Source organism: Gymnoscopelus braueri (assembly GCF_963280865.1).
Source record: "Gymnoscopelus braueri genome assembly, chromosome: 18".
In the NCBI taxonomy this organism is placed as follows: Eukaryota; Metazoa; Chordata; class Actinopteri; order Myctophiformes; family Myctophidae; genus Gymnoscopelus; species Gymnoscopelus braueri.
Window position 1 is genome coordinate 8,208,366 of NC_137618.1, and position 142,854 is coordinate 8,351,219.

General features: G+C 44.9%; 6 protein-coding genes across 8 annotated transcripts in view; 1 reads left to right on the plus strand and 5 right to left on the minus strand.

Moving 5' to 3' along the window:
• The window catches only part of fzd5 (frizzled class receptor 5), a 5,342-nt gene extending 3,436 nt beyond the window's left edge, over positions 1-1,906 (plus strand). The window contains exons 1-2 of the mRNA XM_080412719.1: positions 1-338; positions 548-1,906. The exon at positions 1-338 is cut by the window's left edge and continues 3,436 nt beyond it. The gene's annotated coding sequence lies outside the window, so the exon portion shown is untranslated. The remainder of the gene's footprint in view (positions 339-547) is intronic.
• A 2,769-nt stretch (positions 1,907-4,675) lies between these two features.
• ccnyl1 (cyclin Y-like 1) lies at positions 4,676-42,871 on the minus strand. The gene is made up of 10 exons (XM_080412480.1): positions 41,700-42,871; positions 33,855-33,929; positions 29,220-29,266; positions 26,204-26,304; positions 19,771-19,806; positions 19,122-19,173; positions 18,129-18,248; positions 16,207-16,373; positions 6,387-6,549; positions 4,676-6,002 (listed from the first exon to the last, which is right to left on the minus strand). Exons 1-10 carry the CDS (start codon positions 41,857-41,859, stop codon positions 5,886-5,888), a joined length of 1,038 nt encoding a protein of 345 aa, XP_080268606.1. The 5' UTR covers positions 41,860-42,871; the 3' UTR covers positions 4,676-5,885.
• A 6,484-nt stretch (positions 42,872-49,355) lies between these two features.
• creb1b (cAMP responsive element binding protein 1b) lies at positions 49,356-66,863 on the minus strand. 2 transcript variants are annotated; one of them, XM_080412792.1, is made up of 8 exons: positions 66,690-66,863; positions 60,409-60,521; positions 56,470-56,631; positions 55,306-55,406; positions 54,929-55,101; positions 53,670-53,849; positions 52,701-52,860; positions 49,356-51,712 (listed from the first exon to the last, which is right to left on the minus strand). In XM_080412792.1, exons 2-8 carry the CDS (start codon positions 60,511-60,513, stop codon positions 51,568-51,570), a joined length of 1,026 nt encoding a protein of 341 aa, XP_080268918.1. In that variant the 5' UTR covers positions 60,514-60,521; positions 66,690-66,863; the 3' UTR covers positions 49,356-51,567. The 2 variants fall into 2 exon arrangements, with proteins under 2 accessions (XP_080268918.1, XP_080268919.1); XM_080412793.1 differs by having other exon boundaries at positions 56,470-56,627; positions 66,690-66,698.
• Positions 66,864-68,971: 2,108 nt separating this feature from the next.
• On the minus strand, positions 68,972-69,772 carry LOC308105857 (GPN-loop GTPase 3-like; the record flags this gene model as incomplete). Its single annotated transcript, XM_080456781.1, has 1 exon — positions 68,972-69,772. One exon carries the CDS (start codon positions 69,770-69,772, stop codon positions 68,972-68,974), a length of 801 nt encoding a protein of 266 aa, XP_080312907.1.
• Positions 69,773-77,280: 7,508 nt separating this feature from the next.
• On the minus strand, positions 77,281-79,829 carry LOC308073541 (titin-like). The gene is made up of 3 exons (XM_080412479.1): positions 79,691-79,829; positions 77,660-79,255; positions 77,281-77,546 (listed from the first exon to the last, which is right to left on the minus strand). The coding sequence occupies exon 2, from the start codon at positions 79,125-79,127 to the stop codon at positions 77,661-77,663; it is 1,467 nt and encodes a 488-aa protein (XP_080268605.1). The 5' UTR covers positions 79,128-79,255; positions 79,691-79,829; the 3' UTR covers positions 77,281-77,546; position 77,660.
• Positions 79,830-82,713: 2,884 nt separating this feature from the next.
• The window catches only part of LOC308073539 (titin-like), a 248,000-nt gene continuing 187,859 nt past the window's right edge, over positions 82,714-142,854 (minus strand). For both annotated transcript variants that reach the window (XM_080412477.1, XM_080412476.1), the window contains 51 exons: positions 142,583-142,854; positions 141,953-142,252; positions 141,456-141,743; positions 140,649-140,951; positions 140,013-140,315; positions 138,953-139,267; positions 138,287-138,574; positions 137,533-137,823; positions 137,143-137,430; positions 136,516-136,796; positions 136,069-136,375; positions 135,839-135,943; positions 135,463-135,660; positions 134,174-134,470; positions 133,375-133,959; positions 132,696-132,998; positions 115,242-132,341; positions 114,732-115,040; positions 114,163-114,412; positions 113,459-113,796; positions 112,493-112,795; positions 111,857-112,153; positions 111,391-111,678; positions 110,960-111,259; positions 110,430-110,581; positions 110,090-110,240; positions 109,502-109,807; positions 107,559-109,328; positions 107,129-107,422; positions 106,572-106,859; positions 106,143-106,442; positions 104,848-105,182; positions 104,234-104,709; positions 102,709-103,964; positions 102,109-102,411; positions 101,471-101,782; positions 100,426-100,710; positions 99,733-100,032; positions 99,140-99,445; positions 98,699-99,001; positions 97,922-98,203; positions 97,077-97,260; positions 94,269-96,766; positions 93,739-94,038; positions 93,024-93,599; positions 91,894-92,199; positions 91,317-91,699; positions 90,826-91,036; positions 84,728-90,526; positions 84,252-84,575; positions 82,714-84,033 (listed from right to left, as the gene is read on the minus strand). The exon at positions 142,583-142,854 is cut by the window's right edge and continues 31 nt beyond it. In XM_080412477.1, the coding sequence (XP_080268603.1) occupies positions 83,741-84,033; positions 84,252-84,575; positions 84,728-90,526; positions 90,826-91,036; positions 91,317-91,699; positions 91,894-92,199; positions 93,024-93,599; positions 93,739-94,038; positions 94,269-96,766; positions 97,077-97,260; positions 97,922-98,203; positions 98,699-99,001; positions 99,140-99,445; positions 99,733-100,032; positions 100,426-100,710; positions 101,471-101,782; positions 102,109-102,411; positions 102,709-103,964; positions 104,234-104,709; positions 104,848-105,182; positions 106,143-106,442; positions 106,572-106,859; positions 107,129-107,422; positions 107,559-109,328; positions 109,502-109,807; positions 110,090-110,240; positions 110,430-110,581; positions 110,960-111,259; positions 111,391-111,678; positions 111,857-112,153; positions 112,493-112,795; positions 113,459-113,796; positions 114,163-114,412; positions 114,732-115,040; positions 115,242-132,341; positions 132,696-132,998; positions 133,375-133,959; positions 134,174-134,470; positions 135,463-135,660; positions 135,839-135,943; positions 136,069-136,375; positions 136,516-136,796; positions 137,143-137,430; positions 137,533-137,823; positions 138,287-138,574; positions 138,953-139,267; positions 140,013-140,315; positions 140,649-140,951; positions 141,456-141,743; positions 141,953-142,252; positions 142,583-142,854 (42,202 nt within the window). In that variant the 3' untranslated portion in view covers positions 82,714-83,740. The remainder of the gene's footprint in view (positions 84,034-84,251; positions 84,576-84,727; positions 90,527-90,825; positions 91,037-91,316; positions 91,700-91,893; positions 92,200-93,023; positions 93,600-93,738; positions 94,039-94,268; positions 96,767-97,076; positions 97,261-97,921; positions 98,204-98,698; positions 99,002-99,139; positions 99,446-99,732; positions 100,033-100,425; positions 100,711-101,470; positions 101,783-102,108; positions 102,412-102,708; positions 103,965-104,233; positions 104,710-104,847; positions 105,183-106,142; positions 106,443-106,571; positions 106,860-107,128; positions 107,423-107,558; positions 109,329-109,501; positions 109,808-110,089; positions 110,241-110,429; positions 110,582-110,959; positions 111,260-111,390; positions 111,679-111,856; positions 112,154-112,492; positions 112,796-113,458; positions 113,797-114,162; positions 114,413-114,731; positions 115,041-115,241; positions 132,342-132,695; positions 132,999-133,374; positions 133,960-134,173; positions 134,471-135,462; positions 135,661-135,838; positions 135,944-136,068; positions 136,376-136,515; positions 136,797-137,142; positions 137,431-137,532; positions 137,824-138,286; positions 138,575-138,952; positions 139,268-140,012; positions 140,316-140,648; positions 140,952-141,455; positions 141,744-141,952; positions 142,253-142,582) is intronic.

A 142,854-nucleotide genomic window follows, 5' to 3' on the forward strand; every position in this document is an offset into this window, starting at 1 on the left:
AACTGCAGTTCTCCATAACACTAGATCAGGGGTCTTCAACAGGGGGTCCGGGACCCCTAGGGGGTCCTCAGAGTGACTACAGGGGGACCACCAAATCTTAGGTTGTAAAAAGGTTTACGATAAGGGGAAATAAATGACACCTTATTAGTCTTTTTCAGGTGAGCTTAAAGGGGTAGTTCACCCAAAAAAATTAAAAAACATTTCTATTGATGAGTCACCCCGTGGAGACTTGAATTCATGGATAATTTTTAGTTTTTGTCACATTCCTAAGCTAATAATTTGATGGCCAGCGGACCGGTAGGCAGCGGTTCCGGTAGAGGATACAAATGAGACTCTTTGTGTCTCCTACCGGAACCGCTGCCGGTCATCAAATTATTAGCTTAGGAATGTGACAAAAACAAACAAATATCCATGAATTCAAGTCTCCATGGGGTGACTAATCAATAGGAAAAAAAGGCATTTTTTTATCCTGAACTATCTCGCATACAAATTTGTTTCACCGTTTTAACCGTATTTTATACTTCAGTTATAAAAAAAATGATTGCAGATCTAGAAGCTGTTTCAACAATGTAGAATCATTTTGAAAAATCTTAACACTGGGTCCCCTGGTACAAAATATACTCAGCAAAATACATATCAATGTGGGGGTCCTTGACATGGAAATGTTTGAGAACATTAGTCAGTGCACACTGAACCGTCCCGTTCTGTTGCTTCACTGTGTTTGATTTGTGATCGCTGGGTAATTCATTGTTTTTTTTGTGTCTTAATGTCTCCATCAGTGTCATCTCTTATCTAATTTATTAGCCCTATTCGCTGTGTGCACGTGTGTGAGTAGAAGTGAATGCGTGTGCATGTTGTACACAGTAAAATCCTGAGTACATTTAACCAGTGGTGGATACAAAGTACTCAACAACACAGTACTGGAGTTAAAAGCACAGATACTCCTGGTCAAAAATATTATTTAACTACAAGTGAGAGCAAATTTGTACTTGACTTACCGAGTACTGGAGTACCACAATAATTCGTAAAAGTACATGCTTTAATAAAAAGATTTTTTTTTTATCAATGCACTGCTGAATTACAATGCAGATATCTCCCCTCAAAATTCTAAGATTTCCCAGAAATTTTCTAAAACAATATCACTAATGAAAATAATAGATCTACAAGCTCACAACGCGTCGTATATCGCCACGCATTGTGACCTTGTAGATCTGCTATTTTCACTAGATTTAAATTAGGGCTTAACTGGTTCATTCGTACATTTTCCCCTTCCTAGAAATGTAGTGGAGTCAAAAGTACAAATATCTTTTCTTTGGAATGTAGTGGAATGAAAGTCATATGAATCCAAAAATACAAATACTCAAGTAAAGTACAGATCGTCTCTGTCGGGTGGAAACATCATATATGTCAAATTGTTACTTTTCAGGATTCAAATTTGAAAAATGGCAAAAGTAGCAGATCTACAAGATAAAAACCGCTACTTTTGATACTTCTGCGACGCTGTAGTATGATCAAGTAGGGCTTTAATTTACGAAAAAAGACAAAATGTTAGAATATGGAGATAAAAGGTTTCTGCCCGACAGCAACGATACACTACAGGGAAAAAAGCACTCAATAGTAAATGTAAATGTACTGTAGTGTTCACCACTGGAGCGAATGTAACTCAACATTGTAGGAATGAACTTGAAAGGGTCCAGATGTCTACAGTGTACTCACCTGTCTGAATCTGCAGTGACATGAGGCAGCTTTCTGTGGTCCTCGTTTTCAAGATGAATATTTTTTGTGTTAAATGAAATGACATCCAATCCATTGCTAAGATTATTTTCTTTTCTAGATATTTATGAAGAAGAAAACATGCGTATTTTTTTTCTGTTCTGGTTTCCTTGGCTGGAACGATGAAGAATAAATGTGTTATGGACCTTTACATCAACGTGGGACTGTGTGTTATTATTTGGTATCCATCCAGTGATATGTGTAAGACACTAAGTCAGATTTAGTTATCTGTTCAGTTGCCTATCTCACATCTTTCAGGTGTAAAATAAATGTCTCACATGCACTTTAACTTATGTTCAGGTAGATGTACGCAGAAAGAAAACCCACCTTTTTTCTAATATTCAGATATTTAAATGTCTGTAAAAAAAATTATCCCTTTTTTCTAATGCACAGAAAGTTAATGCCCCGCATTTTCACTAAAGTTAATTAGTGAAAATGATAGATCTAGGATCTTGTAGATCTGCCATTTTCACTAGTCTAGTGTGACAAAGTAGGACATTAATTTACGATATAAAAGTTGAAATATGTTGATTGGGGCTGTCACGATTACAAATTTAAGTTGACAATTAATTGTCACTCAAATAATTGAGATTAACGATTTAATTGTTTGGCATTGAACATTATTGTAACACATGAAGCCTTTAAGGTTAAAGTTGCACAAACAGGGCAGATATGACAAATAACTGAAATATACAAAACAGACATATTTCATAATTTTTACACATGTCAAAAAAAGCCACCCAAAGTGACGGGTTGTAAGCTTGTAGATCTGCTATTTCTGCTTTTTTTTAATATTTGAAAATGTGTGAAAATCTCTCAACGTGGAAACGATTATGACGATTATGCAAAAATAATTACGATTATCTCAAATAATCGCGATTAGACGATGATGTAATAATTGTGACAGGCCTAATGGAGATACCAGGTTTCTGCCCGACAGTAACAATATGTGCCACTGTCTGTCGGGGACTTCTCACATTTCTCATTAAGTGTGTCATTCCTCCATCACAAAGCCGGCCCATAGACTGCTGACCACAGTCAAAAGCCCCATTTTACCATCCAATTTAGGAGCAACCGTATGCCATGTTTGGTATTAACCACTTACCCTGGCATCTCTAGTCTAGGCATGTCATTATAGGCAAAATTATCAAACATAGCAAGAAAAATAAATAGCCGTACTAGTGAGCTTGTAGATCGGCTATTTTTTTTGCTATTCCTCATATGACAAGGTATATAGGGCAGAGGTGGGACAAAGTCACTGTTTTACAGTGGTGGAAAAAGTACTCACATTTTATACTGAAGTAAGTAAGTTACAGGTAAAAGTCCGGAATTCAAAATGTAGTCAAAGTACAAAAGTATTGGCATCAAAATGTACTTAAAGTACCAAGAGTAAAAGTACTCATTATACAGAATGTCCCATTTCAAGTTTTCAAATGTATAAACATCTTTTCATCTACAAGCTCACAATGCGTCATAGAAATCTAAAAAGACACACGAGGAGAAAAATGTATTTAGTCGATACTCACAATTGCGACGCATTGTGAGCTTGTAGATCGGCTATTTTCAAATGGCCGAAATGTATACAGGGCTGAAGTGGTTAATGTATGTTTTGTAATAATAATCAAAATCTACAAAGTAACTAAAGTTTTCAAATAATTGTAGTGGAGTAAAAGTACAATATTTGCCTCTGAGATGTAGTGAAATAGAAGTAGAGGTATTGGAAATACGTCAAGTCAAGTCCAAGTCATTGGCGCAGAAGTCCAAGTCGAGTCCAAGTATTGTTTTGATAAGTAAGTAAGCAAGCAGTGGTGGAAGAAGTAATCAGATATTTCACCTAAGTAAAAGTACCAATACCACAATATAAAACAAGTTAAAGGCCTGTGTTCAAAATGTTACTTGAGTAAAAGTACAGAAGTATTGGCATCAACACACGCTAAAAGTAAAAGTACTAAAATGTTTGAAAATAGCAGATCTACAAGCTCACAAGGCGCCGCGATGCGACGTGTTGTGAGCTTGTAGATCGGCTGTTTTCAAATAGCCTAGGTATAAAATAGGGCTTAAGTGGTTAATGCATCTTTTATAATATTATAATTTATATCTGCAAAGTAACTAGTAACTAAAGTTTTCAAATAATTGTAGCGGAGTAAAAAGTACAATATTTGCCTCTGAGATGTAGTGGAGTAGAAGTAAAAGTACTGAGAATTGGAAATACTCCACCAAAGTAAAAGAATACCTCAATTTTACCTAAGTACAGTACTTGAGTAAATGCACTTAGTTACTTTACACGGCTGTAAGTAAGTATGTGTCAAATTTGTGACTCGAGTCGGGTCTCAAGTCCAAGTCTCAAGTTCACACCTGTGATATAGGGAGGAAGGAAACATGAAACATGGTGTTTATAGTGTTGTCTGAACCAGTGATTCTCAAACTTTTTTTCTCAAAGGACCCCCAAATTGACACTTATTAGCCCACGGACCCCCATTTGAAAAGATAAGGTAGGGACCCGCATAAGAGAAGATTTTTACGGCCGTAAAAAATATTTCAAGGACCCCCAGTTTGACATGCATTAGGCTACGGACCCCCATTTAATGGCATTTCTATCCCTGGGACCCCAATTTATATTGTAAAATCAATGTTGATTTAACTCTTGAGAGTGTACAAATGGAACCAAATGGAACCAAATCCATTTGGTTCCATTTGTACACTCTCAAGAGTTACAGACCCATAAGGGTCCATTTGGTTCCTGTCCATCATTTAGCTGGGGACCCCCTGGAACCCCCTCAAGTACCCCTGGGGGTCCCCGGACCCCACTTTGAGAACCAATGGTCTGAACTATCAGAAAAACTGGCTTCTCTTTCCTGGAACACAAAAAGATGAGACGTACTGGCAATGAGCACTACGGCGCTTTGTTACATGATTATTGTTTATTTAAAATACTCCATCTGCAAATGATTTTCTCCATTTAAAAACAAAGTTCACAGCTAGTAGCCTACATAGTAAGCAAAAAAAGGGTGTCGGTGGGGGGGGGGGGTGATTCAGTCTTAATCTCTATGTGTTTTGCTCGGGGGCGGGGCTGGAAAGGGGCGGTAGGGGAGGGTCTTGCACAGGCTGTTGATGGGCTCTCTGAGGTGTTGAAAGGTGCAGTAAGTGATCTTTTTCCGTTTCGGTTTTTTTGGTTAAAATAAGCGTTAAATAGCTCTGTATTCTGATAGTAATCACTGCTATAAAGAAAATGCATTTTCAGGTCAGGATAACAATTTCTATCCAATCAGGAGAGAGAACTCATACAGGATACAGGATGAACAGGTGAAATTGGAAGTGATGAAACAAAGAAACGAGCAGACAAAATTTGCAACTGGAACACTATGGAAATGAAGCTGATAAATGGGTGTTCTCTTCTCTCCTGTTTGCATGAAACTGGGAACCCACCTGAAAACGCATTTTCCGTTTATTTACTCATTCAGTGCCTGACTTATTTCTGGCAGTTTGGCTCTGAGTGCCAGAGCCAAAATTCATTGTAAAAAAAAGTGCTTAGGAGCCGAGATACAGCCTTTTTCAGTAAGAAGTTAAACAAGAAGTGAATGGAGCAGAACATTTTCAAATCATCATATCTTGGGTTCTGAACATTTTTCTCCCAAAAACGTCTTAGACGTCCAGTGGCACAGGGCTTATGATACAACGGACGTCTTAGACGTCCAGTGGCACTGAATGAGTTAAAGAGCTGGAGAGACAGGCAGACCCCTGTTACTCTATAGCGCTGTATAGCACTCCAATGATTAGGCCTACTATATGAATATAGAGCTTTCACTTTTGAACAAAAAAACGTTAAGTTTTAACCAAAACATATCACTTACGACTGACTACCTTTGAACTGGGGATTTGGGATGCTTGTTCTGTGGTTTATTGGGGGGGAGGGAGGGAGGGAGGGTGGGTGATAACCGTAGAGCCCACTTATGGCAGCGGTAAGGATCAGGCCAATCAGAGTCATAGTACTGATACATGTCCCGTTTCCACCAGCGTGGTTGCAGGCGGTTCTCCGTTTGTCCGGGGGCGCTCGCTCGCTCGCGGCTTGGTTCGGGGGGCTTTAGAGGTGGTGGAGGGCCGAGTCTTCAGGTCTATGAGAGCACAGCGTTGGAGTGGCGGATGCCGATCAGGTTGTCGGCACTGAGGGATCGCCTCATGGCCGCCCGACTCAGGTCCTTGTATTTGTCCTCACATAGTCTGGAAATGGCCTGGACACACACACACACACACACACACACACACACACACACACACACACACACACACACACACACACACACACACACACACACACACACACACACACACACACACACACACACACACAATATTAGTTGAAAACTTCAGTTACAAGTTACTTCCTAAATTTCGATTACAAAACGTACATTAACCAATTATACTTTTCGAAAGATTTTGACACATTTTTGAAAAGTCTTGTGATATGGGTCATTATACAGAGAACAATAAGGAATAATATACAAACCCTGTTCCAAAACACTCAATAGCAATGATTACCAACATAATGTAGAGCTATTTTTTAAAACAAATTATTAAATAACAATAAAGAAATAACTGCAGTGTATTGTAGGTACCTCTAGTTTCTGAGCACGCTGGTTGTCGAGTGGCTCCAGAGGGAAGTTGAGGTTATTGTCGTCCGCTAGTGACCGCAGGTCAAAGTAGTACTTGGCATAAACACTGGCCGGTACGTTGATGTTGAACTGCAGCAGCTCTAGGAAATGACGCTCCATCTCGTTCCTGCATGGACCACACGCACACACACGCACGCACACACACACGCTCATTAACACACTGTACGTAAATCACTGTTTCCCAAACACAGGGACCCGTGTATGTGTCCCATGTAAATATCCAGTTGTTACCTTTCCTACAACAAAAAAAAAAAACGTTTTCTTTTTCAAGATTGTCAAAAACATTTACAATTGTTTCCCCTCCAGAAAAAAAATAGGGCTTGAAATAGGGCTTAAAGGGATACTTCACTTTCGGGTCGGGGAAACATTTAAAAAATATATTAAAAATAAATGAAAAAAGTAATGGAAAATTCATGGCCCCCTCACGCATTAGAGTGTCCTACTAATGTGTGAGGGGGCCTTTATTTTGCCATAACTTCTTTCATTTTTTTAAAATATTTTTTTAAAATGTTTATTTTATGTGAAAGTGAAGTATCCCTTTAAGCTTTTTATTTTCCCTGGGGTGGAATCTGCCACTGCTTTGTCAGAAGCGTGGATTCATGGTCTTGCGCATCTTTCCGCCTGTCGCGCACATCTTGCGTTTATGCGCTCTTTAGCCTGCTGGTACATGCCATACAATACTGGCTGGCTGAAAAAACTGTCGGCCGCACACAACCCGAGTTTAACAGCGGGTAGCCTCGTTCCCAGCCTCACTCATCTGCGAAGAGAAGAGCCTGGTCACGACCTAAAACCAGCGAGTGTCTCGGAAGTCCTGAGTGGACAGGATATCCGTCGTACGCGTTTCCCCCGGAAATGATATTTTTTGACCAATCACAACACTCGTTTCATTCACGGAGAATGTTAACAGATTTGTAAAGCATCAACGTTATTTCCTTGGGTGGTACTTCCGCCAAATTCAACCATTTCCGCCTAGACAACCAACATCCCAGGTCTTGCCCAGCGTGAACAGCGGGCAACAATATTGTGGTGTGACCGTGCCCTTAGTGGTGAACTCATAATATATATTTGTGTAAGTTTGGGTCCCAGGGAAATTTCTATTTTTATTTGGTTCTGGAGCTGAAAATGTATAGATCCACCATACTGGAGACCTGGATGCATTTGTACAGCAAAATCCAACAGTGTTCATCTAACTCTCCGGACTGTATAAATGTACTCATATGGGTCTACTTCTAGATGATTGGTGTTCAAATTAACACACTGGCCCTCATTTATCAACGCGGTGCTGGCTTTATTTTAGTGTGACACGAACGCGCACTGCTCGGTATGGGTTAAATAAATGTATATACAAACGTATTCCATTCATGGCGATGTGATTGGTATCATAATATGTCATTCATGTAGGCTACGAGCCTACGTGACAAAGATTGTAGCGTGTGCGGCGAGGCGAGGCGAGCGGGGGAAACTCTTTCTTATTGGCTTTTCATGATTTGTTTGGTCGTATTCTGGTTCTTCATGTCCTAAAATTTGGGGTGTTTCGAGAATATTTAAGGGCGTGTTATTTAAATGACGCTCGTTTTCAGACGTCAGATTTATCAAAGCTCCGACCAAATGTACGCTAGGACTGGCTGTATAGGATCGCTTCATAAATGTGACTTTGACGTTGCCCTACGGACAGATTTAAGGCAAAACGTATGCCGTCTTTTACGCTCCATTGATAAATGAGGGCCACTGTGTGCCAGTCCCATACCCTCACCTATCCCAGGTCAAGTTGTAATGTTTCATTTGTACATCAAGTATCATTTTAACCCATTGAGACCTGGAACGCATCTGTGTCATTTTAGAATTCTTTAGCTATTCAAAAATAGCAGATATACAAGCTCATAGCGCGGCACCGAGTGCCGCGCTATGAGCTTGTAGATCTGCTATTTTTGAAAAATCGTGAAAAAATATTTTTTACATTATTTTCAAAAAACTGTCAGAATTTTTTTTTTCAAGCTCATAGCGCGGCACCGAGTGCCGCGCTATGAGCTTGTAGATCTGCTATTTTTTTTAAAAATCGGCTTCAGGTCTTAATGGGTTAATTCACCAGCTCAAGCTGCCAAATCCAGCTACAAGCCAAAATGTCTGTTTCAGCATGTATTTTACCCCTTTTTCTCCACAATTTAGTCATTATGCCAATTGATTCCTCCCCACACACATTTCTGTGTCGTCGCTGCCGTTGTATCTTACTGGCTCACCTGCCAGTGAGGAGCCCCCACCAGGAGGACGTAGAGCCTTCGTCCTACTCCTCCCACCTAACACTCCCCACTGACAGGTGCCGCCGTGGAAACTGTTACTTTTCAGGATTAAAATGAACAATGAGCAAAAGTGGCAGATCTGCAAGCTCAAAACGCGTCGCTTCGCGCCACGTTTCTAGCTTGTAGATCTGCTACTTCGGATGCCTTTGTGTGACGCTGTAGTATGATCAAGTAGGGCATTAATTTATGAAAACATGCAAAAAGTTAGAATATGGCGATAAGACAGCAATGATATTCTGATATATTGTAAAGGCAGTCTGTGATACATTCTACATGTGAAAGGAGATAGTTCATTATGACTGTAGATGTTCTTTTACATCTACAACACACACACACACACACACACACGTGGAAGCCTTGTATCTCCATATTCTAAATTTGTGTTTTTCATAAATTAACGCCCTACTTGATCATACTACAGTGTCATGCAAAAAAAACAAAGGTAGCAGATCTACAAGCTCGAAACTTGAGCTTGTAGATCTGCTACTTTTGCCATTTTCGAATTCATTCATATCCCACTTTTCAGGAAATGGGATAAAGAACCATGTGCTCCAATGGATCCAATGTAGTCATATAGTCATATAGTCATATAGTCACAAGCTCTTCAAAAGTAGAGACAGTATCTACAAGCTCACTTGCTTGTAGATCAGCCGATTTCACTACTTTTGCGCGACACCGTTGTGCGACGAAGTAGGTTATTAATTTACCCCCCAAAAAAACATAGAAAGTTGAAATCCAGACATACAAGGTTTTAGTCCAACAGCAACGAGATCCAGCATCAGAGCTATGAGAAGAGACAGGGGAGGCGGTCGTCATGGAGACCGCATCCAGGTATTCTCTTGGTCAGAAGAGGCAGTGTGTGTGTGTGTGTGTGTGTGTGTGTGTGTGTGTGTGTGTGTGTGTGTGTGTGTGTGCGCGCATGTGTGTGTGATGTCTGGTTTCCCAGGGCAACTAATGGAGTGGGCGAGAGCCACAGCCCATTATGTAGGACCGTGGAGAGCACTTGAGACCCACCCCACCATGACCCCCCACCCCCCCACCCTCAAGCCTTCCGTCCGTCCATCCATCCATGGGCCCAGCAGTCGGGCTGACAAAGAGCACTTCAATACAGGGGATGAAAACACGGCAAAGAAAGAAAGACTGGTCTGATGCACAGAGAAAACACACATGCACACATACAGTGGCAACACACACACACACACACACACACACACACACACACACACACACACACACACACACACACATGTTTGTAGTACTATACTTATGAGGACATAAGAGATAACATTACAGAACAGCAATTTTATGAATGCCATTAACACTCAAATAAAATAGCCGATCTACAAGCTCACAACACGTCGCATCGGTAATAGATCAGGCATAACTCCAACCGTGACCCTTAAACCTAACCTCTAAATGTCTAATCCTAACCTGACTATAACCTAACTTTAGAAACCTTTTTTTTTTTTACCATGGAACAACCATTTCTCTGGTGAGGGCCAGGAAAATTGTCCTCACACTGAAAATATCAGATCTACAAGCCCATCTACAAGCTAGGAGATCTAGCTGTGAGCTTCCAAATAGATCCGCTTCATGAATAAACAGTCAAAGTTCAGGTAGCCTGAACTTTTTTTTTTCTGCACTCCAATGATGCAGTGAAGCCTAAAGGAGCAGGGAGACTAAATACTAACACCCCAGTTGTATAAGTTATACAGTATTAACATAGTCTACCATACAGATTGGACAAAATACATTTGTATTCATTCAAAAAAGGCATATAGTGAGGCTTTAATAGAAAAAAAATATAATTTGTTAACAAAGAAACTGATGACAGTGCTGTCAAACAAGTCTATGGAGCTATCAATGAAATCTATGAAAAAGATCAATCTGCAATACCATTTTATACAATATGTGGTAGGGGGTCCCTGCTTCATCCCTCTCTCAGCCAAGGGGTCCTTGGGCTGAACAAGGTTTAAGCCACACTTCAACAGCGACTCGGCAGCAATGCAGCTGACAATGCTCGGGCCAAATAGCGTCTTTGTGGCCGCTATTGTGAACGCAGCATAACACTTGCGACAATAAAAAGGGCAGCCTGCTCAAATATTTGTGCCCATTAAAATTTGTGACCTCATGAATTTGACAGTAAATCATTAAGTCTCCATCTTATGCGGGGTGCTCAGATTAAATTCCCTGCCATACCTTTGCACCACTGTTTGCCTTAAGTCAGCGTCGAGGCGTTTAGGACCATTTCAAATCATTAACCAAGCGTCTTTTTTCTCTATCAGAGGGGCGTATCTTGCTCTACAAACTAATAAATCGTCTCAAATCATAAACCGATTGCCTCTTTCTTTATCAGAGGGGTGTATCCTGGTCTATAAAACCGGATAAATTGAGGGTTTCCAGTCTTTGAAGTGTTTCCATGCAGGAGCTGGTTCCACTAGGAAAACGAAACATAAAAGCAATCTAAAATTCAGCACTGTAGCGTGCAGTAGCTCTGGGTAGCCTTGGTGTTGGGGGCGGGGGGGGGGGGGGGGGGGTGACATTGGTGCAATGCTGTAACGCAGTGGTTCTCAAAGTGGGGTCTTTGAGGGGGTTCCTCAGAGCAAAATACAAGCTTGTACATCTGCTATATATATATATATATATATATATATATATATATATATATATATATATATATATATATATATATATATATATATATATATATATATATATATATATATATATATATCAATTTGGGGGTCCTTGGCACGAAAACGTTTGAGAACCACTGCTGTAATGTCGATCTGTGTTTCTCAAATGGTGGGGTGGGAGGGTACTACAGGGGGGTACGTGAGAGAAAGTGTAAAATGGAAGAATTTATTTTACCGTTATGTTTAATGGTAAAATATTGGTAAACTTTGCGTGAACCAGACGATCTGTAAAGTTAAGCCAACTTGAATAATGTTGCTGTCGGGCAGAGACCTCTTATCTCCATATTCTGACTTTTTCGTAAATTAACGTAAAATGTTGTAGGCCGGGTAGAGAGGGTAGAAGCTTGGGTACAGAAACCATGGAAAGGGGGGGGGGGGGGTACTGAGGCCACTGGCATGGATCAAACAAACAAAGCCATTTTAACCCATTGAGACCGGGAACGCATCCGTGTCATTTTTAGATTTCTTTGGGCTATTAAAAAAATAGCAGATATACAAGCTTGTAGATCTGCAATGTTTTGTAGGAAAATCGTGAAAATGTGTGCAAATCTTTGAATATATACAGTATACATTTTTTACAAAAATCTTTGCTTCTGTTGGGGATCCCTGGAACAACATATTTTGAGACGGGGGTCCGCAGCCAAATACATATCATTTTGGGGGTTTGATTATAGCAACATAAGTTAAAAATAATAAATAAATAAAATGTTAGGATTTAGAAGACATTTGTAGAATCCCGAGAAGCAAAGATTTAAGTTAAAAATGTTCGCTTTAAAAAGAAAATCACATAAAATTGCAGATCTACAAGCTCGTAGCGCGGCACTTGTATATCTGCTATTATTTAATAGCGCAAAGTATAAAATAATGGTTATAGCTAAAAAAAATATCTAAAATGACAGTATGCGTTGCCGGATTGAGTGGGTTAAAAGGCAATAACCGCGCAGTGCTAGGATTGTGGCCTATAGTCCAGCTCTCTCCATCAGCTCAACACAATGAGAAATAGAGAATAGAGGCTCTTCAATTGCTTTTAGATTGGAGCCCTATACAAACACTTGTGTTGCTGTTGGCCTACCTGCATCACTCTTTCATCTCCATCTCCCTCTCCCTGTGTGTCAGAGACGTCAAAATCTCCTCTTTGCAGCGTGCACCCATCAAGCAAACAACAACAACGCCGCACTATGATGCTTTTTAAAAATGTTCTTCAATCTGATAAGATTGAACCAACATGAACCAATACGAAGGAAAAAGAAACTCCACTCTAGAGATACTGAAAATGTTTGTATTTTCACTTCGCAAAAGGATGATAATACAGCAAAATTATCTCCTCTCTTATCTTTGTAAACCTCGTTATTCAGGAGTCTGATTTCAGCGGAAAAAGACAAGAGGATGGAGTGACAATAATGGAGCCAATTCAAAGTCACATCTAATATAATCAATAGATAATGGTGAGAACACAAAACCACATGAACCCGTTTTGGGCAAGTCTCAGAAATAGCGTACTCCTTTATCGTCGCTGTCGGGCAGAAACCTCTTATCTCCATATTTAAACTTTTTTGTGTTTTTTCGTAAATTAATTGAATTAACGCCCTACTTGATCATACTACAGCGCCACACAAAAGCATCAATTCGCACCGCGTTTAGAGCTTGTAGATCTGCTACTTTTTATGCTTTTTTTATTTGAATCCTGAAAAGAGACAGTTTTGGACATATGAGGTTTCCCCCCCCAGACACAGACTATATGGCTTAACCACTACTTGACCGGGGTTCCCCAGGGGTCTGTACTCGTTCCCCTTCCCCCCCCCCCCCCTCTACACCAAATCAATTCGCTGAAAATAGCCGATCTACAAGCTCACAACGTGTCGCGTTGTGAGCTTGTAGACGCGTCTTCCCCCTAGAACCAGTGGTTCTCAAAGGGTTAGCTCACAACGCGTTGCAAAGCAACACCTACATTACATTACATTACGGTCATTTAGCAGACACTTTTATCCAAAGCGACTTACAATAAGTGCATTCAACATAGGTAGGCAAGAAAGCTACTAATCACCAGAAGTCTTAAGTGCATTCTCTTCTAAAACAAGCAACTAAGAGTATACACGAATCCACAGAGCGCTGCCCTGGGCGCAGCCATTGCTGCGGTGTCAATGCTCCGCGGACGCGACACCGCAGCAATGGCCGCCTACAGGCAGCTACAGGCAGCGCGTCTGTGGATTCGTCTATACCTAGCGCTCAGACGTGTTGATGAGATGTGATGGGCCTTCTACCCAGACACTTAGCAAGGCACTTGATTGGGCTAGCCTGCTTAACTGCTCAACTGAATCAGAATCAGAAAGAATCAGAATCAGTTTTATTGTCACATCACAGGTTTACAAGGTAAAAAAGTGGGTGAAATTCTTTTTTGTACATCGTTCCCATCGCAACGTTAGTTTCCATAGAAAGAAGAGGGGGGGGGGGGGAGAAGAAGAGGGTGGGGGGCAGGTGGGAAGGAGATCAAAACAAGAGAGCAACAGAAGGCCAGACAAGTTATCTACATATTTACAAATTACCTGAGATAATAAAAAAACTAAAAAAAACTAAACTAAGGTGCCTGAGCATAGCAGCAATGTATTGTATACTGTGCATGTTATACTATACTGTGCATGATAGACAATGGACGTTAAGGTGCTTAGAGGAAAAAGGAGCACAATAAAAAAAGACCCAAAAAAGTCAGTGCGTTATACAAGGGATTAAGGTGCAAAAACTGCTTTAAGCCTACTGCTTCAAACACAAATACTAAAACAAATACAACTAATACAAACTAACAACAGCCTACTGCTTAAAGCACTAATATACTTAAGCACTCAAAGTACAACTAATAGCAACCTGAAAATCCTATACTTAGACTACACCAGATGAGTTCAGTAGCTCAGGTCTCTCCAGAGTTTGAAGGCACACTGGAGAAAACACTGCCTTTATAGTCCGTGAGATGTGATGGGCCTTCTAACCAGACACTTAGCAAGGCACTTGATTGGGCTAGCCTGCTTAACTGCTCAACTGCTTTAAGCCTACTGCTTCAAACACAAATACTAATACAAACTAACAGCTTACTGCTTAAAGCACTAATATACTTAAAGGTTCTATGACATTCATTTTCACTTTTTTTTTTTTTTTTACGTTTTTTGGGGGGTTTTATGACCTCAATTACACCCAAAAAATCTGAACTTTGAACATTCAGTGGATTTTCTGTGGTTTGGGGTTTTCTGAATAATTAGGCTGAAAAGTAATCTGAGCTTGGCCCTTCGGCAGTGAGGTCACAGCCGATTAATCCCGCCCACTCTCCTCCTCGCCCCTCCCCTCCCCTATCCTTTCCTTTGGGGGGGGGCGGAGCAGAGGCGATGATTGACAGGCAAAATCCCTCACCAGCGACACCCGCAGGCAAAGATTTCTTTTTTCATTGCAGTTGAAAAGGCTTTAGAAATGTGAGAGAAAAACACCTGCCATGGATCAATGGAGTGGAAGTTTTTGTTAAAACTTTCTATACACGTTTGAAGGACCATGACAAAGACTTTTAATGTGTGGTAAAACTGAACGTCATGAAACCTTTAAGCACTCAAAGTACAACTAATAGCAACCTGTTAGATAAGAAAATCCTATACTTAGACTACACCAGATGAGTTCAGTAGCTCAGGTAAAAAAAAAATGAATCTTTTGGAAACATTTTAACACATTAACTGCCAGAATTATTTTCATATTTTTTTAGCCAGTGCCAGAGTTTTTCATTGGAAAAAAAAAAAGTACTCAGGAGCCGAAATACAGACTTTTTAAGTTTTAAGTTAACAAGGAAGTGGATTTTTACAACAGATTTGTCTCTTCTTAATTTTCCTTTTCTTTCTTTTTTGTACCTTTATTTTTATCTGTGCTGTCCTTTATGTATGTGGGTTTGTATGTGGGGAGGAGGGAGGGATGTGGGGGGGTTGTATGTATGTATACTTTGTGAAAAATTAAAATGAAAAATAAAATATAAAAAAAAAAAAAAAAAAAAAAAAAACAAGGAAGTGGATAGGAGTCTAGATCTTCAACTAATCATATCTCCTTGGTCTTTGGGTGAAATTGGAAAAAAAAATATATATATATATATATATATATTTTTTCACTTCACGTAGATCTACGCGATTGGCACGTGGCGGCTTTAAAGCGGTTCGCGTAGATCTACGTGATTGGCAGTCAATGTGTTAATAGCACATGGGGGGGGGGGGGGGGTGGTCCCTGCCACAAAAAGTATTTTCAGATGGCGTTAAACGGCCAAATACTTTAACCCATTCAATCCCGGAACGCATCTGTGTCAATTTAGATTTCTTTGGCTATTCAAAAAGTAGCAGATATACAAGCTATGAGCTTATAGATCTGCTATTTTTGGGGGGGGGAATCGTGAAAATGTGTGCAAATCTTTGAATATAGGCTATATATACATTTTTAACTCAAATCTTTGCTCAAATCCCCCCCCGGAACAAAATATCTTTGTTCCGGGGGGGGGGGGGTCCTTGACATGAAAAAAGTTTGAAATAACATTGAGAAATATACATATTCAAAGATTTACACAAATTCTCACGATAAAAAAATAGCAGATCTACAAGCTTGTAGCGCTGCACTCGGTGCCGAGCTATGAGCTTGTAGATCTGCTATTTTTTTATCTGCTGAAAAATGACACACGTTCCCGGATTAAATGACATGAAAAAAAGTCTTGAAGACCACACTGCCCTCCTCCTCCTCCTCCTCCTCCTCCTCAAAACTCACATGTCCTCCACCGTGATGTCCTTGAGGATCTGGCAGTAGTCCACGTTCCAGACCGCCTGGTCGTCCCAGACCTTGGAGGCCAGCAGGATGGCTCCCAGCGTGATGCGCTTCCAGCTGGACGGACAGATGTCCAGCTCCGCGTAGGTCAGCAGCCTCTCCAGGTACACCTAGGGTTTGATGATGATGTGAGAGATGATGGAGATGATGATGAGACCACTGGGGACTAGGGTTTGGGATCCTCTGGGATTTTATTAACCAGTGGTGGAAAAAGTTCTCACATTTTTTACTTAAGTAAAAGAATCAATACTGCAATCAATGTGGAAATACTCTGTTACAAGTAAAAGTCCGGAATTCAAAATTTACTTGAGTAAAAGTACAAAAGTATTGGTATCAAAATGTACTTAAAGTACAAAAAGTAAAGAGTACTCATTATGCAGAATGTCCCATTTCACAAGTTTTCAAATGTATAAAACGTATTAAAATATAAAGATCTTTTGAAAATAGCAGATCTACAAGCTTGCATCGTGGCACATCGTGACATATTGTGAGCTTGTACATCGGCTATTTTCAAATGGCCAAAATGTATATAGGGCTGAAGTGGTTACTGTATGTTTTGTAATAATAATCCAAATCTACAGAGTAACTAGTAACTAAAGTTTTCAAATAATTGTAGTGGAGTAAAAGTATAATATTTGCCTCTGAGATGTAGTGGAGTAGAAGTATTAAGTAATAGTACTGAAAATTGGAAATACTCCAGTTAAGTAAAAATACCTCAAAATTGTACTTAAGTAGAGTACAATAGTTACTTTACATCACTGATTTTAATGATCCCGGTTCCTTAACGATTCCGATTCCTTAACGGTTCCCTTTTAACGATTCCTATAGGTGGTTCCAAATGGACCCTTAGAGATCTGGTAACTCTGGGAGTGACAAATGGAACCAAATGGAACCAAATGGACCCTGCTTAGCAGAAATGGAAATGACGAAATACATTTTCGTGAACGGAAATAAATAACAAACAGATAACAGCTTCTGTTCACGGCTTTCAGGAGACGTAGTTTCAGCAAATACACATGTAGTTCTTATTGATAAAAATCATAAAGAACTTTTTTCCCACAAGCAAAAGACAAAAGGTCTTCCTGACCTTAATGTCACTGGTTGTATTTTTAGGAGTTTACCTCCCTCTGGTGGCCAGTAGGTGAAAGTCAACAGATACATCAATGGCACTAGCTCAAAAGTAATTGGTTTACTTCTCAACTTTCATTTGTTCAAGCCAATTAGTATTGGTCTATTATTGAACCAAATGCTCTGGACTTTGTTAAAAGAGGTATGTTCAGTAAAATAATAATGAAAATATATTACTGACAAACCAGAACACAATCATCCTGTCATTTAAGCCATTTGTTCTCAACGTTTGTTTAACATAAATCCTCTCTTCTGGGGGTCCCCACACAAAACCTTTTCAGATGGGAGTCCGCAGCCAAATACATATCAATTTGGGTGGGGGTCCTTGACATGAAAAAGTTTGAGAACCACTGATTTAACTCATTCAGTGTCACTGGACGTCTAAGATTTAAAAAAAAAATAATAATCAAAACCCAAGATATCATGATTTGAAAATATTCTGCTCCATTCACTCTTTGTTTAAGTTCTTACTGAAAAAGGCTGTATCTCGGCTCCTAAGCACTTTTTTTACAATGAATTTTGGCTGTGGCACTCAGAGCCAAACTGTCATAAATAAGCTGGGTACTGAATGAGTTAAGCATCATATCAGCCACAGATTCATTTGTAGATATCACTATGAATACTTAGGAGCCAGAACAATATCTTCCCCACTAAATCAGACAGACAGACACACACACACACACACATAGACACTCACACACACACACACACACACACACACACACACAGGAACTCACCAGGGTGACGATGGCACACTCTGCAGTGAGCTGTGCGGCGCTGAACAGTGTCCTGACAAAACGGTAGATGAGCTTGTGTTCCGGATCTACACGGGCGTATTCCTCTGGCACTGGGTCTCTCTACAGGTCACACACACACACTAAGAGTTTTTATAAGGTTTTGAACTGTTCTCCAAATGTCATGAAACTACATGTAATGATGATGACACAAAGAGTGTATAGGCTGTACAGGACAGCGCTGTGTTGCATTTGGGGGGTAAATCGACAAGTGAAAATTTCAAAATAAATTGGCAATATTACATTACAGCATCCCCCCGAATGTGAATGCTTGTCATTATTATAAAATAAAGTCATGTTTCTAGTGTGGCTCCATTCACAAACTGCACACGTCGCAACTTAATGTCGACATTTAACCCGTTAAAACCTGGAACGCATCTGTGTCACGTTTTGATTTGAGCTAAAAGGCATTATTTTACACGTTGGCTATTCAAAAATAGCAGATATACAAGTTCATAGCGCGGCACCGAGTGCCGCGGCACTCGGTGCCTATGAACTCGTAGATCTGCTATTTTTCAAAAATCTTTGAATATGTATTGTTTTCAAGCAAACATTTTTAACTCAAATCTTTGCTTCTGGGGGGTCCCTGGAACAAAATATCTTTGATGGGGGTCCGTGGCCAAATACATATCATTTTGGGGGTCCTTGACATGAAAAAGTTTGAGCACCACTGATATAGAAACATACGTTTTTTTTCCAGAATACTGTTAGGAATTAGAAGACATTTGTAGAATCGGCTTCAGGTCTTAATGGGTTTTGATTATACCTCGTCTTACTTATGGAATCCCTACTGAATCGTTTGCGTTTGCTTTGTTGTTCCTTACTTTATAATAACCCCAAAATGTTATGGGAACTTTATATTAGTGAATTGTGTAATATTGTGATACAAATCAAGTGATTAGGATGGTGGTGAAATGGAGGCAATTAGATACTCACACAGAGAGGATGTAACTTCTCATCAAAGATGTCCAGTGACTTGTTCGAGTCCCTAAAGGAGACAACCAGTGGTGTATTCAAATGTTTTACTTAAAGTAAAAGTAGCAATGTAGAAATACTCTGTTACAAGCAAAAGTCCGGAATTCAAAATGTACTTGAGTAAAAGTACAAAAGTATTGGTATCAAAATGTACTTAAAGTACCAAAATTAGAAAGTACTCATTATGCAGAATGTCCCATTTCACAAATTGTATAAAAATGTATTAAAAACGTAAAAATTAAAGTCACAATGCGTCGCATCGCGGCACATTGTGAGCTTGTACATCGGCTATTTTCAAATGGCCGAAATATATATAGGGCTGAAGTGGTTAATGTTTGTTTTGTAATAATAAATCTGCAAAGTAACTAGTACAGTAACTAAAGTTTTAAAATAAATGTAGTGGAGTAGAAGTACAATATTTGCCTCTGAGGTGTAGTGGAGTAGAAGTATTGGAAATTGGAAATACTCAAGTAAAGAACAAACACCTAAAAGTTGTACTCAAGTCCAGTACTTAAGTAAATGTACTTAGTTACTTTCCACCACTGAATATACCCATACAATGTGATTCATATGACATGTAAATACAGATGAGGGTAAAATAAGGACCTACCTGTTTTTTATGTGGTAGTATATTGCTAATGTCACACTGTGGGCAAAAGAAGAAGAGCAAAACAAGTTAGTCCGGGTTCGGGTTCCACTTTCATGTGACTTCACCCTAAAGCAAACCATTAATAATTAACCCATTAACACATTAACTGCCAGAATTATTTTCATATTTTTTTAGCCAGTGCCAGAGTTTTTCATTGGAAAAAAAAAAGTACTCAGGAGCCGAAATACAGACTTTTTAAGTTTTAAGTTAACAAGGAAGTGGATAGGAGTCTAGATCTTCAACTAATCATATCTCCTTGGTCTTTGGGTGAAATTGGAAAAAAAAAACATAAAGAAAAAAAAAAAATCGGTTCGCGTAGATCTACGTGATTGGCAGTCAATGTTTTAAGACCTGGAACTGTGTCATTTTTTGATTTGAGCTAAAAAGCATTATTTTACACTTTGGGCTATTCAAAAATAGCAGATCTACAAGCTCATAGCGCAGCACTATGAGCTTGTATATCTGCTATTTTTGAAAAATCTTGAAAATGTGTGCAAAAAAAATCTATTTTTAACTCAAATCTTTGCTTCTGGGGGTCCCTGGAACAAAATATGTTGATGGGGGTCCGTGGTCAAATACATATCATTTTGGGGGTCCTTGGCATGAAAAAGATTGAGCACCACTGATATAGAAACATAGGTTTTTCAGAAAACTGTTGAGATTTAGGAAACATGTAGGATCGGCTTCAGGTCTCAATGGGTTAAGAGTTCTGGAGAACAGGGATGCAATCAAGGGCCTTTTCTTGGTGCAAATAGAAACCAACAAGTTTCAACGCTACTGCGTCTTCATCTGATTAAGACCGGGACAGCATCTGTGTCATTTTAGATCTTTTTGGCTATTCAAAAATAGCAGATCTACAAGTTCGCAGCACGAGTGCTGTGCTACGGCACTCGGCAATCGTGAAAATGTGTGCAAACCTTTGAATATATATATTCTTTTTTAAAGCGAACATTTTTAAGTAAAATCTTTGCTTTGGGGGGGGTACCTGGAACAACATATTTTGAGATGGGGGTCCGCGGCCAAATATATATCATTTTGGGGGGTCCTTGACATGAAAAGGTTTGAGAACCACTGATTATAGCAACATACGTTTTTTCAAAAAACTGTTAGGATTTAGAAGACATTTGTAGAATCCCCCAGAAGCAAAGATTTGAGTTTAAATGTTTGCTTTAAAAAATAGATATATTCAAAGATCGCACACATTTTCAAGATTTTTCAAAAATAGCAGATCTACAAGCTCATAGTGCGGGACTCGGTGCCGCGCTATGAGCTTGTAGATCTGCTATTTTTTGGAATAGCCAAAGAAATGACACAGATGCTTTCCCGGTCTTAATACGTGACTTATTTAAAACGTATTTTGTTTCTATTTGCACCAATAAAATATATATAATTGATATAAATATATATATTTTTTAATCTTCCTCATTGGCTGATGCACAGTGGCATTTTATGCTTTTAGATAGGAGAGTGTAGGGAGACATTATAGGCAAAGTTATTCCAAAAATACTATAGCAGATCTACAAGGTCACAACGCTGCACACATCACAACGCATTGTGAGCTTGTAGACTGGCAAAAAAAAGGTTTTGCTACTTTTGCGCAACACTGTCATACGACGAAGTATATTAACACATTCCATGCCAGAGTTTAATCTCATAATGTACTCACCAGTGCCAGCGTTTTATTGTTGTTTTTTTGTTTTTTTCATGTCGCCACAGACCTTGCTAAATAAGTTAAAAGTGCGCGTTCATTTGGTTCTAAACACACAGCGGATCTGTGAGAAACGGCCAGCGAAAACAGTTTCCAAATGCGAGCCGCCATCTTGAAGATAGAGCCGATCAACGCTAAACAGTGATCAGCGAGGAGAAAAACAACAACCGAGAAAATCGAGTTTTAAACAGGATCCCAGACAGGAAGCGGATACGATCGAAAAAACCGGAACCCGAATAATTCCGTTTCCGACCGGAAACCGGAAACGGAAATGGATCAAAAAAATTCGGAAAGTGCACCTGGGGCAATTTCAATGGGAATCGGCGGTTCGCGTAGATCTACGCGACTGGCACGCTGCGGCTTTAAATAGGTTCGCGTAGATCTACGCGACTGGCATTCAATGTGTTAATGAAATTAATTTAAAATATTAAATATGGAGATACAAGGTTTCGTGATGAATAATCAAAGACTTTCACAGAAATCAGAGCACTTATCAAATTAGGTGTGACTGCCAGGGATTACTGGCAACAGCCAATCGGTGGATAGAAGTAGAAAGTTTAGCCGCATAGTATGGCCGTTCATTTACACCGTGGTTTTCTAGGCTTGTCTTCTGAATACTAGGCCTGTCACGATATTTAATCGTCTAATCGCAATTGTTTGAGATAGTCGCAATTATTTTTGCATAATCGTCATAATCGTTTCCATGTCAAAATGTTGTCACACATTTTCAAATATTAAAAAAGCAGATATAGCTGATCTACAAGCACCACGCGTCGTAAGCTTGTAGATCAGGTATTTCTGGTATTTTTTACATGTATAAAATGATTGAATGTCAATAATTTCTTTGTATATTTCAGTTATTTGTCATATCTGCCCTGTGCACATTTTGTATTACGAAGCCTATAAGGCTTCATATGTTCCAATTGTTCCGTTAATGGCAATTATTTGAGTGACAATTAATCGTCAACTTAAAAGGGCAAGACCACTTTGGTAGAGGTTTGGGTTGTGTAGTTACCTTGCCATGATGTAACTCTAAAGGTGGACTAGAAATCAAAAATAATTGTTCAATGGTTTAGAAATTGATAATTCAAAATATGCTCCTCATTAGTGTGGTTGCCCTAACAGGGCAACCAGACTATAGTAATCCTCCTACTTTATTATTAGTGTGGTTGCCCTAACAGGGCAACCAGACTATTGTTCTAGGGATGCTATTTTCTTTCTAGATAAACAATACTTTGAACCGCATCTCCTCCCACAGTTTATTTTTCCCAATTTAGTGCCATATGTCAAAATGACCGGCTTCACCGGGAATCGTGTGCTTGTATTTTGCTAAGAGATTGGTTTCATAGTTTTATTGATATTGATTTATTAGTGCATTAAATTTCCCCATCCACTTTAATGGAAAAGTGAAAAAACTCAAATTCAAATATTTTTTTCTCAGAAACCGTAAGAGCTAGAGCTACCAGATTTGGAGGGGAGGTTTATAATTAACTCCAAAATTATTAAATAAAGAATTACACCAGTCGGCCTCATGGTGGCGCTATAACAGCCCCCTTTACGTTTTTGCCTATAACTCTTGAACCATAGGTCGTAAAATCAAAAAACCTTTTCCCCTGGATTCCTTGGGTCATGACGCATCTCCCCATATAGGCCACGCCCATTTGCGTCTGGATAGATTTTCCGCCATTTTGAATTTTCTTCAAAACACACTTTTTGCTCCTTTTCCTACATATTTTGTCCAAATCTCACACAAATCGGTACAGGTCATCTATGGACCCATGCAATAAACATATCCAAACGACATTTTGATAGTCTTTACCGTTCGTCCGTAATTGGCTTCCAAAGTTAGTGGGAGGGGCCCGTTTTACCAAAAATGCCAAAAATCACGAACAAAACGTCCAATCGATCCCAAATTTGAATCACATGTCGAGGGTGGTTTACTCAACGAATCCCCAAAAGCATTTCCACTTTGACCCATAGGGGGCGCCACAAATGCTCAAAATGTAACCGTTTGATGCAAAAACCTTATGTTGGGGGGATCAATCCTCTCAAAATGAAACGCAAGTGATCTCAGGAGTGACGAGACAATGTAATTTGCGCAGCCTCCGACGGTATTCCTCCCAGCGTATTCCTCGAGTCCCGACGGGCGTCGGCGCAACCACACTTTGCAATTGCCCTGAATTGCGACGCGTCTAGTTATTCACATTGTAGATAAACAATAGTTTAGATCGTCTCTCCTCCCACAGTTTATTTTTCCCAATTTAGTGCTATATGTCAAAATGACCGGTCTCACCGGGAATCGTGTGCTTGTATAAGGCTAAGAGATTGGTTGCATAGTTTTATTGATATTGATTTATTAGTGCATTAAATTTCCCCATCCACTTTAATGGAAAAGTGCAAAAACTCAAATTCAAGTATTTTTTTCTCAGAAACCGTAAGAGCTAGAGTTACCAGATTTGGAGGGGAGGTTCATAATTTAGTCCGAAATTATTGATAAAATAATTACACCAATCGGCCACATGGTGGCGCTATAACAGCCCCCTTTACGTTTTGGCCTATAACTCTTGAACCGTAGGTTGTAAAATCAAAATTTATTTTCCCCTGGATTCCCTGGGTCACGACGCATCTCCCCATATAGGCCACGCCCATTTGCGTCAGGATAGATTTTCCGCCATTTTGAATTTTCTTCAAAACACACTTTTAGCTCCTCCTCCCACATATTTTGTCCAAATTTCACAAAAATCGGTACACATGATCTCTAGACCCATGCAATAAACATATCCAAACGGCATTTTGATAGTCCTTACCGTTCATCCGTAATTGGCTTCCAAAGTTAGTGGGAGGGGCCCGTTTTACCAAAAATGCCAAAAATCACGAACGAAACGTCCAATCGATCCCAAATTTGAATCACATGTCAAGGGTGGTTTACTCAACGAATCCCTAAAAGCATTTCCACTTTGACCCATAGGGGGCGCCACAACTGTGCAAAACGTAACCGTTTGATGCAAAAACATGATTTTTAGGGGGATCACTCCTCTCAAATTGAAAAGCAAGTGATATCAGGAGTGACATGACGATGTCATTGGCCCGCTACATTTGTGGGAGGGGCTTATTTATTTTAGTGGGAGGGGCCTATTTCTTCAAATCAAAACGCCATGTATCACGAACACAGGATCCAATCAGCACCAAATTCGAATGGCACGTCACGCGGCCTCCGACGGTATTCCTCCAAGCATATTCCTCAAGTCCGGGCGGCGGCGACCCGCGACCGGCGTCGGCGCAACCACACTTTGCAATTTCCCAGAATTGCGACGCGTCTAGTTGACTTACATTGTGCGGTAAAACAGCTCTCAAAGTCACTCTTTTAGCATGTAAACGAACACAAACAAAGCTGATTCAGACAATATAGAACATCACCAAACCCAGTACTGTTTGTTTTTTTAATAAAAATGTCAACTTCCTGTTGATTTTACTATTTGAAGATCCGGATCCGCGGATCCAGTCCGGGTTTTCTTCTTAATAAAAATAGCAAAATCAACAGGAAGTTAACATTTTTATTTAAAAAAAAAAACAGTACTGGGTTTGGTGATGTTCTATATTGTCTGAATCAACTTTGTTTGTGTTCGTTTATGTGCTAAAAGAGTGACTTTGAGAGCAGTTTTACCGTACAATGTAAGTCAATGAGGAGCATATTTTGAATGATCAATTTCTAAACAATGGAACAATTATTTTTGATTTCTTGTCCACCTTTAGAGTTACATCATGGCAAGGTAACTACACAACCCAAACCTCTACCAAAGTGGTCTTGCCCTTTAAATGTGTAATGGTGACAGCCCTGCTGAATACTCTTATTTTCACACACGGACGACAGAGACGACCATGCAAGGCACACAACCTGCTCTCTGTTAGGGGTTCAGTGTCTTCTTGCTCAAGGACACTTCATTCACACCATGATGCCAGGAAGGAAGCCGGGGATCAAAACACTGAATATTTGTGTCCCCAGACAAGCCTCTCTACCGCCACTATAAAGCTGGCTTAACCCATTAACTCATTCACTGCCAGGCTTATTTCAAGCTTGTTGATCCATTTGCCAAAGGCATTATGGATCAAACGGAGAAAAAAAATTCTCCGTTTACATTTTAACATTGAAGTGGATGGAGAATTAACTTTTTGAAAATCGTTTTCTCCTAGTTCCTTTGAGATTAAAAAGAAAAAAAAATTAGGTGATTAAGTGCCAATGACGTCAAAAGACGTCATTGGCACTAATGGCACACTGAAAACGGCCGTCAAAAGACGTCATTGGCATTATATGAGTTAAGACCGGGAACGCATGTGTCATTTTCACATTTCTTTGGCTATTCAAAAATAGCAGATCTACAAGCTCATAGCTTGTAGATCTGCTATTTTTGAAAAATGTAAATTTGTACAAATTTTTGAATAAATATTTTTTTAAAGCGAACTTTTCTAACATATGTTGTTCCAGGGACCCCCAGAAGGAAAGATTTGAGTTACAAATGTTCGCTTAAAAAATATATATATTTCAAAGAGTTGCACGAATTTAAGATTTAAAAGAAATAGCAGATCTACAAGCTTCATAGCGCGGCACTCGGTGCCGCGCTATGAGCTTGTAGATCTGCTAGTGTGTGTGTGTGTGTGTGTGTGTGTGTGCGCGCGCGACCCACCCACCATTTGATGGTGCTCTTGAGGTTGGGCTGGCTGACGGTGCTGTCGTCTATGAAGATGGTGGAGCAGGAGCTGTACTTCTTGGTGAGCGGACCGGGAGACGTCTGCACACACAAAAACAAAACGCTCCTATTAAACAACTTTATTATTCATCTACCTCACTGCGTCTCAACGTGGCGGGGTTCCAGGGACCACCCAGGGGTACAAAAAGGTCTGGAACTCTTACAGAGTACACAAACATGTCTCGGACCGCTGGCCAAGCGGTTTCGGGCACTTAGTAGCTCAATGTAGCCTGACAGCGCGTTGAGGGTTCAAGTCCCGAGCCCGACAGCCTTTTGCTGCGTGTCCTTCCCTGTGTCTCTCTCCCAGTTTCCTCTCTCTCTTCACTAATACTCATTTCACTTCAACTGGTCCTGAATTCTAATAAAACTAAATTCATGCTATTTTCAAAAGCCAAAGACATAAATAACAGCAGTTTACATATAGATGCCATGAATGGATCCTCTATTGATAGAGTTACTGAATATAAGTATATATATATAGTCTTGGTATTTGGATAGATGAAAAGTTAACATTTAAATATCACATTAATGATCTCACCACTAAACTACGACAAAAAAATGGATTTCTATACAGAAACAAAGCCAACTTTCTGATGATCAGTAGAAAAAGAATTCTCGAAGCAGTTTTTATGTCAGTTTTGGACTATGGGGATGTAATATATAGAAGTGCTGCCCCTACTACTCTTTTACCCCTGGACACAGTCTTTCACTCAGCACTTAGTGAAAGTGGTAGGTTGGTCTTCCCTCTCGAGAGGAGAACTAGACACTGGTACCAGTTTATTTTAAAGGCTATTGATGGGAAGGTACCGCCATACATTACATTGTTGTTAGATTGGGGGAAAAAAGCACTCGCCAGACCCGCTCAAGGGACTGGCTTACACTCGAGGTTCCATCTGTGCAGTCTGAACTTGGGAAAACTGCTTTCTGCTTTGATGCTCCTATTTCATGGAATACCTTACAACTCGGGCTAAAGATTAGCACCCCAACCTCCTATGGACAATTGAATAACTTACTTTTAAACCTCCTTACCACAATATGTGATATTTTTTCATTTACACATTTTCTGTTAGGTCTTATCTTGTTGTTTCTGTGTTTTATATATTGTATTGTTGAATTGTAGAATGTATTGTTGATTTCTCTTGTGTGTGTGCGTAATCTCAACAGCATTGCAAATGAGGGTGAACCTCAATGCTCTTTTTGAGAATAAATAAAGGTTTCAATCAATCAATCAATCAATCCAGTCCAATAAAGGCAGAAAACACCCAAAAAATATGTATATATTTTTTAAAAGAGGAAAAAAAAGGAGAAGAGTACACAAATGGAACCGAGGTTCAATTTGGGTTCAATTTGTACATTCTCAGTTAAAAACTGAGCCTTTTACAGTGCAGATTGGGGTACCCAGTATGGCTTAGTTCAGTGATTCATAACCTGTTTTAGACCTATTTATACAGGTACATCCTTTTGAGATAGAGGGAGCCCTGTCCAAAATAGCAATACAAAAATACACACATAAAATACAAATCATTGTATCGCTCAAAAGGCCACAACTGTGAAATGTATTACCTCGAGCGGACAATCTTTTCCCCACTAAGAGAACACGGTGTGTGTAATGAGCCGATCTCCGTTAGGACGGAGGTCACAGAGAATATTCCATGATTTTTCAGTAACAGTAACATCGCTCTTTTTCGCTGGCAGCAGTGGCACACTATTACACTCTGGCAAGAGTTCTGGCAAGAGTTAAACTGTGTCACATGACGTTCATTAACCCGTTCTACCCATAGCTTCCTTTCTCTAAACGAAATAAAGAAAAAAAGAACAAACGGTCTAAAAAACTGAAATATGAATCATTTCCATTGTTATTAACATAACCTCTATGACTAACAAAAACATCCACATCAAGCGAGCATGGAAACTTTTTTTGCAATATCGAGGAATCTATCGTATCCATTCAGCCTCTCCAGCTCAACAAAAGCATGTTAATGGAAAACCATAACTGGTATGTGTGCATGTAGTACCACAGTGAGTGAGATGTAAAAAGCAGAGCCAGCTGAAGAGTCCTTGTGCATGCAAAGTGAGAAGGTTGTAAAATAAAAAAGAGCAGAGCTAGCCGAACAGCTGAGCTGAGCTTAGGAGAGGAGACAGTGGAATGGAGGTCACTAGGTCAAAGAGAGCGAAACAGCTAATCCCTACTCAACACCAGAGGCCAGCACAAACTGTCAGGTCAAAGGACGCATACTGTAGCCTGGTGGTCACACATGGAAATATAAACACACACACACACACACACACACACACAATATCAGTGGTGGAAAAGGTACTCAAATGTTTTTACTTAAGTAAAAGTATCAATACTGCAATGTAGAAGTACTCTGTTACAAGTAAAAGTCCGGAATTCATTTGAGTAATAGAGTAAAAGTACAAAAGTATTGATATCAAAATGTTTGAAAATAGCAGATCTACAAGTGCACGACACATGGCGATGCGACGCGTTGTGAGCTTGTAGATCGCCTATTTTCAAATAGCCAAGGTATAAAATAAGGCTTAAGAGGTTAATGTATGTTTTATAATGGAATGATTTATATCTGCAAAGTAACTAGTAACTAAGTTTTCAAATAATTGTAGTGGAGTAAAAGTACAATATTTGCCTCCGAGATGTAGTGGAGTAGAGGTAAAATTTTAGACAATTGGAAATACTCCAGTAAGGTAAAAGTACCTCCAAATTGTAGTTAAGTACAGTACTTGAGTAAATGTACTTGGTTACTTTACACCACTGCACACACACACACACACACACAATACCGGTATATAGAAATCATCATCACACGTTGTATTTGGGCTACACTGTGAAAATGGTCGGTTTACAACCTCAAAAAGCAACTTACATGGTTCAAATTAAATCTCTAGGCGGTCCTAACGAGAGCCAAGAGTAACACAGCTGTTTATATATGGACACTTACGTGACTGACGTGGTTTATTACGTGGTTGCTTTTCCTCTTGTCTCGTACTGGAAAGGGAAAGACAAATATTTGGTTAAAATTCACCCAAAAAGGCATGCAGAGCTGTGTGTGTTATGTCGCTGAACACTCGCTTAGCCTTGACTTATTTATTATGAAGAATTATGACAATGATGACATGTCCAAAAGAGGGACGGGAGTTTCAAAGTGGTTGAACTAGCACAATAATTCTATCTTGAAATTAAAATGTTTGGTACAATTATTTTATTAACCCATGTGTGTCATTTTAAGATTTCTTTGGGCTATTCAAAAATAGCAGATCTACAAGCTCATAGCGCAGCACCGAGTGCCGCGCCATGAGCCTGTAGATCTGCTATCGATTGGAAAAATCTTGAACATTTTGGATATATATATTAACTCAAATCTTTGCTTCTGGGGATTCTACAAAATGTCTTCTATATCCTAACAGTTTTTTGAAAAAGAGATGTCAAGGACCACCCAAAATGATACGTATTTGGCCGTGGACCCCCATTTCAAAATATTTTGTTCCAGGGACCCCCAGAAGTTGTAACGGAGTTAAAAATGTTTGCTTAAAAAAAAAATTCCGATCTACAAGCTCATAGCGTATATAGCATATCTGCTATTTTTTAATAGCCCAAGGAAATCTAAAAATGACACAGATTCTTTCCCGGTCTTCTAATAGTATTTTATTTATTATATTTTCCTCTCCTTTCCAATTGCGAACCCCACTTCTAAAACTAGTGATCTAACACACACCCCCATGAATGATGAGAGAACCTCACCAACCACTGCAGTGGTTGTTTTCACCTGTCAGGTCCAAACCTCATATGTCCAAACCGTTTGTTTTTTATTATATATATATTCACCTGTTTCCTAGGCTGTGTGTTTTCCACTTCCTGTCGATTTGATCCAATGAAATCCAATGAAACTGGTCAGATGACCAATGATATCCAATGAAATCGACAGGAGGTGGAAAACACAGCCTAGGAAACAGGTGAATATATAAACATTTTTAAATACCGTAAATTTCGGACTATAAGCCGCGACTTTTTTCCCATTTTTAGACCCTGCGGCTTATATAACGGTGCGGCTTATCTATGGATTTTTACAGCTAACGGCCACTAGGGGACCTCCTAAATCTATGGATTTTACACCCGCGGCTTATAGATGGGTTTCCTGTTTGTAAACATGAGAGGATGATGCGCGCGCAGTGGAGGGTTGAGCAGTAGAGGGCGCTATTACCCGCAGCAGCTCTAGTCAAATGTACATTCATAAAAGAAATGGTCTTCACCGGGTTTAATGAAAGTAGATTAAATTATGCAGTTTGTAATATCTTCTTTACTCAATAAAAATGATTTGTCGGAAGTTGGATCTGTTTTTATATAATAGCAGCATTATGCCTATTATGCCAATAATAGCAGCATTATGCCTATCTAAATCCCAAATATAACAACAGAGTGAAGGGCGCTTCCGGTTCGTTCTACCCCACGCATGCGCAGATTGCGCACTCTGCTCTGTGATGACGTCGCGCGGAAACCCATCTATAGTCCAGTGCGGCTTATATATGTACAAATCATTCAATTTAGCTGCTGCGGCTTATATTCAGGTGCGGCTTATAGTGCGAAAATTACGGTAGTGTTTTTTTTTAAATATATATATATGCTATTTTCACTACTTTTGTTAAACACTCTTGTATGATGAAGTAGGGCATTCATTTACAACAAATCATATAAAATATGGAGATACAAGTTTTCTACCCGACAGCAACAATCTATCATCTGTCGGATGGAAACCTCATATGTCCAAAAATATTACTCTTCAGGATTCAAATAATTTTTTTTTTGTAAAAGTAGCAGATCCACAAGCTCAAAACGCGTCGCTTCGTGCCGCGTTTCGAGCGTGTAGATCTGCTACTTTTGATGCTTTTGTGTGGGCGTTCATTTGCTGAAAAACTCAAAAAAAGTTAGAATATGGAGATAAGAGGTTTCTGCCCGACAGCAACGATATATACTGTGTGAGTGTTTAACCCATTAAGACCTGAAGAAGCATCTTGTGTCACTTTTTCATTTGAGCTAAAAAGCATTATTTTACACTTTGGCTATTCAAAAATAGCAGATCTACAAGCTCATAGCGCGGCACCGAGTGCCGCGCTATGAGCTTGTAGATCTGCTATTTTTGAAAGATCTTGAAAATGTGTGCAAATCTTTGAATATATATTTTTTAAAGCAAACATTTTTAACTCATATCTTTGCTTCTGGGGGTCCCTGGAACAAAATATTTTGAGATGGGGGTCCACAGCCAAATTCATTTACATTTTGGGGTCCTTGACATGAAAAAGTTTGAGAATCACTGACATAGTAGCATAAGTTTTTTCAAAAAACAGTTAGGATTTAGAAGACATTTGTAGAATCGGCCTCAGGTCTTAAAAGGGTTAAGGTGTTTCCCACACGCCTGCCTGCCTTCATACAAAATGAAAGAGGCTCAATTAGCTGACCACACGGGTGACCACAGGTCCCAGCGTGTCAGGTGTCTGTCATCCACTCTCTCTTTTCTGGTGCCGTCCGTGTCCTCCGATAAAGCAGAAATTCAACCACTTTACACCTGGCTTTACACCCTCATGTTGAGCACGTCATCATCAGAATGAGCAAGCATTGTGAAATACTAAATACCAAAATAGCACATCTATAAGCTCTCTACGTGTCACGACGATGCGATCTGTTGTGAGCTTGTGGATCTGCCTTTTTCAACACGCAACACCATTGGGAAAACAAATATATTATAGGGGTATGAAAATGATTGCCATTGTCCTCAGAGTTTATTCACAGAAATTCAAACTTTCAGAGTCGGCGATGTGATGGGTGCTTTCAGAATAGGACAATATTGGGTGATGCGATAGCCGGGTGACCCAGATAGGCTTCAATGCCCCGACAGCGAGTCCCCGGTTCGATTCCCGGGCCAGCCAGTCAGAGTACCATTTGCTGCATGCCACTCTCCTGCTCTCCCCCCCCCCCCCCCCGCCTCCCCTGTTCCCTGTCTCTCGCCACTGTGACAATCCAATAAAGGCTCAGAAAACCCCCCCCTTAAAACCACTTTATAATAGGACTATGCTATAAACAGTTCTACGGGACGCTTCTCAATGACCGAGCACAAAACAAGATACCGGGCAGCACACCCATTCACTTACTATTTTATTTATAAAGGTGTAAACGATAAGGTTTATACCTTATCAATACAATGGTATAGTGCGGACTGCAGTGGTTCTCAACATGGGGTCCGGGGACCCCCAGGGGTCCTTGGGGGAGTTCCAGGGGGTCCCCAGCTAAATGATGGATAGTTAGGAACCAAACGGAGAGATGTTTATATTGACGGGTCCATTTGGTTCCATTTGTACACTCTCAGAGTTAAATAATTAACATTGATTTTACAACCTAAATTGGGGTCCCGGAGATAGAAATGCCATTAAATGGGGGGCCCGTAGTCTAATGCAGTGTTTGCCAACCACCGTGCCGCGGACCTTTACTGTGCCGTGTAGCATTCTGAAATGAATGATGACACTTGCGCGATCGGTATTCTATCACTTCTTTGTCGTTTGCAAGTCATATCACTGTCTGTTTGCATGAGTGAATTAACCTTGTGATACTGTCTGCCAGTCTGTCTGTCTGCTGCTTGGAACTGGTCGAGCTACAGTGGGGGGGGGGCTAATAAACTGCAGACACTCGCAGCTCACTCCCCCCATTGCTGAACAGTTAATGCAAGTAAAACCAGTCAGTCACACACTACAAAAAGCTCAAATAAACCACCATCAGTGCTGCAGTTTAGAGGAAAAAGGTTGAGAAATGCATGCTATCTTTTGTTATATGCAGCTGTTGATATTTTATGAAACCAAAAAAAAAAAGGGGACAAATATTTCGGGGGGAATTCAGAGAAAGCTTGCCTTGGGTGGCAATTGGGTCAGAACCGGCCCAGGGTACTGTATACAGGGACAGTACAGGGAGTAGCTTCACTTCACTCATATTGTACTACAATGAAAGCACCACCAGCAAAGAGGAGCTGCACCTGTGTGTGTGTGTGTGTGTGTGTGTGTGTGCGTGTGCGTGCGCGCCCTGGGATCTTTTGGCTATGCCAGGTGTCAAACTGGGGGTCCTTGACCTTAAAATGGTTGAGAATCACTGCTAGAGGAGCCGTAAAAATCTTCTCTTATGGGGGTCCCTGGCATATCTTTACACATTTTTCAATGCCAAAAATACAATGAAATCGCAATCATTTGTATGACAATTAATCGTCAACTTACATTTTGAAATGGTGACAGGCAGCCCTACCTGTGTTGTGAGAATAACAACATGTAGCCATTGTGTTAGCATGGTGCTCAGGGGGTGTCGAGTGTCAGGCCAACATCATGGGATCAAACACTAAAGTTTCCACCCGGCCTGCGTGAATCACTGCTGCCTTGTCGAGGGATTGTGTGAGATTGTGTGTGTCAGTGTCTCATGTCGCTGTGAGAGAGTGTGTGTGTGTGTGTGTGTGTGTGTGTGTGTGTGTGTGTGTGTGTGTGTGTGTGTGTGTGTGTGTGTGTGTGTGTGTGTGTGTGTGTGTGTGTCTCGTGACGGGAAAACTCACCGTCTGTCTGGGATTTGCTGAGGAAGATGGTGCTAGCACGGGCGTGGTCCGACGGGTTCGACTCGCATGCCAGTTCTGTGAACACACACACGTTGTAAAAGTATTATAGATTATGTTTTACAGTACAAGCTGTAGAACCATACACCTGCCAATTCAGCGTTCCCACACATTAACAATTCATTTTCAAAACTTTTCCTAAAGTATTTTATCCCATTTCCAGGCCTACAGCAATCATACGGTGCATTAATGAGGCTCTTGAGCGAAGGTGTCAGGTGACAAAAAGAACAGATCTACAAGCTAACAACGTATCACAGTGATGTCCTGTATACATTAGGCCGCACGCACACAGCTCGTGCAGCACAGCACTACATTCTACCATGTTATACATTTCACATAATGTTAGACAAAATTAAAGTACTGTCGAAACATTTTCCAAAATATTTGATTAATTCAAAACAGATTTTCTCATTTCAAAATATTTACAGGAATTTCATGGCCGTGGGAACTGGGAACCCTGAGCCATGTTTGTTTCTATTGGCAATGCATGCAGACACACTCGCCACCTCTTCCTCCTTACACGCCTGTTTTGCATAGTGTGCATTAAAAGTGAGATCCGATCGCAATGTTCCGACACAGTGGCAAGTTGGCAACGCATAGAATTACCAGGTGTAAATGAACAGGCCTGGTCGGATCGCTCGTCTACCCCAGACAACATATCCACGAATATGGATTGCAAATTTAACGACAGGTGTGAATTGGATTCCACTTTCTCTGCATCACGGCTCTTATTTCTGTTAGCGCCGCAAATGCACTGACAGCAGCTTCCTGTGCCATCAACACTTAACAGACTTCAAACTCCACATCCACACAGTGGTGATGCACCAAAATGAAAGTTCTTGGACAAAGCGGAAAGTAAGTAAACACCTGATGGGTAGAAACCTCATATTATGTCCAAAACTGATTTCAGGATTCAAAAAAAAAAAAAAAGCAAAAGTAGCAGATCTACAAGCTCAAAGGCTAAACAGGTAGGCAAGAGGTCTATGCAATTCTGTGCCTACATTACAGTACATGTCTCCTACCGTACGTCCAACACCCTACTCCTTAGAAAGTCTGAATACAAGAGGGACAAATATGCAAAAAACTAAAGATATAATTCATGAAAAAGATCACTTACAATTCACACAAAAACTGAGATGGATAGAAACGAAAGAACTGAAAATAAAAACGATTTAACCGATAAATTAAGTCATAAGACATGGAGCTACGTTGTTGAATTATGTTATTTTGGGCACAAAAAAAGTTTAGGAACTACTGATTTAGAAGGCATTTGTAGAATCGGCCTCAAGTCTTAATGGGTTAAGGAACACCACAGGAACACCACAACATGGAGATAATGAATGTTGACCTTTGAAAATCTCAGTTTTTAATGGCCTCACGGGTCCACTTTTACACCCCCAGAGACGCTTTGATACAAGGACAGACGCCTAAACATTACATTGCAGCACCAGGGCCTGTGGAGTTTACTTTTAAGATATCGTTTGGATAGAATTTAGTTGTTTAACTTCATATATGTGGTCAATTAATCATGACAGAGCCTATTTAAAAATAAAAATATCAGAGAACCGGCAGGGGCGGGCAGTGACACGCATGTATCCGAATAAGGCAACCTATTCTGGGCATGGCCGTCTCAAAAGACCCGCTGCGTCACGTTAGTCTGGAGGTGGTAAAAATGCACTGGCTGAAGGGGAACACTGCTGATTGGCTGAAGGGGTTGTCAGTCAACGGTATTACTCCCGCCCACAGCCAAATTGCCGAATGGACGATCATGCCAGACTCACTCCTGAAATAAATTACAAATGAGATTTCCGGAGGGAGGGTTTACCAGGCTAGGTGTGATCATCCCCTCAGACGTAAATTAAATGACTAGGACACTCACTGAGCCTGAGCCAGGCGAGCTGAGCCGACAAGTACGACTGAACTCCTGCAAACAATCACACTTTGACCCACACTGGCCCCTGTCTCCTCCAGACTCCAAATATATCAGAGGTGAAAATCCCAGCAGATGCGTTTATCGTCTTTTTGGACTGCAAACGCAATCTGCCTCCACACATCACAGAAGGCCAGACTGACGTTTTAACGGCCGGACACTCCATTAGACCAGTTATTTTGGATTCCACAGCTCTTGGGGGGGGGGGGGGGGAGAGGGGGAGAGATGGAGACTTGGGAGAGAGATAGAGACACTACATTTTTGATGGACAAATACAAAATATATGAATAAAATGTGTTGAGCACTTATAATATAGTATTATGTGTTAGCTAGTGTACATATTTACTTTTAACCTTTCACCTTGAAAATGCAGTTTAGGGGCAGGATGCCAGTGACAGTATTTACCTGAGCCAGTACATGTAAACTAATTTCAGTAACTTTGAGATTCCAGGGGGCAATTTCTCCCTTTCCCCCTGCATTATTTCCGACGCTGCTATGCACAGACACCATCAGTAGGTTTCGCTTACATTAAATATGTGAGATACTTTAAGAGGTCAGCAGCTGCCTTGGATGTCTGCATAGTCCAGATACTCGGGGGAGATTCCTGGGGATGGGGTGGGGGGAAGGGGGGGGGTCTTTCATAAGAGGACCTTTGGACTCCAAACTGACTGGGCCAGAAATAGCACAGTGCCTTCCATAGCATGGCCAAGTGAGGCTCTCCAAGGCTGGGATTACCTCCCTTTGGGTCATGATAAAAAAGGATTCTGGAGTCATTCTGCTATCTTGCACATATCTTTGGCCCTATCTTGAAAATAGCCGATCTACATCGACACGTTGGGAGCTTGTAGATCGGCTATTTGAACTATTTTAAAATGTTTTCAAAATATTTAAAAAAATGCCTAAAAAGGTTAGGCATAAGGGGTGAGGCAGCAGGATAGGGCCCATAGTCCATTGATTATCACCCTAACCCCAATTAATTTAGGCGTTATGCCAATTCCCAATTCCCCCGCACAGCACACACACACTAGGGCTTTCACCAACTAGTCGACCACTAGTCGACCTTGTTGGTACTAGTCGAATAGTTGAAAAAAATGTTTTTAATTTGTTTTAATGCCATAGTAATGGCCCATCTTACTTACATCTTACTTATTATTATCCTCCTGACTTTATTTTTTATCAAAAGGGGGTCAAAAGTATGCCCAATAAAAGCCTATTATTGGGCAATGGGGATCCTTGGAGACGCTGCTGTGGTGCTGTGCTGCTGTGCCAGAAGTGCTTCCCTTAAAACGCCATAAAAATAAGGGCAGGAGGATAATAATAATAGTAATATAGTAGTTAGGATGGCATTAAAACAATGCGCCCCTAATTTTTTTTTTATGTAAATTTCGACTAGTCGACTACCACTGGGTCAAATTAGTCGACCTGTAAAAATCTCTAGTTGTGAAAGCCCTAACACACACCATAGATTATCATATCAAAAATACACATATTTTGGTCCACACCAAACTAACTGGTTAAAATAGTCTAGGTGTGTGATACAAGTAAAAGCAGGTGTAAGTGATAATATGATGAATAGCTCTATATTCTGTTAGTGATCATTGCTATAGAGAGTACAAACTTGTTTAGTAACAGGTGTCTCCCTGTCTCTACGGCTCTTCATTAAACAGTAACACAAAACATATTTTCAGGTCAGGATACCAAATTTGGTATCTGGTACTACTTTCTCTGATCAAATTGGAATTCCAACCTCAAAATGCATTTTCTGTTTGCTTAAGAGAAGGAGAAATGGCAGAGACCTCCGTTTCTGAACAAACACACTGCTATCGGAATACAGAGCTTTAACTTAAAATACAAATAAGAAATTAAAAAAACACATATCACTTACAACCCCTTTAAATGTGGCATCAGAATATTTATGGCCCAAATGGATCAATATTCCATACATTAGACTAGAGAATATGATATCCTGGCGCTGCTGGAGAGCACACCCCATCTATTGAAACATTAGGCCTATCTATATCATATCCTGGCCAGAAACGTTGCCACGCCTCAAGGGTCAATGAAGAGTTATCTTATCTTTACTTCACATTCACAATTTGTTTATTTGAAAACGAAGCTAGGGAGACAAATCTTTTTCTGTCCAAATAAAATAAAATGTAAATCACAGAAATGCTGTCCGTGGAATTTAAGAGGTGGACATGAATATCCAAGTTTGGGCTGGTTCTTGTTCAGCCACTGAAATAAATAAACAGGCTTTTGACTAGATTAGTACCGGTAGGTGAATATGGCTGCAACTACTGATTACTTTCTTAGCAATTATTGTATTAATTAAGGCCCGTCTATATTATATCACTGGCTAGAAGGAGCAGCTGAATTGAAGCGTGTCTTATAATATACATCAACGAATCAACGTTTTTTGAAAAAAGAAAACAATTGGGATCATTTTTGTTTTAATCATTTAAACCATATAAACTTAATTGACAGCCCACCCCTATTATTTTAATTGATTAATCAATTAGTTCGATTAACTGTTGCACCACTTATCACATCCTCAACTTCACTTCACACAAACACAAGGATGCAAAGCAAAAAGACAAGTGTCTTTCATCCAAGGTCACCTCAGAGATGGGACATAAACAAAGCCTCAAATATGATCATGAAAATTATAAAATATTCTATATCTAGATATGGAAATTATGCTGCATCTTTCAACAGGGCAAACAAAAATAATTCCCCTTCTCCATCTCGGTTGCATCCACTTCTAAATTGTTAAATTGTGTGATTAGGGTACATTAGATTGACATTGTTATTATAACTTATTATTATTACCTGCCATTGTTAGAACTATGTTTTACTCTTATGTACCCGTGCACAAGATGTAACAATAAAGAACAATCGAGTGAAAAGGTCAGAATGAAATGACATACCATAAAACTAACATTTAACCCTTTAAGACCTGAGGCGATTCTTAAAAATGTTTTCAAAATCCTAACAGATTCTTCAAAAATAGCAGATCTACAAACTCATAGCGCGGCACCGAGTTGTTGTATGTAACCAACAGAAGACTGACTCTGTGTGTGTGTGTGTGTGTGTGTGTGTGTGTGTGTGTGTGTGTGTGTGTGTGTGTGAGAGAGAGATTTGTTTACAAGGGATGGCCCAGGTCAACAGAAGTAAAGAGCTGTTTATGACTGTCCTCATCAAACCCTGCTGCTCTGAAAGCACCCCAGAGGATCCGGATCACATGTCCATGAATCTCTGTATGTGAAAAAACATTACATTATCTGACACGGTTGTTTCGCCAGAATCTGTGACCGACTCCAGGGGGTCAATGTCTTAATGCCTTACTAGACTGGGATCAACTGGTTTTGGAGATTTCTGATCCTGTCTAAAGCGGATATACATAACCTTGCGTCACCAGGCGGCGGAAACTAGAGCGGATATCGACATAGCCTGTGCTGCTGTAAAATGTGCTCCCCAAAAGTATTCCCCTCAGTCAAGACAGAGTGGCCTACCCACAAAACCTGTGATGTGATGCAAGACACATCAACTCATCTGTAAAATAAAAAATAACTATAAATGTGAGTGTACTGGTAGGTCCATGTTTTATTCTGTCTCGTAGCGACTGGCGAGACGAGGCTACTTGATTCGGCCTTCATGTGGAGGAACGATAACATTGCGGCACCCAACCAGATATATAATTAACTGATATTAGTTGGGGGGCAGGTGTGGCCTAGAACGAATCACACTAGTCAGTTCGTAAAACAAAAACCAGTGGCTTTTCAACCTGCATCTCACCATAAAATCATTCATTTAAGTGGACAAATGGAATTTAACTCTGACAGTTTACAAATGGAACCACGGTCAGAGTTAAATTAACACTGATGATTTGACTGTGTGTAGAGCTTGATGTTGATAAGACTTCAAGTTCATCAGCTAAGCATCTTCACAGCAGACCTCTGAGGTCACAGAATTCCCATCCATTTGGGCACAACACTAAATTGAGGAGTGCTGTAGAGAAGAGTCCAGACCCTTCCAGGTGTCTTCAAAAGCGGACAAACGTTCAGTGACCTGCTGCTTCTCAATGTTGGGTCCGAGGACCCCAGGGGCCCAATTTGGACCCTTGCAGGTCTGTAATTCAGAGCAGTGGTTCTCAAACTTTTTCATGTCAAGGACCCCCAAATTGACACTTATTAGCCCACGGACCCCCATTTCAAAAGATATGCCAGGGACCCCCATAAGGGAAGATTTTTTACGGCTCTAGCAGTGATTCTCAACCATCTTAATTTCAAGGACCCCCAGTTTGACATGCATTAGGCTGCAGACCCCCATTTAATGTCATTTCTATCACTTGGACCGCAATTTCTATTGTAAAATCTATGTCAATTTAACTCTGAGAGTGTACAAATGGAACCAAATGGACCCGTTAGGGTCCATTTGGTTCCATTTGTACACTCTCAGAGTTACAGACCCATAAGGGTCCATTTGGTGCCTAATCTATCAATTTAGCTGGGGACCCCCTGGAACTCCCTCAAGGACCCCTGGGGGTCCCCAGACCCCACTTTGAGAACCAATGATTCCGAGTGTACAAGAGGGTACATAGAGTCTATAGACCCCCATTTGTTCACTCTCAGAGTTACACCAACACTGAGGGTTTTACAGTGTAGAATAGATCCAAGAGATAAAAAGTTTGGCTAACACTTTCTATGCATCCCATGTCTATTATAAGCTAAGCATAGATATAAAGCATTATAATCTGCTTATAACACGTTAGATATAAGCACGCATAAATCTGCATAATACTTTATAACAATGATCATAACACAATAAATCCTTGCTTATACTTATAAATCTGAGTCCGACTTTTGCTTTCGTATCTATGATGCGAAAGCAAAAGTCAAGACAGGATAAAATACATCTATGATAGTGTTGATCCAAGGCTAAAGCAGATTGCAATGCATTATAAGTATGTTTATAACACATTATAGGCATGGAATGCACAGCAAGTGTAGTTTGTATCAAATTGCCTATCAAACTGGGGAGGCTTTTTAAATTAAAAAAGGTTGACAATCACTGCAGTAAAACCCACCCACCACACTAATAACTGGTTTTGGTGTAAGTAACAAGTGCTCAGGGAGGTATGTCTGGCTCAGGGGTCAGCAACCTTTTTGACATGGAGTGCCATGTTTATTTTATTGGGTCAGTGAGTGTGCCATATCAATATTAAAGGAGGAGTTCACCCAAAAAAGTACTTATTTTCTATCAATTACACACCCCATGAAGCCTTGATTTCATGGATTTATTTTTGTTTTTGTGGCATTCCTAAGACAATAATTTGATGACCGTGTGCATTTCCGGTAGGAGACACAAATAATCTACTTTGTGTCTCCTACCGGATACATTAGCCGGTAGGAGACGGGAATCAAATTATTAGCTAGGAATGCGACAAAAACAAAAAAGAATCCATGGATTCAAGGCTTCATAGGGTGTGCAATTGATAGAAAATAAGTAATTTTTTGGGTGAACTCCTCCTTTAAGTTTAATTATGAAACCACATCAAGATTGTCCATAGGCTATACATAACCTATTTATTTGTCTTCTTTAGAAATATTTTCTTCATAACAGGATGTATGATCATTAGACTCGTTTGAATGAATGTAGAATTATGTGCAGGATACCATTAATATATAGATGTGAGGGGACTTCATTTAACTGACTTCACTTTTTTTTTTTTACAATATTTAAAATACCCTCTCTCTCACACATGCCAGTGTGTGCCAGTGTGATCACCCTCCCCTGTGCCAGTGTGATCACCCTCCCCTGTGCCCAGTGTTGGCTACCCCCTGCTCTGGCTGGCTTACCATCGGGGAACTCTCTGTCGCTGATGTGCTGCAGGTAGGGCCCGGTGTTGTCGTCGCTCACGTCGGTGCTGACCTGGTACTCCTGGAGCCGCTCCGGCGGCTGCCTGGACGGCTTGGGACTCCCCTCCGGAGAGACGCAGCACGTCACCGTGTTCCCCATTGTTAGAGTATTCTAAAACAACCACTGGTGCTATTATAAAGGGGGGCGGGTGTGTGGGGGGGGGGGGGGTATTAATTATTAGTGCAAATAGTTATGGACGACTTCAAAAGGAACACACGCCGTTATCTTTGCCGGCTTCTTCTAGTTCTGCAGCTTCTTCTCCGCCGCCCAGCAGCACCGGGGAGGAACCGCATTCCTGTCCATCTGTGTGTCTGTGGGCCGACGGTTGCTTCCTTTCTCCCCGTCAGGAGGAGCCAACAGGCCGGCCTTGGCAGTCACAGTCTTGCCGGTGTCGGGAGAGGGAAATCAATGTTTTGGTATTAAGGCGTTAATATAATGGACTTGTCCTTGAAGATTAATTACTTGTAAGGACAAGCCTTAATGTCGACGGTCAAAAAAACACACTTTAGAGATACTGGGCAGCAGCTTCTTCAAAGGGCATTATTTATCCAACAGTCCCCACGGTGTGTCTGTGTGTCTTGTTTGTTTGTTTGTTTGTTCATTCATTCCTTCACTACCGAGCTCGCTTCTTTCTTTTTTTTTTAGCACCGCTTTATGTTGTTTTATACTTCTTCTTACGCACGAATGTGTATTACTGCTGGTAACCTAGGAGGTTCTTATGTGTTGTATAACACATGTTGTGTGTCTCAGGTATGTACAGTATTTTTTTGACTGCCAACCGGACGCCTTTCTTGGCCGCTAATACTCGCCCCAAGAAGACGCCGACGCGTCGCCAACTCTAGCCCGAGGCTTCTCCTTCGGCCTCCATCGAAACCCAAAACGCAGCCCCGCTCGCCTCCTTCTTCTTTAGCGGATAAAATAAGCAACCGTTTGATAAAGAAAAATTAGGGGGGAAAATCTGTTAAATTTAAATAGGAACGCCCGGGTTAAAAGTCTAGTTGGGCTTCTTGTGCGTTCATGTTGGTGGTTGGTACCGTGCTCGTCGGGGGCAGTTTAACCCGGATCCCGTGCGTTGCCCGTCGGGTTGGAAAAATCGGGGCTGTTCCCTCCTTCACCATCTGTTGGCTTCAGGGTTGCCAGGTTTTGGGAGAGAAACAAGCGACCTGTTCTAGGAAAACAAGCAACTTAGGCCACACTATGAGCACTTTAAACCTAAACCCCTTAACAGACGACGTCACACTGGTTGCAATTAAGCGTCATACTGGTTGCAAATTAAACCCATTCTATCAGGTCTCACTAGGACGCGCCTCACTATCCAACACACAAGAGGGGGCGCACCGCGAAACAACAGGTTGAGAATTGATTGCATGAAACAATCACCTGTGCATCCAGTCTCAATGTTGGTAAACAAATTGGTCTATTCTGTATACATTGAAAACAGCCGACCTTAGGCGACCTACAAGCTCGCGATGCGACGCGTTGTGAGCTTGTAGATCTGCTATTTTCAAAAAAATCTTGAAATAAAATGTGGAATATTTTTGGAAGATTGTTGAAACATACAACACAAATCTGGTACAGGACTCCCTGGCACAAAACAATTTCAGATGGGGGTTAGGGGACAAATACATATTAATTTAAATTAATTAATTTTAATTTGGGCCCCAAAGTTTGGGGGTCCACGACATGAATATATTTGAGAACCACTGCTTTAAATAATAATCAAAAAATGTGTAAGCAAGCCCAAATAAGCAACTACACTTTTGAAACAAGCCCAAATAAGCAACTACACTTTAAAACAAGTCCAAATAAGCAACTACACTTTTGAAACAAGCCCAAATAAGCAACTACACTTTAAAAACAATCCCAAAACAAACGCAACCCGCGCAACTACCAATATTTACAAGCCATTACAGAAAAACAAACCCAAAGTCGCTTATAATAGCAGACATGGCAACACGGGTTGGCTTCCCAGACACCATAGAGGTCTCGCGCGGACTCGGGTCTCTGACAACGCGAGAGATTTTTTAGACGCTATCGGGTTTGGTTTATACTTGGCTGCACGCCGGTGTCGCGCAACGAAAATAGCCGATATCTAAGCTCACAAGGGGTAGCGTACGCGACGGGTTGTGAGCTTGTAGATCGGCACAAAAAATATGAGGACGGGGGCTCGGCTTTACGAACACTGCCGGCGGGACCCGCCTACTTAAACAAAGATATTCATCAGCCGGCCATTGGCTGAATTGGCTGTCTGTCGCAAGCCATTTAAACCAATGGAAGTAGTTGAAATGCTACTATTTTCCAGTGGTGTAAAGTAACTCAGTACATTTACTCAAGTACTGTACTTTCTTCAGTATTTCCAATTTTCAATACTCCACTATATCTCAGAGACAAATGTTGTACTTTTTACTCCACTATCATCCCAACAAACTTAAACAAAGACGCAATACAAATCCAAGGTGCTTACAATTTCAGTGAATTCATGGAAAATCAGCAGAAAATAGGCTTGTGCTCCTGGCATTGGATGGATGTGCTTCTGGTGCAAAAGATCAGCTGGTAATCAACCCAATTGATTCGCAGTGCCACTGTCAACACAGCTGTCACAGGTTCAGTAGCTTCCTCAGCAAGTCTGGTGGGCTAGGAGGAGACAAGTGATTAATGAGTGGAGCCCAAGCCAGCTCTTCTGGGACTGCAAAAACCACTCAACCAGTTGCTGGCTTGGTTACAAAATGTTTTGACAGGGCCCCCCAGACAAAGAACACATTTAATAGAGGGATTATAGTGTTATTATCTTTTGGATTGAAAATGGATTACAAATTTCACAAGGGTGCCAATCAGGGGTGTGGATTACCGAACGGGCCAAGGCAGGGGTCATCGCCATGCTGGCTTGTGGTGGACATTTTTGTCAAAAAAATACATTTTTGCCACGGACATACAAAATGAGTGGACAATAATATTACCAGAAACACATGAAGGGATATCCCTGAATGACCATAACAGGTCTGTAACTCTGAGTGTACAAATTAAACCAAATGGACCGTGTTCCATTTGTACACTCTCAGAGCTAAGGGGGTCCTTGCAAATAAAACATTTGAGAACCACTAGTACTAGTGGACTCCTAATGTGCCATACATAGATAGTGTCATAGTAAATCAGTGTCATACACATTCTGAAGAAAACCTGGAGACTGACATTCAGTAATTGGGTCTTATGATCAAAACAAGAACATTATAATGGTGTTTAAATCAAATCAAATCAAAACATTGCCAGGGACAAGACCAAGTCTTTGCCACGGACGCATTTGTCCATGTACGGACATATTGATGACCCCTGGGCCAAGGGCCCATAAGCTCAGGGGGCCCCTAAGACAAAGCCTTTGGGTGAATTGTGGCGGTTATTAAATTAACATTTCTTGTCAAAGCGCTTAGTCATTCATGTAAATAACAGAGCCCCAAAAGTCCTAACACTAGAAGGAATAGCCTTACCGTTCACTTTGAAGATGTCACAAGAAACAAGCCATCATGATAGCATTTGAGTGAGTGGTTAGTGTTTAGTAAGCCTGATTTATACTAAGTCATAACTCATAACTGTGGCACGACTTGTCAAAAATAACTGATCTACACACGTGCTGTGTCTGTACAGGTAAAGGTAGTTGGTGTGCTGTTGGCTGTAAATCAGTGTACCAGTCAGTGTGTGTGTGTGGGGGGGGACCTTTACGAGCACATGCCCAGGGGCCCATAGTCTCAGAATGCTGATGCCCGAGTCCTAATACTAATACCAAGAAAGTGGCCCGTATGTCAAAGAATCAATTTCAAAATACTATACTGTTGGTTTGTAAAGCATTGAATGGTTTAGGGCCAAAATATAATGTCTGATCTTGTGCAATATCATGATTCATGAACCATCCAGACCTCTCAGGTCATATGGGCAAGGTCTGCTTTCTGTCCCTAGAATCCAAATTAAACATGGAGAAGCAGTGTTCTGTTTTTATGCAGCACATACGGTATATCTGGAACAAATGACAAAGAAAACTGCAGGTCTGCTGCAACTCTTAGTTCTTTTAAATCACAGCAACAACAAAAAAAAACTGATTACCGACGCCTTTCATTGTGATCTTTTCAATTATTCTTCGGAACTTAAATGTACTCATATCTTTCTGGTTGTTTTTACATATTTAGTTTTTACTGTATTCAAATGTCCTTTTATATTGTGTCTTTTGCTTTGGGTTCTTAATAAGCGTTTCCTATTAAGGAGATACTGGTAGGTGTATAACTGCAAGGCGTTGTGAGCTTGTAGATCAGCTATTTTCACAATGTTTGCCTCTTACGTAATATTTGACAATTTGGTATTAAAAGGTCTTGAAAGTCATTAAATTGTATCTTTAGAAATGTGCAGATACCCTGCACTTACACTGTACATTGGTTTGTTAACTGTTGAGTGAGAAAATGTTGCACATTAAGCTAATCATCTGGGGACCCCCCAAAATAATTTGGGGACCCCCATTTTAGGAACCACTGGTCTAGTCCATGAAATGATGACGGAAAAAAAACCTTTAAGAACAATTTATTGTAGCATACAGTATTAAGTGTTTACAAAAGGCTGATGCAATGTAAGAGTTACAGAGCACTTCAATAGTCTATACAAGAGGCTGGTATAGTTTGATAAGGTAATGTTGCTCAAACAGTATACAATAATACACCGTTAGGTTCATAGCAAAACACCATGACCTCGTCTCTATTATGTCCTATACAATAAATGGCATCTAAAGTTGACAACTTGTAAAAATGGCAATACTGTATAAACCGATCACACAAAAGTTAGAAAAATGATTATTGGTATAGTTGTAGAAATTTTACATATACATAAGACGCATGTAGAATCATCATGCACAAACTGAAGCCTGGGTTATATTATGTACATCTTCTGGCACAGAAATCAAAACACGGTCTGTAAAAAGGAAAACAAACGTTGCATTCACACCACGTCATTGAGCTCAATATACCTAGTAAACATGAGCAGCCTATTAACTATAGTCTTTTTTTTGTTTGTCAGCACCAGCGAACTAGCTGTCAGTTACAAACGGTTCAAATGACAGTTCAGCTCCAAAATTAACCACATTTATCTTGGCGTCCCTATTTCGGGAAAATTGGCATTTATTTTCAAATTATTTAAATATACATATTTATATTTATTGTTGTGAGCTTGTAGATCGACTATTTTCGCTATTTGCCATACGACGAAGTACAGGGCTTTACCACTTAAACCCGGAGTCCCTCAGGGCTGTCTTTTCAGTTTTCTGTTATTGTGGGAAGAGCTGAAAATAGCCGACCTGACAAGCTCACAAAGCGTCGTTGAGAGCTTGTCGATCGGCTATTTTCAGCGAAAGCCTTCCCCACAATACAGATGCTGGGGTTTAAGTGGTTAAGCGGTTAAATCATCTTCACATGATCAAAAATCCCATCCAACACATTCATTTTAAGGTCATGATGCCATCTGTGCCCTCACCCTCCGCTGTGCTGTCAGGGAACGCGCTTAAGGCGTTAATGAAATTCTGCCCACACTGTCAAAGAACTGTTTCACAGTGGAATATCATTTTACCACCCCATTTTCTGCTACAGACATCCGTAGGAACATGTCAATACCTTAGAAGTTGCAATGCAACGTTGGGAAATAGGCCAAAAGATCCCGGATGGCAACGATATGTGACCAAGTCCTGGAGCTACAGCAAAGAGAGAGGTCACAGATGGGGCCAATCATGGACCAGCTCTGCTCAGATTTGTTGGGGGAAAATGGAAAATGTTTCCAGAAGAATGCTCTCACAAACAGATTTTGTTTTCCAGTGCCTATGGTGCCCTGAAAAGGTACCATGATTAGTGATGTGACGCTTTGGGAGCAACACCGCCGCAAGGGGAAGTAAAAAATAAGGGCTTTATGCTTGAGCTGTACAAATGACAACACATCTACATGAAAAGGTGTGAGCCGGAGTAAGTAAGATACTTGAGAGTGAGTAAACTATACAGTACAGCGAATGGTTCATGATCATGTGTCCAGGCTGAATATGAGAAGAGATGTTCTTCTCAATACATGATTTCTGTAGTCTTTTTTTAAATCCCCTAGTCTCTAGGCCAAACTTTTAAACCCCGCCTATATTACAAATCTTAATGGATGACTACTGTACATTATCAACATTTCAGTCATGTAGAAAAATAACAAACAGAGCTAATATGTGCTGATGATCTGACCACAACAACAATTAATAACATAAAAAATACAATTCATATTCTTTGCCCTTCTTGGAGTCAGAAATATCTGCACCGGACTGGACTGGTTACTGCAGTAAATGGAGTTGTCATTTTACCCCCTAAAAAAAGTCCAATTTGTGTGCACGAGTGTATGTGGCGTGCTCATTGACACATTGTCAATATGTAAATTAAAAAAAGAACAGCCATTTTATCTACTGTAACTCAGTGAAACCAGGGCCACTCATTTGAACCGACATATCTTCTGGATTACCATAATTTTCAACCAACGTTTCTCCCCCCTAAAAAAAAAAACACTCTCTCACCCAAGACTACAATCCACTGATAGCATGACATCCCCGAAACATAACTTTGGAACGAAGACCCTTGTCTTATATAGCTGCCACAATTGTGTTAGGCCTGGTAGATTTAAACAAATACGCTTGTACAATATCCTATATTATACACTGATGTATATGATACAGATATGCAAAACTGGTTCCATATTACTGTGTAGACTATAATAACAATATACATATCAAAATTAACAGAAATACATAAGATCTACCCATGCTGTAGAGAGTCCATAACATCAAAAGAAACCAAAAATCCAAAATGAAACACCATGTCAGTTTTCAGAAACAAAACACAAAGAGCCCCGCCCCCCGCCCCCACAGCGTTGTGGGTTTTTTAAAACCATGCATCTCTTGATGAATTAGTAGCAACAATGGACATGCAGATCACATACATACTGTCGTAATGTAACTTGATAAAAGGTCCATACCATTCAGATCTGACTACCGTTCAATCATAAGACAGAGACACACGTTCGCTTTCAAAACATGAAGGAGAAAAACTAAAGTGAAAGAAATTAACCCACTAAGACCTGGAACGCATCTGTGTCACTTTAGATTTCTTTGGCTATTCAAAAATAGCAGATATACAAGCTTGTAGCGCGGCACCGAGTGCCGCGCTACGAGCTTGTAGATCTGCTATATATATTATTTTTTTGTGAAAATGTGTGCAAATCTTTAGTTTGAATATATATATACTTTTTTAAAGCGAAGGTTTTTAACTCAAATCTTTGCTTCTGGGGATTTTACAAATGTTTTCTAAATCCTAACAGTGTTTTTTTTTTTTACTTTATGTTGCTATATTTTCAATGGTTTTCAAACTTTTTTCATGTCAAGGACCCCCAAAATAATATGTATTTGTCCGCGGACAAATTTTGTTCCAGGGACCCCCAGAAGATTTGAGTTAAAATGTGTATAAAAAGATTTGCACACATTTTCGCGATTTTTCTAAAAATAGCAGATCTACAAGCTCACAGCGCGGCACTCAGTGCCGCGCTGTGAGCTTGTATATTTTTGGATAGCCAAATACATCTTAAAATGACACACATGCGTTCCCTTCCCGGCCTTAAAGGGTTAAATGAGTGGCTGAGCAGAGCCTTAATTTCACGAGTAAAAAAATAACATGATCCGACCTCTCTACGATGTCGTTGCTGTCGGATGGAAACCGAGTACGTCTCAAACCGTTTCTTTTGTATTACTATAAAAATAAAAAAAACTATAATAGTGAAAATAACCAATCTATAAGCAATTTTTGAATTTGAATCCTGAATAATAACAGTTTGGGGACATATGAGGTTTCCACCTGACAGCAGCGATGTGCAGACACCTCAACTTTAAACATTTATACAAGGATATTTCATGGAGCGTAAAAAAAGTGTGTAGTGCCCCCTGCTGACGGTATACTCACACTACTGACAAAGCAGAACACGATCGGTGGTGGACACAAGTACTCAACCCCAGTACTTGAGTCAAAGTATAGGTACTCCTGGTCAAATATTACTCAACTTACTACAAAACCTCTTATCTCCATATCTTAACTTTTGGGGATTTTTTGGTAAATTAATGCCCTACTTGATTATACTACAGCGTCACATAAAAGTATCAAAAGTAGCCGATCCGCAAGCTGGAAACTCAGCGCAAAGCGACGCGTTTTGAGCTTGTAGATCTGCTACTTTTGCTACTTTTGAATTTAAATTCTGAAAAGTAACAGTTTTAGACATATGAGGTTTCCACCCGACAGAGACAAAATGAAAGTTGCTCTGACAAAGTTGTACTTGAGTCAAAGTACTGGAGAACTTGCTTTAAAAAGAAAATACTTAAGTATTCGTAAGTGCATGCTTTTAAAAATACTTAAGTATTCAAAAGTATAAATTACTTTTTTAATGTCAATGCCTTGCTACAGTATATTGAAAGTTTGACATTTCCCCCACAGAATTCAAAGATTTTCCAAAAATCTTCAAAAGATATCAAGTGGCTAATTCATAATTTCTTCCCTTCCTAGAAATATGGTGGAGGACAATATTTGTGTTTGAAATGTAGTGGAGTGAAAGTCATGAAGTATCCAAGGGTACAAATACTCAAGTAAAGTACAGATACTAAAAACAAAAATGTACAGCACTCAAAGTAAAACGCACCAATGACCACCACAGAGATGAAAGGTCTGATGTCATACTAATGTAATACGTATGTATGTTCTTCTATAAAAAGACACAGGTGAGTTGAAACACATGTTGGCCGTGGCGATCCTCTACTGTGAGTATCGTTGTTCCTTCCGGGTAGGCAGGCAGTTTGTAGCATCCTTTAAAAACGGTTAGAAAAAACAGAGAGTCTGTGCTGAAAACAAAACGCCACCGGTTTGACCGAGCCCCCCCGAACAAAGCGTCTTCAGGTTAGGATGCGACTGCAGCAAAACGCTGGGTCAAGTAGCAACGTCAAATCCATCCAGAAGAATCCTTTTTTTTCTGTTAATCGACTGAGCTTGCATGACTGCCGAGAGCACACACACACACACACACACACACACACAGGGTCAAAGTCTGAATTCCGTTCTCATCTCTTGACTGAAACTGATAAAAATAGCCGATCTAAAAGCTCACAACGCGAGGCGATGAGTTTTGCGCTCATAGATTGGCTATTTTCGAGAGCGCCGACTGGCACAAAACTAAAAATAAGGTTTCTTATCCAGAGGGCCAAGAAAGACCCAAAAGTAAGCCATGATTTGTTCTTACGGGGTCGCCGAATTAGAACAACTTCAAGCGAGATACTGTATCTGTGTGATTCAGTATACTGTACTATGGACTGCAGTGTCCAGTGTTCAAATATGTTATACTCAAACAATGCTGAAGCAAAGACACACTGTGTCCTCACATTACATTGTTCCCCCCAGTTATTATTTGACGGTATTTTGCACCTTTAACTTGCCAAACGTTTAAAAAAAAAGCCACTCCTTACTTAAAGCCATTTTACTGGAGGGAGAAATGTATATAAAATAATGTAAAATACTGCATAATACAGTACACTGTACTACAATGCTATACTAGTGAACGGCAAGGAATTAGAAACAGAATTCAGAAAGGACAACAGTCATTTTCACGCACGCACGCATCCACCCAATCATCCAGGTAACCCCATACAACAGTAATGACGATAGGCAAGCGGTCATCAGTCAGTGTGTTTGAAAGGATGTGTGGAGGTACTTGGGGACCGGGTGGGTTTTTTTACTCAGACTTGTGGCAGTACAGGTCTTTGAGGGCTTTCAGTTCCTCGATCAAGGTCTTGTTCTGGTTCTCCAGCACGGCCACGCGGTTCTCCAGACACTTGACGTACTCCTTCTTCTTCCGACGACACTCGCGGGCTGCCTCCCTGCAGGGAAGAAACAACACAACATTATTAACCCATTAAGACCTGAGGCCGACTCTACAAATTTCGTCTAAATCCTAAAAACAGTTTTCTGGAAAAAAAACGTATGTTGCTATATTAGTGGTGCTCAAACCTTTTCATGTCAAGGACCCCCAATATTATTTGTATTTGGCCGTGGACCCCCATCTCAAAAGTATTTAGTTCCAGGGACCCCCAGAAGCAAAGATTTGAGTTAAAAATGATCTACAAGCTCAAAGCGCAGCGCAAAGTGACCCGCTATGAGCTTGTATATCTGCTATTTTTTAGGATAAAAATATATAATGACACAGATGTTTTCCCAGTTTTAATGGGTTAAACTCACACATAACGCTTGCCATGTTTGTCGCATGTGTAGTGGTAGTTTATCCATTTTCTTTATTTGTTTGCGTTTCCTTTATTACGTCTACTTCATGTGTTATCTGCACTTTACAAATTTTTTACTAGATATTTTCGGCCCTTTTTAAGTTCCGTTATGTTTAAGTTATTTTAATTATATTTCCAACACACGAGAAAACAAATGAGTGTGAAATTAGCCTAGTGGCATAAGGATGGAATATCAACCATCCAGCAGTGTTAACAATAAATCAATGGCCATTTACTGTACGGTAGTACTAGCCTATATTTTTGTTCTAACAGCCATTCATTAAAACATAAATAATTATAAGTGTGTGTGTGTGTGTGTGTGTGTGTGTGTGTGTGTGTGTGTGTGTGTGTGTGTGTGTGTGTGTGTGTGTGTGTGTGTGTGTGTGTGCCAAGAAAGCATTATAAAAATAATAAAAATAATTAACCTTCCACAACTTTTCAGGAAGGGACTGCGCCCTTCAAAATCACAAGATGGACTTACTTCAATGTTTCATGTGGCTTTATTGCACGACGTGTTTCACATTGCGCTTCGTCAGGTGCTATATGTCACAGTATAAGCCTAAGCTTACAGTCTAAGTCATTTTCATACCTGTTCTTCATGAGGCGGACCTCCCTCTTGCGGGTGACCACTTCAGTGTCCCTGCCTCCCTGTTCGGGCAGGGCAGGGGAGGAGGACATGACCACCCCGGGGGCGATGGTGCTCGCCGGGGCAGTTCGAATCTGATAGGCTTGGACATCACCGGACGCAGCTGGGCAGGCGGAGAGATTAATCAAGGTGGTTCAATTAAAACGCGGCTTCATTAACTATGTGTTTCCATCCAAATGTGGTGAATTTGAAGCACTTCAGCTCACTTCAACTAACAGAAATATTAAATATACCACGGGCAAGGTAACGGCAAGCTAACATGTTGCATTGTGTATGGACTGAAAAATCACAGCAAACAGTATCGCAGATAATATTACAATATTTAGCATGTCGATTCGTATAAATTATATATATTTTTTAAATCGCTTCTCGTTTGTTCAATTAATCGAAATGTTAAACGATACTACTGTATAGAAGCAGTAGAGAGGGGGGGGGGGGTGTATTCCCAACTATGTAAGTGCTCTGATGAAACTATCACCATGACCTTTTTCATGAGCCGTAATGGGATATATCCTGCATGTAGTGCATCCTGCATGCAGACATTAAGGTGCTGGACTCCCTGACTGTGTATGCACACTTAAAACTACCCTAAAATCATGGCTAACCTCAAATTACAGCTGGTCTTAGATTTCTACCGCCCCCTCCCCCGTCCCCTGCTTTCTCTGGAGCTTTTACCGTTACTGAGCTACCTGTAGTCCTGTACTGTTGACAATCTTGTTAATGAAGTATTCAATCAATGAATCCATGTAGAATAGATACATCCAAAGACACAATATGTTGCCGCGTTCTCACCTTGGACACAATATGTTGCTGTGTTCTCACCTTGGACACAATATGTTGCTGTGTTCTCACCTTGGACACAATATGTTGCTGTGTTCTCACCTTGGACACAATATGTTGCTGTGTTCTCACCTTGGACGACCACCTGGTTACTGGGCACCAGTATCTGCTGTCCGTCGCTGGTCTGGGCGTACTGGAGGATGGTGGTGCCCTGCTGGGCCGCTCCGCCGGTCATGGTTAACGTCTGGATGCCCTGGACCCCGTCGGTACCGTTGTTAGCCAGCTGGATGGCCCCTCCCTGGGTGATAGCGACTAGCGGGGTGACAGGGGGGAGAGGAGGTGAGGAGGGGGGAGAGTAGAATAGCGCTCACAGTGCTCCTTATAGGCAAAGCGAGGCCAGTTTGTTTGTATGGCACATTTCAAGAAGGCAATTCAAATGTGCTTTACACAAAACATCAACGCAAAGGAAACGCATTATAAAATGATAATTAGGATACAATAAAACAAATGAAATAAAAATGTCATAAAATTACAGAACAGAAGAACAAATAACTAAATGAAAGGCAGCGATTCTAGGGACAGAAAGCAGACCTTTCCCAGATGACCTGAGAGGACCTGGATGGTTCATGATATCGCACAAGATCAGAAATGTATTTTGGCCCGGCCTAAACCATTTAAAGCTGTATAGACAACAGTAGTACTATGGTCTAAAATGCAGGGGACAAATCTCACGTATGGGCAAATATACAGTGACAGAAATACCCCAAAGCAGTGGGGACAGAATTACTATTATTATTACTACTACTACTACTAATGATGACCTCCTCTCTCCTATGTACCTTCTGTTCTCTCCCACTTTTATTTGAATTTGATAAAGAAGCCTTTGTTCTCTTCTTCCTCCTCCTCCATCCCAACAACATTACTGCCATTCTTCTATCACGGAACACCAGAGGGAGCTCATCTGACCTCGTTCCCCCAAAATTTGGCTCAAACCTGGGGGAAAATGCATTCTACTATGCTGCCACCAAAATGTGGTATGTCCCAAGATCTAGACTCCCAACCCAAACTCAAAACTAACCTTAAAATATAAAATTGGGATTTGTTTAATACCTTTGAACAATTGGTAATAGTATTCTCTGCACCCTGCCCCACCCGTCCTTTTGTATATACCTTTTGATGCTACAGAGGGTTTTATTACGATATGTATTGTATTGTATTGTGTGTATGTATTACTGATGAATTGTTGAACTTGTTAATAAAGTATTCAATCAATCATCAATCTTCCATATCAGTGTTTAACTCTGAGAGTGTATACAGATGGAACCAAATGGGACCCATGACGGTCCATTTGTGGACCCTCTGGTGTCCAAATTGAGAAGCCAGTGACCTACTGTATTGACCGCTGCTGGTCTGGTAGATGGGCATGGACGCCATGGAGGAGGGCACGGTAACGGTGGCGATGGTGGGCTGTGAGATGGCGACCGTGTTGCATTCTTCCTCGGCCTTCTCCTCCTCGATGCGAGGCACCGCGGGGGCGTCCGATGACAGGTCGTTCAGGATCTTCCTGTTTAGGGGCACAACAATTCATTGAACCAATCGATTTAATGGATTAATGACATAATCGCCAATCAATTTAGATAAAAAAAACAATACATTTTGGTGGACATTATTTTTATATTTTACTTTTACCGTCACATAATGACATCATTCTTTGGTTCGGACTCAGTTCCACACACACACGCATATAAATGCACACATATCTGTCTACCTGTAGGAGGGCCGCCGCGAAAGAATCTCCCGACGTTTCTGAGAGTCTGTCACGCTGTCCACCGACTCCTGTGAGTCCTCACTCTCTGCTATGGTGGAGATCTGGAGAGGACACAACACACACACGCACACACACACACACGCGAATGATTATAGTTCTTGGGGTCGAAACTTTAAATGGTATGCAATCGCCCAGTGGCAGTGAGCCACTTTTGGTAAAGAGAACATGGCGCTGCAGGATGTAAGTGTGTGCATGTACTGTATGTATTGTACATCTGCGAGTGTACATGTGTACTGTATGGACATGTGTATGTGAGTGCAACCCCCTCTGTAAACACCGTGTAACTGATCATCTTTGGGTACAATATCATCCCAAAATGGGCAAAAGCAGTACACAAAAAAACGTCCTCAGTCCGAGTTGAGTAACAAAGCATAGAAATATATCGTCTCTGTCGGGTGGAAACCTCATATGTCCAAAACTGTTATTTTTCAGGATTCAAATTAAAAAATGGCAAAAGCAGCAGATCTACAAGCTCAAAACGTGTCGCTTTTGTTGTTTCTTTTTTCAGTTTTTTTGTGTTTCGAGCTTGTAGATCTGCTACTTTTGCTTGCTGCTACTTGCTAGGTCTGTGGAGATAAGAGGTTTCTGCCCGACAGCAACGATAAGCTTTGGGCCCACTTTGTGGGCACCCAAATAATTTATGAGGGCCCTCCAAGATATTTTCAGATGGGAGTCAATTTGGGGGTCGTTGAAACTGAAACTGTTTGAGAATGAGAACCACTGGCTTAGGTGTAGGGTTGTCACGATCACATTTTACTTGATGATTAATTATCATATAAATAATTCCGATTAACAATTAGTTAAAACAAGGGAACCAGGAGACCTGGTACTGCCAGACCCCTAGTGGTTGAAAGATCAGAGCACTACGTCACGCTAAGCTTGGCCAATCAAAAAGAGGACAGAAGACAGACCTCTTTTATGCCCATGTATGGACGAAAACGTTTGGAGAGGGGGACCGACAAAGCCTCATGTAGGCCCGACCCCCTGGGTCTGGCAATGATTGCCAATAACAAAAAAGAAAAATTGCTATTAGGCGATTATGTAACTGTGACAGGCTTACTTACAGTAAGTGGTCAAGAGAGAGAAAAGAAGAAGTGTGGTCACCTGTACAGTTTGGACCTGTGGCGACTGGATGACAGAAGGCTGCGCCGCCTGGATCACGCCGTGGACCTGCACCGTCTGCCCGTTGGGCAGCTGGACCAGCGTAATGGGGCCCGACGCCCCGCCGTGGCCGGCCGCCATCTGCACCTGAAACATACAACCTTCCTTTCATCCATATTCACAGTGTTTAGTATCATATCAGGGCCAAAATCAAGCCAAAAAACAGTGCAGACAATCTTAACAATTTCTCTTTTTTTATACTTCTGGTCTGTGAGTACCTGTATATCATAAATATATTTGAAATTTATCTTACAAGAATAATACTTGCTACACTATTGTTGCTGTGGGATAAAAGAAAATTTAAAAAAAGAAGTACCGGTAGTATGCATATACTTTACCAATTTGATTCCCGGCGGAAAGATGCTAATGTCTCCGGTAGGAGACTCAAAGTTGACACTTTGAGTCTCCTACCGGAGCCGCCGCCGGTCATCAAATGATTGGCTTAGGAATGCGCCAAAAACAAAAAAATCTCCATGAATTCAAGTCTCCATGGGGTGAGCAAATCGATAGAAAAAAAGTCTTTTTTTGGGGGCGAACGATCCCTTTAACCTTTTAATTAAATTGTTCAATAAAATCTATATCATATAGATAGGCCTGTTTAGTCTCGTCATGTAGAATAGAATGCCTTTAGAGTCGCTGCACAATGTACAATGACATTTTGTGCAACCCCTCAGTGGTACATAGTATACGACAAAGCAATGCAGCATGATTCAACTCTACACACACACATAAAAAAGTATAAAAACAGGTACGAATATAAAAGTATCAATAACATATATTCTGTACATATTGCTTTAGTCATACGAGCAGTAATCCACTTCTCTTGGCTCTAGGCTTCCATACTACAGTATGGCTATTTCTGGAATCACTCACACACACACAGCCAGGCTCAATCTGTCCCTCCAATCTACAGTCTCCCCACCTGAACCTCAATATCAAGTTTGTCCAGTTATGAACTAACTGTGACATGATAGTAGGAAGTGTATTTGTGTGTGCGCGCGTGCGTGCGTGTGTGTGTGTGTGTCATTTGGGGTCCCGGGCGATGGCAAATGGCACCCCCTATAGTTTGCATTTAACCTCAAATTCAGTTATTTTATGCATATATTATTTTGTAGATTAATCTCAATTATATTACAGTGTATGATCTGGATCCACAGTCATCCATCTACACGTGACAAGTGACACACGTTACATGTTTTCTTGAGTGCAAACATACATTAATTAATCCCTTTCCACCTGGTGTCCCTATTTTGGTCATACGCATTTCTCAAACGTTTCTTTTAAGGCCAGACCTCACCAGTGCAACTAGTGATGTGTCGTTCATGATTCTTTCTTTATTCTTTATTCGGATCCCCATTAGCTTCCGCTGCCGCGGTCGCTAGTCTTCCTGGGGTCCACATAAAACATCACAACATAAAACAACATACAATATACATACAAACAACAACTGACACTCGTCAGTCCAAAACTAAGCTACATTAAAATGCCAATGATATAGACACTACAGGAACATTGGTTAAACATCATGTACAAAAACATATTGATCATTCTAATTGTGTGATCTCTCTCATTAATATCTGTTTAATAGATTTTTTGAATATATATTTGCTCTTAATTTGTTTAATATTTGCGGATAATGAGTTCCATTGTTGGGTGGCTCTATAAATAACTGTTTTTTTAAGTACTTCTGACTTTGGATGATTGATTCGTTCAAAAGAACTAGTTCATTTGCCATGAACGTGAACGAGCTCGTTCACTTTCTGAAACAGTTACGTTCACTCGCGACGTAAAATAAACGCTCCCGCGATGGTGTTTTACACACATTATAAAACATACATTAACCACTTTAGCCCTATCTTATACAGGGGCTGTTTGAAAATAGCCGATCTACAAGCTCACAACGCGTCGCATCGCGGCGCGTTGTGAGGTTGTAGATCGGCTATTTTCAAATATGTTAGTACTTTTACTTTTGGTACTTTAAGTGTATATTTTGATGCCAATACTTTTGTACTTTTACTCGAGTAAATTTTTAACGCTACAAAATAGCGTTACTGAACGAGAACGTGAACGAATCATTTGAACGAATCATTGTCGTGAACGTGAACGAAATCGTTCGTTCACTGAAATGAACCTTTTTTCCCACCACTAAGTGCAACTAGTTGCAAGTCCTTGCAACTGCCACTGGGGATAATGGTTGCCAGTAGTTGACACTTAAGTTGCATGGAGTTGCAAGGAGTCTCATTGGTGTGGACTCCTGGACTGGCCCTTAAATTGTGACAAATAGCAGATCTACAAGCTTTCAGATTTAGATTTTTTTGTAACGCCAGAACAACGGCTTCCATTATAGCACGCTAACTTTCCAGGAATAGGAAGCCTGCAGTTTCTATTAGCTTGGATTCCCCATCGATGATGTCACTGGTAGGCAGGTTTCTGAACTGTCCACAGAGTGAATAGACCAAAATGGTGCCATATTAAAATGAGCATTAGTGAGTCACCAATTACATAAAGATAGGTTGACAATGGGTGAAGTCGTCCTTTATGTCGTCACTTTTTTTGCCACAACCTAGTTTTTCTTCTGAAACACCTGTGTGTGTGTGTGTGTGTGTGTGTGTGTGTGTGTGTGTGTGTGTGTGTGTGTGTGTGTGTGTGTGTGTGTGTGTGTGTGTGTGTGTGTGTGTGTGTGTGTGTGTGTGTGTGTGTGTGTGTGTGTGTGTGTGTGTGTGTGTGTGTGTGTGTGTGCGCGCGTGCGTGCGTCGGTAGCACGTTCCTGCACTCAGCAGGCAGACAGTAGGTCAGTAAGGTCAGTCAGTCATTACAGCCTACGTGGAGACACACAGTGTCAACTGTGCTTATTGAAGAACCAGGATATAAATAGCATGTGTTTGGTAGGAAGGTGGGGAGTGTGGGCCCTGCCTGCCAGCATCAACACAGCAGGGCTCTGTCACTGCTAGCCTGGCATGACCTGCCTGGCAGGCACATTCCTCTGGTTACTGCCCTACGGCTGTGGAATTCACCAAAAATATATATAAAAAACGAAATTTTAAACCAATAACCGGCTTAATCGTGCTCAATGTGGGTTAATCGATTAATCGAGAAGCAGGTTTTTTTTGCGATATATCTTTTTTTAATGTCTTATATCAATATTTATTTCAATATAAATGTTCTATAATTGGCTAAACCAATTAGTCCGATTAACCACTGTTGTACAATGGCGGCGTGCAAAAACTTAGCAAAATAAGCTATTTTCACACATATATATATATATATATATATATATATATATATATATATATATATATATATATATATATATTTTTTTTTTATTTTTTTTTTATTATTAATTAATTGTAATCTAGGCAAAAGTTATCGTGATATTAATTTCATCTCATATCGCCCAGGTCTACCTGGAGGTGTGATTATCACACCTTTATCCTTATCACCAGGTGATTATTTGCACATACGACGGACGCGTCTTGTTGAATACTGGTGCATTTACACTGAGGTAGGGGGCGCAACCGTTAATCGAACCAAACGATTTAATCTATCATTAATTATTTTAATCTCTTATTCGATTTTAATGAAATAATAGATTTTAAAAATATATCTTGTTAAGATTTTATGTAAAAATTGGGGATTCAATATAATGAAACTGGCTGTCTGTTTGTTTTTGTGTTTTGGTAGGGAGAGGGTTATTGTATTGAATGACAACAAACTGGTGGAGAAGGGTTTTCACGTTGACAACAGTAGCCTGAGTGACTGAGTGTTAGTTTAACACTGAGAGTGTGCAACTATTCACTCAAAATGTTGCTGCGTAGCTGTAGTAGTAGTATTAATAGTATATGCACCGGTAAAAGTACCAGTAGTAATATTAGAAGTAGTCACCTGTGCCAGCGTGGCGATCTGGGCCTGTGTGATCTGTTGGGTCTCTGTCTCTGACACAGCAGTCTCCACCCCCTGCTGGGCCTCTACTGCGGACTCCATCCTCATTGGCTGAGCTGTGGAGAGATGTGTCATTAAAACAGGAAGCCTTTCAGATCCCTACGATGGCCTACAGAACATCACTGGTACATTCATTTTGTGGAACATTATATAATATCATTAATAGTATGGTTAAAGGTGGGGCAAGTGATATTTTTTTAGTTAAAACAAAATGTTTTAAAAAGGTTAAAGCGCTATATTGTGATAGTATAAGATAAAGATAAAGATAAAGAAACTTTATTGTCCATTAAATTGACATGAAATGGAAATTTGTCTTTGGCACACCAGCAGTCAGTTACAACAATAAAACATTACAAAAATACACAGGTGCATTAAAATACTATATAAAAATGCAATCACATTAACACAGCAACAGTGGTCATGAACAGTGGCGATTAGACTATCTAAACATTTTCTTATTTAAAATGTCCACAGCCGTTGGCACAAACGACGTTTTGTAACCCTTCTTTCTTGCTAGTTTTGCCCTAAGCCTCCTGCCTGATGGCAACAAGTCAAATTCAGAGTAAAGAGGATGGGTAGAATCATTGTAAATCTGAATTGCTTTTTTGGTTATGGAACGGTTGTATATGACCTGAAGTTGCAATTGTTTGTCTCCAATGATCTTACTTGCCTGGTTGACTACCTGGGTGAGCTTGTTTTTATCTCTAACTGAGAGGTTCCCAAACCAGGACACGATGTTAAAAGTGAGAACACTCTCAGTGAGTGATCTATAGACCATGGTCAGGGTGTGTTTACTGGCATTAAAACTTCTCAGTTTCCTGAGAAGATAAAGCCGCTGCCTTGCCTTTTTGTAGATGTTGTCTGCATTGATCTGAAAGGTGAGTTTATTGAGTATCATTACTATAGAGTGTTTGTTCAGTGACAGGGGTCTCTCCCCATCTCTCCAGCTCTTTAGTAAACAGAAAATACATATCAGGAGAGTTCCCGTTCTAATTTGGTCTGTTATATGTTCTATTTGAATTATTTATCCTCCTGTATGGGTTTTCTCTCCTGATTGGATGAAAAGTGTATTTCTGTTTACTAAAGAGCTGGAGAGAGACGGGGAGACCCCTGTTATTTTCAACAAACACACTATAGCAATGATTACTATCAGAATATAGAGCTATTTAACACTTATTTTAACAAAACAATATCACTTCTATCACTACCTTTAATATCATCTCCGTCGGGTGGAAACGTCATATATGTCCAGAACTTACTTTTCAGCATTCAAATTCAAAAATAGGCAAAAGTAGCAGATCTACAAGCTCAAAACGCGTCGCTTCGCACTGCGCTTCGCACTGCGCTTCGCACTGCGCTTCGAGCTTGTAGATCTGCCGCTTTTGAAGCTTTTGTGTGACGCTGTGGTATGATCAAGTAGGGCGTTAATTTACGGAAAAATACAAAAAGTTAGAATATGGAGATAAGAGGTTTTTGCCCGACAGCAACCATATCTACCCTGTACAATGTGTTTCCAAAGCCCAAAGGACAAACAGAAATGTACTTTATTGTATTCATGTTACCAATGTTGAATGCCAGAAACACAATTAAATCATGAACCGCAATTATTTGCATGAAAATTAATTGTCAACTAAAGGGCCATGATGGTGACATCCCTACATGGCAGCCCCCCCCCCCCTTAGCTTCAGGACATGACCCAGCCCTACACCTCTTCCAGCACACTTATAGATCAGCTAAAACACTTATAGATCAGTTAAAACAGGACACGCACTAGTCACTACCACACCCTGGCCAACACTCCAAGTGTCCCCCCCCCCCCCCCCCATCTGAAGATGTTGAGCCAGGGACCCCCCAGAAGAGAAGATTTGTGCACCAATGTCCTAGAGAGCAGTGGTTCTCAAACCTTTTCATGTCAAGGACCCCCAAATTAATATGTATTTGGCCACGGACCAACATCTGAAAATGTTTTGTGACAGGGACCCCCCTACAAGATATAAAATGTTTTGTTTTTTTTGCAGATCTACAAGCTCACGGCACAATGTACTGTATATACGTTTGAATTTGTTAAACTGGTTTTGATTCAATAATAGCTCATTTTGCAGGGGACCTCCTGGAACCCTTCAAGGACACCTGGGGGTTCCCGGACCCCACTTTGTAACAATGAAATATTTTCTATGCACTCCATTTACGTGACCATTTAACCTGTTATTGACTAGGGCTCATGTCATATTTACTCTGTTCTTGCACTTCCTAAGTGGTTCTGGATAAGAGCGTCAGCTTAATGCCTAAATTGTACATTTTAGGGTTCATGTGGTTAAGGCACAGGGGGCAATATGTCCCTGCTGAAAAAAAGTGATGTACATTTAATAGTTCATCAAACATACTTTCAACTTAAAGGTAGGGTAAGTGATATTTTTTGGTTAAAACAAAGAGTTTTTTGTTAATTGGTAAAAGCATTTTGATAGTAATCATTGCTATAGAGTGTTTGTAACAGGAGTCTCCCCGTCTCTCCAGCTCTTTGATAAACAGAGAATACATTTTCAGGTAGGTGACAAAATCTCAGCCAATCAGGAGAAAGTACCCATTTATCAGCTTCATTTTTATAGTGTTCCAGTTCCAATTTTGTCAGCTCATTTCTGTCATCACTTCCAATTTCACTTGTTTAAACTGTATCCTGACTGAGTTCTCTATCCTGATTGGATAAAATTGGAAATGAACTGAAAATAAATGTTCTGTTTAATAAAGAGGTGGAGAGACATGGAGACTCCTGTTACTGAACAAACACTCTATAGCAATGAGTACTATCAGAATATAGAGCTATTTAACACTTATTTTAACCAAAGAAAATCACTTACCCTACCTTTAAAGTGATACATCGACAGCTTTATAATGTAAGGCCCTCAAATGAAAAGGTAGTGCCAGGCAGGCAACCACTCTGTACATGTTCTGACAACTTGGCACGTATAATGTATAACTGCTGGGTGGCAGCGAACCGCAAGCTAGTATGTTTCTTTGGAATGGTTTAACCGTTTGGTGAGGAGACGAGACAGTCAAGGAAAGGAGAATATCACTGATAACTGTATAATGGATAGACAGATCTGTAGATTCATCACATACATAGACAGATTGATCAAACAGGGACAAGCGGACACAGAAGGGGCAGAGAAACTGCTGAGGCTAACGATAGCTAAATGACCATCTTTTTCCTAAACAGTCGGGGAGGGAGAACGTTTCCAAAGGAAAAACTCATATTGCCATTCTGGACTGCATCATTAAACCAATTCAAAGAGGATTGTGTGATATGTTGTGCGGTAGTCTGTGTCTATGTGTGTGTGTGTGTGTGTGTGTGTGTGTGTGTGTGTGTGTGTGTGTGTGTGTGTGTGTGTGTGTGTGTGTGTGTGTGTGTGTGTAGCCTTCATTAAATGTGTCTAACAGATGTGTTGCAGGGTAATAATACTCCCCTATGAAGCCTATGAGGTCAGACTGGCTCCGATGCAGTCTGAACAGTGAACACACACCTCTTCAGAACCAGTGGCTCCCAAACTTTTTAGCTCGAGACCCAAAAAGAGACATTTGATGTCTCCCCAGGACCCTAACTAGCGAAAATAGCAGATCTACAAGCTCAGCTTGTAGATCAGATTAAACGGAGGCTTAGATTTGACGATTGCACTCTATTTACATGACAATTAACCTTGTTGCTTGTTGACTAGGGTTAATGCCCTTTACTCTGATCTCGCACTTTGTCGCTTAGTACAGTGGCTCTCAACGTGGGGTCCGGAGACCCCCATGGGTCCTTGGGGGGATTCCAGGGGGTCCCCAGCAAAGATCATTTTAACCACTTCATCCATTTACATGTTGGCTATTAAAAAATATCAGATGTACAAGCTCACAGCGTGTCACTTTGTGCCGCACTAAAATATCAATATTCTTTACATAAATCTTCTCTTCTGGGTCTCTGGCACAAAACTTTTTCAGATGGGGGTCTGCGGCCAAACACATATCAATGTGGGGGTCCTTGACTTGATTTGCACCCAGGTGCTCTCATTGACCTCAATGTTAATGTCATTCCCCCATCACCCACCTTTTCTTTTGTTGAATCCCAGCCATTTCAATGCAAAATGTCTCCAAGTGCCCTCTGTGAGCCGGCCCACAGCTTGATAAACCTGTTTTACCATGGGGTCTCACTGATAACTACCCCCCCACCCCCCACCCTGGAGCTCTATTCTGATGGTAATCATTGCTATACATTGCTATAGTGTTTGATAAGTCAGAGGGGTCTCTCTCTCTCCAGCTCTCTGTTAAACAGAAAATTGCATGCTGGGATACCAAAAAACACAAGTCTGCACGTAGGTCAATTACATTAAAAAATGCAATACAATGTCAAGTTAACTAGCTGTGTGACATTGCGTGTCAGGTTGGTTGAACTTCCAAGGTCCCTCAGGCAGTGCCTGAAACTTTATTTTTGTTTGATGGCTCCTAGTATAAGTCAACAATGTTAGATAGCAGGTTAACCTTGTTGCCTCAAAGATTTGTTGTTATAAACATTGTGCATAAATGTCATCACAACCCTGTGTTGCCCAGGAAACGGAGCAAGTTGGGGACACGGCTGACGTGATGACGGAAGGCGTCGCCCCACGTTATTTTGTATAAAACTATGTATCTGTTAAGACTTCAGAAGAATATATCTGGAACCATGCTTTTCCGATGCTTGTAAGATCTCTTCTCTGAAATAAACCCAAATACTATTATAATGAGAAGTCTCCTCTGTTTATTGATGTTAATTAATTCACATCTGACATGTACCTGCAGAAACACTGCTCTCTCACTGTATTTTGGTGTTTTCACCGTTTGTTTTGGTAGACTACTAGACGGGATGTTTTTGGGCAACCAAAACAAAACCAAAAGAGAAGAATTACAGAGAGGGCAATGTGTTTCAGCAGGTAAACACCGCCACACTATTCCAGTCCAGTAGCTGAGAGAACTGCTGGCATATAGACTATAGAGTGAAATGATTGGTTAAAGAATGCATTTATTGTTTTTTATGTAAACACAGTGCAAAGTCACACACTGTACTATGCCCAGTTTAATGTGCAAACAAACTGTTCTATTTTCACCAGAAGAATCAGTGAACCTGTGCATGTGCCAACAATGACTCATCTCTTAAAGTCTGATCTCAACCATATGAGATTTTCTGAGTCAGGGAACCTCAGTATATGAAGCCTTTTTTTTTTTTACCAATGTACACTCTCAAGAGTTACAGGCCTCAGGGGACCATTTGGAGCCCCCCTCAAGGACCCCCAGATGGTCCCTGAACCTCACCTTGACAACCACCCCTGAAAGAATGAGGCAGTAGTTTCAGATTGTACTACATGTTTAAACATGTGTAGCACATGGTGGAGTAACGCCCCCCCGGCAGTCATGCCTTTTAGTTTCCCTCCAATTCACTCATTCTCATCTTCACTCTGTCTGTCTGGGTCTGGGCTGTACAGTGTCTACTATAATATGACCACAGAACGACAATAACTCATATCCATTCCATTGTGTTCCTTTTTTCCCACAGTCTAATAGGCCTGTATATAATAAGCCTCTGTGTCGATCAAGCCCACAAATAGCCTACAATTTATCAGGGCAAGATAACAAGACAACATCTAGACCTATATCAAAAGGGCCGTACGTAGAGATTTAGACGTATTTAAACAAATATATATACATAAAGTGATGGGAGTCAGTCAGGCGCACAGCTAATGGAATCAGTCCCATTGCATTTTAAGGCGCGATTGGTAGAAAGAATGGAGAAAAAAAAAATAATGCGCCAAATGTAAGAAAGCCCAAACCGGCAGACAGTGGCCGCAGCCAAGCCGCACAAAGACTGAGACAGAGAGGAAGAAGCCCCTCCATTCATCATCATCATCCTCATCATCATTTCACCGTCAAATCACGCCGTCACACACTGTCTAAACATGCAGGGAGGGAGGCTTCCATTCCGTCTGCCTCAATGACGGTTCAATCTGTGGGCATAGAGGGTTTTTTTCCCCCACACCCAGCCAGCCGCAGCTCAGCCAGCCGCCCCTCCATCCTAACACCACAAGCCCACCGAGACGCCATGATCTCTTTGTTTCCACCGGGGCCGAACCCGAGCAAAACTAGCCCCGCGATCTAAAAGGCCGGGTTAAGGCTTCTCTCTCTCTATCCCTCCACCCCGGACGATCCGATCCTTCTCTTACCGATACGGACTCCCCTTTGCTTCGTCACTCCCCGGTCCTCCGGAGCTCCACTTTTATTCCGGCCGACACGTAAGAGCCCGCGTCAGGCTGTTACACCTCCGCCGCGTCACCGAGAGAAACTCACAACAACACGGACGATTGGAGAGGCTCAGGCGGCACAGTCACTAGGCAGGCGGGAAGAGCCGAATGACGTTGACGAGGGGGGCTACACGAAGCTCCGAGCGTTTACGGAAGTAGACGAAGGTCCCCCCCCCCCCCCCCCGAAGCTGGACGAGTTGTGCCGAAACTCTCTGGTCTACTTAGCGATGGTCCATAGCTTTAGAACGCTACGTTACTTTCGAGCTGTTTCCCGCACACCCCCGGAAGCGCAGGCTGCGTCTGTAGTAAAAAATAAACGATAAACTTTCGCTACTCACCAAAACAATGACGGGTTTAAGATGGTGAAAGCCTACTTTCCTTAGTGGGAACACTCGGAGCCCCCCACCTCACGTCTAACATGCACTTTTTGGCCAGAAAAGAACAACATTTCACCGGAAGGAAAACATCCACCGTGCCCCCTACAGATCTGTTTAATGGAATTCTTCTATTGACAAGATCTGTAGGGGGCGCAGTGGGGTCCCCAATGATTAGCTTAATGTGTAGTCTCGCGTGGTCAGACTGTTGCCTCCCACAATTTTCAAATAGCATTTTGGAGATTGTGGAATAGTTTGCTACGCGAGACCATAGATATATATAAGATCTATGCGCGATTGCGCGAGACTACTTAATGTGCATTGTGCAACATTTGTTTTCTCACTCAACAGTAAACAAACCAACAGTATAAGTGTAGGGGGTATAATGCACATTTCTAAAGTGACAATTTTATGACTTTTAAGACCCTTTTAAAACCAAATAGTCAAATATTACGTAAGAAAGAGGCAAACATTCTGAAAATAGCCTATCTACAAGCTCGAATAACAAGCTATTTGTTGTAAAAGCTCAGGCTTGTTACAACAAATACCCGAATAACAACAACGCCTGGCAGTGAGGCGTTGTGTGAGCTTGTTATTCGGCTATTTTCACAATATTTCACAATATTTATTTATCTGTGGAATTGAGTCAAACTAAATGTAATGCCTACAAATCCAAGTGCTTGTCAGGGGAGGGATAAAGGAAGAGTGGGCACCTCAATGTTAAATTTGGAAAATGGTCAATGGTAAGCATACATGATTTTGAACATGCACAGTACATCATATCATTATCAGACTTAACTCTGCCCTTCACCCTCTTGTTTATGCCCAAAATGACTGACTATACAGGTTTTGTATTAATTTGTAGCAATTGTAGAAATATTATAGGCCGAATGTTCAAGCATGTTCTCATCATGTATACTTTAACTTTTTTATTTATTGATAATTTTTTTGGGTAAAAAATAGTCAATTTAGTATTGAGGTAGAACTGGTCTAGTGCCTTTTGTGTGTGTGTGTGTGTGTGTGTGTGTGTGTGTGTGTGTGTGTGTGTTGGTGTGTGTGTGTGTGTGTGTGTGTGTGTGTGTGTGTGTGTGTGTGGGGGGGATGCTGTGGTGGAAGAGGTAGGCTAGGCTACTCAGTTTTTATACTCTCTGTTCCAAGTAAAAGTCCTTCATTCAAAGTTTTACTTGAGTAAAAGTACAAAGGCAAAAGCAGTACCAAAATGAAAATAAAAGTAGACCTACTCGTCACACTATCCAGGGCCTTGTCCTGCTGTAAGCCTGTTTTGAGTGTCTACTGTCTATGTCTCGGCCCCCTACAGCAGTACTGATTCTATATATAGAAAGAGAACGTGAGGTCAGGTCAAAGTAATAGCTGAAAATCTCTGGACGGAGGGGGGGTCGCTCGTTCTTGATTGTAGCCACGAGCAGCATCCTCTTGAGGTCATCTCCCACGTCAAATTTGCACACTCTCCTCATCCCATACAAGGCATTCCAGGCATTATAATGTACAGCAGATACATCATAGATGACAGATGTCACTTGCCTAAATATGGAGTTGAAATAATTCAGAATACTTTTCTTAAACATTGACCAGAGTTCCCCAGGGGTCTACACCAGGACCCTCCTTTTTCCCTCTATGCCAAATCTTATCTAGGAAAATGGCAGATCTACAAGCTCATAACTCATCACAACCCCAGAATAGTGTTCTGGTTAAAACAATGGTTAAACCAAAATGCATGGGGATCCCTGGCACATATTTTCAGATGGGGGTCTGTGGCCAAATACATAATTTGGGGGTCCTTGACATGAAAACGTTTTGAGAACCACTGGGTTAAAACTCCTTTGGCTCCTTGACCTCCAGATCCTCTCCATACTGTATAGTCAAGTCAATGTGTTGCAGCACATCGTTGATCTCTTCCTCATCTCTACGATCTAACGGCAGGAATCTCACCATGCTGTAGTCATCGATCAGACCACAGATGACTTTAGTTAGCTTCCTGAACTTCTTGCCCCGTAGCGTGACAGAGTCCACCCCCATCATGGAGTACGTGTCGGGCTCCAGGTGCTTTTCCAGGTCCCGCTTGGCCTTGGGGCTGAGCAGGTCCATCTTGGTCATGACGTTAACCTGGGGAATCTCCAGCGATACCATGGCACTCAAGGCGGCCATGACTCCCGAGACGAACTTGAAAGGCTCCGCCATGAACTGGGAGTCGACCAGGAAGACGCCGCACACCCTGAACTCCCAGCGCTGCAGCTGCTCCGCCAGCTGCCTCATCACCGGGAGGTGGGTGTACAGCTCTATCTGACCGGGGCAGTCGAAGAGGATGTAGTCGTCCTCCGCCTGACCGAGGTTCTCCTCCAGCCAGTCAAAGTTCCGGGCGAGGTACTCCATGCAGAAGACCAGGCCCCCGTTGGGGCCGTACCCCAGAGACTCGTCCTCCATCGCGTCGTCCACCCGGATCAGCTCGCGGATATCCGCCGTGACCGGGTAGTCAAAGTGCTCGGCCGCCGGGTCCAGGTTCACCACCTGAACGGAGCGGTTTATGGCCTCTGCGTGTTGGAGCATAATGGAACAGTAGGTGCTCTTTCCACTGCCGGCTGGTCCTATCACTAGTTGTGCATAACGAGGCATCTTGCCTCTTCTTCCTCCTCACAGCTCTTGTTTTATCTTGTTTATTTGATACACTTATTGGTTTTAGCTCTTTCTCATTTGATTTTCCTCTTTTGTTATAGCTGATATATTTCACTTTTACCTTAGCGCTAGGTATACTCTTAGTTGCTTGTTTTAGAAGAGAATGCACTTAAGACTTCTGGTGATTAGTAGTTCTCTTGCCTATCTATGTTGAATGCACTTATTGCACTTATGTAGCGTCTGCTAAATGACTAATGTAATGTAATGCCACAGCTTTAGCGGTGACAAAGTTAGATGTTATTCTACTATGCACATTCAGACATCCTGCTGTTTTGTCGAGGCTCCCATGTGGGATCTCCAACTTCATGAGGCCAGGCTGTGATGTCAGTCGTCTATGACGTATCTATGACATCATGACTCCATATTTGGGTGACTCCATACTTGCATGAGGTTTCAGCCTGATACGACCTTCACTGACTTCATGACTTCATGACTTCATGGCCTACATGAGGCTTGTCGGGCGGTCGGTCTGTCCCTCTTTTCCTCTGCACACACGTCATGCGAAGTCCGGCCATTCAGATTTCAACCACTAGGGGTCTGGCAGTACCAGGTCTCCTGGTTCCCTTGTTATAAAATACAAAACATGTCATTGCTGTCAGGCAGAAACCTTGTATCTCCATATTTCAACTTTTTTTTCCTCCATGAATTAAGGCCCTACTTCATAAGAGAATCGCACAAAGGTAGTGAAAATTGCCGATCTACAAGCTCACGACGCGTCGTGATGCAACACTACATCCGAATCAGGTGCACCTGAAAGGTATTTGAAATGAAATAATTACCTTTACCCTACATACACAAGGCTTCCACCCAACAGCAACGACACATGGAGGTACTTCGCCTACTGGCAGCAAAAGAAAAGTGGTTTGACTGACACACACACACACACACACACACACACACACACACACACACACACACACACACACACACACACACACACACACACACACACACACACACACACACACACACACACACACACACACACACACACACACACACACACACACAAGTTTGAATGACTATTAAGGAACAACTTATATACCAGGTTTAGATGCAAAATTGCATCGCACTTTAGCCCTCACCAGATTAGAGTGTGTCGTGTGATATTGTCTGGCCACACGAGGCTAAGAGGTAACCCAAATACAGGCATCAGACGTTAAAATATCCTCTGCTAATTTTTCATTGGAAAGAGTGACACTGAATACCATCAGGTGGAAACCTTGCATGTCCAAAACTGTTGATTTGAATTATTTTATATCATTTTAAAAACGTTTTGAAATAGTGAAAATAGCAGATCTACAAGCTCACAACACGTTGTGACGGGTTGTGAGCTTGTAGATCTGCTATCTTCACTACTTTTGTGCTACACAATGATGAAAAATATGGAGATCCAAGGTTTTCTGCCTGACAGCAACAATATGTTGCATAAACCCTCCAATAGTCAACACCATTTTAGCCAGACCCCTACCTCTGAACAAAAGAATGTTCGACTAAATCCATGAAGGTAAACTTTTAATATGTAGTAGGGTATTAAGGACCAATAAAGACTATGACATTACTATTGCAGTTTCTCCTGGGTCGGGCCCACTGACTATAGCAGATGCATTTCCATTTTGTCTTGAGAATGCGATTTCACCCTTGAATGATTTGCCTCAACCTGAACTATCCGACACAAGAGGTCCATGCTAGTACACTTTAATAAAATGTAAAAGTAAACTCTTACTGGATCTTGTAAACTTACAGTAGAACAATATGCTTTTCCAGTTCACTCTGCACATAAGTTAATTATTAATGGTTTCAGACTGCCATCCCATTGGAAGAAAGAATTGTAATTGTAACATGCCATGGGACCCCATACACTTTGTGCATTCAGTGAATAAATAGCTGAACTTAACCATTCCCAATTTGTGCAGGGTAACTCATAGAGCCCATTTGAGAACTGCCCTTACATCTCTAGTGCATGAAGTCTTCGTAGTGAGAATGTCAATTAAAAGTTACACAATTAATGACAAAGCCTGAGACTGCTTGACATCCTACAACAAATATATTCAAATATATATTTCTTTATTTACAAATTAAGTTACAAATGACAAATTTGCCAGCATAGTTGACATGCATGATTAAACCCGATACCCCTGTGCAAGCACGACCATCTTCAATACTCCTATACTCCTCTCAACTGGAGATCTAGTGCTGCTGTGGGCATAGTTGTATTTCTCCTCTGCCCTGTAGGATGGGTTCAAATAAGGTGTCATGAGCCACTTTCTCAGTGGGTAGCCGGAGTCCCCCTGTAGCATCCCTGAAAACTGTCCAGCCTCAAATTCATCCCATATGCTGGATCGGTTTAGGATAAAGCTGTTGTGCTTTGACCCGGGCCACTTCAACACACAGTTTGTGAACCGTTTGTGAACAGTTTGTGAAGATCAGCATCACAAACCACTTGTGCATTGATTGAATGGAAACCTTTTCGGTTCATGGATACGTTCTCATCCACTGACGTTTTTAGTTTGATGTGGGTCCCATCTATACATCCAAGCAAGTCTGGAAAGCCTGCCACAGTATGGAACTTGTGTCTGGTGTAATTCTGTTTTTTGTTATCCATTGGCATGTACACAAAATCATTGATGCGCGTGCACAGGGCGAGCGCAACCCTGCTCACTGCCTGTCCTGCACATGGTAGCCTATACTTGTGTGTTTGGATGGCATCACCAATTACATTTTGCACGGACCCCGTTGCAAAGTAACACAGGGCAACGCACACTTGAAGACTCGGGGGAAGCGCAACGTTCAAGTCGCTGTTGCGCTGTAGGTCTGCCGCTAGCATGTCTGTTATTTTCATAATGCCATCTCTCTTAAAGGAGCATTTCACCCCTGGAAGAAGTTCCAGTCACTCAAACATACCTCTATATGTAGTGGGAAAAAGTATAAACATTTAAAATTGGCGTCCCATAACTGGAGGACAAAAATAGTCTGTCTGTGTTTTATGGAATTGCAGACCACAGCATATCACTGCCTATAACTTCAACTCCCAGAATGCTTTGCGCACCCACCCTCTCCGACGGGGCGCGGTTCCCAAACGCAGCCACCCACATTGCATACGTAATATCACCTACACACCCACAACACATGGCTACCCCGGTGCCACCTGGGTATGTTTGGGCATGCGTGGGGTATAAACTCAAGAAGCGCCATATTCAATTTGTAGAGTAGGAGTTCAGAGCAGTCTTGAGGTATTGTATCAGACTTGTTTCTTGTTGAGTATTGAGCGACGTTACTGTAATCATGACACCGCCGGTGTGCCCTTGTGCAGTACCACAGTGCACAATTACTAAGAGGAGGGATCATCCTGGTGGAGTTAGTTCCTTCACCTTTCCAGTCAAGGATCCAGAGCGTTGCAAGAAGTGGGTCAGAGCAATCAAGAACCCGAAGTTCAACGACAACACACCGCTCAGGGAGCTACAGAACATGAGAGTGTGTAGTTTACACTTCAACCCGGAGGAGTATGAATGTGACCAGATGAGGTACCGTCTCATGGGAGGTCGAAAACCTCGACCAGTACTGTCGACCACCGCGGTTCCTTCCATCAACTTGGACGACGCCGAGTCAGTCGGACCTCCGCCTGCGAAAAGGCGTCGAACACAGGTATACCAAGTTACTGTAATAGTCATAGCACTGTTTTGTTTTGATCGGATCACGGTAATATCTTAGTATTGCCCTGAAACTAGCCATATGGTTCGCATGATGTTCGTCTGTCACGAGCGTCATGGCGCAAATTCAACCTGGTTTTTAGGTACTTTCTGCATTTACAACCCGTACATCTACATAAACGTTCAGATTTCAAATATAAAGTGCTTACTTCATGGCCACGGATGTTACAATTATGTACGGTGTATGTATCTTACGTATTGTTCAATAAAAAGCATTTTCATCCGATCGGCAGCCATTTTATCACAGTTATAATGTATCAGAGTGCAATACAATGTAGTGCGGAAAGGAATGAGACCAATATCTCGTGACGTAAATAACGTCACGAGATCTTCGAAGATTACTAGATATCTAAAAACACAGATTATACACACAAAAAAAACAGGATCTTGTTTCTTGAGTTCTAAACTTCATTAAAATAAGATCTGGTTGCAAAATCGGCGAAATGTCCCTTTAAAGCACAGTCTGGCATAGATGTCATCATCATAATTGTCCAGTGGATGTAATCTGTCTCGCAAAATGCGTTGGTGAGGATGGGGTCGTTCGTTATATTCAATGAATTTGTTGATAAAATCAATACGGTCTAATAGTTACTCCTAGGAGTGAGTATCTCTAGTTAGTACTTAGAGATACGTTATAACTAATTTGTGTGGTGCAACAACTTACATTTTAGTAATGTGTAAGTCTTGACTTAAAAGCCATTTAAGCTATAAATAGGCTGCCGGGGATCCCCTTCGGGGATCCCCTTCGGGGGACCCCGCCCTGGGCGTGTCGTGCCCCCGCCGGGCGCACTTTCTCTGTGGCGGTTCGCCACACTTCGCCGTTTCCCCTCAGGGCCGTGGACTGAGGTATCTCTGAGTCCACTGGCTTTTGATGCTGTCAGAAAAAGGGGGGTGAGGGGGGGGGGGTTACAAAGCCACCAAAACAAGTAGGCATTAGGCAACAATCACATTTTCATAGAGCACCGAAGTCCTGACGTCACTGCCAGTAGAGGGCGCTTTTCCGCAGGTTCGTGGCTTTACTTTTTGTGTTGAAATCCTCATTGGGGAATCTTAGATCGCTTCATATAAGAACTGTGTTCCAAAAATAAACACACCACCCTGGTGATTTTACTCATATGGATATGAAGCATCGACTGAAGGTGTAAATGTACTCATTTACCAAAAGAGTAACATAATATAAACACTAGAAACGAGTCAAACAACCCAAAGACTACATTTCCCATGAACGCACTGCTGTAAGGACAGTGATTTCAGACCCGGAAGTAGGAGTTCTTAAGACTTTTAAGGCAGAAATAATTCAATTTTCACCAGAAACAGGCTGTATCAAATATGAATGAATATCATAAACGATGCAGAGCCACCCCCCTGACAAAAACGTGTTTATGTTTGGAACACAGTTCTTATATGACGTGATCTAAGATTCCCAAATGGGGATTTCAACACAAAAAATAAAGCCACGAACCCGCGAAACAGCGCCCTCTAGTGGCAGTGACGTCAGACTTCGGTGCTCTATTAACAAAACCTCAACATCTTAAAAAGGTTACTTCAGCCACAACACAAGTCATTTCGTGTATTAATAATCCACCCTCATAGTGATGGTGATAAGCGTTTTGGAATTACTCAGTCAGAATCATATTTGTCACATCACAGGTTGTCATGGGTGACTTTTCGTTCTCTTTACCACTTGTAATGTCATATCTTCATGCGCCCACAAGGTGGCAACGTTGTTCCAAGCATTTAGACATAATAGCATCGCATCTGCCTTTAAAAAGAGATATGTTTTTAATGTCGGTCCCTGGCACACAATCTTTTCAAATGGGGCCCCGGGGCCAAATACATGCATAATTTGGACGAGGGTCATTGACATCAAGATGTTTAAATTGAGAACATGACCTAAAGTGAGTCCAAGATTACGAAATTAGAGGTTTGGGGATGAAATGATGGTTTTATATTATTCATTTCCCCCGCTACAAGTCTTTAAACACCCTACCAACACCACAGATTAGAACCTCTTAGCCCTCACACATGATTTATAATATAAAGTGCTCACCCCATGGCCACGGATGTTACAATTCTGTACGGGCCCTCAGAAGTACTCGTATCTTCCGTATTGTTCAATAAAAAGCATTTTAATCCGATTGGTGGCCATTTTCTCATAGAGTAATAATGTATCAGAGTGCAATACACCTTCCAACCGATAGGGTTACGTAGTTGAAAGCATAATGGAGAAAATGGCCACCGATCAGATTAAAATGTTTTGTTTTTAACTATACGTAATATATGGGTACTTCTAAGGCCGTACATAATTGTAACATCCGTGGCCATGGGTTCAGCACTTTATATTTGAAATCTGAACGTTTATGTAGATGTACGGGCCAAAAAGGGAAAAGTGCAAACACCAGGTTGAAGTTCATCCATGACGGTCATGACAGATGATCGTCTTGTTATCAAAGGCTAAGAACCTCTCTGACTCCAGGGCCAGGCTAGAGTCAGTCCTCCACAAGCCAGGTGCGTCACAAAGAGCAGTTGTAGAAGAGAATTCACACTGGTGCAGCTTGGACAATTACATTTTTTCCCCCTTAAAGGAGAATTTTGGACTAAAGTTTTCTTACCTTTTCTATGACGTTATGATATCTTAGGATGAATGGTACAGTAGAAAAATTTCATAACCCCACCCCTGAGCCGCCACAGCTTAAAAGGTGCGCGGATAGGCCTTAGGTTAGATCACATATTTTAATAGCTTTTTTTGTAATTTTTTTTGATGAGATCTGAAAAAACAGAAGTCTCGCTAGACGAGATTGAAATCTCGAGATTTCAATCTCGTCTAGCGAGACTTCTGTTTTTTTTTTTTTTTTTTTTTTTTTGGTTGTATAGTGTTCTGTCACTATGAACGTCAGATCTCATCAAAAAAAATTACAAAAAAAGCTATTAAAATATGTGATCTAACCTAAGGCCTATCCGCGCACCTTTTAAGCTGTGGCGGCTCAGGGGTGGAGTTATGAACATTTTCTACTGTACCATTCATCCTAAGATATCATAACGTCATAGAAAAGGTAAGAAAACTTTAGTCCAAAATTCTCCTTTAAGGTGCTGGTAGCCTGGCTACAAATAAGAGTGCATGTGACTGACGTTTCGATGCAACGGTTACCAGAGCTGTCCACTCTTTATATGTCCAATTAGCTTACTTCTAATCAGCTGTGTGATCTGTTCAAGCTCTGCTTTATTCATTGCTTCATTGGGAGGGATCAGCTGTGTGTGTGTGTGTGTGTGTGTGTGTGTGTGTGTGTGTGTGTGTGTGTGTGTGTGTGTGTGTGTGTGTGTGTGTGTGTGTGTGTGTGTGTGTGTGTGTGTGTGTGTGTGTGTGTGTGTGTGTGTGTGTGTGTGCTCTCTCTCTCTCTCTCTCTCTCTCTCTCTCTCTCTCTCTCTCTCTCTCTCTCTTGACAGAATGTTATATTTTTTTCATTCAACAGCACAGTCATAGTGAGTTGACACATTTTTCAACATTCTCTTAATGCTAATAATAATTAAAAGATTTTAACCATCATTTTTATTTAGTTTGGATTTAGAAGGACTTCAGTTGAAATGTTATGGTTGAGACACATCTGATAGCAATATTATTTAATGCATTTATCAAAAACATTGCACAAAAAGTTTGGACTTTTGTGTTTGATAGATTCTCATGTTTTGCGCAAAAGATTGTGCAAAACAACTGACACAAAACATTAATCAGTACAATAGCACTGATAATCATGCTTTATTATTATCAATAATCGACAAAGCTCACAGAGGCTGTGAAAATCTAAATTCAATCTACAAATCTGCAAATCTAAATTCAATCAAATGAAAGTGCAGGGCAAACTGCACTGTGGTAATAATAATGGAAGTAGGGAAGGCACTGAGGCACCAAACAAGGCACTGTCACTGATTATACTTTAGTACCAGTTGACCTTTACCCATCTTAACGCTCATGTCTTCAGGCAGGGCTTCGATCCTGGGAGCACAGCCTGGATGTAAAACATAAGGATATGGTAGAATCATCATCATTGCATAGGTGAATAGTAGCCTATAACAGGTAAACGAATACATTCGTTATATAAATAACAGTTGATGTTCTGACCCTATCTCTTGGAGGTGTAGCCTGCCTTGAAGTGAGTGTGGTGGTAGTGGTCAACTCTGGTCATTTCAGGGACATATGCCTTTGCAGCTTCCTCATCCTTGCGGCGGGATGAGAAGGCTGAGAACTCTCCTCCGGTCACATCCAGGGTGCCGTAGTCTGAGGCCTCTCCTTTGGCATTGGCGCACATGCAGCGGTAGGTGCCGCTGTCCTCTGCTTGGCAATCCAGGATAGCGATGGACAAGACCCCAGTCATATTGGTGAAGACGTATTTGCTGCTCGCAGAAATCGGAACGCCGTTGTGGCACCACGTGACCTCGGCCTCAGGCCTAGCCCGAATGTTCAGGGTAAATTTGGTGTTTTGGCCGGTCGCTACACGGCGGGAGCGCATTCTGACAGTGATGCGGGGAGCGTGGTCCAGGCTGAAGGGTGTCTGGGTGACTTCCTGGTACGTAATCTCTGCCTTCAGAGCAGACTTCCTGGCCTCCTCATAAGGGGACATGCTGTCAAAGTGGGCAGAGCTCTCAAACCTGGAGGAAGGGCGGGAGGATCTCTCCACAGACCTGATGGGGCTAGGGGAGCGGGCACAGGTTCTCTCAGGGGTGGGGGACCCCCTCTCCACTGCTTCTCCCTGCACCTCCACAGGAGGCCGGGCACGTGGTGGTCTGATCAGCTCAGAGACTGGACGCATCAGCTCGATGTATGTGGGAGACAATGACCTGTTCCTTCTCCTCATGAGCTGAGACAAAGTATGTTTCTTCTTTGGCTCTGTGACCTCGTGCCTGACCACCTGCCTACTCTCCACCTTCTCTGCAGCACGCAGGGCAGTGCGCTCATAGCGGACAGGGCTGCCGACAGGAGAGGCAGAGAAGTCCAGCTCCTGTTCATCCTCCTCAGTTCTCCTCATGGACAGGTAGTCATCCTCCGGACCAGGAGATCTCCTCCTGGATCTGAAGGAGGCCTCAGACTCAGGTGATGGGGAGCGGCAGGCAGGTCGGACTGTTTCCAGATCATCCAGGCTCACTTTGGGAATGCGCCATCTTGGTCTGTACTGGTCGGTGATTCTGGGGCGAGGCACGACGTAGGACTGCTCCAACCCACACAGAGGGATGCGTCTCTGTCTCTTCTGCACAGTCCTCTCCATTCTCTCAGGAACCTCATACTGGTCATACTGGTCTCTCAACTTGTTCTTGTACCACTTCATGTCTGACAGAGGCACATAGTGTCTGATAGTTTTGTCTTCGTCCAGAGCTCTGCGATTGTGCACCACAGGCTCAGGAACCTCATAAGGCATAAAGATCTTCATCTTCTCCACCTTCTTGGTCTCTGACTTCTTCTCTGTGATATCGAACTCTCCCTTCACGTTCTTGGTGCTCCATGCAGGCTTGTAGAGCTCTGCAGCATAATCGAGAGCAGCCTGGGCTGTGGGGTTCAGTGGAACCGTCTCAGTGGTATCAATGCGCTGGGCCATCTTGTTAAGTCTTCTCAATTTGTTTCAGGATGTAACTCTGTCTCTCCTCCTCACTCTTTTACTCTCTCCTGGTGTAAGTAAGGTCATCCACAGGCATCAGCAGCTTCTCAGAGCCACGCTGTGAAAAACTGAAGACACAGACAATAAGAAAACTACCTGTTGTTGTGACTCTTATCTGGTTGTCTGTCATAAACCCAGAAACAATGTTAGATAGCCTATGGTTTTCCTGCATGGTTTCTTGTCCACAAAGTGTATTTGATCCTTTGTTAGATTTCCTTCCTAATTTATCCCAATTTATTTTCACTTTGTTGTTCTTGTTTGGGAGACTGCAGTGTGAACAGTGCCCCTCAATGGCCATCATTAATACTATGGGCTTTCTGACAACTGTTTAGAGATTATAATGAAAAAATAAAACCTGATTGGTTGATAGCTGAGAGTTGGAGGCTAATATTCTCTTAGGTAAACATAAAACATTCTAATTCAAATGTAAAACTAAATGCATTTTGCTCTTGTGAAGTAGTCAGTTGGAGAGCTCTTGAGTAATAATGTTAATCTAAACTCACCCAGTATTTGTAGATGTAACAGGAAAAATAATAGTTTGTTTGGATTTTGTAGAATTCATTAGTTATTTATTCCTATGCGCCTTCAGACGGTACAACTTCACCGATCTGTGCTGGGAGCTGTTTACTGCCTGCCTCACTGGTACCAAAGCAGGCTGACAGCTGATTACATTTGGGGCGTGTGACTCATTTGAACTGCATGAATAGATGGGTCAAGTTGCATGTGCATGTTGAGTGTAGCCTGGTAACCCCCCCCCCCCCCCCATTCTATCAATACATATTTGTTACTGTTTTGTTTTGTAGTATAAAGGTCTACTGCAGCCTATAAACTGGCAAATGTCTTGACTCTTGATCATTCTTGATCAATATATATATTTTTTTTTGTCTTTTATAAGGTCTACTACTGTATAAACTGACCAGTATCCTTCATTGTGATACATTTTCTTAAGACTATAAATGTTTTAAAACTTAGTCAAGCTGTAAAAATAAGTTTGACATGGTCACAGCAAGTTGGAGCCACCCTCTGGAGTTCTATTTATATCAGTTAGGCAACAGGTTTTGGAGGTCATGTGGTCATGTGTCCTGCCAATGAAATCAGGTATTTTCAACCTTACATGTCCTGAATTGTCTGCTTCAGCTTCCAGTGGTGGAAAGCTAGCTGTACTCAAGTACAGTTTCTTTTTTTGTTTGTTTACTTTACAGTATTTCCAATCTTCAATACTGTATACTTATATCTCAGAGGCAAATATTGCTTGAAAACACTATTTTCAATATATTATATTATGCCTCTCTTACTTGTAACAGTGCCATTGGTTATGGGTATGCCATTGGTTCTTGGTCATTTGGTTCCATTTGTACACTCTCAGAGTTATGATGGTCCGGTGATCTAATGCAGGGGTTCTCAAAGTGGGGTCCAGGGACCCCCATGGCCCTATATATATATCAGCTATTTTCAAAAACATCTTGACATTCTTTGAAAATGTCTGAATATTTTTGAAAATGTTCACCCCACAAATCTTGTATGGGGAGGGGGGGGACGGGGTCCTTGGCACAAAATCTTTTCAGATGGGGGTCCGCGGCCAAATACACATTAATCTAGGGGTGCTTGACATGAAAAGGTTTGAGAACCACTGGTACAGTATATGCTACTTTTACTTCTTCCACCACTGACAGTGACAGCTTCATACTGTGATCATGTAACTGAGATGGGCTCTGATGATTAATGACCCACCAATGAACAAATATTTCTCCTGTCATTGTCTCTGCCTTTCTCCTTTCATTCATTTATTCAGCATAACCCTTGTTTTGACAGTGTCAGTGGAGATGATTATAAAGCGTACTGTAAAGTATGTCGGCGAATGTTTTCTGTGGCCCAGGGAGCACTGATACAGTTCCTTGTCTGCCAAGCGACCCCCGACTGGCTTGGTATGTGAAATCATGTCAATTAAATCAAGGCATTTTGTTTTTAAAACCCAACTGTGGTTGTTGTTCCCTATATAGTATACTATGCAAATATGACTGATTAAACGCCTCCTGGGTAACCAGAAGAGTGGGCACCTGAGAAGCCTGTATGCTTTGGAAAATGGTCTGAAATAAGGTAAAGTATACATGATTTGAACATGCTAAAACATTTTACCTTTAAGGCCTAATTTCAACGATTACTATACAAGTTGAAAGGTAAATTCTGCAGGTTCAAATCATGCATATTTGACATTATTTCATAACATTTTCCAAAGCATTGTTTTTATTAACTTTTTTATATTCTGGATTTTGGATTGCCAATTTCAAACTGCAAAACACACACAATACCTGTGTGATGTATGGCTGAAGCATTGCATTTCCTTGTGATTATGGTATGAATTGGACTTATTATTTTACAACCATGTTACAGTAAATGTAATGCAGTAATGCAGGTGTAAGACCTGTAGCGTTTGTATTGTTGTGTGTTATAGGTATAACAGTTTAGAAATGCATAGCTTTCTATGCATTTCAGGGGCCTGGCTCCACCCAAAAATGTTTGCCCGTGCGACAAAGCCGTGTGGCCGGAATAAGTGTCCTTTATTTCAATTTCTGAAAGGTGGCAACCCTGTACAAATGGAACTAAATCTACCCGTAAGGCTCTACTTCTACAATTTAGAAAAAGAGAATTACAGATCAATTTGGACCCCTGGTGGTCGGAGAGATCCAGTGCCTTAGTGTATATGTCACAGGTAAATTGGCATTCCAGGTAAATTGGAAGTGGAGCGCTTGTTTTAGGTGCGGGGCTGCGAGGCGAGGCTTTGATGCGAGAACGACAACAATAAGATAGCAACCAGGAAATGCAAGTACCAGCCTCAGTGGCGCACTTCGATAATCATTGCACTCCCCATCCACTACCACTGGGAGTCTGGGTTTGACTCCCGCTTGGGACATTACTTTTTCAAACAACCGTGGACTACTTTTTTTCGCAGATAAAGTATAGTTTTGGACCATGACGGAGGCGCGCCGACTCAGCAGACCTTGAGGCCGAGGAGTCGCGCCCGAGCGCCTCCAGGCGCGAGTGCCCGCGACGACCGGCCGATGGTCTGCTAGTCGACTAAAGCGCCGTCCGAGTTATGTACCGATAGGCACAGAATCGTAAATGATGTTGTGGGGACTGCGTTTGCCCCAACTGCCACTCACTGCACTAACATAGCCCGCCAGCACCACCCCCTCGCCCCCTTGTGCTTCAACTGCATGGAATATGGCTGTGTGTGTGTGTGTGTGTGTGTGTGTGTGCGCGCGCGCGTGCGCGTGCGTGTGTGTGTGCGCATGCGTGTGTGCGTGCTCGTTTGTGCGCGTGTGCATGCGTGCGTGTGTGGTGTGGGGCTCATGTCTGGCTTGCATTGCCCTCTAGCGTTGATTCTACAGAATTGCCTGCTTGAAAACAAGCGCTTCTTTTCCAATTTACCTGGAATGCCAATTTACCTCTAACATATATACTTAATGCATGTGAAATCATTGATACAAAGAATGGACACAAATAATAAACACACAGCAAAGTAGTATAGTGCTGATAATCATGCTTTATTAAATCAATAATGGATAAAGCTCGAGGAGGCTGCGGAAAATCGCTACAAATCTAAATTCGATCAAACCAGTGCAGGGCAGACTGCTTGTAACACTCCTGTCTCCTTCACGTTTTGGTTTAAACACAGCTAGTTGTTGCGGCTGTGGTCCTAAAACTTAAGCAGCCCTGCTGGTTGACCGGTGAACTTCTAATGCTAACACACAAACACACTGCAACACCTCCAAGAGATGGCCCCGCCTCTGCAAGCAAGCGCATGATGGACTCTCATTTTTATTTGGCCAGGTGAGAGTCCACGACAAGCGGTCACTTGCCAGAAGCGGAGCACAAAAAGAACACTTGTGCTCAGGGAGTGCAAAGGCCGCTCGCACTGTGAGCATGTCATCAAAATGGTGGTATGACATAGTCAAGTCAGAACACAAGACCAGTTCATGCTGCTTACATGAGGGTATTATGCAAACAGCACTCAGGGTCTTATGGTCGTGTTATAATTCATAGGAGTACCGTAAACAGCACTGCATCGTTTTACATACAGTGCTTAATATTGTCTCGCTGATTTAGTAAAACTTCAGCAGGGAGCCTCTCTACCTGCTGAGGCAATCTTAGACTTCAACATATCGTTGAGGCAGTGTTTTAGTTACAGGGTATTCGTTTCACGAGAAACTTTCTCCTTTTGTTTCATTTTGTTTCAGTTAATATTGTCATAAATAACAATTCATACATTTCCCATAACCGTTAAATTCGGCTATATACATTATGTACATGTCACAGAAAAATGGATCAAAAATCCTAAGTCATATTTATCCAATATGGCACATTTTATAACAACTTTCGACTTTAGTCTAGTTTGGCATAAATTAATGTCAAGTTTGGTATAAAAATAGTTCATATTTACAAAAATCCATGTCTTTGTCAAGTAAGATTACCTTGCTTAAATTAATAAATAAAAAGTTGTGGAAGTAGAGAAAAGGGGAAGGGTCGAGATTGGAAGATACGATTCTTTTTCTTTACATTGATCGAATACTAATGGAAACAGTGGCTGAGTCGGATCCCAGCTCGTTGGACAGTTTAAGGGTGTAGGCTCCAGCGTCCTCCTGCTTCACGCCAGTGATAATGAGGGTGGTCAGGTCCTCTTGGGTCTCGATGTGGAAGCGTCCGCCAGGCGTCACCTCTATGCTTTTGCCAGACCGGGCCCACTCAATGTTTCTGGCGTCTCCGGAGAAGGCGCAGGTGACCGTCAGGACTTTGCCCGTCTCGATGCTGATGTCTTCAGGCAGGGCTTCGATCCTGGGTGCACAGCCTGGAAACACAACAACAAGGATACGTTAGAAAATATGAAGCTGGACCAATGGTGCACAAAACTAAACCAATCAACCTGAACCCAATATGAAAGGACATAATAAACCTATGCAACGGTGTTCATACAATAGATAACAGGTAAAGTAACTAATAACAGTTGATGTTTTGACTCCTGTATGAAGTCTCTTTCATCGTGTTAAGTTAATCTTAAGCGCTTACTGATTGATCTGAAGGTGGAGCCCTCCATCAGTGCGGACATCTCATGGCTGCTGGAGCTCATGGCGTACGTCTCGGAGGTCACGGAGGACATGCTGGACATGGACATTGTCTCACACTTCATCTCAGCCGCCATGCTGCTGAAGGAGCTGGACTCCATCATGGATGATGACATCATGGCTTGCTGGGCGGAGGAGGACATCATGGCTTGCTGGGCGGAGGAGGACGAAAAGGCGGAGGAGCTCTCCTCCATGTGCATTTCTTTCTTCATCATCATGGATGATGATGATGACGACTCCTTCTGGCTCATCATCATCGATCCTGATCCTGGAGTAGGAGAAGAGGAGGAAGAGAGGATTAAGAGGAGCTCAACAACAGAGTTGGGCAGTTCTATTTAATTCTTGTTCTCTGTTTAAATACTTTGTGACAAAGCAGTTTTCTGTTTTACAGCATTAGATGTCACTAGACATGTCTCTTACCTTTAAGTGCCACTTTCTGCTCTTGGTACGCTGTGACCTTCATGCGAATGGACTGGAACGTCTGGCCAGTGAAGGCGAAGACGGATTTGGAGACTCCTCCCTCTGCCGTCATCTCACAGGTGTATTCTCCCTGGTCGCTGTCCGCCAGCTCGTGGATCACCAGGCTGCAGGAGCCCTCGGAGTAATGCATCTCAAATCGGCTGCTCTGGGACAGCCTTCGCCCGTTGACGTACCATGTCACCTCCCTCACGCTGCTCTCGCACACACATGACATTCTCACGGTGTCCTCGGAAGCCTCGGCAGTCACCTGGCTCAGCACCTTGGGAGGTTTGGCAATTGGGGATTTGACCCTCTTGGGCGACATGATGGGGGGAGGCGACTTCATCCTCGGAGGTGACTTAAGTCCCTCGGGCTCAGGGGATTTCAGACCCCTGGGGGACTTAATTCCGGCTGGTTCTGGTGACTTGAGACCCATTGGCTTCTTGGCGCCGAAGGGTTCTGGGGACTTGAGTCCTCGTGGTGATTTAAGTCCTGCAGGCTCTGGTGATTTGAGCCCCCTGGGGGATTTGATTCCCTCAGGTTCAGGGGACTTGACTCTGGGAGGAGAAGCAATGGGTTCAGGAGACTTGAGACCCTTGGGTGTCTTGAGTCCCTCAGGCTCAGGGGATTTCACACTAGGAGTTGGGGATTTGAGGCTTGGAGTTGGTGATTTGATACTGGGTGCAGGAGAGGTCACAGATGGCTCAGGAGACTTCACCCCTGGAGATTTGACTCCCTCTGGTTCAGGTGATTTCACGCTGGGTGTAGGTGACTTCACGCTCGGAGTGGGAGATGTCACACTTGGCGTAGGTGACTTCACACTCGGAACGGGAGATGCTACACTACTCGGTGCAGGGGACTTAATGCTAGGTTCAGGAGATTTGACACTGGGCACTGGAGAAGTTACAGAGGGAGCAGGTGATGTGACTGAAGGCTCAGGTGACTTCACCGTAGCCTTGGCTGCCTCTTTGGGAGCAGGTCTGTGAATGGTCAGGGTGAAGTGAGCTTCCTGCCTGCCCTCTGAGTTCTCCACCACCACTTTATAGTCACCCTCATCAGAGAACGTCACAGAGGAGATCTCCAGGGTGGACTTGTACTGGGTGGTGGTGACCTGGATGCGGTTAGAGGTTACAATAGATCTGCCTGTCACTTGGATCCAAGCGACAGTTGGTGCTGGCTCCCCGTCAATGTCGCAGGAGAAACGAGCCGTCTCTCCCTCTGACAGGACCAGAGACTGGGGCTTGGTGAGGATCTTGGCTGCGAGAGTAGACTTCACGGCAGCGGTAGTAGTAGTAGACTTCACGGCAGCGGTAGTAGTAGACTTCACGGCAGCGGTAGTAGTAGTAGACTTCACGGCAGCAGTAGTAGTAGTAGACTTCACCTTAGCCTCAGACAAGCTTTGTTTCTCAGTCAGGGATAACTTTTCAGAGGAGGCAGAATATGAGGAAGCGGAGGACAGGTATTCAGCGGAGGCATACTTAACAGATGAGCCAAACCTCTCGACGGAGCCAAACCTCTCAGCAGAGGAGTATCTCTCACGCGTCTCATATGTTTCTGTCATCTTCGTCTTGGTCTCCTCCACTGCAAACTCAGTCTTGGAGGAGTAGCCAGCCTTGAATTGAGAGTGGTGGTAGTGGTCAACCTTGGTCATTTCAGGGACATATGCCTTTGCAGAGTCCTCATCCTTGCGGCGGGATGAGTAGGTGGTGAACTCTCCTCTGGTCACATCCAGGGTGCCGTAGTCTGAGGCCTCTCCCTTGGCATTGGTACACATGCAGCGGTAGGTGCCGCTGTCCTCTGCTTGGCAATCCAGGATAGCGATGGTCAAGACCCCAGTCATATTGGTGAAGACGTATTTGCTGCTCTCAGAGATCTGAACGCCGTTGTGGTACCAGGTGATCTCGCCATCAGGCATGGCCTGGACGTTCAGGGTAAATCTGGTGTCCTGGCCAGTCGGTACACGGTGGGAGCGCATTCTGACAGTGATGCGGGGAGCATGGTCCAGGCTGAAGGGTGTCTGGCTAACCACCTGGTATGACCTCTCTGCCTTCAGAGCAGACTTCCTGGCCTCATAACGGGACATGATGTCAAAGCGGGCAGTCCTCTCAAACCTCGAGGAAGAGCGAGAGGATCTCTCCACAGACCTGATGGGGCTGGGGGAGCGGGCACGGGTTCTCTCAGGGGTGGGGGACCTCCTCTCCACTGCTGTTCCCTCCACCTCCACAGTAGGCCGGGCACGTGGTGCTCTGATCAGCTCAGAGACTGGACGCATCAGCTCGATGTATGTTGGCGACAAGGACCTCCTTCTTCTCATAAACTGAGATAAAGTGCGTTTCTTCTTTGTCTCTGTGACCTCCTCGACCTCGTGCCTGACCACCTGCCTTCTCTCCACCTTCTCTGCAGCATAGCGGACAGGGCTGCCGACAGGAGAGGCAGAGAAGCCCAGCTCCAGTTCATCGTCCAGCATCATCTTCTCCTCCTCCGTTCTCCTCATGGACAGGTAGTCATCCACGGGCATCATCACCTCCTCATCACTCAGGTCTCCCAGAGATCTCCTCCTGGATCTGAACGAGACCATAGACTCGCTTCCAGGTGATGGGGAGCGGCGGGCAGGTCTGACTGTTTCCAGATCATCCAGGCTCACTTTGGGAATGCGCCATCTTGGCCTGTACTGGTCTGTGATTCTGGGGAGAGGCACGACATAGAACTGCTCCCACCTGGATAGGCGGATGCGTCTCTGTCTCTTCTGCACAATCTTCTCCATTCTCTCAGGAACATGATACTCATCTCTCAACTTCTTGTACCACTTCATGTCTGACAGAGGCACAAACTGTTTGATACTTTTGTCTTCTTCCAGAGCTCTGGGATCGTGCACCACAGGTTCAGGAACCTCATAAGGCATAAAGATCCTCCTCTCTTCCTCCAACTTCTTGGTCTCTGACTTCTCCTCTGTGATATCGAACTCTCCCTCCACGTTCTTGGTGCTCACTGCAGGCTTGTAGATATCTGCAGCAAATTTGAGAGCATCCAGGGCTGTGGGGTTCAGTGGAACCGTCTCCTCGGTGGCAGCAATACGCATTGCCATCTTGTTGGTCTTCTCAATTTGTTTCAGGACATATCTCTCTCTCTCCTCCTCACTCTTGTACTCTCTCCTGTGGTAAGTAAGGCGGTCCACCTTCAGGGCGGCATGGCAGGTAATAGAGCCAGCAGCGTTGGTTGCAGTGACCTTGTACACACCTGAGTCCTCCAGTAAGGTCTCTCTGATGTGCAGCACGTGGTATTCAGCCTCTTCCTGGACCACTGCAATCTTTGAACTCATCTTCAGTCTCTGGCCATCCTTCTCCCATTTCAGAGTAGGTGCGGGGAGTCCTGACACCCGGAGGTCAAAGCGGACGCTGTCTCCTTCCACACAGTCAACGTTGGCCAACAGGCGCTTGAACATGGGTCTCATGGTGTCCTCTGACACGGGGTGAGGAGCCACAGTGAGGCGGGCCGTGCAGCTGTCCTCTCCAAACTTGTTGTGGGCCATGACGGTGTATTCAGCATCATCATCCATGTCCAGGTTGTGGATCATCAGTTGGTATAGACCCTTGTCACTGATGAAGGTGTATTTGCTGTCATTTTCACCTGCTTTGATTCTCTGGCCATTCTTCAGCCATGCCACATGGGGCTCTGGGTGCACGGTGATAGTGACGCCAAAGCGCACATCCTCTCCAATGTAAGCACTGCGGTTATAGAGAGGCAGAGTGAACTCAGGTGGCCGCTGCAGCAGCTTAGACTTGTCAACCTTCCTCCTCAGTTTCTTGACAGAGCGGTTGAGGTAGAACTCCCTGATGCACCTCACTGTCTCAACGAAGATCTCTCCATAGGCACTGTCCTCTCCGTCATCACTGACCACCTTGCATCTATACACACCATCATCAGACTCCTGGATGTCCTTCACATAGATGCTGGCAAAACCATCGCTGTAGGTAATCTCAAACTTGGTGCTTGCGTGTAGCTCACGGTTGCCAAAGAACCATGACACCTGTGTGCTCTTGTCATAGTTGTAGATGGTGCAGGTGAATCGGACATGTCCGCCCTCTTCGGCTGAGCCGTGCAGAACTGGGCCAGCACGCAGGCCATGGTACTCGGTTCCAATCTTCACTCTACCGATGGCCAGGCTCCTCTGGTTCCTGAAGGCACCACCGAAGGCCACGCGAGACGCTGAGACAATGGTCTCAGTCTTCTTAACCAAGGTCTGGTAGTACCTCCTGTGTCGTAGTGTCTTAATGGTCTTGTTGCTGACATTTTCAATCTTCATCTTCAGCCATGGGTGATCCAGAGCCTCTTGAGCCGTCATACGGAGCTTTCTGTCCTTAACCAGCAGTCTGTCAATGAAGTCCATGGCCAGCAAGCTGGTGTCCTTGAAGGCCTCGCTGTCGAAGAAGTACTCACAGTTAGAGATGTTCTCAATCATCTTAGTGGTGGACTCTGCGGCGAAGGGGTTGAGGCCGCTGAGTAGGACATAAGCCATGACACCAACAGACCACATGTCAGTGGCCGTGGTGATCAGGTCATGGCGGTGAACCTCAGGAGCACAGTACTCTGGATTATGGAACGTCAATCTGATGTTTTCTCCTGGCACCAGCAGCCTGGACTGGCCCATCTCAATGATCTTCACTTCAGTGCTTCTCCTGGTGGTATAAACAATGTTGTCAGGGCGGATTTCTAAGTGGCCGAAGTTATGGCTGTGCATGAACTGGAGTGCAGAGCAGACTTGTCTCAGGTAGCGGACAATCTCCTGCTCTGTGAGCTCGAAGTTGCCTATGCCTAGACGCTCAAAGATGTCTACGCCTGAGAGGAACTCGAAGATCAGGATGATTTCCTCCATGCTCTCAAAGTACTCGTGCAGGTAGATGACATTCTTGTGCCTAGCCAGGTTGAGGGCCTCAATCTCCCTGAGGACCAGCTCACGGTCCATTCCTTTGACCTTAATGAACTTGGCCATGTAGGTCTTCTTAGTTGCGATCTCCATACAGCGGTGGACCACTCCAAACTGGCAGCGAGCCAGCTCCTCAGAGATGACGTATTTAGAGGACAGCTCCTTCACTTTGTAGAATAGAGCCTCCTCCTTGGTGATCTCCCTGGTCTCGTCCACTTCATCGTCATAGTTCCTCAGGATGGAGGTGTCTTCCTTGGTGGTGACGGCTTCCGTTGGTTTGCAAGGCTCGCTCACGCCATACTGGTTCTCGGCCATGACGCGGAACTGGTACTTGGTCTTTCCAAAGACGTTCATGATGGTATAGCTGCAGACCTCGGTGTGACCCGTACGGATCCACCTGTCACCATTTAAGGGGCACTTCTCCACAATGTACTTGGTAATGGGGACTCCGCCGTCGAAGCCGGGGGCTTCCCAGGCCAGAGTGATGGAGTCGCGGCCAATTTCCGAAATCACGATTCCCTTGGGAGCATCGGGCACGTCGGCCACCGCAATCTCAATGGTCTGCTTGTCCTCTCCGAACCGGTTCTTGGCCTGGATGATGTAGTAGCCAGTGTCCTTCCTCTGGACTCCCTTCAGGAAGACCAGGGATGTGAAGGACCTGGTGTTGATGACCTGGTGGTAGGCAGAGTTGGAGATGATCTGTCCCTGTCTCTGCCAGGTGATGGCTGGCTCAGGCTTGCCGGTGATAGGGATCTTGACGGTGACGACCTGGCCGCGGACGGCGTTGACCGCTCCCATGCCCTGGAGTTCTAGGGGCAGATGGATCTTTGCAGGAACTGGAAGACAAAATTTGAGAAAGACCACAGTGAGCTAAGTGCCATGAAATCTGTGTGAATGTAAAATCTACTTTTCTCTTTATTACCATCTTGTCTCATATGTGTGTGTGTGTGTGTGTGTGTGTGTGTGTGTGTGTGTGTGTGTGTGTGTGTGTGTGTGTGTGTGTGTGTGTGTGTGTGTCACACCTTTTCCCATTATTTGTAAAAGAATCATATGTGGAAAAAGTTGAAAACACAAGTCCAGCTATATGATTAAATTAACAGTTTAAATGTAATGTGAAATAATTGTTCGTTCATACCTTCCACTTCCAGCTGAGCTGTAGTGGAGATAGATCCTGAAGGGTTGGTGGCTCTGATCTGGTAAGCCATCACGTCACTCTCGTTAGCAGTGGTGATGACAAGCTGGTAGTAGCCTCCCTTGAACTCCTGGGCCTTGATCTTTGTTCCGTCAGCCTCGATCTCCTTTCCGCCACGATACCACTTCACCAGAGGCTTGGGATATCCCACCACCTTGGAATGAGAAGAACGATGTTAATACACCTTGTTCCTGGATTGGACCTTTCAACATACAGCACTTAACAGCTCAAGCTGCTATTTCTGAAAAGTGTGTCTGTGGGTTTTATAAGACAAGAGAAAATAGGAGCTTGCGACTAAATAATAACCACATTGGATTGGATGAATTGGAACAAAGGTTTCCCACGGCAGTGACGATATACTATTACATGGATTGATATTTAGCTCAAATTAATAGGAAAGACAGTCAGAATGAGCCCTAGTAAAGACGACTCACCTTGCAAACGAAGGTGGCATTGGAGAGATATTTGACATTCATACTCCTGATCTCCTCCCTGAAGACGGGAGCGCGAGGAGCCTGGCCCGACTTGGGGGTGATGGGCGCAGAGCTCTCGCTCCAGTCGCTCTCGCCACCAATGTTCTCGCACTTGACGCGGAAGTCGTACTCGAAGCCCTCCAGCATCGCCGTGACCTCGTAGGTGGTCTCCACAAACTTCTTGGAGGTGACCGACATCCATTTGTTCTGCTTCTTCTCGCGTTTCTCCAGGTAGTAGCTTGTGATCCTGGCTCCTCCGTCGCTGGCCGGCGCCTTCCAGCAAACGACGCAGGAGTCATTGGTGGAACTGGTGACGAACGGCTGCTGAGGAATGCCAGGCTTCTCTGAAAAAGCCGGAAATGAAACAGGAATGTCAGTCATGTCATCAATAAGTCTTGCCATAATTGCATCGCATTTAAGTGGAGCTAGTGAGCATTACCGTTCCGGCATCAAAATACAAATGATCATCTATGCAAACATTTGACATCATTTGAAAACAGGCAACCATCTCTCCATTAGAATTAATGTGAACACTAACCGAATGGACTCTTAATGATGAGAACAGCAGGAATCTCCAGACTTTCGCTGACTCCATACTGGTTCTGGGCGGACACTCTGAAGTAGTAGCCGGCCTGCTCGCTCAGGTTGGGGACACGGCAGGTGTTACCGGAGACAGACGAGGACACCAGGTGCCACAGCTCGCCCTCCTTGGCCTCACGCTTCTCCACGATGTAGTTGGTGATCATGGAGCCTCCGTCGTCCTTGGGAGGCTTCCAGCTGATGATGACGGAGCTCTTGAGCATTTTATCCACGACGATGGGACCCTCGGGGATGCATGGCTTGTCTAGAGGCGCACACACACACACACACACACACATAAAGGATTGTTAAAGGGATTGTAGGCAACATTAAGCCTACATTTGAAAAATACCTCTATATATATATTTTGCATTTTTTCCCCTCTATCAGCCACTATATAATGATGCTGGGGTGTTTTCCTGCATTGAAAAACACTCCTCTTTCTGAAATCCGTATTTTCCCTACTATTTAGGTTACACATCCGGGTATCCGGTCCGTAAATTAACGCACGCATGTGTGCATCCGTGCGCGTCCGTGTCCGTGTGAACTTTTTACTTTCGGTTTTAAAATGCTCTCAAACTTCGTTTTGGAGGCACATAATTTACTTTTCAGATAGCATTTGGATAGAATTTAGTTGTTTAACTTCATATATGTGGTCAATTTGTCATGAAAGAGCCTATTTAAAAATAAAAATTCAGAGAACCGGCAGGGGCGGGCAGTTCCTTGAATTGTATCCGAATAAAGTAACCTATATTCGGCATGGCCTGTTTAGAAGTCTCCTTACTCTATGGAAGTCCTCCGTGCGTCACCCCCTGGTGGTCGGGGAAACGAACTGCTGGATTTTTTTTCTTTGTTTATCTCTGAATCGCCTACAATCCCTTTAAAGCTTTGTGAAAGGTTTTTCTATCAAGGTAAAGAATTTTGATTTGGCTGAGTAGTATGATCAGCAATATTATTCAACTCTGTTTTACAACTGCACCAAACAATGCAATATTCAAACATTTATGGCAGTGTGTATGTATATATTGTATATATACACACACACACACACACACACACACAGAGATGCATGTGCCTTCAGATATTCACCTTGGATTTCAACGCGCAGCGTGGTTTCGACGGTTCCATACACGTTGCTGAGCTGCACCTTGTAGCGGCCGGCGTTGGTGGCCCTCTGGGCGTTCCTCACCACCAGGTGAGTGTAGCTCTCCGTGTTCTCGATCACCACGTCTGCCGACGCGTTGAGGGGCTTCTTGCCGTAGAACCACATGATCTGCGGGATGGGACGTCCGATGTAGACCACGTGGAGCCTCAGGCTGGTGCCCGCTCCGGCGTAGTACTTCTCCTTCAGTGGGAAGCCGGTGTGGAAAGCCGGGGCGGCCTGCAGGCGCAGCTTGCCGCCGGTCTCCACCTCTCCGGCCTCGTTGACGGCTCTGCAGGTGTAGTTGCCCTCGTCCTCCTGCTCGTCCGTCAGGACGGACAGGGAGTGGTTGCGTCCGTCGGAGCTCATCTTGTACTTGCGGCTCTGGATCAGCTCCTTGCCGTAGCGGTACCATTTGATCTCGGGCAGAGGTCTGCCGATGATGGCGCAGGTCAGAGTGCCGGACTCGCCCAGTTTGGTGGTGACGTCCTGGATATCCTCCTTCAGGGCTGGAGCCTCACCGACTGTTGGTTTGCATTGAAAGGATTTAGACTACAAACCTCTATTCTGTTTTTCGTTAATATTTCCTGTGTTTATTGTCCTAATATATAAGCTATGGTCACATGCAGTACTTGAATCAAAAACTATAAGAGGTGAACTCACCGCTCAGCTTGGTCTTGATGCCCATGGCCGTCCTGCGAGGTCTGCTCATGCCCGTCTCGTTCTCTGCCAATATTCTGAACTCGTACTCAGTGGCCTCCATCAGTCCGCCCATGGTGAACTGGCGGTCCTTGGAGCGCTCTTTGTTGCACTTCTTCCAGGCGCTCTCTCCAGCCTGTCTGAACTCTACCCAGTAGCCCAGGATCTCCTTGCCTCCGTCGGTCTCTGGCCTCAGCCAGTGGATCGTGATGCAGTCCTTGGTGATGGATATGATGTCGATCTCTCCTGGCTGGCTGGGTTTGTCTGGAACACACACATTAGCACATAAAGATATGAGATTCATGGTGGAAATAAAACTAATGGCTTAAAGTGTTTAAACTAATGGCTAAAGGGGTCACTCTTATTTCTCAATAATGAAATAATGATCCCTTGCTTAATACACTCAATTAGAATAACTTGCGTACATTTATTGTCATGTCACATTCAAAGTCTTTCATTCAGATTTCCAAAAATGAAAATAAAAAAACACTCACCGAATGGATCTTTGCAGACCACGGGGTCCGAGGATGGACCTGGCTCGCTCTGTCCGATGTCGCTTTGAGCCACCACTCTGAAGATGTACTCTGCATCTGGGATGAGTCCGGTGACGTTGTACATGGTGGTGGTGATGTGGGTCTTGTTGTGACGCACCCACTTCTCCGTGGACACCTCCCTCCTCTCCACGTAGTAGCCAGTGACCCTGGAGCCTCCGTCGTCTCTGGGCCGGGCCCAGGACAGAGAGATGGTGGTCTTGGTCACGTCCATGATCTCTGGTGGGTAGCCCGGCGGTTCTGGTGGGCACAGTGGGGTCTTTGGCATCACAGCTTCGTCAGACTTCAGAGATCTGCTGACGCCAAACTGGTTCTCGGCGGTGATCTTGAAGTGGTATTCCACGTTCTCCTTCAGCCCCTTCACCACCAGCGAGCTCTCGGTGACCCTGCAGTCAACGGTGCACCAGGCGGCCTTGGGGACCTCTCGTCTCTCCACAATGTAGCCCAGGATGTCGGAGCCGCCGTCGTCGGATGGGGCCCTCCAGCTCACCCTGACGGAACGTGCCTGGATGTCGTCAAACTCCAGAGGACCCTCGGGAGCGTCCGGACTGCCGATCACCTTCACCTTGATGTAAACGGTCTTCTTGCCACATTTGTTCTCCATCAGTAGGTCATAGGTTCCTGTGTCTTCTTTGTATGCTTCCTTGATGACCAGCTCGGTTATGTCGTCGTGGGTGGCGATCATGGCTCTGTGAGAGATGTCACGGCCATCTTTGGTCCACTTGCAGGTGGGGAAGGGTTTGCCCTTGATGGGCACTGATAGACGGATGACTCCGCCCTGTCTGACCACGTAGCAGTCCTCGTATTTGCTATCCAGCTCGTAGTCGGGATAGTAGAGCATTTCCTGTACTTTGACGACTCCGGGAACCTCCGTGGCCTCGCCGGCTCCTCCGGCGTTGCAGGCCCTGACGCGGAACTTGTACTCGGCCCCCTGGGGCATGTGGGTGAGGGTGTACTCGAGGATCTTGATGGGGGTGGTGTTGCACATGGTCCATTCCTCCTGGTCCACCCTCTGCATCTCGATGAGGTAACCGGTGATCACGGCGCCCCCTGCCTCCTCGGGAGGCGACCAGGCCAGTGTCACGGATGTCCTGGTGGTGTCTGTCACTATGGGCTCCACTGGAGTGCCTGGTGCCTCGATGGGATCCATGGCCACGACGATCTCAGAGGTCTGGCTGTGTTTGCCCTCTCCTCTGGAGTTGATGGCGGTGATCCTGTGCTCGTACTCCAGGCCTTCGATTAGACCCGATGACCTGAAGCGTGTCATGGTGACCGGGTTCTTGCTGATCTTCATCCAGCGGTCAGAGCCCGCCTCCTTGCGCTCGATGATGTAGCCGGCAATGGTGGAGCCGCCGTTGTCCTCCGGGGCGTTCCACGTCAGCGTCATGCCCTCGTGGTTGACGTCGACAACCTCCGGTGTGCTGGGAGGTCCGGGGATGGTCTTGGCGCTCTTGCACTCCACCACCTCAGACTGCAGGAATCTGCCCACGCCGAAGCGGTTCATGGCGGCCACGCGGAACACGTACTCGGTTCCCTCGTTCAGCCTGGAGAACTTGAAGCAGGGCCTGGTCACGGACTCAGACACCGTTCTCCAGCCGGGGTGGTGGGCTTCGCGCTCCTCCACCACGTAGCCGCTGATGTTGGCGCCACCATCCTTCTCCGGCGGGTCCCAGCTCACTGTCACCGAGACGCCATCGTTCTCGTCGATTCTCACTGGACCCAGCGGGAGGCCGGGTTTGTCCAGGATGATGACTTTGATGACCTCCCTGGCCGTGCCGAGGGCGTTCTTCACCTCCAGGGTGTAGCTACCGGTGTCGTTGATGGTGGTTTCCCTGACCAGCAGACGGGTGTATGTGCCGTTGCTGTCGATCTTGATGCGGTCCAGACTGTCCTTCAACTTCTGGCCTCCGAAGGACCAGGAGCAGACGGGCGCCGGCTTGCCCTGGATGGGGATGTTGAGGTCGATGGCTTTGCCATGGTGCACCATCAGCATCTTCTGAGGCAGGGCGGCCATGTCGATCTTTGGCAGAATTGTGATGTCCTGGATGGTTACAGGCACGGGCTGGTCCATGGGCTGACCGGCTCCTCTGCTGTTGGTGGCTCGGATCCTGAACAGCAGCTGCTCGTTCTCCGTCAGCCCCTGGACGGTGTACTTGGACATGGAGGCCTTGACCGTGGCCACGGTAGCCCAGCGGTCCGTGCCCACCTTGCAGGCCTCGATGATGTAGCCGTTCAGCCTGCTGCCGCCGTCGTGATGCGGCCTCACCCAGTACAGGCTCACCGTGGACTTGGTGACGTCCGTGATCTGCAGGTCGACTGGAACGGACGGCACCTCGCAGGTCAGCACGGCCTCGGTGGTCTCGCAGCCCTCCCCGATGCCGTAGATGTTTTCTGGCAGGACTCTGAAGAAGTAGTGGACCCCCTCTTCCAGGCCGGTGATCCTGATTGTATCAAATTATTCGTATTAGTTTTCATTAAATTGCTACAATTAAAATCCATTTTATGTCAGTAAGTTACATTACACATTCTGCATGATTGTGCTTTCCAAATTAAACAGAAGGGATTTACAACTCAACAAATAGTGTTTTTGGCACTGAACGTTGGGACATTATGAATATAAAAAAAATCTTTTGGGATTTTAGGCTTTTAAACAAGAATTGCACAGTGCATATGACAAATACCTTAAATATACAAAGAAATTATGTAGCAAGAAAATCAGGCGATGTATGTAATAATTGTGATGGGGCCTACCTGTACAAGGTCTTCTTGCACTCTGTGGTGACGGTCTTGTGGCCCTTCATGCTAGCTTCGCGTTTCTCTATGATGTAGTTGCTGACGTGGGCTCCTCCATCGATGGTTGGGACGTCCCAGGTGATGACCACACTCTCCTTGGTGTAGTCCTTCACCTTCACTGAATTAGGAGGTCCAGGGGTGTCTGAGAGCAGAGCAGGGGCAACAGGGATTAAGAAATATTCGTTTTGAAGTTTAAAAATAATAATAAATGTCTTCTAGTAAATGAAACGATTCTAATAGTCTAGAATTTAAATTTATGCTAACTCATATTTTGCTTCTGTTTAACACATTGCGTGCCAATCGCGTAGTTCTACGCGAACCTAAATAATTGCGCAGCGTGCCAGTCTTTGTGGTCTTTTTTTTTTCTTTTCTCGCAGGTTCACATTTCATTGTAGGCCTCCCTCGCAGTGACACAATTCATTGTAGCACACCCGGATATGGAAATATCCGTATCCGGAGATATTCGGTCCCACCCGCCGTCGCTCTAAATCTTCCCCTAATCCGCCATTATCTCTGAGTTGTTTTTCTCCTCGCTGATCGCTGTTTGACATAAACCACGACAACTGCAAAATGGAATGTCGCCGATCGAAACGGTCTTCTCTGGGCCACTCACACAGCTACCCTGTGTGTCTACAAACAGTTTAACGCGTGATCTTAAGGTATTTAGCGAGGTCTGTGGTGACGTGAAAAAAACAAAAAAAAAATCGCTGGCACTGGTGAGTACATTATGATATTAAACTCTGGCGTGGATTGTGTTAATGACATTTTTATTATTATTATCATCATCATCATCATCATCTTACCGTAGACTTTCACCAGGATGGTGGTGATCTTCTTGCCAGAGGGGTTCTCGGCCTCCAGGACGTATTTTCCGGAGTCGTTACGGTCCACCTTCTCTACGATCAGACAGGTGTACGTGTCGGTGGTCTCGATGAAGCCGCGCGTCTGCAGCTCCACGCCCTCCTTCCTCCAGCCCACCACGGGCGTGGGCCGTCCCGTCACCGTCACAAACAGCCTGAGGGTTCCTCCGGCTCGGAGGCACACCGTCTTCTTCAGGTCCTCCGCGAGCTCCAGGTCTGGCATGTCTGGAATCGGGACAGAGGGATAGAAGAGATGAACATTCTGTTCTTGCTGTTCTACATACAGCCAAACAGTTGAAGAAATTGCACATTGAGGCTTTAACCTTTGCTTTTATGAAATATCTAATATATAAAGATCATAGGAGGACTCAAAATCGTACTTAACCCATTAAGACCTGAGGCGATTCTTTAAAAAAATCTAAATCCTAAATTTTTTTGGGGGAAAAATCAAAAAAAAACAATTCACAATTTTTCAAAAATAGCAGATCTACAAGCTCGTAGCGCGGCACTCGGTGCCGCGCTATGAGCTTGTATATCTGCTATTTTCAAATAGCCAAAGAAATCTAAAGTGACACAGATGCGTTCCAGGTATTAATGGGTTAAGTACGATACTTGCTTAAATGTACTTTGTTACTTTAAACCACTGATTACAACCACTATATGTTACCAGTGAACACCAATCTGTCTTTTTCCATGTTCTTTCCAGCGTTTCCAACTTACCGATTTTCTCCAAAGGCTCTGTGATGGCACTGGGGTCACTGAATTCTCCGGTGCCGTTGGCGTTCACGCCGGCCACGCGGAACATGTACTGCTTGTTGGACGTCAGGCCGCCCGCCACGTACGTGTTGGCGGTGATGGCCTGGTTGGTGGCGCGGTACCACTGCGTGGTGCCCTCCTCCAGGATCTCCACCACGTAGCCGGTGACGTCGCAGCCTCCGTCGTACATGGGTCTGGTCCACCTCATGCTGATGCTGTGCTTGGTGGTGTCCGTGATGCGGGGCGTCGAGGGGGGAGCAGGGGTATCTGGGGGGGGGGAAGAAATTTGACACACACAACGGCTTTAATCTGTGCTCAGCGGCTGGTATTAGGGTATGAATGTTCTACCCTCGACGTTAATAGAAATGATCAAATGAAAAAAGGTAAGATTGTTGTTCTTCTTACAGGTGGGGTCTTTGCAGAGGATGTAAGGCGACATGTCGCTGGCCTGGCTGCAGCCGGCAGCGTTCTCCGCCGTCACTCTGAACTGGTAGTCGCTGCCCTCCAGCAGACCGGTGATCTTCAGACGAGTGTCATAGATGGTGTAGGTCTTATTAACCCTGGTCCACCTGGTGCTGCTCTTCTCTCGTTTGTCCACCAGGTAGGTTCTGATCTCGCTTCCTCCGTCGCTCTCAGGTTTGAGCCATTCGATGATGACGTGCTCCTTAGCTACGGTTGTGGCTTCAGGAGCTCCTGGGGGCGTTGGAATGGCTGAAAACACACAAACACAACACGTCACAATCATGCACTGTACACACTTACATGTATTCAAACTCAAATGTGATGACAGCATAAAGGGCCGTGTTTTCTGCTTGAAGCACCCATGGCACTCCAATGGCTCAACGCAACGGCCTAAGTTCTGCTATGTGTAGGAAGTGGTGGTGGTATTTATTTGTTATCTATCTGACGTCCGTACGGCAGAGGATAACAGAAAAGAATAAGTGAATCAATCAGTCAGTCTAGAGTCTACCATTTCAATGCTCAGGTTGTCAACTTACTGTATGCGTTCCTTGCGATGATGGGCTCAGACTCCAGACCGACTCCCACTCCGAACTTGTTGACTCCCCGCACTCTGAAGACGTACTCGTTGCTCTTGATCAGCTTGGAGCTGACACACGACAGCGTCTTGCACTCGTTCTCCATAATCACCCAGTTGAGGCGGCTGGTCTCGCGGCGCTCCACGACGTAGTGCGTGACACTGTCGCCGCCGTCCTCCAGGGGGATCTTCCAGGTGACGGTGCACTTCTCCTCCGTCACCCTGCTGATGGCGATCTTGTCCGCCGGAGCCCCGGGAGTGTCTGGAGGTAGGGGACACACACATGGTCAGACCACAGACAAAGACAGACAGACAGACAGAGAGACAGACAGAGAGACACTCCCAACTCACATCAAAGCTTGCCTCTACCCTCTCCTCCTTTAAAGCCACCTCTTCATACTTGCCTTCCCCACTTAATTCAATTTCCCCTTTTTTAACTTTCTAATTGTAACCATTTTAGATGTTTTTTGCTTAGTTTTTACACTTTGTTTCTTACTAGTTCTGTAGCGACTTTGGGTATCTTGAAAAGCACTATATTGAATGCTCAACAAGATTATGTGGTTTGTCAACCAGAACAACAAAGGGGCTTGCTATTATTTACCAGCGTATAAAACCATTTCTGTCTTTCATGAGGAGGTTGCGTTGTTTTTCTTACCCAGGACTTTAACGTTGACGGCAGCCGTCTTGATGCCGCCGGCGTTCTTCACAGTGAGTACGTATCTTCCTGTGTCGTATCTGTCACAGCTCTTGATGACGACCATGGCTCTGGTGGCGGTGTAGGTCATGGAGTATTTCTCTCCCAGGTCCAGAACCTTGTCTGCTTTAGACCACCACACCTTGGGCTCTGGTTTACCTCCAACGGCGCCGTCCAGAATCACGTCTGAGCCCGCTGTGACGGTCACTGTCTCTCCTATACCTGATAGCTCTGCTTTGGGAGGACCTGGGGGGACGAACAACAGGGTTAGGGTGTTTTGAAATGCTAAACAGTTCCATGATATATGATCACTTATATGAATATTAATATAATGCTGAATTACGAGCACAAAGACTAAGAATGGGCTTAACCCATTAAGACCTGGAACTGTGTCATTTTTAGATTTGAGATAAAAAAGCATTATTTTACACTTAGGCTATTCAAAAATAGCAGATATACAAGCTCATAGCGCGGCACCGAGTGCCGCGCTACGAGCTTGTAGATCTGCTATTTTTGAAAAATCGTGAAAATGTGTGCAAATCTTTGAATATATATTTTTTTAAAGCGAACATTTTTAACTCAAATCGTTGCTTCTGGGGGTCCCTGGCACAAAATATTTTGATGGGGGTCCGCGGCCAAATACATATCATTTTGGGGGTCCTTGACATGAAAAAGATTGAACACCACTGATATAGAAACATTAGTTTTTCAGAATACTGTTGAGATTTAGGAGACATGTAGAATCGGCTTCAGGTCTCAATGGGTTAATGGTGAAACTGAGAAATGCTGGGCTCACACTATAGGATAATCGGGGTGATTTGGGGGTCGGGAGCGCCCCTCCTTACCTACCCCAGCCCCAAGATTTTAAAACTCCAGTAGTCTGCGCCCATGCAGCTTAAGTGTCCTGTCCTCCCAAAAGTATTACTAGTCCAGTTTACAGTATCCAACAGAAAACATTACCGTCATCCTTCACAGGACAACAGACGAATGCAAAACATTAACGTACTGTATTCGTCCTTGCAGGTGACGGGTCCGGTGGTCGCGGAAGGAGCGCTGTGCACCCCCGCGGCGTTCTTGGCGATGACGCGGTATTCGAACGTCTCGTCCTCTCCCAGGTTGCCCACGGTGAAGTACGTCTCGGTGATGGTGGTGTAGTTACACTTCAGCCAGCGGTTGTCGTCCCATTCGTCGGTGCTGTACACCTTCCTCTCCACGACGTAGCCCACGATCTTACTGCCGCCGTCGTTCTGCGGCACGGACCAGGCCAGAGACACGGACGAACGTGTGATGTCTGTCACCTCCGGTTTACCAGGGGGATCTGAACACACGGCAGAGGGGAGGGTGTTTAGAGACGCTAATGTAGAATAGAAAGACTTTAAAATGTATAACATTTAAAGGTGCAGTTAGTGATACTTTTTGGTAAAAACAAAAATTTGTTTTATTTGTGTGTGGTTAAATCTCTATGTTGTGATAGTAATCACTGCTATAGACTCTCTCCTGATTGGATACAATGGTTTAAAACGCACTATAGCAATGATTACTATGAAAACATAGACCTACTTAACACTTATTCTAACCAAAACAATATCACTTTCTGCACCTTTATAGTTTGTCCGAATATCAGTAGACAGTTTATTCCCTTACCGACAGGGTTGAGAGCCAGCACGGGCCTGGAGGCCTCGCTGGCCTTGCTGAGGCCGGCGATGTTCATGGCGTAGACCCTGAACTGGTAGTCCAGTCCCTCGATCACGCTGGACACCTTGTAGTGACACTCCAGGCAGGGTAGCTTGTTCTCTCTCACCCACAGGATGGTGTTCCTCTCCTTCTTCTCAATCCAGTAGCCGGTCACCTGGCTGCCGCCATCAGCGTAGGGCACTTCCCATTTGATGCTGATGGCACTGCCTGACACCGACACCAAATCTGGACGAGAGGGTGGGCTCGGGGCAACTGGAGGGACGGGAGAAAGGGCATAGAGATTATTCCGCAGCTCAGAGACCATACAGTACGTTTTATCGATAGGTTCAAGTGTTAAAAAAGTACTGTGAATTTAATTACATGTCGCTGCAATATTAAACCAATGAAAAGTGACAAATAGTCACAAGAGCTTGTGACTTAATTATAACTACAATGGCTCTTTTTTTCCCATATCCTGAAAGGTAACCGTTTCCAAGGTTTCCACCCGACAATGACCACCCGATAGTGACGATATACATAATGACTTCCCACTGTGTTTCAGGTACTTACTGAATGGATGCTCAATGACCACAGCAGCAGACTCGATGGACTTGCTGACTCCGAACTTGTTCTCGGCACACACTCTGAAGGTGTACTCCGAGTACTTGTTGAGGTGAGTCACCTTGATGGTGGTTCTCTTCACGCTCGAGTTGACCACCTGCCAGGACGCCGACCCGGACTCGCGTTTCTCCACGATGTAGTTGGCGATCTCGCTGCCTCCGTCATCGGCAGGCTCCGTCCAGGCCAGGTTGCAGGATTCTGAGGACACTTCGGAGATTTGCAAAGGACCCGTGGGAGCGCTGGGCCTGCCCACGATCACCACCGTCACCGTGAAGGTCTTCACTCCGGCGGCGCTCTCCAGGACCAGGTAGTACTTGCCGCTGTCGGTTCTCTTGCTGTCTTTGACCACCAGCGTGGTTCTCTCCCCGTTGCTCTGGATGGACACTCTGTCCGTTTCCTTCAGCTTCATCTCCTCCAGCTTCCACGTCGCCTTGGGAGACGGTCTGCCGCTGATGGGGATGTCGATGGTGAAGTTGGCGGTGAGCTTGCAGGTGATGAGCTGGTTGGTGATGCCGCTGAGGTCGGCCGTGGGCTCGATGCGAGGCTCCTTGATCATAATGGCGCTGCGGGTGGCCATGGGCTCGCTGATTCCAGCGTCGTTCTTGGCCTTGACGCTGAAGAAGTACTCTGTGTTCTCGACCAGACCCTCCACCACCATCTTCAGGGACTTGGTCTCTCCGGCCACGTTCCAGCTGTCAGTGCCCTTGATCTTGCATTCTACGACGTATCCTTTAATGCGGCTGCCTCCGTCGTGTTCGGGTTTCTGCCACACCAGGGAGGCCGTGGAGCTGCTGGTGTCCACGATGTCCAGCCTCTTGGGTGGAGCAGGCTCCTCGGTGGCCATGATGGGCTCAGTCATCTCGTGAGCCTCTCCCTGGCCGTACTGGTTGAGGGCACACACCCTGAACAGGTACTGTATGCCGATCTCCAGTCCGGTCACCCGGATCATCTGGCGTGAACACTTAAGGTTAACTTCCTGCCAGGCCAGGCGGCTGGCCTCGCGTTTCTCCACGGTGTAGTGGTGGACACGTGCTCCGCCGTCATTGGCGGGGGCATCCCACATCATGGTCAGGGCTCCACGCGTCACGTCCTTGAACTTGATGGCTCCTGGAGGTCCAGGTGTGTCCAGGACTTTGAGGGTGAAGGTGATGGACTTGCGTCCGCTGTTGTTCTCCAGGGACAGCATGTACTTGCCAGCCTCGTACCTAGGGTTGCCACAATCATTTTAGTTGACGATTAATCGTCGTACAAATAATTGCGCTTTGACAGTGTTTTTTTTGGCATTAAACATTGCAATATATAAATTAAAATGGCATTTCAGTTAGCCTTTTAAGGTTTGTTAAACAAAAACTGCACAGGGCAGATATGACAAATAACTTAAATATACAAGGACTGGGACCAGTAATCAAGATGTATAAATAATGTACAATGGCCAAAACACGCCATAAACTTGTGACAGGGCCTATACTCGTACCTGGTGACGCCCTCGATGGTCAGCGTGGAGAAGGACTCCGTGGTGTTGACATCGGCCATGACAGGCATCTCGCCGTCTACCTTTGTCCATGTGGCCAGAGGAGCGGGTTTGCCACGGAAGGGAATGTGGAGGGAGACGGTGCCTCCGTTCTTCACAATGTGGGTCTGCTTGAAGTCGGCATCGAGTTCTATCTCCGGGGACGTCAGCCTGTCCAGGGCCTGGACGGCGTTGGGGACCACCCCCGCGTCGCCCTGTCCGGACCCGTTAACGGCCGTCACTCGGAACTTATAGAACTCTCCGGCCACCAGGCCCTTGGTGGTGTACCTGGTGTCAATGCAGAGGATCTCGTTGACCCTGTGCCATTCCTCCAGACTGGCCTTGCACATGTCGACGTAGTAACCGATTACCTCCAGGCCTCCATCAAATATTGGCTTGGTCCATTCGATGGTTATCGAAGACTTGGTTGAATCCACCGCCTAGACAAGAAACGACGATAGTTCAATGTCTTGATTTTCTCACAAAGTTACTTTAAACCCCCCCCGCACCACCCGAACAGAAGAGGCTTTACAACTCATAAAAACAAACAGTTATTATAGTAACCCTACAACCAGTACCTTGACCAGCGTGGGTGCGCTGGCAGTGCTGGTGGGCTCTCTGGTCTTGAAGAGCCTGGATGTGCTGCTGGCCGGGCCGACACCGGCGCCGTTCTCCGCCATGACGCGGAACTCGTACTCGTAGCCCTCGGTGAGCATGGGCACCCGTTGGCGGAGCTCCGTGATGGGCCTCTTGGAGGAGACCTTCCCCCAGCGCAGGCTCTTCTTCTCACGTCTCTCCAGGATGTACTGCTTGATCTCGTTGCCGCCGTCCGACCGGGGGCGGGTCCAGCACACGGTGATGCTGTTTCCTGTGATGTGAGTGGCGTCCGGAGTGCCAGGCGCTTCGGGAACGGCTGGAGGAGGGAGGGGCAGATGGTTGGTTATCGTTGCTGTCGGGCAGAAACCTCTTATCTCCATAATTTAACTTTTTGTGTTTTTTCATTATTTAATGCCCTACTTGGTCATACTACAGCGTCACACAAAAGTATCAAAAGTAGCAGATCTACAAGCTCGAAACGCTGCGGTTAATGATCAATAATTATAGTCCAATTATAAGATATATACAGTACTGCACATTAAGTACTTTTATTTTTGCTACTTTAAGTATATTTTGATGCTAAAGCTTTTGTATTTTGACTCAAGTAAGATATTGAATACAGGACTTTCACTTGTTAAAAGAGTATTTCTACACTGTGGCATTGCTACATTTGCTTAAAGTTGTACAATGCAAATTCACAACTAACGATTTTTAGCAACCTCTGCTGGTCACTACCGTCACTGCATACAATTTCCTTAGTCCTCGATTACCCAGAATTCCATTCGTTTTCACCGGAAGCCGGAAGCGTTTCAAAAAGCGATATTTTAATTGTTTTATACTATCTACGGATCGTTTCTCTTAGCCAGTGGAGCATTAGTTACCATGAGCTGTGCTTTCTTTTTCTGTTCTTTTTCGATCTTCTAATCCTACATTCTCTTAAAATCAGCGTGAGGTTCCTTTTTGTTATTAGCGCGATAGTTCCTGGCCAAACAGGAAACCGTTTGCGGTAGTTCCTGGCCAAACAGGAAACCAGTGCATTTCCACCTCCGTTTTCCGGCCAGATGACGTCATTTCCCCGGGAAAGTCCCCCCAGTCCACGTTCAATATAAAATATATAAATAAAAGGCTTCCGGGGGTGAAATTCATGGAGTGGGTGTTGTGAAACTTTTGCCACTCACAAAAGATATACAATTTAACTTTAGTTTTGTTGAAAACGTTACCTAGTATGCCTTTAAGTCCAACAATCTGAGCACTTCTTCCACCAGCGTGTACTTACTGTACTGCATCTGAGCGACGATGGCCTCAGAGTCGAGGGGCTTGCCCACGCCAAACTTGTTGACGGCAGAGATCCTGAACTGATACTCGTTGCCCTTGATAAGGTTGACCACGTTGTAGGAGCAGGCCTCCACCTTGGAGGAGCACAGGGCCCAGGAGATCCTGGACGTCTCCCTCTTCTCCACCACGTAGTGGACGATGGCCGAGCAGCCGTCGTTCTCTGGCGGGTTCCACCACACCGTGCACTTCTCGGCCGTGATGCCCGTGAAGCGGATGGGTCCTTCCACGGGTCCGGGGGTATCTACAGGGAGGGAGGAACGGGATTAGTTGAAGCTCTGCAGCGCAGACAATGGGATGGACCTTCCGTGATCTTATATTTTCATACACATAATTATTATATGATGATATTTCGTATTATATGCGTACTGACCCTGTACTCTGACGTTGACCTCGGCCTTCGTGCCTCCGGAGCTGTTCTTGGCCTCCACGGTGTAGATGCCGCGGTGGTTCCTGTCGGCGTCGCGGATGAACAGGCTGCTGCAGCCGATTTTGGTGGAGACCTCAATGTCGAACATGGTCCTCTTGTCAATCTCCCGTCCGTCCTTGTACCAGATGACCTGAGGAACGGGCCGGCCGGTGATGGTGCAGTTCAGATTGACATTCTCCCCGGCCCTCGCGGTCAGAGCCTGGTCCTTGGCCCACTCGATCACAGGAGTAACTGCACGGGGGACACAGCAAGCATCAGAAGTCAGCACAGTACTCAACACGTAAACCCCATACATTGATGAGCAGAGTCACTCAGGGCTCTTCTGTTTTCGCTCTACATTGAATATCTTCGCTGAAAATAGCCGATCTACAAGCTCACAACTTGTTGCGATGTGACCTGTTGGGAGGTTGTAGATCTTCTATTTTTGAAACATTTACACATTTTGAATTTGTTTTAAATGGGACAATGGCAAGAGTACTTGCAAGAGTGGTAGTACATACCGCTTTCATCCCTGGTCATGATGTATCCAGAGGAGTTGGACGGTGGGCTCACGGTGCCCACGGCATTCCTGGCAATTACATGGAACTCAAAGCGGTCTCCAGATGAGAGCGCGGTGACAGTGAACTGGGTCTCGCAGATGTCGGTGAAGTTGCAGCGCAGCCATTTGCCGCGGCCCTGTCGCCTTTCCACGGTGTAGCCCACGATCTTGAAGCCGCCGTCTCTCTTGGGAATCTCCCACGCCAAGGTGACCGAGTCTCTGGTCACGTCGATGCATTTGGGAATGCCGGGTGGGTCTGGACGGAGGAAGGGGTTAAATACATTAAATCTTTGAAAAATTGTCCCATAGAAATATAATAAATATCCACATTAAATTGCACCTTTAATTTATTATAATTGTTTTATTTCTTGGAGCACTCTTTGTGAACTTACCAACAGGCGAAATGGCAAGACGGTGTTTGCTCTGTTCGCTGACGGGACTCAGGCCTGCGTTGTTCTCAGCGTAGACTCTGAAGGAATACTCCAATCCTTCAATCAGGCCAATGATCCTGTACTCTCTGTTGATGATGATGGTCGAGTTGACCTTCTCCCAAAGCAGGCTGTTCCTGTCCTTCTTCTCCACGTGGTAACCCAGGATGGGGGAACCTCCGTCGAAGCCGGGGGCCTCCCACTGGATGCTCATACCGTCATTGGTGACATTGAGGGTCACTGGTTTGGCCGGTTGGCCTGGTGCCTTGTATTGGTGCTCAGCTATGACCTCGGTGGAGGCGAGGGCCTGGCTGACGCCGTACTTGTTCTCAGCTCTCACTCTGAACTGGTACTGTGTTCCCATGACCAGGTTGGGGATCTTGAAGCTGGTCCTGACCACGCTGGAGCACACTATCTTCCAGTTGGCGTGGGAGGTCTCACGCTTCTCCACGCCGTAGCAGGTGATCTCACCTCCTCCGTTGTCCGCCGGTTCGTCCCAGGAGATGATGATGCTCTGAGCTCTGATCTCGTCGAAGCGGATGGGACCGACTGGCAAAGAGGGGACACCCAGTGTCATCACTTTGATGTCGAAGAAGGTCTTCTCAGTCATTCTGTTGTCCAGGACCAGCGTGTACAGTCCGGCGTGCTCCTTCTTTGCTCCTCTGATCGTGATAGAGGTCTTGTTATCCGTGGTCCTGAAGCGGATCTTGTCACTCTCCTTAATGGGGACATTGTCCTTCATCCAGCTGATAGCAGGTCTGGGTTTGCCCTTGAATGGCAGCTCGATGTGGATGGTCTCCCCGATGCGGACAGGCAGCTCTCCGTTGGGGAAGTCGATGAGGTTGGCTTCAGGCGGGATGATGAAGTCCTTCACCGTAATCGGTCCGATCAGGGAGAAGTCGCTGTTGCCTTTCTCGTTCTTGGCCAACACTCTGAACTCCATTTCGGCGTTTTCCTTGAGCCCTGTCACCTCGCAGCTGCAGCGCTTGCAGGTGGCTCCCAGGGTCCAGTTGGGTTCCTCCTTGGTTCTCCTCTCGATGATGTAGTCGGAGATGTGGCTGCCTCCGTCGTGATCGGGTCTCTGCCACTGTAGGGTGACGGAGGTCTTGGTGGAGTCCAACATCACCAGGTCCTTAACGGCTCCGGGCGTCTCCGTCGCTCTGACGGGCTCGCTGGTCTCGCAGGTGTCGCCCACACCGAACTCGTTCTCAGCGGACACACGGAAGAAGTAGGCCACGTCCTCCTCCAGGCCTGACACCTTGAAGAAAGTGCTGGTGCACTCGGCGCTCATCACCGTGAAGGCCTTCATGGTGGACGCCTTCTTCTCCACAATGTAGTGGGTGACGGGGGAGCCTCCCTCGATCAGAGGAGCCTCCCAGCTCAGACTCAAATTGCCTCTGGTCACGTTCTTGATCAAGACCTTCTGGCAGGCGGACGGGCTGTCCAGCACCCTCAGAGACACCGTGATGAGCTTCGGCTCTCCGACACCGTTCTCGATCTCTAGTATATACTTTCCGCAGTCGTCGCGGGTGACCGCGGGAATGAGGAGGGTGGTGGAGTGGTCCGTGCTGGTGATGTTGTAGCGGTGGTCGCCGGCGATGTTGCGGTCGTCGCGGCGCCAGGTTGCGGTGGGGGCGGGGCGTCCCTTAAGCGGGATGAACACCTCGACGTTGCGGCCCGCCTTGGCCGTGTACTGTGTTGTCATGTTAATGTCCAGATCCAGGTCAGCCTCCTCTGTTTGGACCAAAAATAACACAAATAAAGCAAATATTTAGTCACAACAATCTCAATAATTTAACAACTACCCCAAAAAAAAATACGTTATGGATGTAACTATTGTTTTATGCATCCAAAATGAATCAAATATCACACTTTAAAATTTTAAAGTTTAGTGTATGAATACAAACCTAGGATGTCCTTGGATTGGATGGGTTGGTACATTCTAATGTCCTCTCCCCTGCCCTTGCTGTTGACGGCGTACACTCTGAAGAAGTAGTACGTTCCAGGCTTGAGGTGGGACACCACGTACTCGCAGGTGCGGACCTCTCCCTTGGAGCTGATGGTCACCCATTCTCTCTCCTCTGTGTTCATCTGTTGCACGTCGAAGTGGGTGATCTCGCTGCCTCCGTCGTACACGGGCGCATCCCAGCCCAGGGTGATGGATGTCTTAGTGGAGTCCAGCACTCTCAGTTTGGTCGGTTCGCCCGGGAGGTCTGGAGTGGAGGAAGACACACCGCGTTAAACTTTATTATACGAATATAAAATAGAGATGTACAAATAAATGATGTTTGACAGAAAGGGCCTTTCAACACCAAGCACGATAACTACAGTATAATAATTATGTGACCATTTACACTGATGAATGATATTTATTAGTTATATCGTTATAGTTATCGAGCTCTGTGTGAACGGCCCTTGAGTCAGGAATGTGGCGATGAAAGATGACATTGTAAAACACTTGAACTGCATTAGTATTCAATGAATTAGTTTTGTACCGATAGCGTCGTAGGCCTTGTAGAGGTCCGATCCTTCGGAGTATTTTCCAGCTCCGGCCTTGTTGACGGCACACACTCTGTACTGGTACTCGTTGTTCTCCGTCAGGTTGCCCACCTTCTGCCTGGTGTCTCTGATGGTGCCCTTCACCACCTGGTAGGGAACAAACAGCAGCTTCAAGTTAACACTTTGCTGCATTATACGTCTGCTTTTAAAATAGAAACTTTGCCATTTAATTAATGCTGAACACAATCAATACAGTGCAGTGCAGATGAGATATTTTACTTTTTATCATCTTTGTATCATATTTCATTTATATTTAAATAATATATATCATCTTACCTTAAACCACTGCAGACTCTTCTTCTCTCTCTTCTCCAGGTAATATCCGTCGATGTCACTGCCTCCGTCCACAGCTGGTCTCTCCCAGATCACTGTCATGCACGACTTGGTGATCATCGACACTTGTGGCTTGGAAGGCTCGCTGGGAGGAACTACGGGAATGAACAAATACAAACCCATTGAAATATTACAATTATATATTACAAGTCATATTTTTACTTGAATACAATGAGTTAACCCATTAATACCTGGAACGCATCTGTGTCACTTTGAATGTCTTTGGCTATTCAAAAATAGCAGATATACAAGCTCATAGCGCGGCACCGAGTGCCGCGCTATGAGCTTGTAGATCTGCTATTTTTGAAAAAACGTGAAAAAAAAATGTTTAATTTTTTTTCCAAAAACTGTTAGGATTTAGATTTTTTTTAAAGAATCGCCTCAGGTCTTAAAGGGTTAAACATAACAAGGAAATAAAAATACATTTCCATAAAATCCTTTTATTGGTGTATAATCAGATCATTTATATTTACCGAATGAGTTCCTTGCGATGACAGGCTCGGACTCCAGGGCGTCTCCCACTCCGTACTTGTTGACGCCGCGGATCCTGAAGATGTACTCGTTGCCCATGATGAGACGCTGCACGTTGACGATGCAGTCCACCAGCTTCTCCGAGACGATGGACCACATGATCCTGCTGGTCTCCCTCTTCTCCACGATGTAGTGTGTGACCATGGCACCGCCCTCGTCGGACGGCGGAGCCCACATGATGGTGACGTTGGTGGCTGTCACCTTCTTGAACTGGATCTCTCCCGCCGGAGGACCGGGCTTGTCTGGAGAACACGACACAAAGGGGGAAGGATTTAGAGCTGGGATTCTCTTCTATTATTATTAAACATTTCTGAATCACTGGTAGTGATTGGGGGATCCATATTATGATCTATGAATTAAAGTTGCAGCCCACCTAGGATGAGAAGCCTGACGGCGGCGGTGGCCGATCCCAGGGAGTTCTTGACCTTGACCTCGTAGCTTCCAGATTCCAGGCGGGTGGTGTCCTTCAGGACCACGCTGGTGGATTCGAACGTGTTGTGGAAGGAGACCTGGGCGCCGGCCTTCAGCTCTTTGCCGTCCTTGGTCCACTCGATGGTCGGAGCGGGCTTGGCGGTGATGTTGAACTTGAGCTCCACGGTGGATTCGGCCCTGTGTTTCACTTCATTCACATAGGCCAGAGGAAGGTCTATCTCTGGAGCACCTGCAGAACAGAACCGGGGACCAGAATCAGCTTTATTGTCGCATCACAGGTTTTTGTAGTTCTCGCGAAAAGAGAGGAGGATAGAGATAGAGGAGAGTGCAAGGAGAAAAATGTTCAAGAATCACTGCAATAAAACATTTGAAAAAGGTTGTTTCTTCAAAATGAGTCCACCACCCACCATAGGTGTCCACACATGTAGCAGGTCCCACCACAGCGGATGGGTTGCTGGTGGAGCCCACGGCGTTCTTGGCCATGACCCTGAACTCGTAGCTCTGGTCCTGGGTCAGCCCGGTGATGGTGTAACGCGGGTCAGTGATGTTGGTGAGGTGGGCCTTCTGCCAGCGCCCGTCCTCGCCCTCTCTCTTCTCCACGATGTAGCCGGTGAGCTTAGAGCCGCCGTCGTAGTTGGGTTTCTCCCACATGAGGCTGATGGACTGCTTGGTGATGTCGCAGATGCGCACATTGATGGGAGGTTCTGCAGGAATGGACAGAAGAAACAGCGTGTTTAGTTTAATTTGCTCCGTTGAGTCAATTAAATTACATTCGCTACATGAATGATGCTTACATTCTGTCGGTAAATTATTTACTGTATATGGAGAGACAGGACTTTGAGGGCAGTGACAGCCAGAATCACATCTGAGATATTCCGATTATGCGGTCGAGGTGCTAAACCTATATATTTTAGATTCAAGTTTGACTACACAATTCTCAGCAGAGATGAATCATTAACCATTTAACCACTTAAGCCAAAATAGTCGATCTACAAGCATGTATATAATATGCTAGCTAATGGTGTTTTCCACATCCCACTCACCGCAGGCATCGATAGCCAGCACGGCGTCGGACACCTTGCTGAGCGGGCCGACTCCAGCGGCGTTCTCCGCCGCCACCTTGAACTCGTAGATCAGTCCGGGAGCGATGCTCAGGACCTTGTAGCGGTTGGCGCGGATCACCATCCTGTTGACGGTGGTCCACAGGATGCTGTTCCTGTCCTTCATCTGCAGGTGGTACCCGAAGACGGGGCTGCCGCCGTCGGACGCGGGCTCCTTCCAGACCACGGTGACGGTCTCCCTGGTCACTCCCGTGATCTCTGGAGTGGATGGAGCGTCAGGAAGAGCTGCGGGGAGGACAACACAGAGAGGTCAGTGATGAGGAGAGAGGAGGGGAGGGGAGAGAAGAAAATACACAATCTATACTCTATGGCCTCTATCCATTTGAATATGTCTTCCGTACATTCAGTGGTGGAAAAAGTACTCAAATTCTTTACTTAAGTAAAAGTACCAATACTGCAATATAAAAATACTCTGTTACAAGTAAAAGTCCAGAATTAAAAATTTACTTGAGTAAAAGTACAAAAGTATTGGCATCAAAATGTACTTAAAGTACCAAAAGTAAAAGTACTAAATATTTGAAAATAGCCGATCTACAAGCTCACAACGCGTCGCGATGCGACGCGTTGTGAGCTTGTAGATCTGCTATTTTCAAAATGTATAAAATAGGGCTAAAGTGGTTAATGTATGTTTCATAATATCATAATTTATATCGGAAAAGTAACAAGTAACTAAAGTTTTCAAATAATTGTAGTGGAGTAAAAGTACAATATTTGCCTCTGAGATGTAGTGGAGTAGAAGTAAAAGTATTGGAAATTGGAAATACTCAAGTAAAGTACAAATACCTCAAAATTGTACTTAAGTACAGTACTTAAGTAAATGTACTTAGTTACTTTCCACCACTGCGTACATTATCAATCAGGAAGAGAGGACAAATACTTGAAACGTACTGTAAGGCAGGTTGACAGTGACAGGCGGTGAGTCCAGCTGCTCGCTGATGCCGTATTTGTTCTCGGCCCTGACTCTGAACTGGTACTCCACCCCGGTGTGCAGCTTCAGGATCTTCATGCTGTTGCGGGCCACCGCCGACGACACCTCCACCCAGTTGGTGCCGGTGGTCTCTCTCTTCAGGACCACGTAGTTGGTGATGGGGCTGCCGCCGTCGTAGGCCGGGGGGAGCCACGTGAGCGTGACGCTGTCCTCCGTGACGTCGGTCAGCTCGAAGGGTCCCAACGGAACGCTGGGACGGTCCAGGACCACGATGTTCACGAACGCCTTGGTGGTTCCGCTGGAGTTGGAGCAAGATTATGAATTTAGTTGAAAAACTAACGAAACAAAACTGTTTTGTGTGTACAAAATTACGTAAAATCATAGCGAAAATGTTCATAGTTTATCACTTTTTTTCCCTTCCTTTTTTTTGCTGTGCAAGGTTCAACTGTGAATACATCTATAAAAGGTTTTTCATTACGCTATTCTTGTTCTTACCTTTTTTAATCTAGTCCCTGATAAATACTTCATAATACAATAAAGAAAATAAGCTAACACTAAAACAAAATAAACTAAACTAAACTAAAATATACCAAACTAGTAAACCCACTTTAAAAAACAAAAAACAAAAAATAAAAACTGACAACATTTTCAAAACTATAATAACCTGGAGTTGGAGGCGGTGATGTCGTAGCGGCCGGCGTCGGCTGCGATGCTCTCGCGCAGGGTGATCTTCAGGCTGTCGGTGGTGACCTCCGAGTTGAACCTCATGGTGTCCTTGCAGATCACGTTGTCCTTGGCCAGAGAGACCTTAGGCAGGGGACGGCCCGTCAGGGGGATCTCACACTTAAGGTTGGAGCCGGCCCTGACGAACAACGTGTTGTGGGGAATGTCCTTCATGATGATTTCAGGAGATTCTGCACAAGAGAAAACAAAAATAGAGGGTCAAGAAAATGTGCAAAGTCACATGCATTTCTTAAATTGGCTAACCCTAACCTGTAAAATAGTGATACTAGACACAAAGCATGACCGTAATTCTAATACAGGGGGTTCCCGAACCTTTTCAGCTTGAGACCCAAAAGATACATTTGCTGTCTGTCTCCCCGGGACCCAAACTTTTTAAAGTCTTATTTTAAAAGAAAATGAAAATAGATGATGATCTATTTTTTTCGATTTTTTTTCCTACTATTTACACGTCATAAGTTATTCTACTCATCTCCTCAGTCTGACACTCACCAAGCTGGTCTTTCACCATCACAGGTTCAACCATGTCCTTGAAGTCACTGAATCCAGACTGGTTCTCAGCTCGGACTCTGAAGAAGTATTCAGCACCCTCCCTTAGACCAGAGACTGCGAAGTGGGTGAACTTGGTTGTGCCACACTTGACCCATTTTTCCTGGCTCTTATCCTCCACCTTCTCCAAAGCCTCCACCAGGTAGCCGGTGATCCTGCTGCCTCCGTCGTGATCTGGTTTGGCCCAGCCCAGCGACACACTCTCCTTGGTCACCTCAGTCACACCCAGCTTGGGTGGTGGGCTTGGTTTTTCTGTAAAGGTGAAGATTTTAGCAGCTCGTCTCATGTTTTCATATGCATGTGAATTGGTATTTTGTGGCCTAAAGCAATAATTGTTAGCCATGTTGTACAATTAGTGAATCATTTTGTCACATTTGAGGTAATCAAGGCTTAAACAACGGTAAAAATATCAACAAGTTAAATAGTTATATAGTTATATCAATATTTAAGTACCTGAGATCTTGGTTCCCTCCATGGTCTCAGTGGGAACGCCGATGCCATACTCGTTCTCTCCTGTCACCCTGAAGTAATAGATTCCTCCCTCCTGAAGGTCTGACACCTTATAGGACAGTCTGTGGCAGGTGTCAGTCAGCCTGGTCCAGCCCTTCTTACTGGCCTCACGGATGTCCAGCAGGTAGTTCTTGACCGGTCCGCCTCCTTCATTCTCAGGCGTGTCCCAGATCACAGTGGCAGAGGTTAATGTCACCTCCTTGGTACCCACATGAGTAGGCGGTCCAGGGGAGTCCAGGACTCTGACGTTGAGTGTGAGCGAGGTACTTCCAGCCACGTTGGACAGTGTGATGGTGTATTTTCCAGAGTCGTTGCGAGTGGCTTTCTCCAGGGTGATAAGGGTGAAGGTGTCTGTGGTGTCAATGACAGCCCGGACTCTCAGGTCCACGTCAGCCTTGGCCCACGACACGTACGGTACAGGCTGGCCTCTGAAGGGCACCTTCATGGTGAAGGAGCTACCGTCCTTCACAATAAGGGTCTTTCTCATCTCGTTGCTGATGTCAAACACTGGCTCATCCTCTCTCTCCTTGGCCACCAGTGAGTCAGACTCCTGGCTCTGCTCACTGGGTCCCATCTTGTTGATAGACCTGACAGTGAACACATACTCGGTCCCAGGGTTCAATCCCACCACTGTGAACTCTGTGGTCTGTGTGTTCAGGACGCCAATAAACCATTCATCATCTAAGTATTTCCTGTACTCTACTCTGTAGCCAGTCACAGGTGCTCCACCATCAAACAGTGGCTTGTTCCAGGACAGAGTGGCGGTGGTTTTGGTGTAGTCGATGATCTTAGGCGTAGCAGGAGGAGAAGGCAAGAACTGTGGGTCTTCTGCCTTGATGAGAGGGCATGGTACACTGGGAGCACTGAGGCCCGCTGCATTCTCTGCAAACACTCTGTACTCATACTCACAGCCGTCACGCAGGTTTCCAGCCTTGACTCTCAGGTCATACACAGGTTTCTTGTTGACTCTGAACCAACGCAGGCCGGTCTTTTCTCTCTTTTCAATGACGTAGCCACCAATGCTGCTGCCTCCGTCAGACGCTGGCCTCTCCCAGCAGATGGTCATGGCCTCGCTGGTGACTGAGGTGACTTGGACGTTAGCGGGAGGAGCCGCGGCAGTGAATTGATCCATGGCCCTGGCAGGTTCACTTTCCAGGGCCTCACCATCTCCGTACTTGTTGACTCCTCTGACTCTAAGGATGTACTCGTTTCCTTTGAGTAGCTTGGTGACCTTACAAGTGGTGGCTTTCATGTCTCCATAGACCAGTGTCCAAGCCAGGCGGCTGGTCTCACGTTTCTCTACGATGTAATGCTGAATCTCAGCACCACCATTCTCCTGAGGGGGTCCCCAGGTTATGATACATTTCTCCGCTGTCATGCCAGTCACGGCCAGTGGTCCAGATGATGGACCGGGTCTGTCCAGAACTTTACAGTTGACAGCTACAGACCTGGTTCCACCCACATTATGCAGTGTCAGCACGTACTGACCAGAGTCTCTCCTGATGACATCTCTGACGATCAGTAAGGTCTTGAAGTTGGTGGAGATGATCTCACATCTTGGCGTCTTGGCATCGATCTCCTTTCCGTCCTTTGACCAGGAGATAACAGGGAGGGGCCGACCAGTGACCTCTGCGTCAATACTAATGACCTCTCCTGCCTTGACCACAACCAGACTTCTGTACTTTTCTTCCAGGAAAATCGTGGGTGGGTCTACATCATCCTTGACTGTCACAGATCCAGTGCTCTCAGAAGGAACGCTGAGTAGCTCGGCGGAGTTCCTGGCAATGACGTGGAATTCGTACTGCACGTCTTCTGTGAGCTCAGTCACATCAAAGTAAGTGTCCTGCAAGTTGGCGAAGTTACACTTCAGCCAGCGGCCGCTGGGCAGCTCTCTGCGCTCCACGATGTAGCCGGTGATCTTCACTCCACCATCGTACTCTGGGCCATCCCAGAGCAGTGAAACTGTGTTCCTGGTGATGTTGGTGACTTGGAGGTTGCGAGGAGGTTCACATGGGTCTCTGGCTGCTGCAGGCTCGCAGGCCTTAGTGCAAGGGCCAATACCAGCAGCATTCTCAGCATAGACTCTGAAGTGATAGAACAGGCCTTCCTCAATGCGGGTCATCTTGAACTGAGTCTCAGCCAGCAGACCTCTGTTCACCTTGGTCCACAGCATGCTGCTCGTGTCTTTGCCTTCAACGTGATATCCAAGAACAGGGCTTCCACCATCACTGGCGGGCGTTCCCCAGGTTACCAGCATTCCATACTTAGTGGACTGGGCAATTTGGACATTGGTGGGAGTAGTAGGAACTTCGAAGGGATACTGGGCAACAATAGGTGCAGAGTCAATAGCAGGGCTCTTGCCATAACGGTTTTCAGCTGCAATGCGGAATTGGTACTGTGTGCCCTGGTTGAGACGACACACCTTGATAGATGACCTGGCAACTGTGGCAGAGACGATCTGCCAGTTCGTGGTGGTGGTGTCCTTCTTCTCCACCACATAGTTGTTGATCTGACAACCACCAACATAGCTTGGAGGGTCCCAAGACAAAGAGATGAAGTCAGCGCTCACCTCTTCCACCACGATGTTGCTGGGAGGTCCAGGTTTGTCCAGGATGACAACAGATACCTCGGCTGTTTTGGTGCCAATAGAATTAGTTAGGGTGATCTGATACTTTCCAATGTCCTCCTTGTTTGCGTCCTTAATGATGATCTTGGATGAGGTCTTGGAGGTGACAACATTGACCCTGGTGGTCTGCTTCAGCACCTGGCCATCCTTCTTCCAGGACACCTCAGGCTGAGGTCTGCCCTTGAAAGGAACATCAATCTTCAGGTCATCTCCAGCCTTCACGCTGAATGTGTCGAACATCAGGTTGACCGTGGGTTCAACTGTGATGTCCTTCACCACAACAGGGCTAACCAGGGGCTTGGTATCGCTCTTGCCCTTGTCATTCACAGCAGTCACCCTGAAGGAGTATTCCTCTCCAGCTGTGAGTCCTTCAATTGTGGCCTCCAGTGCTTTAATTTCACTGCACACGGTCCATTTGTCATCTCCCTTAGACTGCATCTCTACAATGTAGTTTGTGATCTTGCTGCCTCCATCATGATCAGGCTTCTCCCAGGCGAGGCTGACACTGTGACGTGTCACATCCACCAAGGTGACCTTACCAGGAGGCAGTGGGGCCTCTGACACTTTGACGGCCTCTGTGGTGGCAGGCATACCTACTCCTAGCTCATTCACAGGCGACACGCGGAAGTAGTACCGTCCTCCCTCCTGGAGGTCAGAGATAATGTACGAATTCCTCACACAATTGTTGCAGACACTGGTGAACCCCATTCTCTTCTGCTCTCTCTTCTCCACGATGTAGTGTGAGACCTTGACCCCACCATCGATGAGAGGAGGTTCCCAGGAGATGGAGACTGATTCTCTCTTCACATCCTTCACGAGTAGGTTGGTAGGAGCACTGGGGGAGTCCAGAATTCTAACATTGATGTAGGCCGACTTTGTGCCACTGAGATTCTCCAGGGTTAGCACGTATTTGCCAGTGTCAAATCTGTCAACGTTTTCAATCACCAACAGCGTGTAGGAGGTGGTGACCTCAATTTGGGCACGCTCAGTCATAGCACCATCAGCCTTAGACCATTTCACCTCAGGCTCAGGCTTTCCTCTGATGGGGACGAACAGACGCAGGGTGGCACTGGCACGGACATTAACCATCTTCCTCAGGTCAGCATCCAGCTCAATCTCAGGAGCTTCCAGCTTCTCAGCAGCAATCACAGACCCAGGTAAGTCTACGTGCTCTCCTACTCCCTCGATGTTCATAGCACAGATACGGAAGTTATACTCTAAGTTCTCCTTCAGTCTCTTGACAGTGTAATGAGTAGTCTGGACACCATTGGGTGGTGTAGATGTGATCCACTCATCATCTCCTCCCTCCTTCACCTCAACAACGTATCCGCCGATTGGTGCTCCACCATCATAGATGGGCCTGGACCAGGCCAAGGAGACACTGGTGCTAGAGTGGTCTGTCACTTTAGGATTGCTAGGAGGACCTGGTGGATAAATGGCATCGCTGGCCATGATGTAGTCAGTTGCAGCACTGGGCTTGCCCACACCTGCAGCGTTTTCAGCTGAGACTCTGAATTCATAGGAGTGTCCTTCTGTGAGGCCTGAGCATCTGAACCTGATGTCAGTCAGTCTCTTCTTGTTGGCCTTTGTCCATCTGATGCCCTCTTTGTCACGCTTCTCAAGCACGTATCCATCAATCATATTTCCTCCGTCGCTCTCAGGTCTCTCCCAGGTGAGCACAATGGAGTCTCTGGTGATGACACCGACCTCAGGGGTGGAGGGAGAACTGGGAGTGGTGAAGGGGTTGCGAGCAACAACTGGATCAGACTCCAGAGGTTCACCAACACCATATTTGTTGACAGCTGTGACTCTGAAAATGTACTCATTGCCAGGCAGCAGCTTGGTGACTTTGAAGCTGACAGCCTGGATGCTCGGTTCGACCACCGTCCATGACAACCGGCTGGTTTCCCTCCTCTCAATGATGTAATGCTGGATGGCTGCTCCACCATCGTGCGGGGGGTGGCTCCAGTGTAGATAGCACTTCTCAGAAGTCACTCCCTTCACCTCTAGTGGGCCTGCAGGAGGACCAGGTCTGTCCAGTACCTTCACATTAACTGGGACCATCTTGACTCCACCCACGTTGATGAGTTTTAGTATGAAGTGGCCTCCATCCACTCTGACGCAGTCCTTGACTGTCAAAATGGTTCGTGTAATTGTGGTCTTGATCTCCATTCTAGGCGTGGTCTTGTCTATCTCTTTTCCATCCTTCAGCCAGATAACCTCAGGTAAAGGCTTGCCAATGTAGTCTGCGTCTATGATGTACGTTTCACCAGCATGAACCACAGTCAGATCATTGAACTTAGGATCGAGGGTGGCTTCTGGTGCCACGATCTCATCCTTGGCAGTGATTTCTCCTGTGCTCGCAGAAGGAACACTCAAGGTGCCTGCTGCGTTCCTGGCCATGACGCGGAACTCATAGATGGCGTTCTCTGTCATATTCGTGTAAGTGAACTGGGTGTCAATGACGTTGGCGAAGCTGGCCTTCATCCAGCGCATGTCTGGGTGCTTTCTCCTTTCAACAATGTAGCCGGTGATTTTGCTGCCTCCATCGTACTGGGGCCTTGTCCACTGGAGAGTCACAAAGCTCCTGGTGATGTCAATCGCCTCAGGCGTGCTTGGTGGGTCACAGGGGTCCGTGGCCACTGTAGCTTCAGACAGTTTGCTAACAGGGCTGAGCCCGGCGATATTTTCAGCGTACACTCTGAATTCATACTCGATGCCCTCCACCAGCTCAGTGGTCCTGTATCTGGCATCAGGGACGATCAAATTGTTGAGTCTGGTCCACATCAGACTGTTCTTCTCCTTCCTCTCTATGTGGTAGCCCATGACAGGACTGCCTCCATTGTTGGTGGGAGGTTTCCATTCCACCACCATATTGTCCTTAGTCACAGAAGAGATGAATGGGGTTCCAGGAGCGGCAGGCTCTGTGAATGGATACTGAGCAATGACTGCAGGAGAGAGAATAGCGGTACTCTTTCCATATCTGTTCTCAGCCGACACTCTGAACTGGTATTCAACTCCAGTCTTCAGCTTAGTGATTTTGATGGTTGATCTGGCGATGGTAGCAGAGACAATCTGCCATGCAACAGTGGTGGTGTCTCTCTTCTCCACAATGTAGTTGTTGATCGGGCAGCCTCCTGTGTACTCTGGTGGCTCCCAGGTCACGGTGACAAAGTCAGAGCTGACCTCATCAATCGTCATGGGGCCAGTGGGAGGCCCAGGTTTCTCCAAGATGACAACAGTAATCTCCTCTGTGGCCGTTCCAATACTGCTGGTGGCCGTCGCTGTGTATTTACCAGAGTCCTCCCTGTTTGTCTCTTTGATAAGCAGTGTAGTAGAGGATGCTGTGCTGGACACATTCAACCTGGTTGTCTCCTTAATTGCCTGTCCTTCCTTCTTCCATTCAACATTAGGCACTGGGCGACCAATCAATGGGATCTCAATCTTCAGATCGTGGCCAATCTGCACACTGTAGGCGTTGAATGCCATCTTGAAGGCGGGTACAATCGTCACATCCTTGGCAGTGACTGGAGCAGCCAGAGCCCTAGGGTCACTCTTGCCCTTCTCGTTGAATGCAAACACTCTGAACTGGTACTCCTGTCCAGTGCTGAGGCCTGTTATTGTGCCATCACAGGTCTTGGTTGTGGTGGCCAACACCCACTCTTCTGTGCCCTGGAACTGCATCTCGATGTAATAGCCAATGATTCTGCTGCCTCCATCGTGGTCAGGTTTCTCCCAGGACAGAGATGCACTGGTCTTGGTCACATCAGTCAGAGCGACCTTGCCCACAGGCAGAGGAGGCTCAGAAGTCCTAGCACCCTCTTGGGTCTCCGCTAGTAGACCTATACCAAACTCGTTCTCAGCCATGACCCTGAAGTAATAGACATTTCCCTCAATTAGCCCGGTGATACGGCAGCTTGTCTTGGTGCATTTGTTGTCCACATTAGTGTAAGATGTCCTGACCGTATCACGCCTGTCAACAATGTAATTCGAAATTCTGGAGCCACCATCGATGAGAGGTGGTTCCCAGGTCAGAGTAACACCAGTTCTAGTAATGTCCTTCACTCCGATATTCTGTGGGGCTCCTGGTGTGTCTAGAACTCTGACAGTAACAAAGGCTGACTTGGAGCCAACGCTGTTCTCCAGGGTGAGGATGTATTTTCCAGCATCGTTCCTGTCACAGATGTCAACGGTGAGCTGTGTGAAATCATCGCTCTTCTCTATCTGGACTTTAGCAGGCAGCTCTCCCTCTTCCTTGGCCCAACTGATCGCAGGAGTCGGAAGCCCTGTGAATGGAATACCGATCCTCATTGTAGCTCCTGCACGGACCACCACTGCCTTTCTGAGCTCTGAATCCAGAATCATCTCGGGAGGATCCATCTTCTCTTCAGGTTTCACCACTCCCTCAATCTCTGTAGGCTCACCGACTCCCATTTTGTTTATGGCACATATGCGTACCTTGTATTCTTGATGTTCAACTAGCTTCTTAATGGTGAACTTGGTGTCATTAACTCCGGAGGGAGGAGTGCAGATGGCCCATTCTTCCTCCTCAGCCTGGGTGATCTCCACAGCGTACCCCTGGATGTCACAGCCACCATCATAGATGGGCCTATGCCAGGCCAATGTGACTGAGTTCTTAGTAGTACTGACCACATGGGCATTAGTGGGAGTGCCAGGCTCAAAGGTAGGGTCGCAGGCCTTTTCGTAAGGGGTAGGCGGGCTTGGCTGACCCACTCCTGCTGCATTTTCAGCAGAGAGCCTGAATTCATACTCATGGTCCTCAGTGAGGCCTGTCACTCTGAATCGCAGGTCTGTGAGTCTGCGTTTGTTACACTTAGTCCACCTGATTCCAGCTCTGTCTCTCTTCTCCACAACGTAGCCAGCAATGTCACTACCTCCAGTGACTAGAGGGCGGGTCCAGCAGACTGTGATGGAATCTCTGGTGATGTTGGTGAGCTCCAGCTCCTGAGGTGGACCAGGAGCAACAAAAGGATTCTTCATGATTACTGGTGCAGACTCCAGAGCCTCACCAGTGCCAAACTTGTTGACAGCCAAGATTCGGAAGATGTACTCATTGCCCTTGAGCAGCTTGGTGACCTTGAACATGGTGGCTCCACAGTCACCGGAGACCAAGGTCCATGCCAAGCGGCTGGTCTCTCTCTTCTGGATGATGTAGTAGGAGACACTGGCTCCGCCGTCATGCCTGGGGGGCAGCCATGACAGGGAACACTTCTCCTCAGTGACATTGCCGATAGTGAGAGGTCCCTCAGAGGGTCCAGGTCTGTCCAGTACCCTCACGCTGAAGGGAACAGTCTTGGATCCAGCCACATTGGTCAGAACCAGTGTGTACTGTCCTCCATCTACTCTGATGGCGTCCTTCACCACCAGCACGGCCTGGAAGTCTGTGTTTTTGATCTCTGCTCTGGCTGAGTTCTCCACCACAACACCTTCGTGGATCCACTGAATTGTGGGAAGGGGCTTTCCTTCCACGCTGGCCTCCAGGGTGAATGTCTCTCCTGCATGAAGGACAATGGTTGCGGCGTACTTAGAATCAACCTCATACTTGGGTGTCTCAACTTCATCGATGGCAGTGATGGCACCTGTGCTCTCAGAGGTCTTGCTGACAGCTCCACTTGCATTCCTAGCAATCACTCTGAAGTCATATTTGGCATGCTCAGTCAGTCCTAGAACTGTGAATTCATGTGCAAGGATATTTGCAAAGCTAGCCTTCATCCACTTTCCCTCAGGGAGGTCACGTTTCTCCACTACATAGCCAGTAATCAGACATCCACCATCATACGCTGGAGCGGTCCACCTCAGCTTCACAGAGTGCCTCGATACAATAATGGCCTCTGGGCGGCCGGGAGGATCACATGGGTCACGGGCTACATAGCCCTCTGACAGCTTGCTGCATTTGCCAACGCCGACAATGTTCTCTGCGTAGGCTCTGAACTCGTATTCAATACCCGCTTCCAGAGGAGTGGATTTGAACCTGCAGTCCTGGATCACAGCCTTGTTGATCTTGGTCCAGATGATGCTGTTCTTCTCTTTCCTTTCCAGGTGGTAGCCCAGGATAGCGCTGCCTCCGTCAGATGGAGGTTTATGCCACTCCACCACCATGTAGTCCTTACTGTATGAAGAAACATATGGTGTTCCAGGTGGACCGGGCTCCTGGAATGGATACTGAGCCAAAACAGGCTCTGAGTCGATAGAGTAGCTCTTTCCATATTTATTCTCAGCATAGATTCTGAACTGGTACAAAGCACCTGTCTTCAGATTGCCGACCTTGAATGTGGTTCTAGCCACAGTTGCAGATACAACCACCCAGTTAACTGTAGTCGTGTCTCTCTTTTCAACAACGTAGTTGGAGATCGGGCATCCGCCTGTGAATGCGGGAGGCTCCCAGGTGAGGGTGATGCTCTCAGCACTAACGTCGTCCAATTTGACTGGACCTGTGGGTGGGCCTGGTTTGTCCAGGGTGATCACCTCGATGGTGGCATCCTTGGATGCCAGGGCATTAGTAATGTTAATGCTGTACATGCCTCCATCCTCTCTGGTAGCATCTTTGACGGTGAGAGTGGTTAGGTTTGCCACATCGGAGACATTGACTCTGGTAGTTTGCTTGAGTGCAGCTCCATCCTTGGTCCATGTAATGGTTGGTTTGGGATGGCCAGCAATAGGCACCTCTATCTTCAGGTCATAGCCCACCTGGACATTGTAGGTGCTCATTCTAGGCCTCACATCAGGCATAATCACAAGGTCCTTAGCTACAATAGTTTGAGCCAGCTGCCTGGGGTCGCTCCTGCCCTTTTCATTGATGGCAATCACTCTGAATTGGTATTCCTCACCCTTCTGCAGGTTCATAACTGTCGTCTCCAGTGCCTTAATACTGGCACATACAGACCAGGTCTCAATGTCCTTGGGAGCCAATTCTACCTCATAGTAGCTGACTCTGCTGCCACCATCGTGTTCAGGCTTTTCCCAGGCCAGTGTTACACTTTGACGTGTGACATCAAGGACACTGACTTTACCAGGTGGCTGAGGCTTTTCAGAGACCTTCACTGGCTCCAGAGTTATAGCAGGTTCACCCAAGCCATATTCATTCTCAGCCAGGACTCTGAAGAAGAAGATTCCCCCCTCTGGAAGAGGTTCAATCTTCCATGACATCCTGTTGCAGGTGGTGATGCGAGAGTATACCTTTCTGGTAGTCTCACGCTTTTCAACAATGTATTGCTTGATCTTGGCGCCACCGTCTAGAAGTGGAGGTTCCCAGTTTAGAGTGACAGAATTCTTGGTGATCTCCTTTATTTTGAAATTTGCTGGTGCACTGGGTGAGTCCAAAACTCTGACGCTAATGAAGGCAGACTTGACTCCACTGGCATTTTCTGCTGTCAGAACGTACTTGCCACTATCAAATCTATCAACATTCTCAATGACGAGAGAAGCATAGCTAGTAGTGTTGTCAATCTGAGCTGTATCCTTAATCTCTCCCTCAGCCTTGCCCCATTTCACCTCAGGAGGTGGGCGTCCTCTGATAGGAACAAACAGTCTGAGGGTGCCGGCTGCTCTGATGTTGATCATTTTCCTCATATCAGCATCCAAGTCAAGGTCTGGCACCTCAAGCTTCTGTTCCGTCTGAACCTTTCCTGGAAATTCAGCAAGCTCCCCAACTCCAACCTTGTTGATGGCACATACTCTGAACTGGTACTCATGCTTCTCCAGCAGCTTGGTCACTTTGAAATTGGTTTCTTTGATTCCAGTGGGAGGTGTACACATGACCCACTCATCAATTGTGCTATTGCAGGCTTCAACAATGTAGGCCTGAATCTCACAGCCACCATCATACATGGGTCGGCCCCATGTCAGGGAAACGGTGGATCTGGTCACCAGGCCATACTTAGGGTTGTTAGGTGGGCCTGGTTCGTAGATAGCATCAAGTGCTTTGTAGTACTCTGTTGGCTTGCTGGGTGTGCCAATTCCTGCATTATTCTCAGCACCAACTCTGAATTCATAGCTACGGTTTTCCAGGAGGCCTGCGACTCTGAAGCGCAGCTCACTCACTGTGCGCTTATTGCACCTTGTCCACCTCACACCTTCCTTGTCACGTTTCTCAATAATGTACCCTTGGATGGGATTACCGCCGTCATTATCTGGTCTCTCCCATGTCACCACCATTGAGTCTTTGGTGATGGTGGTGACCTCCACTTCTGTTGGTGGGGCAGGGGTGACAAATGGATTTCTAGCGATCATTGGCTCTGATTCCAGAGGCTCACCAATTCCATATTTGTTGACTGGGATTACTCTGAAGATATACTCATTTCCAGGGAGGAGTTTTGTGATCTTCAGATTCAGGACCTGAACTTTGGGATCAACCCTGGTCCAGACGAGCCTGCTAGTCTCCCTCCTCTCCACAATGTAATAGGAAACGTCACTGCCTCCATCTTGCAAGGGAGACTTCCAAGCAATGCAGCATTTCTCACTGGTGACTCCATAGATGGAGATTGGACCATCAGGTGGGCCTGGTCTGTCCAAGACCTTGACATTAATGTTAACTGACTTCTCTCCTCCAACATTCTTTACCAAAAGTGTGTACTGGCCTCCGTCAACCCGAATGGCCTCCTTAATGAGAAGGCAAGCTGTGAAGTCTGTGTTCTTGATCTCCAGGCGAGCTGCGTCAGGAAGCGCCTGTCCGTTCTTTAGCCAGTGCACTGTGGGCACAGGCTTACCGCTGAAACCAGCCTCCAGCTTGAATGTCTCTCCGGCATTCAACACTACAGCCGAGGAGTATTTGGAATCAATGTCAATCTGGGGTGGCTCCACCTCGTCCTTTGCAGTGATGGATCCAGTGCTCTCAGATGGTTTGCTAGAGACGCCACCTGCATTCCTGGCAATGACACGGAACTCATAGACCTGATCCTCAATCAGGTCTGTGACAACAAATTGAGGCTCGAGGACGTTCGCAAAGCTAGCCTTCATCCAATGGCCACTAGCTCCTTCCTTCTTCTCAACCACATAGCCTGTAATCTTGCTGCCGCCATCACTCTCAGGCACTTTCCACTTAAGTGTCACACGACTTCTGGTGACAATTGTAGCTTCTGGCTTTCCAGGGCTGTCGCATGGGTCTCTGGCCAATTGCATCTCAGTCAGTTTGCTGGCCTGACTGAGGCCAACAATGTTCTCAGCATAAACTCTGAACTCGTACTCAATGCCTTCTTCAAGGCTACAGACCTTGTATCTGGTCTCTGGGATGATCTGTTTATTCCCCTTCACCCACATGAGGCTGTTCCTCTCTTTGAGCTCCAGGTGGTATCCCATGATCTTGCTTCCACCATCACTGCTGGGTGCATCCCATACAACCACCATGTTATCTTTAGTGGCTGACTGGACGACAGCAGAGCGGGGTGAGCCGGGCACTTCGTAAGGATATTGAGCAACAAGGGTCTCAGACACCAGGCATGAGGACTTGCCATATCTGTTCTCTGCAGCAATCCTGAACTGGTACTCAGTTCCAGTCTTCAAACGAGCTGCCTTTACGGTGGTTCTTGCTACAGTAGCAGACACAATCTGCCAGTTAGTAGTGGATGTGTCTCTCTTCTCAACAACATAGTTGTTTATACTACAGCCACCCTCGTACTCTGGTGGTTCCCAGGACAGAACCACACTGTCAGCAGTGACCTCATCCAGTTTAATTGGGCCGGTTGGGGGGCCAGGTTTATCCAGGACAACAACAGTAATGTCCATGGTGGCTTCTCCTGCTGAATTGTTCAACTTAATGTTGTAGGTATCCACATCATCTCTGCAGGCCTCCTTGATGATCAGGCGAACGCCTTTCTCAGTCATGTCAGCATTAACCCTAGTTGTCTCCTTGAGGGCGATGCCCCCTTTGAGCCAAGTCACAGTGGGTTTAGGATGTGCAGCAATCGGTACTTCTATCTTCAGATCATCCCCTGCCAAAACGTTGAATGTTGTGAACTGCAAATTGAAGGCTGGGGCGATGACCAAGTCTTTAGCTATTACAGGCATGCTAAGAGGTCGAGGATCACTGACTCCCTTCTCATTGGTGGATGAGATACGGAACATGTACTCCTGTCCCTGAGTAAGGCCAGAGACAACAGCCTCATTGGTCTTAACTACCATGACCTGGTTCCACGTATCACTGCCCTTATTCTGCATCTCAATAATGTAACCCGTGATTCTGCTGCCACCATCATAATCAGGCTTCTCCCAGGCCAGACTGATACTGAAGCCAGTTACCTCACGGAGAGACACTTTGCCTGGTGGCAGAGGCTTCTCTGAAGCCTTGACTGCCTCCATAGTTTCCACTGGGAGACCGATGCCGTACTCATTCTCAGCAAGGATTCTGAAGAAGTATAGTTTTCCTTCCTCCAGATCTCCAATCTTCCAGCTTGACTTGTGGCAGCTGTCACAGACCGTTGAGTAGGCCATTCTGGTGGACTCACGCTTCTCCACAACGTAGTTGCGGACTCTAGAGCCTCCATCAATGAGAGGTGCATCCCACATGAGGGAGACTGAATCTCTAGTGACTTCTTTGATGATCAGATTCTGTGGTGCTCCAGGGGTATCCAACACTCTGACATTGACATAGGCCGTCTTGCTTCCAGAGACATTCTCCACAGTCACCAAGTATTTGCCACCATCAAACCTGTCAACATTTTCAACTTGAAGAGTGGTAAAAGATGAGCTGACTTCAATATTGGCCTTGTCCATGGATTCTCCATGCTCTCTTGCCCATTTCACATCAGGTGCTGGTCTACCCTTGATGGGGACAAACAGTCTGAGGGTGCTGCAGGCTCTGATGCTGACCGCCTTACGTAGCTCGGCTCCAAGTTCAACCTCTGGAGGAATAATTCTGTCCTCAGCAATGGGAGTCCCAGGCACCGCAGCAGGCTCTCCAATTCCCTCACAGTTAGTGGCACATACATTGATTTTGTAATCTTGGTTCTCCTTCAAGCCGGTAATAGTGAAGGAGGTGGCTGTCCATCCCTTCTTGGGAGTGTGTATGGTCCATTCATCTTCCTCAGGCAGGCAGGTTTCCACGACGTAGCCGGTGATTTCAGAGCCGCCGTCATAGACAGGCTTGTTCCATGCCAAGGTGACGGAGGACTTGGTTGTGTCCAGCACTCTGGGGTTACCAGGAGGACCGGGCTGGAAGATGGTGTCGACAGCTTTGTAGAATGGACTGGAGAGACTAGGCAGGCTCAGACCAGCATTGTTCTCGGCAAAGATTCTGAATTCATACTCATGTCCTGGTGTAAGGCCAGAGACCTTGAATCGGAGGTCAGACACTGTTCTCTTGTTGCACTTCACCCAACGCAGGCCAGTCTTGTCTCTCCTCTCAACAATGTAGGTGTTGATGCGGCTGCCTCCGTCATGCTCAGGGCGATCCCAGCAAACGACCATGGAGTCCTTGGTTATGGTTGTGACCTCAGGCTGCATTGGTTGGTCCGAGACCACGTAAGGGTTGGCACAGATGACAGGCTGAGACTCTATAGGCTCACCAACACCATACTTGTTGATAGCCATGACTCTGAAGATGTACTCATTGCCCTTGAGCAGCTTGGTGACCTTGAACCTGTTGGCCTGTAGGTCTGTGGCCACATTGGTCCATGCTAGTCTGCTGGTCTCACGTTTCTGGATGACGAAGTAATCAATCTTGGCACCGCCATCATGTTCAGGATGCACCCAATTGAGGACACACTTCTCTGCAGCGATGTCTGTTATCTTGAGAGAGCCTGGAGGTCCGGGTCTGTCCAGCACCTTGACGTGGAATGAGTACTTGGCAAAGCCACCAGGGTTGCTGGCTGTCAGAATGAAAACACCACCATCCTTCCTCAGAGAGTCTTTGTTCACCAGAGTGGTGTGGAAGTCAGATGACTTGATCTCAATCTTGGTTGAGTCTGCAAGCTCCTTCCCTTCCTTGGTCCATACCAGGGATGGGATTGGTCTGCCAGTTACGCTGGCCTCCAGCTTGAACAATTCTCCTGCCATGACAACAACAGTGGTGCTGTAGGAAGAGTCAACGTCAAGAGTGGGCTCTTGAATGTCATCTCTACATACGATCTCCTCTGATGGCTGGGACGGGGCACTGACCGATCCAGCTGAGTTCCTGGCCAAGACGCGGATCTCATAAGTGGCATCTTCTGTCAGACCACTGACTGTGTAGATTGTTTCCAGAATGTTGTTGAAGTTGGCTTTGAGCCAGCGTCCATTAGGCATCTCTCTCCTCTCTACGGTGTATCCTGTGATGGAGAATCCACCATCTCCCTGTGGCCTGGTCCAGGAAACTGTAATCTCATGCCTGGTGACATTCAGTGCCACAGGCCTGCCTGGTGGATCCACTGGGTCCAGTGCGAAATACGTGTCAGAGGGCTTGCTGGCTTTGCTCAGGCCGGCCTGATTTTCAGCAATGACACGGTATTCATATCCAATTCCATCAACTAAACCTACTGATTTATAGATATTTCCAACCACCAGAGCCCTGTTGACCCTCTGCCACAGGATGCTGTTCTGCTCCTTCCTCTCCACGTGGTAGCCTAAGATGACACTGCCTCCATTGGTTGCTGGCTCGTTCCAGCTGAGAGTCATAGCGTCCTTGTTGAAAGCTGTGACAACAGGAGTGCCTGGCTGCCCTGGCGCTTCAAATGGATAAGCAGCCACTACAGGATCAGACACAAGGTAGGGTCCAGAGCCATATCGGTTCTGGGCTCTGACACGGAACTGATACTCAGTTCCTGTGCGGAGGCGAGCTGCCTTGAACGTGGTGCGGATGACTGTGGCCGCCAGCTCCTGCCAAGAAGTGCCAATGGTCTCCCTCATCTCAACAATGTAATTGCTGATCGGAACACCTCCATCATCCTCTGGTGCCTCCCAGGACATGAGAACATAGTCACATGACACCTCCTCCAACTTCACTGGCCCTGTGGGAATCCCTGGAATGTCGTGGACCAGAACTGTGATGGTCTCAGTCACAGTGCCCAAGATGTTCTTTGCGGTCATGGAATATTCGCCTCCATCCGTCCTCTTGATCTCACTGATGTTGAGGATGGTCGAGGTCGCTGTGGTTTCGATGTTCATTCTCTGTGTCTCCTTCACCACTATGCTTCCCTTCTTCCAGGAAACCACAGGCTTGGGTTTGCCCAGCACTGGGATCTCCACCTTGATGCGGTCTCCTGTCTTGGCGATGACTGTCTTCTGATACACCGCACGCATGTCGAAGGATGGGGCGGTGGTCTGCTCTTTGATGACAGCAGGCCTGCTCTCACGTGGCTCACTCCTGCCAGAAGCATTGACCGCCATGATGCGGAAGACGTACTCTGCACCCTCGATCAAATCTGTGGCGACGTAGTCCAGAGCTTTGATTGCAGCTACATGGACCCACTGCTCAGCATCCTTCTTCTGGGCCTCAATGACGTATCCTGTGATCAGGCTACCGCCATCATGAAGTGGCTTGGTCCAGGCCAGGCTGGCAGTGTCAGATGACACGTCTGTCACATACAGGTTCTCAGGGGCAGTGGGGGCCTGGGACACTCTGATTGGCTGAGCGGTTTCTGCGGGCTCTCCCACACCAAGGTCATTCTCAGCAGAGATACGGAAGTAGTAGTGGGCTCCCTCCTCCAGATTGGAGAACTTGTAGGAGCATTTCTGGTGTGTGGTGCTCAGTACTGTGTAAGCCTTTTTAGTCGCCGCTCTCTGCTCAATAACATAGTTGAGGATTTTGGATCCACCATCAATAATGGGGAACTCCCACTGCATGGTGATGCTGTTCTTGGTGATCTCTCTGGGCGTCAGGTAGACTGGAGGTCCTGGTGTGTCCAGAACTCTGACGTTGACAAAGCCGGTCTTCTTTCCAGCAACGTTCTCCAGGCACAGGTTGTACTTGCCAGCATCGTATCTGGTGCAGTCGGGGATGACCAGCAGGGTGTAGGAGTCTGTAGTGTCGATGTGAGCGCGGGCCTTAAGGTTAGTGTCGTCCTTGGTCCATGTCACATCAGGCTTGGGACGTCCCTTGATGGGAACAAACATTCGGATGGAGGCGCGGCAGCGCACAACCAGGGTTTTCCTCAGCTCGGCATCCAGCTCAAAGTCAGGCAATGCCTCCTGGTCAACCAGTTCAATGACATTCTCCACCTCTGCTGGCTCTCCCACTCCCTCTGTGTTGATGGCGTAGACTCTGAACTGGTAACTGCCTCCCTTCTGCAGGTTGCCAATGACATATTCTGTGCTTCTCAGTGGGTTCTGGTTCTCTGCCTCCCAGTCGTCATGGCCCTCCTTCCTGTACTCAACGAAGTATCCGCCTACATCAAGGCCGCCGTCATAGTGCGGCTTCCCCCACTTGAAGGTGACTGTGGTTTTCGTGGTTTCTGTGATTCTGGGGTTGGATGGAGGACCAGGTGGATCTGCAAAACGAGAATATAAGACCAAACATATGAGAGATAATATGCTTTGAGGTGACATCTGTAGCAGTTTATGTAAATGTATGTAGGTTTCAGCTCATAAAAGTATGATTCTGTCCACTGTAAAATAAGTGAATACTGTCTCTTTTCGACTACAAGAACTAAGCAAACCATGCCGTGTAACGTACTTCACGGGTTCTGGATTTGGTTCCATACGCTTCTACCGTTTCCATACGGTAGTATTTACCCGGAGTTCTGGGAACTCAGAACTTATCACTTGCATTTTTTCCAAAAATAGAAGCTCTACCAATCTACCAGCTCACAACGCGTAGTAGGAGAAGCAAGAGTTTTACTTACACACGATATCCTTGGTCATGACGGCCTTGCAAGGCTCACTGGCTGCCCCGAAGCCGGCCTTGTTCTCAGCGGTTACTCTGAACTCGTACTCCACTCCCTCCGTCAGGCCCTGGACCTTGTAGCGCAGGTCAGGGACCGTCCTCTTGCACGCTCTCACCCATCTCATGCCTCGCTTCTCCTTCCTCTCCACACAGTAGCCTCTGATGTCACTTCCTCCGTCCACAACTGGTCTCCTCCAGGAAATGGTGATAGCGTTCCTGCTGATGTTATCGGCCTCTGGGACAGAGGGTGGACCTGGTGGCTCTAGGGGAAGCAACAAACAGGAACATTACACTTACAGAAGAGCTGAATAATTTAATCTATGAAAAGGAGTTGAGTTAAAGTCATACTCTACATTAATTTTAGTAGTCAGAAATTGTATTTATTAACTCTAAAACACATTTTAAGTACATTTCCGGTGCCTACGTCATTTTGGTGCCGAGTGTCAGGGGACACTCGTGAATAAAAACAGTGTTTAATAGTGTTTAGAGAACACATTTATGTTGAATGTTTATTGTGAAAAAGTGACAGAATATATCAAAATGTATATTTGTTTAATTGAAAAAGTTACACAGTATAGTAAGATCACCTGTTTTGTACAATATCAATTAAACAAAAAACAAGCATCTAGTCAACTTACTGTAGCTGTTTTCCATTTTGATTGGACCTGACAGGTTGGCGTCTCCGGTGCCGTACTGGTTGACAGCAGACACTCTGAAGATGTACTCGTTTCCTTTCACCAGCTTGTGGGCCACGTATCTGCAGTCCATGACGTTCTCCGCCAGCTTGGTCCACATCAGACGGCTGGTCTCTCTCTTCTCCAGAACGTAGGACTTGATGGTGCAACCTCCGTCCTCATCCGGAGGCAGCCAGGTCAGGGTGCACTTCTCAGCCGAGATGTTGCAGGCCTCGACGGGACCTGGAGGTCCAGGGATGTCCAGAACCTTCACCCTGATGCGGTCCTCTACGATACCGAAGGGGTTGCTGGCGGTGATGGTGTACTCTCCCGTGTTCTTCCTGCTGGCGTACTTGATGGCCAGGGTGGAGGAGGTAGGGGTGCTGGTGATGGTGACCACGTCAGAGTTCTTGAACTCGCGGCCTGCCTTGGACCACATGGCCGTGGGAGGAGGCTTGCCGGTGATCTTGGGGGCTGAAATGACGATGGTGTCTCCTGCCCGGACGGACACCTCCTTCATGTCCGGTTCGATGGTGATGGACGGAGGCTCTGCAGGAAGAGAGAGGAGCAAAGTAGTCCTTAAGTACTCGCTATAATCAGTGGCGGAAAGTTAATTACATTTATTTATTTAGTGTGCTTAAGTACAATTTTGAGGTACTTTTACTTACTTTTACTTTTTAGTAACGCCCACTTGTCAATACTTTATTATTTAATATCTATGTCAAATACAATAAGTGATATATTCAAGTGAAACCCCTCTTACCATACTCATCCTTGCAGGTGAGCATCTCGGTAGTCTCAGAGGGGACGCTGATGGCGCCGGCGGCGTTCTTGGCCCGGATCCTGAACTCGTACTGCGCTTGCTCCGTCAGGTCGGGCACGGTGAAGGCGCAGCCCTGCACGTTGATGTGGTTGGCCTTCAGCCAGGTCTTGGTGCCCGCCTCCAGCTTCTCCACCATGTAGCCGACCAGCTTGTGGCCTCCGTCGTACGTAGGAGCGGTCCACATCAGTGTCACCGTGTTCCTGGTCACGTTGATCACGTCCGGCTTGCCGGGAGGATCTGGGCGACGAACGGAAACAAAAAGGAATTGTTAGCTGTGCTGAACTGTGCTGAAATAAATATAAAATAAGATACCAATATACAGTATGCCTGGTCTTGTAAACCATATTTATTCCATCTTATATTACTTATTATTAAAGGTGCTGTAAGTGATCATTTTGTTAACAGGTTAAAGCCTTATATTCTCAGTAATCACTGCTATAGAGTGTTTGTACAATAACAGGGGTCCCATCTCTCCAGATCTTTATTTAAGATAAACTTCAGTTTCAGGTGGGAGACAATTTCGTCCGATCAGGAAAGAGAACCTATTCATCAGCTTACATTTTATATTGTTCTAATTCCAGTTTTGTCCGCTCATAATGTCTTTGTTTAATCACTTCCAATTTCATGTGTTTCGTAAACCCGCTATTTTTGGAAGATTAAGGTCACAACAGTATATCATCGTCACAATATTGTTATTGAGATATTTGGTCCATAAATACAGAGCTATTTATTATATTGTGTATATTATTAATTATTAGGCCTGACCTCGACTAAGTCGACTAGTCGACTGGTTAGTCGCGGGGGGTCCGAGTCGACTAAGTGTCTCTTAGTCGACTGTGCTAAGTGTCTCTTAGTCGACTCTAGTCGAAAAAAGTCTACACCTGCAACCACACGTAACTTCCACTTTATTCTTCTTATTCCTCATCTTTGTATTGGTATTGTTTGTGTTGGAGCGCCTCAGTGCGGCTGCAGAGTTCATGTGCAACCTCTTCCAGAGAGAGATAGAGACACTAGAAACTCTGCTGGAGACAAAACAAACTGTGTAGACTTGGCCCTTTGAAATAAAATGTATTTTGGCCCAAAAAAAAAAAAAAAAGTTTATTAGTCGACTGCCAGTCGACTATTGGCAATTAGTCGCCAATTAGAGTCGACTAAACAAATCCTTAGTCGGGGACAGGCCTATTAATTATACACAGAACTGCCAACATAATATAAGCCAATGAGCTCACCAACAGGGTCCAGAGCGAGTATAGATTCGGTGACTCTGCTGGCCTTGCCCAGACCGGCAGCGTTCATGGCCATCACTCTGAACTCATACTCCAGTCCTTCAATGAGACCGGTCACTCTGCACTCCTTCACCCTCAGCACCGTCTTACTGGCGCGCTTCCACATCAGACTGTTACGCTCCTTAAACTCCACACGGTAGCCTGGGGGGAACACACACAAACACACACATTCTGGTTGACAAGTAGTACTGCCTGAAGCTCATAACATTCTCCCGTGGCTCAAGCAGGGATTCTGTCTTGGCTCACTCGGCAGATGTTTGGGTTCAAATCCAGGGTAGGACATAAAATATTATGATAGTCATAATAATAATAACTGTACCAGTTATTGGGGAGCCTCCAGTGTCTTTGGGCTCAGTCCAGATCAAAGTGGCCGACTCTTGACGAATGGTCACTATCTCTGGAGGAGCAGGAGCCTCAGGTACGTCTAGAGAGAAAGTGTGTAAAAGAGAGTAATAAATATGTGCTGAGGTATTACTTCACAATAACAACACAACGTGTAATGAACAATGTTAGTAAGGCCAGCAAAACCTTTTGATTCGACCAACTTACTGAATGGATGCTGGGCGATGACCGGATCCGACCTCAGGTATTCCCCGACGCCGTACTTGTTCTCAGCGAACACCCTGAAGATGTACTCAATTCCGGCGCTGAGTCTGATGACTCTCATGGTGTTCTTCTGGAGGGCAGAGGCCACAGTGGCCCACTTGCTGTCCGTGGTCCTCCTCTTCTCCACGATGTAGTTGGACACCTCAGCGCCGCCGTCGTCCTTGGGCGGTTCCCACTCCAGGGTGATGCCGTCGGCCGTGATCTCGTCCATCTTGATGGGTCCGGTGCAGATGCCGGGCTTGCCCACCACCTTCACGACCACAAACAGAAATCAGTTTTATTGTCAATTTGTCACATCAGACATCACGGGTGTTGCAGGTGTTTCGCGCCCGCTCCATTTATTTGTAGTTTTCAGGAAAGGGAAGAAGAATAGAGTAGGGCAAAACAAACCTTGAGCGTGAACTTGCAGTCCTTGACTCCGGCGATGTTCCTGGCGTTGATGCTGTACGTGTCGGCGTCCGTCTTCTGGCAGTCTCTGATGAGCAGGGTGGTGACGCCGTGCTGTGCCTCCACGCACATCCTGCCCGTGTCGCCCAGGCTGGTGTCGCCTCGCTTCCAGGTGGCGGAGGGGAGGGGCTTGCCGATCAGCGGCACGTTGATGCGCATGGTGGCGCCCTCCCTGGCCACGTAGGTCAGGTCGTGGATGCTGCTCAGGTCACAGTCGGGAGCGGCTGAGAAGAGAGACGAGAGAGTTTAGATATCACTCGATATCAGCGGTGCGAAGTAACTCATTACATTTACTGTACAATTTTTATGTACATTTACTTTAAATTTTGCCAATGCTTTATACCTCTCAGAGGGAAATGCTGTACTTTTGACTCCACTAGTATTATTTGACAGCTTTAGTAACTAGTCACTTTGCAGATTTTGATTATTAATACAAAACATGCATTAACCCAATTTTGTTAACCAAGAATTTTCAAAATTTGGAATATTTGTTAAACATTTTGACAACAAATAATATTCTCTTATGGGGGTCCCTGGCCAAATACAAGAAAGAAAAGACAAGGGTCTTACAAAACTGGTCCTTGGCGACCACGGTCAGCTCGGTGGGGGGTCCCTCTCCGGACTCGTTCTGGGCCTTCACCCTGAAGCTGTACTCCTGGCCCTCGGTCAGCGCCTCCATGGAATGCGTGATCTCCTTGCCCTTGGTCAGTAGCGTCCACTTGTCCTCGCCCTCGCTCTGCTCCACGATGTAGGCCGTGATGTGGCTTCCGCCGTTGCTGATGGGCTTCCTCCACGCCAGAGTCACCGAGTCCTTGGTGATCTTACTGGCTCTGAAGTCTGCCACCGGCCCAGGTTGTTCTGCAAAAGAAGGACCCGGAACGTTAAGAAACGTTATGACGTTTTAAAAAATATATATTTTCATATGGTTGCAGTCGGGGCAGACTCCCAGACAGTACTTACCAGAGGCTCTGACCACACCGGCGGTCTCACAGCCGTCTCCTATGCCGTAGGCGTTCTCGGCCAGCACTCTGAAGCAGTAAGGCATTCCGGCTTCCAGGTTCAGGATCCTGAAGGAGGGCTTGGGACAGTTGGCGGCCACACAGGTCCAGGCCTTCCTCTCCGCCATCCTCTTCTCCACCACGTAGCTCTTCACCATGCTGCCTCCGTCCACCAGGGGGGCGTCCCACGTGATCCAGGCGTGGCTCCTTGACGTCTCCTGGACGATCAGGTTGGTAGGGGGTCCAGGGGTAGCTGGATGGGGAGAGGGGGGGATAATGTCTCTGGTTAGACCCTATAGGTGTCCCCACTGAAGTAATCACTTAAAACTTTTTGTTTTTATTAAAGTGGTATTACTGTGAGGGAAATACTACTTGGTTAACCATTTAAGCCCGTTTAAGTGTGTTGCACAATAATGAGTGAAAATAGCCAATATAAAATTGTAGAGCTGTTATGTTCGTATATGATTGCCCATTTTTTTTCTACAATTTGTAATTTTTCCCCCCAAAACTTAAACTTTTTTAACACTTATAATATATTAGAACATTTAATAAGATAAATTCAGAAAAATATATATTTAAAAAAAAAAATCTATAATGACATGCCCAAAACCGAGGCGACAGCCACTTTATACTGATTGATTAATTGATTAATTAATTAATTGATTGATGGATCGATCAATCAACTGATTGATCGAATGACTTGGGGTGAAGTTTACCGAGGACTTTGACGATGATGAGGTAGCTCTTGGACCCGCTGCTGTTCTCCAGGTTCAGCATGTACTTCCCGGCGTCGTAGCGGGTCATGTCGTCCACCATGAGCAGCGTGTCCCAGTCGGACGTCTTGATCAGGACGCCCTGCCTCTCTTTGAGGTCGCCGTCCACCTTGGTCCACGTCACCTTGGGCGCGGGCCGGCCGATCAGCGGCACGTACAGCCTCATGGTGACGCCCGCCCTGAGCACCAGGATCTTACGCAGGTCTGCGTCCAACTCCGCCTCGGGGGCGACTGGAGGATGGAGAGAAAGGGAAGAGAGCGAACGAGAGAAAGACAGAGAGAGGGCGAGGGGGAGAGAGAAATAAGGAGAGAGAGGGAGAGAGATTTTTATTATACAAATATGTATTCCAATTCATGTATAGATAAATCAGAGAATGGTCGTATGAATTATCATTTTTACAAATGTCAAACGGTTAACATACAGTATAGATGAATGAATATTTTCTTTTCTTGAACCTTTGTGGTGTTTTTAAGTCGTGTATGTATTTGTATCTTGTTTTTGTTTCGTTCTTTTTTATTCATGATGCATCTATGTGTACTGGCATAAGTGCATTGCTGATATGATAAATAAAAACAATTGATAACAAAAAAACATGAATGGGTGCGTACTGAGTATGTCTTTGGGCGAGTGGTCTCCGGGCACTTCGCTGGGCTCTCCGTAGCCGATCTTGTTGACGGCGGAGACCCTGAACTGGTACACCTTGTCGTCCATCAGGCCCGTGGCCAGGAACTTGGTGGCCTGCAGCTTGATGGCCACGTTGCAGTTCATCCAGGTCGTCTCCACGCCTTCCTCCACCCGCTTGCTCTCCACCAGGTAGCCCATGATGTCGCACCCCCCGTCGTACGCTGGTTTAGTCCAGCTCAGCAGGATGGAGCTCCTGGTGGAGTCAACCACCTTGGGGAAGGCGGGGGGACCGGGTGGATCTGGTGGTGGAGGACAAGGAGGAGAATTCAGTGGTTGGAATTCGTAACTAAGTACATTTCCTGTACTCAAGAACAATGTTGCTACTTTCACTTTACTAGAGCATATCCGTTTATCAATGCTTTATACTTCTACTCCACTATGTCAAGTATAACAAGTTACTCTGTAGATTTAGATTATTATTACAAAACATACATTAACCAATTAACCCATTAAGACCTGGAACTGTGTCATTTTTTGATTTGAGCTTAAAAGCATTATTTTACACTTTGGGCTATTCAAAAATAGCAGATATACAAGCTCATAGCGCGGCACCGAGTGCCGCGCTACGAGCTTGTAGATCTGCTATTTTTGAAAAATCGTGAAAATGTGTGCAAATCTTTGAATATATATATATTTAAAGTGAACATTTATAACTCAAATCTTTGCTTCTGGGGGGTCCCTGGAACAAAATATTTTGATGGGGGTCCGTGGCCAAAAACATATAATTCTGGGGGTCCTTGACATGAAAAAGATTGAGCACCACTGATATAGAAACATACGTTTTTCAGAAAACTGTTGAGATTTAGGAGATTTAGAATCGGCCTCAGGTCCTAAAGGGTTAAGCCCAGTTTATACTGTCCATTCGGAAATAGCAGACCTACAAGCAACGTGTCATGATGCGACGCGTTGTTGTCAGCTTATTAGATCTGCTATAACAAACGTGGGAAAATGCTCTATATCGTCACAATATCACAGTATACTCACAGACAGGGTCGACAGCCGTGGCAGCCATAGAGGAGTCGCTGGGTTTGCCCAGACCGGCCTTGTTGAGGGCGATCACTCTGAACTCGTAGTCCGAGCCCTCGCTCAGCTGCGTGGCCTTGATGCTGCGGTCGATGACCGGCTTGCGGTTGACCTTGGCCCAGGTCAGCTCCGTGGCGTCCCGTCTCTCCACCATGTAGCCCAGGATGACGGCCCGGCCGTCGTTGGCCGGGGCCTTCCAGCTCACCGTCATGGAGTTACAGGTGATGTTGGTGATGACCGGACAGTCACAGGGACCGGGGACATCTGGACGGACACACACACACACACAGACAAGAGTTTTAGATGAAAGTGCTGAAAATGTGTTGAAAAGGTGAGGTAAGTAGTATTTTTGGGGGGTTCAAATAAGTGTTAAATAGCTCTATATTCTGATAGTAATCATTGCTAGAAAATACATTTTCATCATTAGATCTCCTAAAGGATGCAGGATATACAAGTGAAACTGGAAGTGATGAAATAAATAAATGAGCAGACTAAATCGGAACTGGAACACTGTCAAATTGAGACCGATGAACGGGCACTCTCTCCACAATATGTTATGAATATACAGTACATATTATAGAATATCTTTCCTCGTACCAAATGGATTCTTGACCATGACAGGATCTGTCATGACGAAGTCTCCCACTCCCCACTGGTTCTCAGCCGAGACACGGAACTGGTACTCGTGTCCCTCGATGAGCTTATCCACCGCGCAGTCGGTGAGGTGACCGCTCACGCTGGCCGTGACCTGCGCAAAGTTGGCTCTGCTGGTCTCCCTCTTGTCCACGATGTAGTTGGTGATCTCTGAACCGCCGTCAGCTTTGGGAGGTTCCCAGCGCAGCTTCACCTTGTCCGCATAGATTTTGAAGACCCTGATTGAGGCCGGAGGACCGGGTTTATCTGGAGGAGACGGCGAGAAAGAGAGAGAGAGAGAGAGACAGAGAGACAGAGAGGTTAGCTGATCCGGAAAAAAATATAGCCTTTTTTCTCATATGAACTCTGGAAAAGGTCCAGGGAATCAGGTCGGGACAATATGTCCGGTGTTGGCCTTTCACACTTGTAGAAAAAGTGAACTAGATGAATAACAACGGTCTCGGTACAGACGAGTGCACGGAAACCGTCAGGTTGTATCTTGTTGTCTGCATTACTATAGTAGTAAATAAACAAGGGACTACATTATCTATGGACCATTCAGACAAGTTGAGGCATTTAGGTTGAATCAGACATCACACTGACTTAACTCAAGGGAGCCCGGCAGCGTAAAGCCCGTTCATTGTATGTCACGTCCTACTGAGTCAGACATTATTTCGCGTTCACACATGGATAACTTCCAGGTGACAGCGCATGTGTGAAAACCACTTACGAAAGTGTCAACAAAGAGCCAACGCGGCCGGTTCTTCTTACCTAGCACCTTGAGCTTGACGGTGGCATACTTGACGCCGCTCACATTCTCGGCTGTGATGGTGTAGTCTCCGGACTCCTTCCTGGTGAGGGCGAACAGCTCCAGCACGTGCACGTGTTTCTTCACCACCTGCTTCATGCCCTCACGCTTGGCCAGAGGCTCTCCGTCCCTCTTCCAGGTGACCTTGGGCAGAGGCTTACCGAACACCTCTGCGTCCAGGAAGACGTTCTCTCCTGCCTTCACGATGATCAGGTTCTTCATGTCCACTCCGAGCTCCACCCTAGGAGGCACTGCAAGGCGCAACATACAAGGTTGGTTGGTTAGTCAGTAAGTCATTGGAGGAAAGTTACTAATTACATTTAAGTACTGTACTTGAGTAAACGTTTTAGATACTTTTACTTTGCGTTGATTATGTAAATGTTTAGATACTTTATATTTCGTATAATAGGTTAAATCAATTAGTTGGATTGCGCCCCTGGTAGCATCCAGTGTTAATTACCGTGCTCGGCGATGACAGGAATGACGTCGGACAATTCGGAGGGCAGGCTGACGTTGATGGCGGTCTTGGCGATGACTCTGAACTGGTACTGCACTCCCTCCTCCAGGCCCGTCACCACGTGGCTCTCAGATTTGATGTTCATGCAGTTGGCGTTGCAGCGAACCCAGTTCTCCCCGGGCAGCTTGCAGTGCTCCACGTAGTAGCCAATCAGCTTGCTGCCTCCGTCGTGGCCGGGCTTGCTCCAGATCAACGAGACGGTGCTCTTGGTGACGTCCATCACCTCGGGTTTACCCGGTGGGTCTGCGGAAAAGGAGACGAGGAAAGGAGACGACGGTGACTCACACTTGTCCGAACAGGAAACAATGGTCGACACACTCAGATAGACCTGTCTCAATTATTGTGACGTGCAGTTTTGGTTTACAAAGCCTCAAAGGCAAACAGAAATGTATTTTTTTTAATGTTATACGTTCTAATATTCATGTCCCCAAAACACAATTAGATCAATTGTGATTAATTGCAATTATTTGTTGGACCAGTTGATCGTCAACAAAAATGTCATAATCGTGACAGGCACACACGCACACGCACACGCACACGCACACGCACACACACACGCGCGCGCAGACATACCGACAGCAGTCCTAGCGGTGATCCAGTCGGTCTGTTTGCAGGGTTTCCCCTGTCCGGCCAGGTTCACGGCAGACACCCTGAAGGTGTACTCCAGGCCCTCCAGCAGCCCGTAGCAGGTGTACTGGGTGGCCTTCAGCACGTTCTCGTTGGCCCTGGTCCACAGCAGACTGTTGCGCTCCTTCTTCTCCACCACGAAGGTGGTGATGGGGCTGCCTCCGTCGCTGCTGGGCTTCTCCCACGACAGGATGACGAACTCCCTGCTGATCCTGTTG

Excerpts from the sequence above, each read along its gene's own strand:
- ccnyl1 (XM_080412480.1), bottom strand. The coding sequence starts at position 41,859 with ATGGGGAACACGGTGACGTGCTGCGTCTCTCCGGAGGGGAGTCCCAAG. Across the intron at positions 29,267-33,854 it reads CAGCAAATCCCAGACAGACG|TACGAGACAAGAGGAAAAGC; the intron begins GTGAGTTTTCCC and ends TTCCCTTTCCAG. Across the intron at positions 26,305-29,219 it reads TAATAAACCACGTCAGTCAC|ACGTCTCCCGGTCCGCTCAC; the intron begins GTAAGTGTCCAT and ends TTGTGTGTGCAG.
- creb1b (XM_080412792.1), bottom strand. The coding sequence starts at position 60,513 with ATGAGGATGGAGTCCGCAGTAGAGGCCCAGCAGGGGGTGGAGACTGCT. Across the intron at positions 52,861-53,669 it reads TAACCAGGTGGTCGTCCAAG|CTGCGTCCGGTGATGTCCAA; the intron begins GTGAGAACACAG and ends CCGCCTGCCCAG. Across the intron at positions 51,713-52,700 it reads GTCCGCCTCATGAAGAACAG|GGAGGCAGCCCGCGAGTGTC; the intron begins GTATGAAAATGA and ends TCTTCCCTGCAG.
- LOC308073541 (XM_080412479.1), bottom strand. The coding sequence starts at position 79,127 with ATGGCCCAGCGCATTGATACCACTGAGACGGTTCCACTGAACCCCACA.